General features: G+C 40.3%; 1 protein-coding gene across 1 annotated transcript; it reads right to left on the minus strand.

Moving 5' to 3' along the window:
- Positions 1-5,729: 5,729 nt before the first annotated feature.
- SFSWAP (splicing factor SWAP) lies at positions 5,730-60,309 on the minus strand. The gene is made up of 18 exons (XM_053471589.1): positions 60,052-60,309; positions 56,098-56,267; positions 55,478-55,618; positions 47,599-47,675; positions 46,806-47,028; positions 43,537-43,661; positions 42,863-42,992; positions 36,339-36,543; positions 33,410-33,541; positions 33,139-33,232; positions 27,576-27,720; positions 25,694-25,930; positions 22,903-23,090; positions 15,298-15,545; positions 13,271-13,393; positions 9,512-9,676; positions 8,406-8,478; positions 5,730-6,077 (listed from the first exon to the last, which is right to left on the minus strand). The coding sequence occupies exons 1-18, from the start codon at positions 60,228-60,230 to the stop codon at positions 6,012-6,014; spliced, it is 2,721 nt and encodes a 906-aa protein (XP_053327564.1). The 5' UTR covers positions 60,231-60,309; the 3' UTR covers positions 5,730-6,011.
- Positions 60,310-144,179: the final 83,870 nt, after the last annotated feature.

Genomic DNA, 144,179 nt, shown 5'->3' on the forward strand with positions numbered 1-144,179 from the left:
AGAGGAGCAATATGGTTAAAGTGTTAGATGTTATATTGGTGCCAGTTTGCATTGCTCTGTGTACAATGGATTTTGGGCATCACATCTGAACTGACAATTTAACACTGATGATGAACTAATTGTCTATTTCCTAGACTCAGGATGCTCTCCATTTATCAAATAAATGGGTATAAGCAAGCAGCGTCCATTACCCTGTGATTAAATTAAAGCTCTTTAATCAAATTAGAGCCCAGTGGTGTAAAGGTTTTTATACTGCCAAAACTCGCAGGTACCAAGAGCCAATTCCACTGACACAGCTTAATTGTTTTACTTTGAAAGCAGGTGCTTTAAAAAAGGGGAAACAAAGTTCCCCCCATTTGTCCTAAATAAATTCTACAGGTCAGAGAAGCACACACACAAGAAGAAGGAAAAAAATAGATAAAAATAATGATGCACACTGCAGAGTGCTTAACGGAGTGCAAGTACTTCTGAACTGGCCCGCGACCAACCACTTTGCATTATGTTGTGAATCATCTGAGGGCAGCTGGCATGGAAATAACAGCACTCTGGCGTATTTATAAGAGAAATTAAAAAGTTTACAGTGCTGCTTCTTCCTCAAGGACTTGATGTCAGTATGCGCCAAACTAACACATGGATCATTCTTTAGCCTCTGGACCAAAACCTGGAGCTAGTTTAGTGAAGAGTATTCATCCCAGGAGCACTCAGCAGAGTCTGTTTACTATCGCATTATCTTTTAACCATCAGGGATAATGTTAAGATGTGCATAAAAGCATGCATTTGACCTAACAAAAATCAAACACACACTTTTAAAGGAACACGCACATGTTAGGTGATCTACCAATGTATGTAATAAGCTTTTGTAATTAGCTATATGTAAAAAATCTCTTTGTAAACAACATTTGGGGTTTCATTCAGGGTTGCTGGAGTATGAAGATGTGGTCTTTGACTGCTTTTCAGCTGTAGCATACAATTGCTCATGACTAAATACGGGTTGAACAAATATATTCCATCCTTACTCAAAGTAAGGCCTGATTTGTGCATCCGTAGCAAGGGTAATCTCTGGCAAAACTGACGAAAACTAACTGCAAAAGTGCTGAAAATTCATCATGATTCGTCCATTCACCACCATGTGTAGCCACCATTACAAACCATGATGAGGTAAAGTGGGAGGACTGTGTGAAGAAGGGTATATATTTTTTATTTTTCCTGACGTATATAAAACATTTGGAAATGTCTGCGAGGAGTTATTCCAGTGTTCGTGGGTTGAACAGAGCTGGCGGCAGACATGTAAGAAAAAGTAGTAGTCAGGAGACCACCGGTATACCAGTCCTAAGTAGGCAAAATCTACTACTAGTGCTAAAATCTTGTCCATCCCACCACCAAAGTAAGGCACAATTTTAGTCACAATTACACCAAAACAGTACAAGTTGTGTTGTAAAGCAGAGAGGAGTAAGGTGAAAGGACATCACCGATTCTGGGATAAATCAACACACGTACACACCACAATTCAGCTTTGCTTTAGGGGGAAACTGAAGGTATTGGGGTCAACAGCAAACCCACAACAGCTACAGCCAGCAGGAGCTGCCAAAACAAAGGGTGTGACTTAGCCTTCTCAAGGAGTGTAACCGCTTCCCAGCGACAAATAGGACACAGACATCCACTGCATCAGCCTACCCTAGACACTTTCCATTCAAGGGGCATGTCATAGTATCAGTCAAATAAGGTGACACTAATGCTTGGCCAGCTTATCTCTGTTGGAGACGCTTCCTTCTCCATGATGGGGGGGGGGGCTTCAGGGAGCTGCTAGAGACTCTTGTTCTCCACTACCCCTTCTCTTGTTGCACCCCCTTCAGCAGGACTGTAGTGCTCTCCCTTTACCAGTCTTGTGTGCCATTGTTAAAGGCCAAGCTGTCCACGGCAACTGGATAAACCATCCACTTCACCTCTGACATATGGAGTACAAAGACAAGACCACTGTAGCCGAGTGGAATGGAGGGAAGGAACTGGAGCAGAAGACTAGCAGGTTTATAGAACTTCCTACATGCTGAAGTTATGGTTGAGCAGCACACATTGGCTCACATTTTGGCAGCTCTTACAAGGATGCTGGTGCAGTGGATAGGCAGGCACAGCAGTAGCAATGGGAATGGTGGTTATGTATGGGGAAGCAAACATGGTGAAAGTGGTTAGAGATGGGAACTTTGTGGGTTTGCATTGCACCACACATATATCACACCTGGTGGGAGGAGTAGAAGGCAGGCCTACCTCACCTCCATCTACTGTACTTCAGGATGTAGTCACCCGCTGGAACTCCACACTGGACATGATTCTAGAGCAGTAGCAGGCTCTTCATTCCATGTCCTCTGAGCAGAGCATTGGGTTGTCCAGCCCATTGGACAGAGGGGGAATGGCTATTAATGGGGCAGGTGGTGGCAGTCCTGATGCCATTTAGAGATGTGATCCAGGACTTAAGCCAGAGAACTGCCACTTTGGGCCAGATTGCGAAGTTGATCAGTAGAAGGTAAGGGCCCCAAATAGGTAAACTATGTTAGGGAGCAGGTTCATTTTCACAGAGTATATCCTCCCCAGCTAGGAGAAATAGTAAGGCTGTCAACGTTTGTAGGTCCAGTTTGAGTTGTCTGATGAGTGGCGAGTAGTTTACTACATAATGCAAGATAATCGTGCTTGAATGTTTACTCCTAAGTAGAGAAGCCCATTTGAATTTATATTTCTCTGTTATGAGTTCCCACTGGGCGGTGTTAGGAAAAAATCAAGTGATGTAAGTGGAAAGGTAAAAAAACAAACAAACTTGAGAGTAGCTCCAGACCTGAAGTGTAGTGATCTCTCTCCCAATGAGCCACCACCACATTGAACCATAGACATGAGGTACTTTTCCATATGGCTACCTCTCTGTATACATCAAACCCACCTAACCTGATCCTATTTGAAGTTCCAGATGGCAAACTGAAGATGGTAGAGTTTGTTTTTGGAAGAGAGCAGAGGCTTTTTTCTTGAAACCCTTACAAACAGCTTGTGGTGATGTAGGATAGTAGTTTTGTAGACTTTCTAACCCCAAGACGCAATCAATTTCAACAATTCTCTAGCTGTGATCCTTGGAGATTTTATGGCCACTCCAACCATCCTCTTCACAGCATGTTGAGACAATAGACTCGCACCCTCTTCCATGTTGATTCATAACCTTTCCAGATGCCTGGACATTCTTAATTATTGTTTCAATGGTGGAAATGGGCATTTTCAATGCTTTTGCTATTTTCTTATAGCCACTTCCCATTTTGAGAAGCTCAAGAACCTTTTGCCGCACAGCACAGCTGTACTCCTTGGTCTTCCCATTGTGATGAATCACTAAGGGAATTGGGCCTATGTGCTACCTAATATCCATACCACTGTTACATATGTACATTGTTACATATATACTGTGGGAATATACTTCAAATATATTTTTCACATATAAATTCATAGGGGTGCCAATAACCGTGGCACACATTTCTTTTGGATAAACCAGTGTTTTGCAATTGTTTGATATCCAGTGCAGATTAGTTTTATTTATTTAAAATAGACAATTTTGCTTATATTTACCAAGGGTGCCAATTTTAGCAGAGGGCAGTGTATATCTTTTTTGGGGACAAGGGCCTCTGTGATGGGTTTCATATGACTGTTCTTGCAACATGACTGGTGAGAGATTTGTGAAAATGAATGGAGATGGTTTTTCATAGTTAAGGACACTGTTTCCAGCTAATCTCAAGATGTTTTATCACTGGGCTGTTCACATGATCCGAGCATGAGGTGGATGGCTCTGTGAACCCTGTCAAGTATCAGTTAGTCCGGAAGCAACTCTGCCACCATAGTGCAGAAAAAGCTTGTTGCAAAACATTGGAGGCCAGTTATCTCTTGTACATTGTAGACTCTAAGGTTACATCCGCACAACAGATTATCTAAGCCCTCTTCTGCTGTATGGAGATGGTTTACCTCCTCTCTCAAGTGTGTCACTGTCTCTTCCAAATTGGCGGACACGTGGAAGGTCTCCGTATCTTTGTTCAAGGGTATATGTGTGGTCTCCAATCTTGTGGACTACTTTGGCAAGTTTAGAAAGGACTCTACGACTTCTTGATGTTTGTTTTTTTTCCATTGGTGCAGCAGCCGCTTGAGCTCTGCCACGTCCTGATTTATGCAGGGAACTGCATAAATGACTTTTCCTCAGACCAAGTCAAGGAGAGTAGGCTACAGTGGGGCCTGACTGTGTGAAGTATGTTGACAGGCCTCACCCCTTGTTTTCTGGACATAGCAGTAGGTGGCAGCCAGGTGAGTTCTTATGTCCATTCGTGGGATCGTTGCCCTTAAAGAAGAATTTGTAGACTTTTTGGTAGAGGAGTAAAGCGGAGCTCACTCAAATGGCTGGCCATCTTGGAAAGGCACCAACAACTCCTGCGTTTTTATTTTATTTTAGGGATTTTATTGCTTATTGCGCAGCTAACAATTGGGTGAACTATCATATGTTCCATGGATACTGGGTACTTGGCTGTATCAGCCAAGTACCCAGATCAGGACTTACCAATAAAGGAGACTATAATACAAAAAAGTAAGGCCCTATTGGTGACAACCTTAGTTTCACACAGCTAGAGATTTACCAATTAGCTATCCTTGATTGAAAAGTCTAAGGATCTTATGAATTGTAGTTCAACAGAGAACAAAGTTGTTTACCTCTGAAGTACATCTTGCATGTAGGCTATGCTATAACTATTCATTTGGACACAGGGGTAAAGGGTAAAGCCTTAGCCACCTTAAAAATAAAACTAGAATGGATAAAGTTTTGTTTGCTCACAAATTCTATGTAGCATAATATATTAGCGTTAAATAATTTGGTTGCGCTCTTTTCTACATGCGTGTACGGCTTGATATTACTTCATGGCTTTTGTTGTGCACAGTTTTTATTCAGAGATGAAGGAACTGAAAAAGTCTTGAAGTCTCTTTACAGAGAAAGTTGATTAATAGCAAATCTGGGATTTATTATGGGGATTTCTTAGAGAGGCGATAGAATCACACCAATGTGTACAAAAACAGTTCAACAGGTTTCTAAAAGTTGACATCACATGGAATTAAAAACAATTTTAAGAACGTCTTAACCCATAATAAAAGGAACCATCTGCTACCCTGCTTTTAGTATTGCTGAAATTAAATTATTAAATTGCTGGTAGTTTTGTTTTTCAGTTAATTTGCTTGGAGATATTAAAAAAACATTTGTTATGCCTATGGAAAATAGATTTGCGCAAAAACTATTCTAAGATTATTTTTCTGTCATTAATTACCCTCTCATGAAGGTAAGGCAGAACAAAAGCAGATGGAAAATAACCTGAGGTGCAGTAAACATTACCGGGGACAGGAAGTTAAAAGGAGGCGAGTTTGTAATACATAACTAACACAATGGGACAGCAACAGATCCGTTATAAAGGCGAATGAAAATAACCCATTAAAACAATGTAAGCCAATCATGTAAGCCCATTACAGATTTACTCCAAACATGCCAACTTCTCTCACCCACCCCAAGACATGTTTGCAACATGTAATAATTCAAAGCAGATTGCAGAGTAAGAAGGGAAAACATGTTTTGCACATTAGCAGAATCACTTACTTTGAATTACCACATTCATTCACAATTTTGCAAAAATAAAAAAAAAAACTCATCAAGAATGTATTGAAACAAGTAAACCAACCAATTTCAGATTTTCTCCACCAAATTTTATTTTGTAGGACTGTGGTACAGAAATATATACACATATATACAGGGGCAGCTGCCGGTCACTGTATACAGGAACTGGAAAAAATGTCAATCAAAAATTGACCAATGGCAGATTTGACTTCCCCAGGGAAATCAAATGGAATTACTGCAACAACTTTATAAAAAAATATTTATATAAAATAAAAAAAGGACAGTTGTTCGGACTTCATTCCCAGTTTAACCATTGATACTGGCAGTTGATGAGTGTTGTATACAAGCATCAAGATGCACTGCTACGCGTATCTTTTGAGGCCGCAAGCATTGCTCTAACTTTAGTCATGAGATCCTGAAAGAGGAAGAGAGAAAGCCATAATATAAAAAACAAAACGATAATGTACATAGCACATTTTGAACACTGTAAAAGCCATAACAGGTCGCAATCATTGACATCCTATTGAAACCAAAGTCAGATTAGCTATATGCACAATTATACACAAAGTATGCTAAAGTAGCACACCTGAAATGTAATTTGAGCCTGTAACAGTTTTATCTTGTCTTACAATGTCCCGAAGCCTGTTTTACGGTATAGTTCTTTATGTTCAAACAATTGTGTTAGTGCCACAAAGGAGCAGTGAAGCAGAGACCGACTTTGCATCAAAGCAAACCTTTATCGCAAAGCTTGCTGGCATAAGTGCAAAATGAAAAGATTAACATGCAGAAAAAGTTATGACATCAGTTAGCCGACTTTATCCTGTAATACTGTCTTCTTTAAGTACAGGAATTACTAGCAGACATGAACGGCTTCAATAAATTTCATTGTATGCTACTTTACTCAAGGACATATCCTCATACCACACAATTTCCCCGTCATTCTTTCCCATTTTCTGCTACAGTATAAATAAAATATGGACTTTACCACTAGGTGCTAATATACACAACTACAAAAACATTTTGCTAAATATGACATTTAAACTCCAGCATGTCCTGTGTGATGCATTTAGCGAGAAGCTTTCTATTACAAGTCGAGATAGCAGGAACTGCAAAAAAGAATTCCATTCCATTCTACTGGCCAAATTTGAAATGTTCAACTGTTTGCTTCAAAATACAGCCAAACATTCCTTAAATAGTTTTAAAATATCAAATTAAAGGGTGTGAAAGAGACACAATGGCTGTTTGTTTTTACATTTTATCACTGGGATTATCAAGGCTACAGGATATTGCAGAAAAACAACATCTTGCCACATGCCATTCCACAAAAGTTAATTAAAGCGCGTACACCATACTACAGGTAACTCCAAGAATGAAGCCAAGATTGCTAAAAATAGAGTTCTACGGTAACAAGGTTTTCAGCCAACACACGAAGAATGGACCTTCTGGAATACAGATGAGACCATATGCACAGCTAAACTACTACTACTATAAGAAAGCTGTTGGATGAAGGTTTGGGGAACCATAGTCTAACAGGTGGAGAGCCCCGATAGCCAAGGACAAAATCTTTTGGCCACCGCACAGAACCACAACTAAATAAAAATGACGGCTAAATATAAAAAAAACATGATTTGTGAGCCCATGGTATTGGGCCCGTCCACAAAATCTTATTGTTCTCTAATAGGATTATATTGTGCTAGCTTTTACAACAGGGAAATGGTGGTAGTGTTAATTTGCAACTGCCAGACATCTAAACTACACAATTTAAACAGCATATAATTACCTCTAGTTTAGATGTCGTACATTTTCCTTATGCCACATTTTCTCTGCTATGAGAGAGACCCCTGCAGCTTTATTCATCTAACCTGTGGCCTCTGCTGACTCCACTAGTTAGGGTGTGGACAGGGCTACTAATTTAATGAACTACATAACTAAAGCTATGTCATGCAGTAATTAAATCACTCATTGTGTACAGGAGTCAAAAGTAAAATGGAATGATTTTCCCTGTATTTGCCAGTATCCACTGTAATGATGGCTAAAGCTGCACTGCATCCAAGGTATGGAGATGGTTTAAAGAGAGATTCGAGTCATCATATGCATTTTAACGATAGTCCCATTGTCCCTTTATATTTATGTAGTGTCCTGGCTGCAAATTAACGGAGGGAACCCGCAGAAACCCCTTCACATATAGATCTGACCGTTTCCCAGTTACTGCCAGTCAGCTCCAGATGCACAGTAAAAACTCCATTGGACTTCCACTGTTTCATTTCTCTGTTTTCGGTGCGGTCAGGGACAGTAAAATGGCCCTTTAAGTATGCAATAAGTACGAATATATAATGAAAAAACATGAATTCTTATTGTTCTACTTATATTTAATTATGCAGTAAATGTCTCAAGACATTCTCAAGTCAACATAAGCAAGGGATGTTAGACGATGAACCACTGATGGGTATCTAATGCATCCAACATTGGTTTTTTGTCAATCTATATTTGCTTTCTGTATGGCATTCCTTCTTATGGAAACCATAAAATTGAACTAGTCTGTGTGCAATACATGCTTAAATGGTCAAGGATATGATTTTGTGACACAGTTTCCCAATTCAAGTTTCATAATGATGTGCAGTGTGTTCATTTCAAATCAAGCAGACATAACAATTTTCTTCTAAAAGGCCATCTGTAGAGAACCACACTTGCAAGGATGATTAGCAGAGATCACACAGCATTTTCTTACAGAATGCAATTTTACCTGAGTTATCTTAGTCTGTACCGAAGAGACAATTTCTGATGCAATATGGCCATCTTTGCCCTGAGAGCTTCCCCTGCAAAAAAAGATTATGTTAATAACTACAAACCCAATTGTAGGCACAGAACAAATGTGTATGTTTGCTACAACTTAAAAGAGCCTCAGTCATAAAAAGCAATTTTTTATGTAAATACCAAATCTAAAAGGTTTCTTTGGCTCTAGATGAACTGCATCTTCTGTGATGATAGATCTGAAGCTAGAAAATAATGTTGCCTTCTCTGTTTTTAGGACTTAATTCACAAACACTCGAGGCTACCGCAATGCAGGAAATCAGCTTAGCGACATAAGTGCAAAGTATGTTAAATATATTGCAGAATAATTTTTTTTTGCCATATCATCTGAAATTGGGATGGAAATAACACCTGTCATAGAAAACTACTCGATAAACATTCAGTTACTTCGTGTTCCGGGACCGCCTTTCTAAATAATGAGGATAAAAATATGCATCTGCTGAATCACTAGAAGAAAAAAAATAAAAGGCGGCTGCACTGTTTTCAAGATAATAGAATAAACCATCATTTATCAACTGTACCTATAGTTTCCACGCACCCCTGGTAGGATTTGCAGCCCATAGAGCTGTGCTGATCTTTTCTGTCTCAGGAGCTCTCATTTGTTATATTAACTCAAGGCAAAACACCACACAGAATACTAGAGGTATTCTACAAAGTGCATACACTAGCTAAAGCTCTAGTGATATCATTTGCTACATCCTATGTTAAGGGAGGAAAGCTCTTAAAAGTTATAAAAGGATCACTGAGATAATTTTCTGGAGGGAGCATGGCTTTCATTGATTAAAAGCTTCTTGAAACATGCAAGTTTTGTGGACAGACGAGTATTGTGAAATTGCTGTAAGAAAAAGACCCCATTCAAAACACACATGAACTGAAAAAGGGTACACAGAACAATGTTTTGATTAGCTTTTGCCTTTATGTACAGACTTCACACTTAGCACTGAAGTATTTTGTTTTCTCATGAAATCAGGGTTAAAAAAATGAAGCTAGCAAGCGGAAAGAGTATTTGCCCAGTACTCGCTGTACCATTCAGGTTACCTGTAGCGTTCTTGGCTGGAGCCTCTGCTCTCCACTGGAGAGGTACTTGACGAATGCACAGAGCTCCCGTTTGCACCCTGTTTGGCTGGTGAGCTGGAACGAGACCTGGGTTTTGATTTTGTCTGCGACCTGGAGTGTCTCTTTTTCCTATTTTCATGAGGGCTGCTGCAGAAGACATAACAATGCAGCATTTAAAAAAATGCCCAATTGTAACAGCATCCACGTCTATACAGGACTACACCAAATGCAGAGGAAACACCACAACACGACAAGTAATAATCATTAAAAAAAGTGTCCGACATGAAATATTACACTGACATCCACAATAGTATACATTTTCAGATTGATATAAAGTAGCTGCAGTGTGAATTTATAAAACATACGCCATTAGAAAAAGTAGCAAATATGCAAGAACACAATCATACTTATTTCAAAATGGATGGCCCACTGGGCTAGCAATTGCTCTGTTTAGGTATAAATTATATCACGCTTCATGAATACTCCGAGAATGTTAAAAGGTGCACTGGTCCTTAGAACACACGCTACTTTTTTATGGCTGATATAAAACCGAAAGATCCATTAGGTTATAAACTGGATGCAGAGAGCACTAAGCTGCTAACTTGCTCCTAAAAGCTTCTCAAACTGTGTGTTTAATAGTGCACTGCTGGCTAGTCTAGTCAGTAGCTGTTTAACTCTGGAAGATGTGGCTCACACGGGAGATTTCATTTAGTGTGTTTGAGAAAAATATATTAAAAGTCATTTTACATGCAGAATTTTCTGTACGCATAAAAACAAAACCTTTTTTGATCATATTAAATACTCAGATTACACACTATAAAAAGTAAAGGAAATTACCACCTATTGGGCACATCTGTCAGTAAATAACAAAAAGAGGGTGCCATACTAGACTGTCAGCTTGTTTGAGCAGGGCCCTCCTAACCTGTTTCTGTAAGTCAAATTGTTACGTTACATACTACTTGTTGTGTCCTGTCCATCCATTGTACAGCACTACAGAATTTGATGGCGCTATATAAAACAAATAATACTCCCACTCTGGTATGAAATGAAGGCGGCATATGCACTTTTACTGAGTAGGAGGTGCACAAAAAAACAAGAAAAGAAACCATTTCACCAAGACCATAAGGTCTACACTGGAATTACGCACTTCACGCTTTACGATGCAGAGTGAGATGTTCTCGCTGGAGATGTGGGCATTTCTTACGGATTTGAAGATGGAGCTCAGGAGAGAAAGGGGGAAGTCAGTTTGTCAAAAGGGCCACTTGCACACTGTGAATCAATGCGGCAAAGAATGCAGAGGGCCAGCAAGAATACACAGAATTAAACGCATGAAAAGAAGGTGTGTTATCCCAAGCAATTACATCTTGCTAATTGTGTAAGTTATAGAACATATTCGTGTACAAGTAAATAAAAATAACATATCCATGTACCATTCTAAAAAAAGGCAGTCACATCTTAAAATCAATTTTGCCTTTTTTGAACTCTCCCATCAAATTAGTAACCAAGACAAAGAAAAGATGCACCACTACCTTTCCTGATATTACAAGAATCAAGATCCGGTATGTTACTGGCATAAATGTAATCAAGTTCACAGTAGCCGTGATACATGCTTCCTACATACATTAAAGAAACTATTGACCCTAACTTTCACAGTCCGATTACTGCAATCCGGGGGTAACCGTTTGACAGCATGGAAAGCAGTGATCCTCACACACTGGTTACAACACACCTTCGCCTTTAGGGATTCTCGGGTAATTCACAGCTTGGAACACACCTAAGCCGACAAGGCAATTTCATTTGCCTTCTTCATACAGGAAGGTTAGGACATTTGGTGATGCAGTAGTTAACATGGCGTGGAGGTGCTGTGTGTTGATTGTCTCATAAGAAGCAGAACTGGTAGCCAGGGCAACAGGGTTTACGCATAATTTCATATTTGAAGGAATATAAAAATCTCCTTTCTACAAATAAGCAAAACTGTATAACAAGGACATGGCATGACTACTCAACCCTGTCCGTCCAATAAAACGAAGCACAAAGGGTTATTACAAATATATATTGGTTTGATCTGTGACACCAATACAGCTTCGAAACTCCAATGAATCCCAGTATTACACACTGATCCTTTTGACACTGGCAAAATAAAGATTTTGAAAATATATAGCCGCTGCTTATATACATTAAGACAAATCACTTACAAAAATGTGAAAAAAAGTCCACAACTAAACTGTCTTTGGGGAGATAAAAACAGTGTGTGAAGGTGGACTACAAATCCAAGATCAAATTTACAAAAATTATGTAATTTTACCCAATGTTTTAATTGGAGATACGATATACTACATGCAGTAGTATAGTATTTCCCAACCAAATAGATCTACAAAACAAGATTTCCCCTACATCAAGAAGATACCGAGAATGTACGTGCTAATCAGTGGAGAAGAGAGGCGGACAGCAACACTCACCAGCTTAATTCTGATAAATTATCTTGCTGGTGCCCGGGGACAAGAAAAGCAGGTCGAAAACATTCTTTTTCACCAATTTTGACTAATGGATATGTACCACCTGGCTCCAAGAGTCAGAATTAGAAAAAAACAAACCACTAGCCATTTAAGCATAATTATGCCCAAACATGAGAAAAGCCACAGTCTAGGTAGGAAGAGGTCTATGGATAATAATATTTGGAACATTCTTCATTAACAACTTTAACAAATACACACACTCTCTCCTATGGTTTAGCATACAGAGTACTTTTTGACTGCACAACTTCTATTGATTAAAAAAGACTTGACATGTTACGTTCCCATCTCTGATCGTGCGGTGTCTACCTGTGCACTGTTCACTCAAGCTATTCTTCCCACTAGCAGAACAGAAGTAAGGCAAGGAGACGCAATATGCTTCTGGACAACACTCAAGGGCCGAGGGGAAAAGAAACAAAGACTGTAACCCCCCCCCCACAAATCCTCTCTTTCAGAAAACCGTACGAGTCTGATCTTCTCTGGCTCAGCAGCTGTGGAAAAGTGCTACAAAGCACAGCAAGATCACCAGGTCTGGAGACAATATTCATTAACACATCTGCGGCTGATGCTTGGTGATAACGCCAAAAAGGCAGCAGTATAAATCTCAAAATATGCCGCAATAATGATTTTGCATGCCTGGATAGTTAGCCAGGGAACAAAATAATATTTTAATTGAAAATATACATGGTTCATAAGCAGAAACAGATTACGTTTTTTGTCAAGGAAATATACCAATAATGTAGAAAAGCTCTGTGATACGTCCTCCCACAGTGTTTCATAATAACAGAAACATTATTTTTGGAGGAAACAGCCAAGCCAATCTGCTAAACATTTTTATATATTTTTATTAGCGTTAGGAAAACAGCTACAACACACATAGTAGAGACATACGGCTTCACAGTGAAACTGAAATTACAAAGTGATGTTATCAGATTGCAACGAATGAGCAATAATGATGCGCCTTTATCTCTCCATGTACAGTCCATAGACTGCAACTTGCCACCATTCTGTGATCCATCAGCAGGAAGTGAAGATGAATTAGTATGAATGTATGCAATATTCTGCTGGTCCAATAAACTACAGCGCTGCAGCCATTAGAGTAGGATTGTTTCTCCCTAGTACCAATGCGCAACTTCTTGAACCTACTTTGCTCAGGACAGATTTAACTTTACTGCATATGGGACTCGAGCAATAAGAGTAAAACAGTTTTGTGTACAGGCATACATACCGTGACCGTGCCCGCTTCCGGCCGTTTCCAGGACTGTACCCAACATGGTAGCCGCCTGAATATTCTCGCTCTTCTTCTCGCCTCCTCTCAGAAGCATGAGATGGCTTTTTGGGTGACCTTGATCTGAAAAACATGGAAAGGAGACACAATATAAAGAATATATTTTTTCTTTAAAAAAAAGTTTGTAACACTACAGTAGGAACAAGACAACGGCACATTTTCTTAAATTCATAGTGCAGTAATGGTGGTTTGCTGGATGGGAGTTGCATCAGCTTCTGCTGTACATTATAACCAGTTACCAAGGATTGCTGCTTGGAACATGGGCAACATGAAGAATCAAGCAAGTTTCAATTCATTATAAATAGCTGCGGATTCTGCAGTCCCTATAAGAAAGTGTTTTATAGAGTGTTTGCGCCAAACAGCAGAAACTCTCATTACTTGATTCTACAGACAGCCACTACATTTCATCATTTGAGAAATTACAACATGAATAAGCTCATTTGAGCACTGTCGAACTAAAAAGGTCGTTACATGGATTCTGGGATTAAAAATTTCAAAATATCACACCTAGGTCCCATAATAGTATAAACAATATTAAAAAAGTATGTTTTTAAAAAACAAGAAATAGTTGAGTTTTGGAATGTACCCCATGCTGTAGACATTTAAACTTTACCTGCCATGAGTGATACAAATGTAACTTGCTCAGCAAATGAAAAACAAGGCATTCATATCACCACCAGACTGAACCCACCACATTAGGACAATTACAGTTTATGGAAAGAAAGTTTTTCAGGGGAAAGTCTGAAAGGTGGGCTGCTTTCTATGGTAATAAAAACCACTTTTTTTAAACTTTCCCCCATAATGCAACACATGCCACCAAAAACAAAAATATGTAAAACAAATTTAAATAAAATATTTGTAGAAGAACTGCACAAACAAATTCAGCAGTTTCAGACAACTTTATAAAGATTTAATAAACAAGATACCACAATAGCCACGTCAAGTGATTCCAATCATGCAACAGAAACCAAAACACCTACACAAATGGTGTCTGGAACAGACCATTCACACAAAAGCACCACAACAAGAGCTAGAGTGAGCCATCTGCTAAGCAAAGACATGTAATGCAACAATGACAAAATTCCTGTACGACAGCAGATATACACACAGGCTGCATGGTGGGTTGGAAAAGCAAAAGAAACTGCACTGGCAGAACTTTATGTAGCGACACAGAAGGATATTTTCCATAAACGTATGTTTAAATTATGTCTCATTACAAAAAAATAAGATAGAGAATCTGTCTACATAGAGAAGGGTTGTACAACTATAGTTCTCAACACCTACAGATAGACCAAGAATTCACCACATCCTTGCCTGAAAATGTGTAATTCAATGAACACAACACTACCACGCTTTAAAATAGATTCATTTAAAAATTAATAATGACGACCACAATTGTAAAACCAAGGAGAGATGCAGGAAACCTAGAGCTACAGACAAGGATAGCCATTAATCAAAGCGCAATATAAAAAGTAGAACAAACTTGAAACGACCAAGCTCAAAGAGCAATAATCAAAAACCTTAATGCAAGTTCAATGTTATGTCCTACAAAGAAATGGCATTACATAATTTGCTACGCTTAATCACAGTTATTAAAGTTATAGTTTAAAAAAAAAAAATTATATATATATATATATATATATATATATATATATATATATATATAGTGGTATCAAACGAAAGCACTTTCTATCTATTAACAATTTGTGCTGGCCCACTATAAATGAAAAATGGGAATCAAGGTTGAGCAAACATAAGGCAAAATATATATAAAAAAAACAAAACTTCAGGTTTTAGGGCACAAAATAGCAGTAGTAAAGGAGGGTTAATTACAATAGCTTGGCTAAAACAGGCCGAGGCCTAATATCTAAGAAATCTAAAGGATTTTGTTTTTAAACGAACACAAATGGCTACAATAAACCACAGATTCATTATTTATGTAAAATGAACTTTTGCTTTTGGCTTACCTGGAACGCCTGACTGTTCTATAAGCAGTAGGAAGAGAATGTTTCACCTTCGTATGGGATCGCGACTTTGACTTGGAATCATATTTAGGCGAACGTGACCTTGACCTGGATCGCTTTTTACGTTTCTTCTTCTTTTTCTCTCTTTCTTCTCTTGGATAGTGTCTGATTGGGGACCTTTGAACGACAGGATACTCTGTCATTGGGATGATGGTGTCTTCTGGTAGGTCACATTCCATACTGCTCACAACCTTAAAGTATACAAGAGTTTATTTTATTCAAGGGAAGACAGTCACATCATGAAAATAGTCTTAATATGTGTGCATACATCGGTAGCTTATTCTAGCCTGCAGGCATCTCATAGAAGCTCAAATAATCAATGAAGACTGCCAATAACTTCACAAGTAAAGCCTCGTCTGCATAACAAACATACCAGGTGATATTTAAAATATTCATTTTCATAGAGGGTAGCTAGAACTTTATATATAAAATAAATGCACTAAACTGCTTCAGTGTGTTTTGCAACGCAGCGCTCACAACCCGCGCAATACATCTGTCCAGAGTAATATAATTAACTTCGTTCAGTACTCAAGGATAATGTAGTAATATCAGGATAAACTATGCAATATTAACACGCTGCCATTCCGTGGCAAAACAAGGGAGTAAATCAGTGAAATGGTTGAAAAGTTACAAGATGTAACACTCTTAAACAGTTGTAAGTGATTATTTTTAATAATTTTTTACAGACGTTTTACAGCATAATCCGTTTTAAGACAGCACTTATGTTTGCCAGCACTAGGCTACTATTTACAAGCAATGTCTATCTAAGAGTGGATTAAAATTAATTTGTCTCACAAAAATGCTGGCCAACTTTTCATCCACTATTTACTTAAACTGAAGGGCCAATGCTAAATGCGGCTATATTTTAAGACTACATTGTAGAGGCATGTGAACATTTCAGAAAATCCTTGTGTTACAATTTATCAGAATGTTGTGTAATTAATGTGTGACTTCGAGACCATGGAACAGTGCATTGGGCCTACCTAGATTTTTAAATATTGGAACTAACGTATAATACACACACATTCATATGTCAGAGAAAAGACTTGACGTTGCCTTTACTCCCGATACATAACTTTTTAAGCTCTGTAAAGGGAGAACAATGAAAAAAGCACTGCCTGTTTTAGAGGAGCGATGAAGGAGTCCCTAATTGCCTTGCACAATACCTAAGAGGCATATAAGGATTCAGACACTGTGATGGTTCATCTCCCCTAATATAATTCTAATATTTAAATATCAAAGGAAGCCCAGGCCAACATTTCGTATAAATTCAAGGATTTTAAATCAACATGCCCAATGTATTCTTTCTAAAGAGTTATGAAGCTCCATGTGAAGTATATTGTGAAATAATCAGTAAAAAATTAAAATTCAATACGTGAAAGCCTGGTGTTTAATAATAAACACCTACTGTAAAATCTAATTTTATCTTATTAAACATACACATTTCAGTATAAAACAAATATAACTTTACTTTAGCTTCTATTGTTATTTAAAGCATTAATATTTAATAGGCAATTTGTTGGTGGAACAATCATGACATGTTAAGTGTAATTCATATTTGTATTGTAATTACATCCCCTAGGATTTATGGTTTTGGAAGACGGCGTCTAGAAATAATCTGCTTCATTACAGAAGATAAACACTTTCATATAAAAAAGCAGAGAAAACCCATTTAAAGTCAGGGTCAACAAAATTAGCAAGTTCGCAATATATGACAGAGTGATCAAGAGAATATAAAAGAAATTAAATGAAGGGTCCCTAGTAAAATAATAGAGAATAATAAAGAAACCCAAAATACAATAAATCATGTTAACTGCTAAGTATAAAGAAAGGGCACTGCGTCTTTGTTTAAAAAGCTTTTTCCTTGCCAATCTAATTGATAATCCAGTTGTACACAAAACACAAACAGCACAAAGCATCCATGCTGCCGAGGACTTTTACAGCGTCACATTCAACCACCAGGCTTTCTTCCAAGGAGCCATAGTAATTAGGGAGTAGGAGAAAAGAAAGCTTGACAGCATCTCTTAGGTTTACCCAAAGATGACCGTCAAATACCATGGGAAATAAACAAAAGTAAGCCTACCATATCTAAAGAATGAATGACCACTTCCATTTAATGCAACTTTGTGAATGTTCGCACTTTGCAGTGTACCGGTCCAGCTACGTAACAATATTTTTACAATAACAATACAATTTTTATATGCTGTTAGCATGTGTGTTACTGTATGGTGATAGATTGCATATAGTGTTAGCATGAGTGGGTGTGTGTTTGGTGTTAGCGTGTGGATATCAGCTTATGGTGTTATTGTGACTGCGTCTCAGGGGTGAGCCTAGGGTTAGTGGCACCAGGGAGAGGGAGAGAAAGTGCAGACTGTTTGATGGATGCACACTGCATGGGGTCAAGCAACCTCACGCAATGTATGCAAACACCAAAGATACACAGAACAGAAGTGGCAGAAACAGTGAGCTCCATTTCAGGTAGATTCATCCATGCTTAATGTACTAATGCATTTATCAACTTTATTTAACGAACACTGAATTGATGTTTCTCCATTTATTGTATTTATCAATTTAGCAATGTATATGTATTAACTGATTTACCAATAATTTAATTTAGTTTTTCATTTGGATAATGTACCAATTATTATATGGATTATCTTTAAACATATATTTGCCAAATATTGCATGTATTGATCCATACTTTGTGAAAAACCTTTTCAGTTCTGGGTTGTAGAGAAAGTACATGCAGCTTGCTATAAATCTAAGGAGCTGCGTTCCTGAGGAAAGCACCCATTGCTCAGTGGTTGGACAGTAATGAATAAACCTTAAACATTGCTTAAATGATACCTGCAATACTGCCCCATAAACCCTAACAGAAGTAGGGGGTACTGTCAAAGGCTTTTGTTGTCAATTCAGAAAAGGCATCACAAAAGTTTGCGATGTAGAACCATTTCTGCTTTACTGATCAGCTTCACTTAACAATGCTTGCTTTCCCCAGTATCTGCTTCCTGGCTTCATTATGAGGTGCCAGTATTACCACCTTTATTGTGTGTGTGTGTGTGCGTGTGTGCGTGTGTGTGTGCGTGTGTGTGTGTGCGTGCGTGTGCGTGTTTTTAAGAAAAATACTCTTAGCTGTAACTTGTTGATTAAAATTAGACAGATTGTCATGTTTATCAGCAACAATCCTTATAACAAAATGCTTATACACTTCCAGTTGGCCACATTAGGTTGTGATTTGTAAGACTTTCCATTTCTTAATATACTTTCTTGACAGCGACTCTAGCAACAAACTATTCCTTCTTGCTACTCAGGATACAGATTGATTCCACAAACATTTGGCACAGTGAGATGCAATAAGACACGCCTGACAATCTAATTGCTAAATAAAACGCTGCACGGACAGCGCCAGTCATGTTCTATTACTGCAGCTACCCTTTCCCCGAACGGAAAACAATTAGGATGTGAGATGTATGTATGCACCATCTCAACTCCGACTAACATGACATGTACCGCTCAAAGCAGCACAGCTACAGAAATGTAGGTCCTTACAACAAATCTGTTACAAGAGTTTATAGCAAATGTTCTGTCCAAATAAAACCTGACGTGGATCAACTGTATTTTTATCTCTAATAGGAAGGGCTCTGCTCTTCTTTAGACTGCATAAAACGGGCTGCTGTCAGCAGCTATTCACGCGTCGCTTCAGCCCACCGTACCCTGACTTTAAAAAACCAAAACAATTTTAAACAATTTACATTGGGGAAAGTAGCTATCAACAATGGGTCAAGTGTGTGTGTGGGTTCACATGCGATAAATTGTTCTATGCTAATGCCACACATTAAAAGCATTACAATCATAATTCCTAGTTTTACTGAACGTTCAAACCCATTCAGGAAATAATTCTTCAGCCTGTAAACCGTTGCCTCGCTTTTCGTGTCATGAGACACAAAAGCACACATTGAAAAAACACAAAAGATGCTTTAATATCATTAAATCCTCAGAGGAAAGTGTCAGTAAATGCTTATTTGCGCAACTTACTACAGAGCACAATTAATATGTTATTTTTTATTTGGTACAGCACCAAATAACAGCAAGTTCTTTTGGACATAATGTCCCTTTCAGTCTCAATAGGACATGTTTTTTAGAATCTACTCATATGTAACCATTCCATGGGTTCTTTCACAGCATTGCCACAGTTTAACATTGTGATGCAAAATTGCAGGAGGATGGTGTCATCCTACCACTTGGAACTTTGTTCTTCATACGGCGTCCGGTGATAGGTTAAATAGGATGATGGTAAAACGAAAGGATGTTTTTGGTTAAACCACATGCGTAACTAAAGAAAGTCCGGAGTAGGGCTGCAACCAACAATTAGTTTGCCGATTACTTTTTCGATTAATCAAATAAAAACCAATATTTAAAATGTACTCAATTTAAAATAATTTAATGAACAAACTGGGTGTTAAAAATAAGCCACAGGAAAAAAGCTTTACATTTACATTAATGTGTGTAATTTCTCTAATAGCCTTCTTATTGCTATGACATAAAAGCTATATTTTAAAAAGGTACCAGAACCCAGACACGATACTTCTCAAACTAGGTTTTAATACCTAAAAAATATTTACTTGTAAATATTAATTCACGTGTTAACTACCTTTTAATATTTAATACTATGCTTTAATTTCCTTTTATTTGGCAACCTGCCCCCATGTTATGCAAATCTGACCCCAGGCTTGCCACTCTGCCCCTCAGATATGCCCCCCCAATGCACCCCCAGACTTGTCCCTCATGCTCCAGACTCTTTGGTGTGTAGTTGGGGGCAGCCTGTTGACATCTGCTCGATGTGCATGCACAACCTCTGCTGCTGCCTGGCACATAGAAGCCAGAGAGGAGGATCCAGGTCCTCTGTAGCGCTGCTGGGATCTGGATCTTAGTCGTATTGTCACACCAATTCAACTAATCGATAATGAAAATTGTGGCAACACAAACAGTTAGCGTCACTGCCCCTGTTTCTGTGCAATTTGAAAAGCGTTACAGAAGCAATCTCACAATTAGAATTCACAACGCTCCTGGCGAATATTTCGGGACAGCTTTTGACTCAAACTCAATCACATCGCCCCGGTTCTTCCATACTGCTGGACAGGGTAAAGTGCCAAATCTGCAGAAGGGAGTAGGACCACTGTAGCCCTAGACAAAATTAAATACTGTGATGTAAAAATGCATCTGATTTTCTGTGCATAATAAAAACTTGTAGCTTAACAAGCAAAGCACATGTGGTGTGCCCTTGATTTCTCTTCCAAAATAAACTCTGCAAATTTATGATACCAAAATTACATGACTCTTCTTACATTGGCACCTTGGCATCACTGCACATCAAGTCTCAATTCACTTTGTTGCAAAAAGAGGAATTTAATGGTTATTATTTTGAATCACATTCAATTAAAATGTGTCATAATCTTCCTTCAAAGTATCGCTTCTAGAGGCACTGAGCTGCACCTTTGATCGGAGCTAATAACATTTCTGATTTTATTAGCAGAGATTAATTAAATGGAATGAGCATAAATGCAAATTATCGTATGCGTGTGTATTTTTAATCTATTTACAGCATATGCTTGACATTTTCAAATAATCAACGCAGGCCGTATTAAACAGAAAGGCCTTTGTTATGTGTTGCTTCTACATCTTCAGCAAGGGAGGCCATTCAATAGCTACTCTAGTTGACAGTTCTATCGCCCATAAATTAATAGTAAAACATCTGGGTATTCGGCAAGAAACATTTTAAAGGCAAATGTTTTCCGCAGTTTAAATGAAAGCAGCAAGAAAAGGTCAGAAGCAAATGAAAGATGACTACTTTCATACGGCAGTATAACACCAGCATCTAAGCTGAAACACACAGATGCTGCCTCAAAGCTGCCACCAAAAGAGCAATCACATCTACATGATGGTTTCATTAAACAAACTAATTTTTTGTTCTGTGGGTATTGCTGCATAGATTTCTCTTATGGTCTTGTATTTCTTTATTACATTTATTATTAGAACCAGGGCTCAGCAATTCCCAAGCATCAGGTAGCCACAGCTCCAAAAATTCGACTCCAGGAGCCTACATTTAATACTGTCCAACAGTGATCTCTATGGGTGGGCCCCATAAAAACGTATAGTGACCTCCTATTGGACACAAGTTGTCTTTAATGGGGGGCTGTAAAAGCACACTTTTCCCACCAGTATACAACAAGCCCATTGAGAATACATGAACGTCAGCTGCAAAAACCGGACCTGCTCCTGCTAACTCCACAGAGGTATTTCTAAGCCCCGGTGAGATTGACCTTTGTTAATTACCTGCACTAGAATATCTAGTTAATGTGAATAACGAGTCTCCTACGTGCTGTAGATTAACGGCCTGGAAAACTATATCATAAGAACTCTACATACTAATGGTAACGCTAAATTATTACATTAGTCCACAAGCTTATTTCTGAGACCAAACAAGCAGTAAAAACCATCAGTAATTATTTTAAATTTGTGTCACAGTCTGACCTCTAATGTAACATATGAAAGCAGCGTCTAATTTTACACTCAGAGCAAAAGCACACACAAAAAGAAAAAGCAATAAAGGAAACGCTGTTGGATCATTTTCCGGAGGAGGGTATGACGATTATTCTATATCCACCTTCAAAGAGGTTTCTCTTTTCCGCATCATCCATTTCACATAAATAGTTTAACCTCGCGTAACTGATCCAAACTATTTTTCATAGCTCACAATACCAATAAAGATCCGACAGAGTTATCAGAGCCCGCTGTGCACTGAACTGTGATTTTTCTGAATTGCGATACTCATCAATGGATCTAAAGATGACCTTTCTACTATCCTCACATAATAAAGCACATTTTCAGCACAATTAAGACCAATATCTGAAGCTAACAGAGGCAGGGGTGCAACATCTCAGGTGATTTAAGAATTGTATGGAAGGATCTACAACAGTATTTCCAACTGTGTTTCCAAAAAAATCTAAAGAAAATTATGCGTTCAAGTCAAATGTATTAATTGATCTGAAATTCAGCTGTTTTAGATAAGTGTAACATATGCAGTCAAATACAACTGATATATCAGCTAAAGATCTGTAATTGGAAGATTTGTAAACTGCATTATGGAGTACTGTCACACATTGAGAACTGCATTTCACACCCCAGTCCACCGGTGGTAAAAGTGTTAAGGCTTCACATACTCTTATTATGATTTCTCACGAAAGCTACAATAGGTTAATCAAGCTAGACACACTGAACTATATCTTGAAAGGTCCCATACTAGAGCAATATTTTAATGTAAATTTCCTTTTGAAGAAACAGGCAAGTACATGTATTTTACCACAACTGTGAGTCTAATGAGGGGAATACTGTTATATTAGCAGAGTGTACTTCATGCAACATTACTGGAAAGAGAAATGAAGATTTCCATTCCTTCTACAAACCTTTCTTGGACACTATATATGAATTTATGATATATTTTTTTTTTTTCTTTGGCATTGCTGCATGCTACCAACGCACATGACTAACCTCTGGGCTGAGGGCATTCTCCTCTGTTCTTCCTAGTTCTATGTCCAACGGGTTCTTCAATGTCTGCAGGAAGAGCGCCGCTTTCCTTTTGCGTTCTGCCTGCAGTTGCTTTTCTTTTGATTCTTTGGCGGCTTGTGCCAGCTTCTCCCTGGCTGCCGCAGCTAGCCTATCTTCTAGCTTTTGCTTTGCTGTAAGAAAACGAACAAATAAACGCATGCCCTTTCTTCAACCTGCCTCGATCAGACTTATTTTTGGACCAGCTTCTTGTGCTTAGCTTGAAAATGAGGATCAATGAAAAATGCATCACCTAACAGATATTTTATGGCATTATACGCATAACAGATTACAAAAACTTATGTTGTGAAAGCAGAAAAAAAAAAAAAAAATAGTCCATCCAGCCTGCTCTTATAGAATGGATATTTACGTTCTTATGCCTTAGGACAAAGTTTTATGCTCATCCCAAGCTTTTGTGAATTCCTTTACAAGAAATATGGCTGCAATGTAAAATGCGCATATTTACAGCGTCTTTTAGTTTTACTTTATCCCATGATTAGGGAACAACCAATCTGGTTGGTGAAAGCACAAGACAAGACTCGAAACAAAGATGACATTCTGAAGAAAATGCCAAGTGGCATATTCCGTCAAACAGGCTATTCTACTTGTTCACGTAATTATTGCTTAGCATTGGCCATGAGCAAACGTAGAAGAAATAATGGAAACAAAAGTCAGTGTCATCTTTACTCTATTCAGAGCAGTGGAGTCTGTTAGCTACTCTGTAAATTAAAAGATCTCATTTGACAGAGAAAACAACTACAGGTTATTATGGAAGCAACATTGTATTATTTTCTACTGTTTTTCCAGCTGATTTATAATACATTTTTAATCAAAACTATGGTTGATAAATGGCAATTAACACTAAGACTTTTGGTTTGTAAATAAATTACATTTCAGGCAGGGCAGGCATTAAAATTGAGGGTTGCAGCATCACAAGGTACGTAAAATATCCATCTAAATATTTGTGTATTAGTGCAATTCAGAGACACAGCTTTTTCCTATTGTACTACTGACCACAGTACTGCCGCAGCCTAGCATGTCACAATATGCGGATAACTGTGCTGAGGCAAAGGTAATACTAGCACACTCATCTTTTAGTTTAGCTAACACTACTTCTGTAAATATTTTGATACACATTTGCCAATTTAGCCCAGAGCACAGCAGATTTTTTTTTTTAATTTGCACTGTGGCTCTATTCAAAACATGTATACGTACGAGTCAATTTAATATGATTAGTCCTACTGGTCAGGCAATTTTCAAAGCTACGTGAAGAAAATTAAAAATATGTATTTTGTGTTTTGGGGAGAAAAAGCAGTATTTGCATATAAATCAACCTTCCAAGACACTTGGGAAGACAAGTCTTGACGTGCAACACGTTAATTCAAATACTGCCATTTCTGCAATTGAGCAGTCTCGTGATTCGGCCAGCAAAGGCAAGTGAAAAGCTTAGTGCCACATTATATTGATCTAGCCAATCACAAAATACTAAAATAAAACTGTATATTTAACAGGTTTGCCAGGTTTTTACCTGTTCCGAATAAAAATAAATAAATAAAATATATATATATATATATATTATACACACATATATACATTCTAATTAAAAACAGGGGTATGCTGTGGGTTCAGTTTATAAAGAGGACGTACACTGGAAACTTTGCTCTGGATGCCTTTGTGCATATTAACAGGGTTCGTGTGGCTTATATTGACAGAAGGGGCTACAGCAGTTTCGCAGATATACAGAAAATGAAAACAATTATTAAGATTAAAAACATAGCCAAAACAGAATAAAATTACTAATCTAATCGCTGCATATGATCTAGAAAATACTCACATATTTTCTGATGTACAAAATACATACTCAGTTTTCCTTACACATACACTTTCTACAGTAACATACCAGTGTACCAGCTTCCCAAAGATCACATTTTTATGCTACAATGGGCTGTTTTGCAGCTTAACACTTGTGAAGAAAAGAAAACCCCATTAAAGGTAATCAAAGTAACTCTAGCTTACAGTAAAATTGTTCTCCAAGACTTGTGCATTAGTACATATTCAGGACAAAAGGTTTCGCATCTCTGTTGTAAGTCACAGTCAGAGGGAAAATTAATAACAAAAACCCCCATAAAGTATACATTAAGTCATTCTTTCTCTGCTTTCCGACTGTTGTAAGGGCTTTTTTTATATAAATAAATAGAAAAAGCTCCAAAAGCCTACATAGCGCAAAAAAACCCCAAACAATTTAAAATAGAGAGTGGGAAAAAACAAAACAAAAAAACCCATTATTTTTTTTAACATAGAAAAGAATCTCAGAATAAAACCACGGAGGACTACTGTGGGTACGAAAATATGATTAGGTTTTGTTAATAAAAGTCACACAATTTAGTGGTGATCAAACAAACATGCCCTCAGTGACCATAAACAATACACAGACTCCCTCGTTTATGTGAAAGTATTACCAAAGCATCAGCTTAACCTCTAATCTTAGTGATTTCGGCCAGAGGACATAAAATCTGTCTACGGGCAACATTAAACAGATAACTGCAGAAACAAGACTGAATGCAATTTGGTTATGAGAAGGCCTTCCAAAACTTCATCTGACCCATAAAGCAGGAACTCACGTGTATCAAAAATTCTGCAGCGAGGCCTGTAAAGTTTAATTTGCAACATTCAGATCTAACGCACGATGTACAATGCAGTCCAAGTATCTACTAAAAGCATGGGTCACGGTGTGTACCTTGTTTGGCTTCAAGCTCCTCTGGAGTTAATTGAGGTTTTCTATCTTCAGCTACGGTAGCAGCTGTGTGGAGGGACTGGCTGTTAGAAGAGCCGCTGGACTTGTTTTGCGGTCCTTCCTTGCAAGCCCCCTCCACTTCCTCCTCACTATCGTCATCTAATTTAACTCTGTTTTTCTCCAAGGGTAGAAGGTCTGTTTCTTTCACCTTGATTGCAAAACTTATTGGCGCAAAGGAGGCTGAAAACAGAAAAACACGACAGCATTTAAAACAGTTTATTTGTGTGGTGAAATCAAAACATTGTATATTTTAGGAGATTTGCCAATGGGGACAAGGAATTGTACATTGTGCCCAGTGGTCATTCTGTGCCTGTAGCTCTCCAATTCTCTTCTTCAGGAGAAACTCGTCACTGTTCACCCCATTAACAGTCCATATTGTATGGCTATTTTTTACCCACACCACAAATTTAAGCACATGCAGATATACAGCGAACCCGCTTCTCTGCCTTCAAATTCCATTCATAGGTATGCTTACGGAAAAAATACTTTCTCAAAGTCAGTAGGGAATGTTGAACTCTTTACCGGAGACAACTGTTAATCTTTAAATAGAAAAATTAAAAATGAAGCTAAAATTTGACTCAATTTACAGTTGTTGTATACCAAGGTAGATGGCTAACCTCACATAGTGTTTAAGAAACCCAGAAGCCATGAAGTTACTTATTTGCAGACATGCAAAAAAAATAAAAAATTATCTTATCACACAGGTGAAACTCATTTAAAACTATCCTTTGACAAACCATCTCTGTATATAAGTTGCCTAAGATCAAATACTAAAACTTGCAATATTCTTTAGTATTTCAGTTGCTATTCAAACCAATACGTTACTTGGAAAACAAACAAACAAAAAAAAAACCCACAGAATTTTTGGAATAAATATTTGGACACAGCAGGTGATGTTATAATCAATAGTTCTGGGAACTCAGGCCTCAGGAGCCAATTGTATAGATATTTTCATTATAAAATGGATTTGCTTTATTTCCTGAGACCAAATGGCAGAGGAAAGGTTTTTTAGAAAAGTAAGAAAGCACCCTGCAGAAATAGAAGTCATGGCCCACTGGCAGTGGATGCAAAAAGTATCTTTCCTATTCTGCTGAGGAGATATATATATTTACAAATCATCTCAGCAGATGTGTCCCTCTAAAAATAGTAATGCATCTTTCTTATGTCTTTTAGATGTCAACCTGTTTGTTTTTTCTTCATTTTCCTTTGATAGAGTAAACCTGGGATTTTTAATTTCTACACCAAAATGTCTTAGGCTTAGATGTGCTGTAAAGGAGTTGCTAGATGCATCTAGTTTGATTTCCACCTATTTCTGTCCAATCTTGTATAATTGGATACACAGTATGTGCGTGCATTCGCAAGAAAGGTAAAATTGGAGACAGCCTGGGGCAGTTGCATGCCTTGAAGTTCTAACTATATCTCCTTGTAACAGACACGAGATTAAAATGGGGAAGAACAAAATATTTTAGATCCCACTCCCTATGGAACACATTTAAGGTGGGTTTTCACAGGTATTTATTATCTTTTATCTATATAGCACTAACAATCTACGCAGCGCTTAACACAACATATATTCAAGGGGTGTGACGAGACAAGAATTGACAGACTAAGACAAACCGATACATTAGGTGGAGAGAGCCCTGCTCGCAAGCTTACAATAATGAGAGAAGATTCTGACAGCCAAAGATACAGCGATCATCACAGAAAACAAGCTTGCTTTCACGTCACAAAAATATTCCAATGGGTTGTAGGTTTACTTTATTAAGCTAAAGTTCATCACATCGCATTCTTATATCCTAATGCCACTTGAACAATGAACACATACCTTTCATTTTACCATCATTGAGTGCTTTGTTCCCAGACGTATCACCTTTTGCATCTGAATTTCCTTTTTGTGTATCAGTATCAGCAAGCAATAGAGATTCACTTGGGGCATCTGCAGAATTACCAGCTTGTGATGTCGCAGCAGGCTGTGTAAAATAAATACTTTTCTTACGGAAATGTCAAAAGATTTGCTACAACCTCCCCCCCCCCCCCAAAAAAGATACACGTGCTAAAAGAAGTGTGCATAATGAAACAAATGAAATGCTTCAGCAGAGTAATAAAATAAAAGGCATAAAGCAATGCAGACACGCACTTAATATTAGAAGTGCACTTCTGCACTGAAATTTGCCTTCAAAAAAAAAGAACAAATATGGAACAGTTCATTCATAAACTCTTAATATATCAACTTGTCACAATTAAACCTCTGTTTATTCTGCAATACATTACTTACCAATGGTCACAACATTTTGCAACAACAGGGTTAGTTTACTACTATGATTTCTACAGAGACAGCCATACGGAAAAACGAATGTGCACAAAAACCGCAAAATCTCTGAAGTTCTGGGACAGTCCCAGTAGGTCAGTGCACACATTACATTATATATTACATTGTATTATAGAATCAAATATTCTATATATGCCTTGTCAGAAATTATTTAACATGCAGGTTATTAAGCACCATCGCACAGTGGAAGAAAATGTTTTCATGTTTTGATTCTTTCCAATACATACACATACTGTATCTGCTTGATTATAAGACGACCCCCCAAAATCTGAATATTAATTTAGGAAAAAAAGAAAAAGCCTGAATATAAGACGACCCTATAGGAAAAAAGTTTTACCAGTAAATGTTAATTCATGTAAACTATTTTTTTTAATAAAAGCTATGATTGAGAAAACTTTTGTTTTTAAATTCCTTTTATTTTCCAACCTGCCCCCCAGGCTTGCCACTCTGCCCCAGAAATGCCTTATACCCCCTATATGCCACTATGCCCCATGATATGCCTTTTAACCTTCTATATGCCAATGTGCCCCATGATATGCCTTTTGACCCCCTATGTGTCACTCTGCCTACAGAAATGCATTATACCCCTATATGCTCTATATTCATAGAGCACTCTGCCTACAGAAATGCCTTATGCCCCCCCATTTAACCCCCCCCCCAACAAAAAACCCTGCAGCCGGAAGGAGGTGCACAGACCTTCCTCAGCTGTCAGAGAGAATTCCCCGGTGAGGGGAACTATGATCTCTGACAGCCGGGGAAGGTCTGCGCGATGGACGCAGACAACCCCCGCTGCTAACCGCACCTCCTTCCAGGCTACACACCGGGGACTCAGAAGCTCTGAAAAAAAAAAACATTGTCTTATAATCGAGCAAATACGGTACTTTAGGCCTGAAAGGAACCTGAGTGCTAGGAACATATGTTTTCAATCAAGGGACATAACTGTTCTTTGGAATGCCAATATATCATATGAACGGTCCAATAAGATTCCTAAAATTCACATATTGCCCATATAAAGTAAGAACTCATGTAAAGGGGTATAAAAACTCATGTTTAGAGGGCAAGGTCTCCATCTTTTCAAGAATACAGAGCCAACAGTACCTACAACCACCATCTGTCTTCAATGGGTGCTGCATGTATACTACTTTGTTCTAACAAATCAACCTATTTAAGAAGACTTAGAAGCAGTAGTCTTGATTACTCTTCACGGTCACTGAAAAGTTTAGATATTTAAGAGAAACGGGTACAGATGATGCAAATGATGCATTGTTTTACTAAATTGGTGCTAGTGTTAATACAGCAGAGCTGTCCAGGTAAGTGACAAACGCATTGTGCTCATTTACGTTAGTAAAGCTGCTGCTGGCACGTCTTCCCCCGGACACCATAAATTCATAAAGTCTTTCAGTGCACAGAACAGAAAGGTTTTTTTCCCCCAGCATACGAGCACCATAAGGCACAACAAATCTTTACCAGCTTTATTTACTGCACAGGCAGCACATCCCATAGATCATGTCAATTCATTCACTTGTTCTAAGAGCCATGGAATTAGGGATGCAACTAACGAATATTTTCATAATCTATTAGTTGGGCCGATTATTTTTTCGATTGGATAAAAAACCAATATGTAAATGTTTAGCTTATTTAAAATAATTGAATGAACTGAGTGTTAAAAACAAACAGAAAAATAAAAGCTTAAATTGGACATTAACATTTCTCTAATCACCTTATTTCACTATGACATAATAAAAGCTACATTTTAAAAGGTAAAGAAAAAAAATATATATATGTAAGACTACACTAAAAAGTTTTACTAGTAAATAAATTTCATATTTAATAAAAACCGATTGAGAAAATGCATTTTCCATTTATTTACCAACCTGCCCCTCAAACAAGCTACTCTGCCCCCTAGACTTAACCTCCCGTGCTCCAGACTCCCTGTGGTCTAGTGGAGGCAGCCGGTGGATGTCTGTGCGATGCGCGTAGACAACCTCTGCTGCTGCCGCCTGGCACTTCCGCCGGGCTTGTATGACTGAGCACCGGAAAATCAGTTCCATCATAGAAGCGCCGGTGGAAGTGCCCAAGAGGCAGCCAGAGAGGAGGATCCAGGTCCCCTGCAGCGCATATGGTAAACCGATCATCGATGATTATTATCAATTTTATTGATTAGTTGTTGCAGCCCTACACGCATACTTTCTGCAACCTAAGGTCTGAACACAAGGCGATAGTGGCAATCCAATGTAAGAATATACAGTGCTCACACTGGTAAGTGCCCGTGTGGTTGTCAGCTAAAGGAATAGTGGAATTAAGCATAACATGTTCAGACCACAAGCAATAAAAACTGAAGTACAAAGCCTACATAAATGTCCATTACAGCCCTTTCCGTAGACACCTATTAATATGCCTACTAGAACTTTCTGAAAGGCAGAAAAATAAACTTCTCAACCAGCTTCAGAAGGACTCAGCAATCTAACATATCTGAGAGGTGGACGTATGCATGCATCCAAAACCTACTGTACTGGAAAACTCAATGTCTCCTGTGAGAAATTTAATATGCTGCTGGACTAGGTTGGATGAAAACACAGCAAAAGTTAAGTGATGTGTGAACATTTTCCAGTTCCATAATACAAACAACTATGCAAAACACAAAGCAAATAAATCCCTAGAAAACCTATACTTTTGGAAATATTTTAGACCATGCAGAACAAGGAAACGGGTTAATCCCGTTTGAAATCAGACAGGTATACAAACAGGTACCCAAGATATAATATATATGAAATCTTTTATTGGGACAACACAGGAAGTCTCACAGTCGCACTTTTTGGCTTAAAATAACCAAAAACAGCAAATCATTGCATCACCTGGCATACTTGCCACATACAATTACCAGGTTTGCAAAGGCAACTGTAAATGCTTGTCACATTTTAAAAATAAGTGTTCTGGCACCACTGTGCTTATCACATCACTTTGCATAAGAACAGGATATACGTGGAACAGCAAGACAGCAAGAGCATTCTGAATCTCTTTATACAACCTATAGAACTTTTTACTAGACTTGCACATTCAGACTCTTACAAATTTCCATATTACGTCCATTTGTACGAATCTTCAAAAATGAGGCAAAACCCTCCACAAACCGGAAAGGAAGAAATTTTCAGTTGAATTCTCTGGACAAGTTTACTCCCACTCTCTCATACATGTTCTCTTGCATTCACTCTCAACGCCTCCCTACTTTCTCAGTCGACTGCTTCTGTGTCTTGTAGCTCCACTTCTTCTGTAGCATCTTCTCGCTTCCATCTCCTTCGTCCGCATCTCCACAGAGATGACCTCCCAGTGAAAAGTAGCGGAGCTTCCGGTAACATCCACCACAACTGGAGGATGGGGGGGGGTTAAGAGGCGCGCTAAGAAGCTCCACCAGTTTTCCCTAAGATAAGAACCTCCTGTGAACGTCTGCAAGAATGATCAGAGTATATCGCTGAAGTGCCATCATTTTTGCAGAAGTTCACTGAGAGGTTACGCCCACGGAGATACAAAGAAAAAAAAAACGGAAGACAGAAGAACAAGGCGTTCAAAAACATGCTAGAGAAGAAGCGGAGCTGCGAGACATGGACGTGGTTGGAGCAGCTAGGGAGACATTCAGAGAGCGTGAGAGTGAATGTGAGCGTTGGAAAATAATTCCATTACTGAATTTAAAGTAGCCCCGATTTTTGTCCAGAATGAATGGGCCAAAAAAAATGAACCAAATTGGCACAAGTCTATTTTGTACTGAGATTTTGGAATGTAAAAAGAGGGCTGCTTAGGACATCTTTAATCTACAAAAATTATGCAGAACCCTGTCTGTCTTGTAAACAATGCAAATTACATCATCTGTGAGTCAGACATGTGTTATTCACTCTCCTAGCTATATACAGAGACCTAATGCAACACATACCATTTAACTAGTAGACTTCGCATCCAATTAAATTTCCCTCATTAAGCAGAATTCCCCCCCCACAACAAAATCATGTCAAAAGACAATATAATAGAGAGTTTACAAGACAGCTGACTATATGATTAAAAGACTGAACAAAGTACATTTGACACTTTAAGGAGCCGCATACATTTTCTGAAAACCAAATTTAAAAGCCAGCATGTGGATGTTAATTAAATTATTTCAAAGGTGAAAAGGGACAACAGAAACTTGTGTATGTCATAGCATTTTTTAAAAAAAGGCTCTCCTGTTTTGGAAAATATAATTTGTAATACAAGTTTACCCTGTCTGCCATGAAAGCCATAATGCAATGGGTGTTATGCATGTTTAAATACATTCAAATCAAAAGATAGCCTTTTAGACCATATGAGGAAAGTATTGGAGGAGGTAAAGAATGTCTTCTTGGATAGAACGTTTAAATTTAAATTCTAGAAATGAAACTAAATGAGCTGTTGCACATCATTACATAAAGCATAGCAAACAGAAGAAAACAATACAGATTTCACATAACTTCAATGACAGAAATTGCATCTATTAATTGGCATTGTGATTATTAAAGTGTGTGAAGTAGTACTTAAGTCACACAAAAGAACAGGGTAAAATCAAAATACCGAATGGAATCTTCTCTTAAATTGTATAACTATTTAAGTTATGTAATTGTCTCATGTTTAAAGTGCTACACAACTGTATAATGTACTTGAACTGCATGTCGTTGGGCTGTTAATAGTGATTAGTAGCCACTGTATGGTCATACATAAGAGAAACGTGGATCAGACCTTTGGTCAGCTGCACAAACGCACGTATTTCAATTTAAAAAGCAGATTCAACTCAGATATTTAAACGATCTATCATCAAAATCATATTTGAATTTAAGTGTGAGCACTGTAGGATCAAGAGTAGGAAGGTTAGGTAGAAGAGCTGAACTTGGTCTTTTTTCAACCTTATGTACTATAACTGCTTCCATCATGGAGAAATGGAATCAGTGTTGATTTCACAACTATTCTTATTGGGAACCGATGCTACTATTTAGTTATTCACAATTTTGTTATTCCTTAAATATGCTTGTTACATAAACAAATGTAAGCATGTACAAACCTGTAAATTGAGGATTCCTTCTTTTTGCATGTAAAAGTGTTTCTTAAATTCATAATATGGATTATACTGATGCCATGGCTGCAGAAACTCGAACCTATAGGAATATAAAGCAGCATAAACTACTGTACAATTCGGATGCTGAATAAACACTGTGCTTAAAACATAAGTTCTCCTTTGACAATGTTGTAAAATTGTAGTATGGCTCACAAATACAATCAACTAACAGAATTTTGGATGTGACAAATCTTGGAAGAGCCTGAACAGGTCTAACCTTGTATCATTCTTTGAGCGGACGCTGGTCTCAAACTTAACTCCATTGCGAGCAACATACTCGGCTAACTTGTCAATAACGGGCTGGATATCCGGAGGTGGAGGGATGATGGCAACCATTGGTGCGACTGTGCTAAAAACATAAAGATGATTTTTCAGATGAGTATTCAGATAAACCACAAGCTGGAGACATAATGATTAATAATCAATTAACATAAGTGATATTTAATTACTTTTTTTGTAGCTGCAGATAAACTATTCTGCTAAAATTATATAATATCTGCGTACTAATTACCATTATTAATACAACTTTTAAACTTGTTTCAGCTATTTATGAACACTAGTAGATCCAAGTGTCATGAAAATTAAAAATTGTGCATACAAACACAAACTATATTCAAGGATATGCACAATAAAGCACATCCTATTTCTTGACACATCTATAAAATTGAATAGAATGTACATGCCTGACATCTTCATAAAAAAACACTAGCATACTGTCACAAACGGCAAAGTGTTGCAGTGACCTTCTAAAATCACTAAATACTGAAAAATAAGTGTGTTTTTGGGTCAACATATACATATATATATATATATATATATATATGCATTTGGAACAGTTGAAGGCGAAAGATTTTTTCTTTCAAACATACATAACTATGTATGTAAATTGGTTTTGATCTCCCCTGGGCTACACAATTTAACCTACTTTACAGATCCTTTCTATCCTTTACAGCCCCAAGTACCAGTATTCTCATTCTATATACCGTATTTGCTCGATTATAAGACGAGGTTTTTTTCAGAGCAAATGCTCTGAAAAATAACCCTCGTCTTGTAATCGGGGTCGTCTTCTAATCAGACCTCAAATAGAGGTCTGATTAGGAGACTAAGATCCAGATCCCCCGCACCGCTGCAGGGGACCTGGATCCTCCTGTATGGTAACCTCAGCTGCTGCCGGCGTCTATCACCGAGCGCCGGCGAAAGTGCCGGCAGCAGCCGAGGTTGCATAAGCGCATACCTTCCCCGGATAGCCCGCCCACTGTGGGGAAGCAGAGCCGGTTGGGGAGATTCCTCCAGAAGACCGGAACCCGGCGGTACTGCGCTGTCCCTGCACAGACCTCTTCAATTTTCTGGAGGAGGCGGGGCCTAGCGGGGTCACACAGCGTCATGCTGTAATACCGCGGGAGCTGCAGCAAGCGCCTGCTGAGGCATCACGGTGAGTGAAGTGCCTGAGTGGGTAGGTAAGTGTCTGGGTGGGTAGGTAAGTGTCTGGGTGGGTAGGTAATTGTAAGTGTAAGTGTCTGGGTGGGTAGGTAAGTGTCTGGGTGGGTAGGTAATTGTAAGTGTAAGTGTCTGGGTGGGTAGGTAAGTGTCTGGGTGGGTAGGGAAGTGTAAGTGTCTCAGTTGGTAGGTAAGTGTCTGGGTGGGTAGGTAAGTGTCTGGGTGGGTAGTGTCTGAGTATGTAAGTGTCCCCCTATATGCCACTCTGTCCCATGATATGCCTTTTAACCCCCTATATGCCAGAGTGGCATATAGGGGGTTAAAAGGCATATCATGGGACAGAGTGGCATATAGGAGGGTATAAGGCATGCCTGGGGGCAGATGTGCATAACTGGAGGGCAGGTTGGTAAATAAAAGGAAATTAAAAACAAACAAATAGTTTACATGAATTACGGTATTATTTATTTACTAGTAAACCTTTTTTCCTATGGGGTCGTCTTATAATCAGGCTTTTTCTTTTTTTCCTAAATTAATATTCAGATTTTGGGGGGTCGTCTTATAATCGGGGTCGTCTTATAATCGAGCAAATACGGTAAATCGCATGGCATTTTAATGGTTTTCAGTTAGCTTTTGGTATACATGGAAATTCTCTGGGTTAGTGCTGCTCATCCCTGGCCAGGCCAACTCTTAACCAATTTAAATGAGATATGGGGCTAAACCACACTCACAAAGTGATTTCCTCAGAAGAGTTAAGCGTTTTGGCAAGCCTTTCCAGGGACCTTCCCAGGAATGGTTATTGGTTTGTCACTCTCATTATAAGACCTTCATTCTACAAATAATTTTGACTTACATGTATAGATTGCGTGCAGTATATATACTTAATTATGGAACCTTAACTGTATAACTAATTACCAATACATTGTTGGACATCAATGTATTTCTTTTTAAACCAAATGCAATGAATTTTGGCTAGACCAAGCTGCAACACAAAAGCACTCTAAAGCATTTACAAGCTGGGACTGGTAAACTCCATAATTACTGTTACGCTAACAAAGCAGAATACTTTCCCGAATATGATGCAGCCACTCTAGCACAAGAGTTTAATATTTAATATTCCTCGCAGTTCATAATATGTTTCTCTGCCAGCGTGTCAGGTTTATTCAAGAAGTATATTGCTGTGAAGAAGTGATACCCTTCTCATTACTGTACAATATTTCACCTTCTTGTTAAGCAGCATATGAATTAGTGATGCTATGTGAAAAAAAAAAATAAAGCTGTTCTCTCTGTTCACCCACTCTTATACACGGGCTGCCTGAAAAACAATCTGCAACCTAACAGAGAACTTAATAGGGAAGAATTGTGCAGATCACAGAGAAATAGGGCCTATCGGCGGATATCTCGACCCCATCCAGAAGGAACTGTGTCTCCCTAAAAGGGGGTTTTGCTACACACCAGCAGTATTATGGAGTATGAAGCTGTAACAACTATTTAAGGAAGGATTTTTGGTAACTGTACCCCCAGAAAAAAAAATGAAAAGTGATTTTTGTGGCAATGTTTAAGTGGTCTAGGCATCACAACAACTAAATAACTGTTCCTGGCGATTGGACAATTCCACCGGTTGCTATGATGCAAACTTTCCACCAGACTCACACTTTTTGAATACCTATTCAGGGAAGACAGGCAAAACAAATTACAAATAAGCCACTTACCTTAATGAAGTGCCTGGTAGTGCTTTACTGTTAGCATCACTATTAATTAAAGATGAAGGTGGAGATGTGCCGGACTCTGAAGCTACAGCTGTTGCTTGTGAAGTCCCATAGCTATTGCTAACTTCCACTCCTGGAGGTGGCGGTGCAAGACAATATGTCCCATCTGGCAGCATGTAGTAATTGTAAAAGGCATTTGTCGCAGTTGCTGGAAAATAAAACAAAGCTCACATTAGAAAAGCAGTACATGCCTCGGTAAGACACCTTGTAACGCCAAAAGTTAGCACTATACTTTAATAAATAGTATTGATCTGCAGTTATGAGGTTTATTTTAAAACAGTTACGTACAGAAACCTTCTTGTGGAAGCAAGTCACACCTTAAGGTTAGACAGAGGATGCTAAATAATATATGTTAAATATCGACGTCTGCCAAGCGATTGTGATTAAAAACAAAATATAAAACATTTCTAAATTATAGTAAACATAAATGCATAATAGGCATCACAATGTACGTCAGTCCGTTCAGAATGATTTTAGTAGCAGCTTCTATGATATGTTTACAAGCCACAGAAGTTAGTAAAAATGTACCTATTGCATATAACAGTACATAAAATGTTACACACTTTGCAAGGGAATTAAAATACACCCATCAGCCATAACATTATGAGTACTGACAGGTGAAGTGAATAACACTGATAATCTTGTTATCATGGCACCTGTAGGTGGGTGGGATATTTAAGGCAACACGTGAACAAGCGGCTGTGTTAGAAGAAAAAATGGACAAGTGTAAGGATCTGAACGACTTTGACAAGGGCCAAATTGCGATGACAATTCAACTCTGTAAGAAAGCATTCGATAGCCTGCCACTGTTCCTATTCAGTAGGCTAAAACATAATATGGGTGGAAAAACCAAAGAAAAGCTTTAGCGTGGGTTTCACCCATGCACCCAGCACGAAGATAATGAAATGCAACACCTCTTGATCCAGGGAATTAATGTTACGACCTGCCGCATAATGATCATGAAATCCTTGCTAAAAGTGCAGAAACTAGGTAGATCTATGTAAAATTTGCAGATGTAATGGATACATAGTTACATAGTACATAAGGTTGAAAAAAAAGACCTAAGTCCATCAAGTTCAACCCTTCTACCTAACTTTCCTATTCTTGATCCCCTTAAAAAAGGCAAAAAAAACCCTAATTAAGCTACTTCGAATTCTGCCATCAGGGGAAAAAAAATTCCTTCTTGACTCCAAGAGGCAATCAGATTTCTCCTTGGATTAAGAATCTCTAAAATATTAATGTTATTCTATTTATATCCCAGTATATGTCATGCCTTTCTAAGAAAATATCGAGACCCCTTTTGAAGGTATTTAATGTATTTGATAACACCACGTCCCTTGGAAGTAAATTTCATACCTTTATCGTCCTCACTGTAAAGAATCCCTTCCTTTGAAGTTCTTTGTATATTTCTGCTAATGAACAGGTCACTGAAGAGCTCTTTATATTGGCCTTGCATATATTTATATAATGTTATCATATCCCCTCTGAGACGCTGTTTTTCTAGCGTAGATAATGTTAACTTTTTTAGTCTCTCTTCATAACTAGTATCTCCCAATCCCCTTATTAATTTCGTAGCCCTCTAATTCGATATACATACATAGTATATATATATATATATCTATATATATACACATATACACACACACACACACACCACTTTATTAGGTACACTTGTTCAATTATTTGTCAACACAAATAGCTAATCAGCCAATCACATGGCAGGAACTAATGCATTTAGGCATGTAGTAGTGTTCAAGACAACTTGCTGAAGTTCAAACCAAGCATCAGAATGTGGGGAAAAAGGGGATTTAAGTGACTTTGAATGTGGTATGGTTGCTGGTACCAAACAGGCTGGTCTGAGTATTTCAGAAACTGCTGATCTACTGGGATTTTCACGCACAACCATCTCTAGGGTTTACAGAGAATCGTCCAAAAAAGAGAAAATATCCAGTGAGCAGCAGTTGTGTGGACGTAAATGCCTTGTTGATGTCAGGGGAGAATGGGCAGACTGGTTCAAGATAACAGAAAGGCAACAGAAACTCAAATAACCACTCGTTACAACCAAGGTATGCAGAATACAATCTCTGAACGTACAACACGTTGAGCCTTGAAGCAGATGGACTACAGCAGCAGAAGACCACACCAGGTTCCACTCCTGTGAGCCAAGAACAGGAAACTGAGGCTACAATTCGCACAGGCTCACCAAAACTAGACAATGGAAGTCTTGATTCCAGCTGCGACATTCAGATGGCCGGGTCAGACTTTGGCATAAACATGACAGCATGGATCCATCCTGCCTTGTATCAATGGTTGGCTGCTGGTGGTGATGTAAAGGTGTGTGGGACATTTTCTTGGCACACTGTGGGTCCCTTCGTATCAATTGAGCGACAGCCTACCCAAGTATTGTTGCTGACCGTGTCCGTCCGTTTATGACCACAGTGTACCCATCTTCTGATGGCTACTTCCCGCAGGATAATGCACCATGTCACAAAGCTCCCATCATCTCAAACTGGTTTCTTGAACATGACAATGAGTTCACTGTACTCCAATGTCCTCCACAGTCACCAGTTCTCAATCCAATAGAGCTACTTTGGGATGTGGTGGAACGGGCGATTTGCATCATGGATAAGCAGCCGACAAATCTACAGCAACTGCATGATTCCATCATGTCCATATGGACCAAAGTCTCTGAGGAAGGATTCCAGCACCATGTAGAAAGTATGCCACAAAGAATGAAGGTAGTTCTGAAGGCAACAGGGGGTCCCAACCTGGTACTAGAAAAGTGTACCTAAAAAAGTGGCCAGTGAGAGTGTGTGTGTGTGTGTGTGATTTATATACATACACACACACACACACGGTATTATACACACAAACATGTATACGCTCGAGTTTTGATCTTCCGAATCTCCTTGATACAAGTAACACAATAATGTCTAGGCATTTACTGGGCATAATTCTTAAGTTGTCCAACAAACAGTTAAACTGGAAAACGAGATCTTCAGCTCTGTATTCTTTGAAAAGAGAATGCGTGTAATTTACATTTCAAAGCATATGACAACAGCAAGTACACTGGAAATGATAAGACATTTGCTGTATATTTACAATGAGTGGTGCCATATATTTACCATCTCTTTGAAAGAACTTCCTTCACAAATTTTTAAGTTTATAAAGTAAATTGATTACATAATGAGTGAAAGGAACAACATGTTCACTTTCCTAGTCAAAAGCAAGGGGCACAAGAGCGTCAGTCTATTGTAGTAGTACTGTAGGGAAACATGGCACTAGACAACATCTCTAATATTACCTCACAGGGGGATTAGAAGTGGCATTGATTGTGCCATTATTTTCTCCAGGTCCCATGGCAAAAAGATTATGCTTCCAATACCTGTATACATGTTGGAGACATACGGACTATATAAAAAGTGGAGTAAGGGGTAATAGCCACTTTTTTGGGATCCTTGGAATTCTCTCATATTTTACAGAGAACATTAAAGTTTAAATTTATGTTTTGACTCTCTGAAAATGCGGTGTAGCTATTGATTTGCACCACATTTTATATCAGATGATCACCTGGAGGAGTGGAATGATGATGCCGCCGCCACCAAATGCAGGAAGCTGAACATTCTCTGTGTTCTCGCAGTAAAATCTGCATGCTTTTACACAAAATCATTGTTGAATAAGGTGCGAACAGAGTCACTCCCTACTTTAAAAGACCCCAAACTTAAAAAATGTGTTTACGCTCAAACCCTTACAGAGGTAAGGCTAAGTAGACAATACATGATCTTCTCTCACTATGTCTAATCATCTCCCTAAAACAGAAGATCATCAATCCACTAATCACATAATTTAATTCCTTTTGTAGTCAGGCTTTGTTGTTATTGTGTCAACACAAGAGAAGAGGAAAGCTGTTTTACTGTTGAGGCTTGCCGTTAACTTTATAATGATCTTTTCATAAATATTGCCATTATCTTAACACCGACTTGTAATGTTTTCATGTTGCTCTCCAAATATATCTGTTAGTGTGCTCAAAAATTCTTAGATTACATATGAAATTCAAGTGGTGCAACAGCAAATGCTAGAGGCAACATATACTCTGTTCATAGGATGAATGGAAATGTTTTAGAAAATAAGCCATTTTAATGATTTAGAAATACCGGTATATCTTAAATAAGAGAGTAGCTTGGCAATACAGAGATCACCACTCTCCATTACAGACAGTTGGATGCCACCATTCTGTATACCAGGATAATAATAAATTAGATTAAAAGTGGTTTCTATGAAACAAATAGAATGCCTGGGAAATGACCACTTCTAGAATTATTAAGAAGGGCTGGCAGCAGGTGTCAATACTATGCAAACAAAAGGAACTATGCACTTATAAGACTTTGTAACACCGAAGAAGCAGCTCAGCAGCAATTTATTATTAAAAGACTTCAGATCTATTTTTCAACCGGTGCTGTCTACACTGCTAAATGCTTCACACGTTATATTCGTGCCATTGTTTGCACTCATTAGGCCGGAGGAAGGATTTGAAGGCTCTGGCACAGTGTGGGGAAGGAAAGTCACACAGCCCTCTGTATTTGAGCAAAAAAAAATCATTAATCATGTGCAGACATCTTAGAAAGCTCAAGGTCGCATTTACTACATAGGATGCACTTGCTCCTTGTGGTCTTAGGATTCCTGGAATGAGAGATTCATCTTTACTGGCTTCCAGCAGCCAAACAGAGGTGGCGATACACTGTAGCTCTGGAGCTGCAGCTTCTTCTGAAGTTATTTTTAGTTTGCATTCTTTGTTGGTGAGGCTGACAGGGACACTAATTGTTACTATGATATGCGCTCAGTGACATTTTTGAGGAGGAAAAAGTTGTACCACCACCTAGTTTGCAAGAGCTAGAAGGATTTTCAGTGTGCAGTGTTACAATGTCTATAATTAGGGGGTTCAGGATAGTTTATGCATCATATCCTGTTTCGGATTAAGTTGTTTATATGTATTATTTAGTTGTCAAATTTAACATTGGAGTACTTCGGATCTGAGCGTAAAACAAAACACAAAGTATGCCCAAAACTAAATCTTTCAAATAAAGCCTAGCTCTTGTTGAAGCCTCTCTGGCTACACTTTGCTTGTCCAGATAGACCATTCTAATTAATCGCTTCACTTCCCTGCTAGACCCAGCTAAGCCAGGCTTTGGAAACTTCTCCCAGACAGTACACACGGGTGCAGGCAGGTTTGCTACACTTGGCCCATTGGTAGTCTTTCAGGCATCTCCTTACCCTGGGAGCAGAGAGGAAGTTCCTCTCCCCGAGGGGAAATCTGCCTGTAGCTGCACAGGCAACCCTTTGAGTCCGTTTCAAAAATGTAATATAAAGCATCTGTATTTGCCTCCAAATATGAGAAACGTCTGATACAAGTTGAACAATAAAACCAACACGTGCAGCAAAGTGTCAAAATCCTAATCATTATGGTTTTTTCACTGAAAAGAGGGAGCTTAATTGTAAAGTCATAATCCAAGGCAAGAGAAAACAGCCACAATAAGAGACTCAGTAGGACATTGTATATCACTTAATATGTACTAGAAAATCTTTACTGGATACACTGCACTTCAGTTACTTAGGACTTCCTCCAAAATATGAATATTTGAATACTTTATACAATAAAAAGACTGCTTACATTGGACAGACGCAGTCGTTTGCCAGTGTTCTCGAATAAGCACATTTACTAAAATCAGTCAAGAGAAAAAGAAGGCAAAAAGAGCTTAGTGTAATGAGGCCTTTCGGCCACTGGATGCTAAGCGTCTGCGATGTTGTTGGCCAGCTACAAACCCAATAACCATTTGCAAAATGACCCATGAAACATTTCTGTTCTCAGGATAAACCAAACAACTAAACATACTTTTGCAGTAAAAATAACAGACTGAGAACTATTTTTGTAGCAGGTCTATTTTTTTCAATTAAAAACATGTATGTGAAACCCAGCCAGAACAAAAAGAGTTCAAATTTAGGAATGGGCCAAAACAGAATTTTACAATATACAATACATATAAATCATGCCAAGAAACCGTAACAGCCCAGCATTTAGTTGTACTAACCCAAGTTAAAACATCTACAGATTTTAGTGGCGTCTCTTATTTTTACTCCTCATTCAGTGAAACAAGTTGTGTTCCTCTCAGATATCCTTAATTTACGGTCCTGGTGGTTGTTATAGGAAGCACCTACAATTGTGGTGCCCACGATTTCTACGATTTCAGAATAACCCTAATAGCACCTGCAAACGCCACTGGAACTGCAACCTACTTTGCTCATATTAAAGACATGCGGCGCAGAGGAGGGGTGACAAAGAAAAAAAACGAACCATATGAAAGACAGCATAATGAAAACACAACTTGCTTCCAATTCCCACTGTGACTGCTCATTGATGAGAAAAATCCTAATTGCCTGCCATATAGTCAGGCCTTCAAAGTCCAACTTACAGTCTGTAGTGCTCTCCGTTTCAGCAGCTTGAGCGGGGACGCTGCTTGAAGCATCAGCGGCCATGTTCTCACTCCGGGCTTTCAGAACAAGAGCTGCCAGAGGGTGATCTGGATCCATTACTTTTAAGGGCTGTGGATCACAAAGTAAAACCATTTATTTACATAAGGAACCGCAATGCAATGGTGCTACATAAAGTATAAATGAAAATAGGAGCAGCCAATGGCATTCAAATTAGAAGATGTCAAAACTTTGTATTTTCATCCCATGTCTCATTGTTGGAACAAAAAATATATAGGAAATAGTGAGTTACTAATGTGCGTTTCACTGCTAAAGTTTTTAATACTGTGGTCAAAAACTTAGTATAAAGAACATATTTCCATGATAAAAAAAGATGGAACAGTTTTTTGTTATCTAATCCTTACGGCAATGTAACAAAATGTAAAAGTCTTTTTTTGCCATGTTGAAAATGCTGCAGATAGTTTAGGATTTAAACTTAAAAAAAGAGAAGACAGAAGTTACTTTATCAGGGGACAAACTATCTCAGTAAGGTCTTATGTCCATATTATGTTGTTAACTAGCCTTTAATAACATTGTGAATTAGACTTATGGTGTCTGTGCAAAATCACAATAGCTTTACTGTACTGGTACTTAAATTTCAGTCTTCACTTCTTACCTTTGTGAGCTCCTCAAGCCTGCTACACCTTTTGGAAGCAAAAAGACTTGGGTGTAGGTAATCACTTCCTTCATCATCCTCATCATCGTCGTCTTCTTCATAATCCGCAGCATTAACAAAGGACTCTAAATTGAGAAAAATCACTTTTAAAGCCAGCCTCTGCTGTTACCATGTAGTTACTGGCAAAGGCATATTACCTTTATTGGCTAACTAAGGTATATTGGATTGCAAGCTTTCAAGACTATCTAGGTATTAACCCCTTCGCGACCTTTGCCGGTTCAGGACCGTCATGACAAGAAGGTCACTAAATGACCTTTGACGGTCCTGAACCGTCAAAAAGTTAAATAAGCTTAGAAAGTGATCAATGATCACTTTCTTCGCTTAAACGGCCTTGCTGCAATGCCTCGATGTCGAGGCATTCAGCAAGGCCGAGATCGGCATCGGGGGCCATGTCTGGCCCCTCCCCGGGGCGTCAACAGCCGCCATACATTGTATGGCGGCGGACGCCCGTTTTAAAAGCGTTTAGGAGGCGATCAACGATCGCCTCCTAAACTTAAATGGTGTCGCTGGAATGCCTCGATCAGGAGGCATCCAGAGACACCAAACACTTACCTTTAGGTGGGCTGTGACCGCTCCGGAGAGCGGTCACAGCCGCAGCTGCCGGTGATCTTCGCCATCAAGTAAGATGGCGGCGGCCCGGGAAATAAAACAATAGAGACGAAAAAGTTCGCTAGAGGGTCTCCAGACCCTCTAGAGAACTGGCTCCACTTGCTGGTTGAATACAGGTACTGCATTCAACCATGCAAGTCAATGGAGCCCAGCTTTCTAATCACTATGTGATTAGTAAAATATTCAAAAAAAAATAAAAATAAAAAAATGGAAAAAAAAAAATGTGCTAACATTTAAAAATAATTATGTAGTGATGTCACTAGATGAACCATCCAGTACCAGCAAAATGTGTAAAAAAAATATAAAAAAAGTATTAAAAAAATAAAAAAAAATAAAAAAATAAAGTTTATTATTTTGAGCAAGTGCTAAAATTTCTCAAAAATCTCAAAGAGTTAAAATAAAAGCACTTCAAATACCCAAGGGGTGTCGAATATATAAAAAAAATGGCTGATGGGGTAAATTGGAGTGGCCTAGCTCACAGATAGGGCATTGGTACAGACTGACCAAAATGGAGAAAAAAAGCGCACTTCCCAAATGTGGCATTTTAAATCTGAAACAACCCGACAAACCCATGCATGTCAGGTATCACTGCACTCAGGAGATGTTCCTGAACACATATTGGGTGCATGGAAAGGGTTAAAATAACAGCATTCGGAATACCCTGGGGTGTCTAGTTTTCCAAAATATATGGTTTGAATGGGTTAAATTGAGTTAACCGGCTTCAAAGATGTTCCAAAGAGGAGATGGAGGCAGAATGACCAGATTTGTTAAAAAAGATTTGGAAATCATAAAACGCTGCTTGTACTTATTGCCCTATAACGTACAAAAAACAGCAAAAAAACATAAAAACATCGGGTATCTCTAAACTCAGGACAAGTAGTAGAATCTATTTAGCTAGTTTTTTTACTTGCTTTTTTAGGAGAGTAAAAGATTTTTTAAATAAAAGTCATAAAATGTCTTTTTTTCAATTTTTCACCATGTTTTTTTTATTTTTTTTTATAGTAAATAAGATGATACGATCAAATACGATAATGGTATCTGAAGAAAGCCCATCTTGTCCTGAAAAAAACAATATATAACTTATGTGGGTACACTAAATGGGTGAGGAGAAAATTACACCTGAACACAAGCACCACAAAAGTGTCAAAACAGCCTCGGTCCCACAGGGTAGAAAACGAAAAATGAGCCCGGTCCTTAAGGGGTTAAGTATTAAACAACTGAAGGTCAACATTAACGGCACACAGGGAGAAAAGGAAAACATGGGAATATAAACCCATGCTAAAACCTGACACTCTTAATTCAGACCTAAATCAGGGTTAAGAATTTATGTCACACTCTCAATGCAACCGATCTTTTACACGGACACTAGCCCACCAACATAATACATTTGCATTTTCTTTTAACATCACTACACAAATGTAATCTCTAATCACAGTCTTTGTATCTTGATCTCGCTGCTACTGTAAAAGCTATTTGTAATTCAATTGTATAATATGCCTAAAGAAGAGGCCTAGATAGCCTTGAAATCCTGCAATTATACTCGAGTTAGCTCGTAAAACCTATCATCTTTATCAAATTTGCTCCTTAATGGGCAATGTCACCTTTACATTGTTTAATACATCCTAACACAACCTATGGCCTGATTTTTCAAATATAATTGTTTTGTACATATCTTGTTTAAAAGCAATTATTCTAATTTAACAAAACCTAGCTCTGCGGCATAAGGGATTTGTCAGGGAAATGCAGTCCACGGAGGGCTTCTCCCAAGGAATACACAGGATGCAAGTATCATATAGATCTATATATTGCTTATTCTATTCTAAACTAATGTTGGCTTATTTAGAAGAATGGTGAAATTTAAAAGTAAAACAGTGGCTAAAATAACCTAATAAAAACGTAGTACCTTACATTATAGCTCTTGGTACATCAAAAAACCTTCAGTTAACATACAAATCCATTGAGGAAGCTACATCCGAGAGGCGAAATGCATTAGCAAATACCGGATATGCGACTAACCACTGTTTTCACACAAAACTAATAACTTTTGGGACTTGTATTTTAACTTCAATGTACTAAGAACATGTAAGGTACTAGATTTTTATTAAAGTTTATTTTACACATCTTTGAATTATCCGCATCCCCTTATCTTCTGAGGTGAAAGCTGCTGATCGTTCCACGACTTTGGAGGTCATTTTGAGGAGCCTTTAAATCTACTCTAGTTGCGAGTGCAATTTTATACATATAAAAGCGAAATTATTTTCTCACTGTATAAACTATATGTTATTTATATTTTTTTTACATGTTATAAACTGCTAACGTTTTATGAGGATCAAACAACCTTTCACATTACATCGTCAGTTATTCGCCTTGACGGACATTCAGGGTTCGTCTTTGTTTCTGCTTTACCTTTAACAACTGCATAAGTACCGACTTGAATCATTATCAGTAGTTAAACATTTTAAGTAAGCTTTCAATGATATTTCCTGCTAAATAAACAAAATTCTGTGCCCGACTCATAACAAAACAGGTCATCAATCCCGGACAGTCAAATTACACAAAATAAACTAAAGTAATTATGGCAGAAAAAAAAAAAAACATACTTTTCTTCTCATTTTGTTTCTCTGACAGCAAGGTGTAGCGTCCCTCCTTCATTGCCTTCAATATGTGCTTGTAGTAAGGGTTGAGGTAATGATCAAATCGCAGAAAGTCAAACTGGGAGTTCCGCGCCTGTTTAGCTTTTAGCATGATCTCAAACTGAGCACCCTGCTTGCTGACAAAATTTGCTGTACGCTCTATAATAGCATGCATTTTTGCTGTTGGTGGCTGTGAAAAAACAAACACACAAAAACAGAGAAAGCTATAAAGCTTCTGATTATTTCAGCATGTATGGCAGCTCGAATCCTACAAATATCTTTAACTCCTTCAGTCTCAGGGGGGTTCCGTACTTTACGTTGCGGAGCTATATTGCCATGCAGGTTTTATTAAGATTCCCCTTTTCCCAGGGAGTCAAATGACAGCCTGATGTCCCTTCCCTCTCAAGACATTCAGGGGACGTACCTGTACGTCCTAAAGGACTTTATTAGATGCTTTTCTATGAAGCACCATAGGGAACCTGAAGGGATTTAGCAGATACTTCATTGTCAAACCAAAATAGAGGTTTAATGTTAAAGGGCACTTTTTGGGGAATAACTAAATAGTTTTCTCTCATCAATGCCGTTTCATCCCAGTAAGACAGTTAGCAACTTTTTAAGTGTCTAACAGTCGGAAAAATTATTTTAAGAACACTACAAAATTTATGACCAGAAAATGACAGCTTTATCCCAGTGAAAAAACAGTATAGATGATTACAGCCAAAGCATGTCCCGTGTATAGATTCATATGTATGTCACATACCAGTTCTGCATCAGGAGGAACATTAAGTCCATCCGGTGCAATAAATGGTTCCTCGTTATCTTCTGTATCACTTGATTCTAGAAGAATATGAGAATATCATTTTTGCTATTCTATAATAATATTTTTACAGAAAAACTTCTCTACAAATGTCATTTAAAGGCAATACTCATTAACAACCCATAATACACTTAGAATACTGCAATGTGAAGTATTATTGTGAAGAGTGTTACTACATAGTTATGGTAGAAAGAAAGAATTCTTACCTGGGAATTCCTTTTCCTTGTCCATTTCCAAGGTGGCACATGAGAAGAAGGCTCCGCCTACCAGGTAGGGCAGGAAACACTACAAAAAAAGGAGACCTCCCCCTTCCTCCCCAGTGTGGTTAAAAAGAAAGACTCAGACAAATAAAAGCCAAACAAAGAAAATTTAATGGGTGGGAGAAAAAGTGTGCCACCTTGGAAATGGACAAGGAAAAGGAATTCCCAGGTAAGAATTCTTTCTTTCCCTTGCCATTCCAGGTGGCACATGAGAAGAATTAGCAAGATAGGGGGGGAAGGATTCCAGTCTGTAGGACACGCCGACCAAATTGAGACTCGTCTGAGAGGTGAAGATTCAGCCTGTAGTGCCTTACGAACGTATGAATCGACCTCCAGGTCGCTGCCTTACAAATAAGAGACGGAGACACCCCGGAGAGTTCAGCCCAGGAAGTCGAGACGGATCTGGTCGAGTGAGCCTTCAGGCCGGAGGGAGGTACTCTTCCCGCGGAGACGTAACATAAAGTGATTGCGTCTTTGAGCCAGCGGCTCACGGAAGCCCTGGATACTGACCTGCCCTTGCGGGTCCCCGCAAAGGACAGAAAGAGAGAATCGGATTTCTTCCAGGCAGACGTACGTGAGAGATAGGACAGGAGACATCTCCGCAGGTCTAGCGAGTGGAGTTCCAGTTCTTTGGGATTCTTGGGATCCGGACAGAGAGTAGGCAGGACGATCTCCTGATCCGAATGGAAAGGAGAGACTACTTTAGGGAGAAACTCCGGTGGCAAACGAAGGATAATGCAGTCCGGCAGAATCCTGAGAAAAGGTTCTACTCTGGAGAGAGCCTGGAGCTCGCTCACCCTCCTAGCAGAAGTGAGGGCTACTAGGAGGACAACCTTGTAGGTGAGTAGCTTTAGAGAGGTATCCTCTAGAGGCTCGAAGGGAGACGTGGTGAGCTGATGCAACACCAGGTTAAGGTCCCAGGGCGGGACCGACGGACGGAGCCTAGGGCGAAGTCTACACATTCCCTTAGAAAATCTGGAGATCCAAGGATGGGAAGCCAGATTGAAGTCCAAGAAGTTGCTGAGAGCTGAGATCTGGACCTTGATAGTAGCAGGTTGGAATCCTTTATCAAAGCCATCTTGAAAAAAACGCAGCACCTCACAGATAGATGGAGAGGATACTTCGTGCATATTGCACCAGGCGATGAATGTTTCCCAAACCTTCTGGTACTTGGCGGTCGTAGAATTTTTTGCGGCTGGAGAGAATGGTGCTCACCACTGGTGCAGCTAATCCTTTAGAGGTCAGGATCTCCCTTTCAGAAGCCATGCGGAGAGGTTGAATCGGGAGGGATCTGGGTGGAGAACAGGACCTTGAACGAGAAGATCCTTGACCTGAGGAAGAAGCATGGGTTCGTCTATGGACAAGGTGGTAAGGTCCGAGAACCAAATTCTTCGAGGCCAGAAAGGAACCACCAGGATGACTTTTTGAGGGTTTTCCCGAATTTTCCGGAGCACTCTGGAGATAAGGGGAAGCGGAGGAAAAACGTATGCGAGATCGAAATCCCAGGTCTGCGAGAGTGCTTCCAGGCCTCGGGGACGGCCGACTGGTGAAAGAGAGAAAAACTCCTTTACCTGAGTGTTCAGATGCGTGGCCATCAGGTCTATCTGGGGAGTGCCCCATTTCCTTGTGATGAAGGTGAAGACCCTTTTGTTTAAGGACCATTCTCCCGGAGGTACTGAGTTCCTGCTGAGGTAATCCGCCTCCTGATTCAGTGAACCCTTGATATGGACCGCGGAGAGAGTACAGAGACTGAACTCCGCCCATCGGCAGATCTGAGCCGTCAGGGTCTGCAGGCGTCTGCTTCTGGTGCCACCCTGCTTGGAAAGGTAGGCCACCACGGTGACGTTGTCCGAAAGGATCCTGATGGACTTGTGCCGCAGGATTGGAGACCAGAACCTTAGAGCCCTCCAGACCGCCAGCAGTTCTAGAAGATTGATGTGCAGGCTTGATTCTTGAGGAGACCAGGTTCCCTGGGTAATATGGCTTCCCATGACAGCACCCCAGCCTGTCAAACTGGCGTCGGTGGAGATTACCACCCAATCTCTCGTCCGCCAAGGGAGTCCCTGTGAAAGCTTCTTGGCTGACAGCCACCAACGGAGTGACTCCCGAACGAAGGGAGAAAGCCGGACCTTCTTGCATAGGGATGTCCCGGAGCGATCCCAGTGATCCAGTAAAAACCGTTGAAGAGGTCTTGCGTGAGCCAGTGCCCAGGGAACCGCCGAGATGGAGGAGGTCATTAGACCGAGCAAAGACATGACGGATCTGAGGGACACTGATTTGCTCTGTAGGACCGCGTGTGCGAATTCCCGTAATCTTAGGATTTTGTCCTGCGGGAGAAACGTCTTCTGTACTTCTGAATCGAGGATCATTCCCAGAAAGGTCCGACGTCTGTTTGGAAGTAACTTTGACTTTAGAGAGTTCACCAACCATCCCAGGTTGTGGAGAGTCTTGAGGGAAAACTCTAGATGTGATTGGAGCAATGATGCCGAGGCTGCAATTAGGAGCCAATCGTCCAGGTATGGGACCACTTTGATGCCTCTTTGCCTCAGGAAGGCCACGACCACTGACATGAGTTTCGTGAAGATCCGTGGTGCTGAAGCAATCCCAAACGGAAGGGCCCGAAACTGAAGATGACGAACACCTTGTGGCAGTGTAACGGCCAGGCGGAGGAATCTTTGGTGGTCTTCCCTGATGAGGACATGTAGATAGGCATCCCGCAGGTCTATAGTGACCATGAAGTCCCCCGATGAAATAATCTCCGTGGCGGACTTCAGGGATTCCATCCGAAACCTGTTGTATTTTATACAGGCATTTACCAACTGTAGGTTGATTATTAACCTGAATTTCCCGGATGGTTTTGGTACGACGAAGACGTGGGAATAGGTTCCCTCTCCTATTTCTAGATGAGGCACCGGGACTAGCGCCCTCTCGTGAATTAAGTTGGTGAGTGTGGAGAAAAATCCCGCTCTTTTCCAAGGATCTGCGGGGGGCATGGACAGCAGGAATTTCTGGGCAGGTAGGTGAGTAAACTCCAGTGCATAGCCTTGATTGATGATGCGAAGGACCCAGGGGTCTGAGGTGATCTCTTCCCAGGCATGAAAGAAACCGGTTAACCTGCCCCCTACTTGAAGCCTGCTGGCGTCAGAACCTTCCTGATTTACCGTCCCTGCCTCTGCCTCTTCCTCTCTGGAATCTACCTCTTGCGTAGGGTTTACCCCGAAAGGACTGGTAGTCTTGATTGGAGGTAGAGGGCCTGTAGAACTCCCTGTCTCTTGGAGCTCTATAGTAATTAGACCTGAAACGAGGTGGTCCTTTCCTCTGAGGTAACCAGTGCTTGTCGCCCGTGGTGGATTCTAAAATCGTGTCGAGGTCGCTGCCGAAGAGGTGATTCCCCTGGAACGGAATGCCGCACAGCTTGTGTTTTGAGGCATTATCTGCCGACCACGACTTAAGCCAGAGCGCTCGTCTAGAAACCGTTGAAAGTGCCGTAGCTTTAGCAGATGCACGGACAGATTCAATGGAGGCATCGGAGATGAAATCAATTGCTAAGCAGGTGTCGGTCAGGTTTCTTGCGACCTGCTCAGTCCCTGGAATAGCTGCCAGGTCTTCCACCGCTTGTTGAAGCCAGATCTTAATGGCTCTAGAAGTTGACGCTATTGCAATGGTTGGACGAAAGTTCGCCGCTGCTGCTTCAAAAGCCCTCTTGGCGGCATTCTCGGCCCGCCGGTCCATGGGGTCTTTGAAATGAGACGCGTCCTCCATCGGAATGGCTGTTTTCTTCGTAGCCTTGGCTACTGCGGTGTCCACTTTCGGAACTTCCCAGGCATCAGAGTTCTTACCATCAAAAGGGAACAGCTTTTTGATTCTGGAAGACGTGAAGAATCTCCGGTCAGGATATCTCCACTGCTCCGTGATTATTGCTGAAAGTGAATCGTGAACTGGAAAGGTCTGCGGTTTCCTAGAGTGACCCTGAAAAGGATCCGGTTTTGAGACTGGTATGTCATCCTGTAGATTCAAAGTAGACCTGACTGCAGATATGAGCTTCCCTGTTTCTTCGACTGGGAAGAAAAAGGTTTCCTCTTTAATATCCCCCTCCTCATCCGAAGACTGGGGGTCATCCGACTGGTAGTCATATTCCGAAAAAGGAGCCGAATAATCTTCCAGGGTATCTGGAAGAACATTTGGTGGACCCTGCTGGTAAAGTTGATGGTGAGGCACCGGCGCCTGAGAGGAGCTTGCCATAGCCCGAAAACAGTCAAAGGTAGACTGAAGTTCCCCTTTCAACCAGGAGGTAAATTCCGTTGCGGAAACTTCTTTAGGCCGAGAGCAGGAGCTGCACATTTTGGCCGTAGGGTCGTGAAGGGTCTTTTTACAGGAAGAGCAGGCTTTGTGTTTCGTTTTACCCACAGACTTCCTATGTGGGGAGGCCTCAGGAGGGATGTCTGGATTTTTATCTGACATGACTGAGGAGAAAAAACACAAAAATGAGACCACAGAAAGCAATGGAAATAGGCCATGGAAATCTCCTTAAAACCCAGGAGGGAAACACCTACTTGAAAAAGGCAATATACAATCCTTAGGCACAGGCAGGCACAAAAAAGGAGTAGAAAATGCAATAATACAGCCCAGGAACGAGAGCAAGGAAAGATCTTACCCATTCTGGCGTTTTTATAGAGGCATTTAGGCGCCCAGGCCCAGAAAACGTCACATCCGGAAATTCCTCGTCAATTGACCTCTCGTGACCCCGGACGCAGCCGGGGGTAATGCAGAGAGGAAAATAATGAACAACGGGTGCCGTGAAACCGGCACAGCCGGCTATAAAGTCCCGCTCGCAGCGCCTCCGGAGCGCTCTCCTGCCGTGCCTCACGCTGAGGATTCCTCCTCCCCGGGACGGAGGGAACCGGAGCCCGGGGATGCACCTCCCAGTGAGCCCCCTGGGCTGTGGGCAGCATATACCGAGGACTGAGCCTCGAGTAACCGCGAGGACCGCGGAGTTACAGCCTCCGAGGCTGCCGCATCACCCTGGATCCACCGGGATCACTATCGGGGATCGGAGAGAAGGACGCCCCCCCGGGGCTCCAAGAAAACAAAAAAGAAGAGGGAAGGTAAGCTAAAGCCTAACCGCTACCTGAGTAGGGCAGGAAACAACACTGGGGAGGAAGGGGGAGGTCTCCTTTTTTTGTAGTGTTTCCTGCCCTACCTGGTAGGCGGAGCCTTCTTCTCATGTGCCACCTGGAATGGCAAGGGAAAATGATAATACTAACTACTACTTGCAATAATATGTTATCCCCGATTACCTAAGGACTAAGCTGCATGAACACACTCGCAAAAATAATTTTAAAGTACTGGCGTTTCCAATCACTCAGTTGTGAAACATTCATTAAAATATTCAGATTGCCAGACAGCTCAATGCTACCTGAAGCAAAAATTTTTACTTATAAACAATGACTAATTGGATGGCACAAGCAAAGTAGCGTGGAAACATGACATTTACAATTAAGCGAGGCACCCTGAAACAGCAGGACTACATATACAGCCTGCCAACATTCCTGATATTGGAAGACTTAAAAGGAATATTAAAAGCTGCTGGGAAATACCCTCTTAGACAAGTATATGGCTTATAATTCTACTTAAATGTCAGAATTAAATTGGAAAACTATTTATCGACACAACGTGTCAGAAAAGCAATGAGAACCATTCCTATTCAACCATAGAAAAAATTGGCAAAAACTTAATGTATTCCTCCCTCTTCTCCCTTATTTTTCTTTAGAAACAGATTCAGCAAATATGCTTACATTTGGCAAACGAGGAATATTAAATCTATAAAAAAATATTAGTACCGCTCCACAGGAAGGATAAAAATTGTATTTACTTGGGGTCAATAGAAAAATTGCTTCCAATGAATACTAATGAGACAAGAAGAAAATCTTTCAGCCTATTGACAGATAATGCACAGCCAAGGGACATTAATTGATGGAATTAGATGCAAAGTGCTCAATTTCTTAAAATTGATAGTAATCCTCATTCTAAGACTGCTTTTATTATGTATCATACACTAAATGGTGGCCATGTCAGGCTGTCAGGGATTAGCCTTTGTTACGTTTGATGGTCAAATCATGAACACCATGAACTGAAGGCTTGGTGATCCGGCATTCCCTACTGGGAGACGTCACTGCTGATGTCATCAGATCCCCTGCGGGGATATCCAACTGCTAACCCTACTGGCAGATTACATACATTGTAATGGAAGTCTATGGGGATGTCTGGTGATCACAGGGTGATCAGTGCAGGGGGGATTGCAAGGACAAAGTTTCACACTCTTCCCACAAATGGGGGGAAAATACCAAGTAGTTATAAAATAGTATTCACAGTATTTCAGCAAGCGACTGATTCATGTAAAGTTTTGCGAAGGAATGGAATCTGAATTGCAGTACACGCTACTCAGTTACTATTCATAAGACTCAAAGGCATTGCTGTAAATCAGGGCTTGACAAATTTGTTGTGAATCTAGGCGCCAGGTAAAAAAGTTAGGAGCCAGGATTTTTTTAAACTAACAGTTGGTCAGGAGGGATCTGATCATCATCAGCCCACTTACTAAACTCACAGCATTTGACCTGGAAGCACCCTGGACTTTCAGGTCAGTGCTGTTTTTTCTTTTTTTTATTTATTTTTTTTTTAACTCTTTTGATGCTGATGTTCCATTGGAGCACAGCATTGACTGATATTTAGTCCCCAAATGTTAACCCCTGCAATGCCACGAATGTGTCATACACAATTGTGGCACTGAAGGGGTTAACGCTGCACTGTCGCTCTCATGGAGCGATCAGGCAGCAGGGGGGTGTTGGGGCTGGTCTCCACACTCATGGGGAGACCAAAGAACCCTCTCCCCTGTCCCTGAAGCTGCCTCTGGCAGCTGGGACACAATTGCTGGTCTATAGACCAGCCACTGCAGGAAGAGTCTCTGATGACTGCTGTAGGCTTCCATGCCTACAGGAATCATCAAAGGGCTTTTGGGGGCTCGTTTTTGCTGTTGCTGGTTTGCCTGGGCTTCCAGGCAGACCACCAGCAGCAGAGCCCCCTGAAAAACGGGAATTAACCCCTAAATGCCGCGATCGCGGCATTGAAGGGGTTAAAGCTGCCCTGTCGCTCTCATGGAGCGATCAGGCAGCAGGGGGATGTTGTGTCAGGTCCCCACACTTGTGTGGGGACCCAATCAACACTGAACCCCCTTTCCTGAAGCTGCCTGTGGCAGCTGAAAACACGATCGCTAGTTTTCCAACAACCGCGTTTTCAGCCTACAGGATCACTCCGTGGGAGTGATCTCAGGCTCGGGGGCGGGCTCGGAGTGGCTGTGCAGTCTGCCCATACACATGGGCAGACAGAAGAAGCAGCGCCCCCGTGTGGTGACTCAGCCTCTTACATCCACAATTTTTTCTGGATGTAAGAGGCTGACAAAACCTAGGCGCCAGGACAAAATTCTCTGTCGCCATGGCGACCTGGCGCCTGGGATTTGTCGAGCCCTGCTGTAAATGCATTAAAACCTTTATGAAATACGCATATACCTCTGTCATCTTTGTCCCTTTGTGGCTCCTCCTCTTCTGTGGGCTGCGAAGGATCATAATAATCACTTTTATATTGAAAGCCCACTGAGTTATAAGTTCCATCTTCAGCCAACGCTTCACTCAACCTCTTATATTCTTCCTCTTGAAGAAAAACCAACATCACATTAATACAATGCAACTTCAAAGGAAATAAAAAAATGAAAAAAAAAAAATAAAGCTTTAGTGCATTTAGCAAAAAAGCAACTATAAATCATCCTTAGATTTTTCTAGGAGCCACCTACAGGAAAAAAGCAAATAACTTTTCCTGATAATTCAGTTATGTGTGCCAAGGTTCCAATTTCTAGACATCTCCTATACTCGACAGATGAACAGACATTTAAGTTATATTTTTGCTCTTTTGGGGGTGGTGGGATGGGGAATATTCCACTGCCCAGTGAAATTCAGAGAAGCCCCAACAAATAAACTATCCTGTAGTCCACATTCAGACAGCTGTTTTCCAATCCACTGGGTACTGTCAAACAGATAATATCAGAAAGAGTGAGTAAAATAAACACAAATCATGTTTGTTCAATATATTCTGTTAAGATTATTTTTTTAGTATTTTAGTATTGTAGATGTACCTTGCCTTGCTTCCTCTTCAAGCAAGTCCGTATGCAACGCTAAATACCTCTCTTCGTCACATAGAGCCTCTATTCGAGCCTCCTCTTCTGACAAATTGTAATTTCGGTTCCATGAATTGTGCTCAGCGTCATATTCAGACAGGTCATGCAGATGACCACGTCCATCATACCTGCAACATGAATGAGAAAAATTAGTGCAATGTACAAACTACAGTACTTTTGTGAAAGTGTCTTACCTGCCTATACTTAACTTGTAATAAACTGAATCGTTAGTAACGGGCATATTTTTCCAGAATATAAGTTCAGTTAGGTCTAAGAATGGATTTATTGTGTACCCTGTTCAGAATATTATAATATGCTAATATAACAGTTCTGGATCATAAAGTTTCACTTTTTTGGAAGCCAATTTAGATGGCAGTTAACTGCCAAGAGGCATCTTTTGGCAGTATAAGTACAAGAGCTTACCGTATGTTTCAACCAACCAAAAATGTTTTGTACCTTTCTTTTGGGTTTGGAAACGCATATTGTTTACATTCACACGAACCCGAACACATAAATACCTATCCGTAAGGAAATTTTCTCGCTTCTTTCTGCTGGTCCGCATCTCTCAGCAGAGATCTTCGCCACAGAAACCTGGGTCCCCTGGTGGTAAAATCATGGCTAGACTCCACCGTTAGCCAAATGGCTGAAGAAATAAGTTCTGGTTACGTAGCAGAGAGACACACATACATAGCAACTGGAACATACAAGTGAAGTTTAAGGAGGCAGTAGGAACGAAAAAAAAAACCCCATGAATTCGGAAGTAAAAAAAACAACCATCTCAAGGCAGATTTGTTATTTTAGATCTTTTAATAGCCACCATAATTTAAACAGCATGGATACAGAAAATGAGCTTTTACTTCTAATAAAAACCTTTACAAAGTACATAGAAGTATTTAAGCATCTTTCCCTTAAGAATAATATGTGCCTGACACATGCACGGCTAATGATGCAAAACTATATTTCCCTGGGTTACATTTCTCCTTGGAAATTACATCCATTTGGAAAACCACAGGAGAAATGAGTAGGTCCAAAACCAAAGTTTGACTGCTACGTACTGAACAATGAACTGCAGCGTGTAACAAAAAACACTTGCAGACACTATGAAGATCTGGTACCATTTCACCGATGCAATCGATGGATCATGGGATCATCGGGATCATGGAATCCCGATGTCAAGACATCAGAAGGACACCTTAATTTACAAAACGTAGAACAGAGTTTAAAGGAATCTTTGCTCTGAATGAATAGGCTGCAACAAAACTGCACATTGACAACTGTTTTCTCATTGCTGAAAGATTAATAGAAAAAGGAGAGAATTAAAAATACAAAATGTGCTAGTCCAGAATGGAATATTAACCCTTGATTTTGGTTCTAGAAGTACTTAAAAATGAGTTACTTTGAATTGCTAAATAAGAGACAACCAAAACGCAGAACAAATATTCAAATAAAATCTTTTCCAAACGTAAAACCTCATTTCTTTGAAGAGCAGACAATCTTAATAAGACTCCAGCTGAGGTCTACCCAGGGTTTGAAAAACACCAGTAGTCAGGATTTATATGTTACTGTTGATTTCTAACTTTTTAAAATGTTATACAGAGCTCAGCGGATTCATTTCTAAAATTGCTGTCTTGAGGAACATATTTCTACATTTGAATTTGGCTCTGGCTCATATGCGGTTTTATTACATAACAAATGCAAGCCAGCTATATCGCATTTTAATTTATAAAAAAAAAGCCAGTAGACATGTTGATGACCAGATCTCGCTCAAGGCAAGTAATAAATAACACATCATCGGTACTGAGGATATCCTAGGGGCCCTTGTTGGCAGAGGCCTAGAATCCCTCATGCATTTTAAGGGATTTCATTGGCCGAAGAAATAGTTAGTGAGATCTTATGTACTTCTAGGCAATTATGGTCAAACGCATCAACTGCTGGTCTTTTATACAAGTGAACGTCACTGATGAGTGAATATATTAGGCAATTAAATGCTAACGGGAATACAAACTTCAGGTTTCTCTACAGTCACATACAGAGGTTTGGATTTGAAAAAGATTCCTTTACACATCCTTATTCCCATTGGTATACACATAAAAACAATTAACCGGCTTCCCGAAGATATTAAGAAGAGTGTCAGTCCATCGATGAAACCTTCCTAAGAGTGAATAGAATCAAACGAAAGCACTTAAGGATAGGTCAGTATGCCTAAAGCATAGGGAACTCTGGCACTCAAGGGGGTTCAGAAGGCACGCAAGAGCGTGGATCCCATTTCCTGAAAATGTATATGTGCTATGCCATGTGCCTGGTCGCAAGCGGCCTTTCTAAATTAAATTGGTTGACTAATACGGATATATTCCTTTCATACAACATTAACAGCTAAATGGGCACAATTCAAGTGGAAATTATAATTTCATGCAAGAACAAAAAAAAAAAACAGTAAACAATACAGGTGTTCTTTAACACATAACAGCATCATTAAAGACACACCTCAATGTATTCTTTGCCACAGCTATGTAGAGAGCTGTGAGAAATTTTGCTTGCAGTATACACACACATACATATATATATAATGTGTGTGTGTGTATATATATATATAAATATAAAACATAATAAGTTTCCACAATATGCATATTGCCACTACTTTCTACAACCCCCATTAAACCAACAAAAAGGTCCAACTTTACAGGCTTTTTTCTTTACACAAATATAAGCTGGGCTGGATTTTCAGTACCGAGTTATATATATCGCCAACATAGTTCTACGCCCTAAACAATGCAAGACACGTATGTAAAACTAAGAACACCTCGGACTTTTTAATAAGGTAAAAAGCATGGCATCCGGCCAAAAACATGTAATTGATGTTTATATCAAATGTTTCTATATACTTTAATCAGAAAGGTTAGAGCCTAAAAAAACGGATGATCTATGAACACAATATTAATTGTGTTACACTAATATGACACAAAATAAACTGGAGTACACGTTGCTAACATATGAAAAAAAATCACATTTCAAATTTAAGATTAAAGTGAACAACCATTAGAATATTACATTTGCACACCTGCATAAAAATAACAAACACATTAAATACTTCATGTTATACTGTAGCACTTGATATACCGCTCATGAATGATGCACTGTAAGTACTGTATAGAGACAGAGTAAGAAGATGGGAAGTATAGGTTACAGAATAAACGTAAAGAATAATGTACAAACGCTAATCGGGTAAAAACCTATCCGAACCCAGGAAGTTATGGTACATAGCATACATAAAACTTAGTAACTATTGTTGAACCCCACTATTTACATACAAAAATAAATGTAACTTTATGTAATGTAACTGTCTATGTGATACATGTGTCATATTACACTAAAATAAGTTACTGTTCATCTACTTAATAGTACATATACAGTTTCAGGAAAACTCCACTTTACCCTCGATATTCACCCTTTCACCGCAAGAGTACCCAATAATGCAGGCTTAAATTATATCCACAGTCAGGGTATATTCACTAAAGGGAGAGTTGGTGGATGAGTGGCTAACTCATTACAATATACATCACGAAGGGGCTTCAGTGGCAGTTTCCTTCAGTATGACAGGTTGATCGGGCCATGTATAATGTATTATTCAATGTGTAAGGCTACTAAAGACACTGCATATTATCCAGGGCCAGCTAAGTTCTCCCTAAGCTTATATTAGCGCCCTATTTACATGCACACGCTTTACACATACATACAGTTGGTACGCACGGATTTCTACTGTGACATGGAAATATATAGGAGACCTGCAGCGCACATACATTGCCCCTTAATATGTTTCAGGCCCCTCTAGCAAGTGCAGGAGTCAAACCAGCCACTGAAACACAATTAAACAGATATTAATAAATATGCTATTCTCACGAATGTCCAACCGACCTATCGATCATGATTTGGGAATCTCCCATCCACGGGATGAGGTGTCTCCCCTGCTCGTGGTACGCGGCCTTCTCATCGTCGCGGAAGATTTTGCAGGCATAGCCGAAAACCAGCAACTCCGCCACGGCTTTCTTCTCGGTGTTCGACCGACTCTTCTTCCGTGCTGTGCCGCCATACATCCCGGACCAGCTGTTTGACACACCACACAGAGAAACAGGAAGAGACAAAAACAGGCCTCCGTCACTTCACGGAGCCTTACACAAAATGGCATATCAATCACTTCCGCCCCTGAGTGGCCCGCAGATTCGACACAGAACAACCCCCCCTACAAATATTTTTTTTCGTTAATGCCTGCAAGTAAAAACGAATATAATCTATTTTATTATAGGTCGAGTACAAACAGTTTTTATTAATTTTATATGCGCAGTTTTTCTTATATTAAAATGTTGAAAGCGCTCCAGTGTAAAGCAGTGATATTTAATTGAGAAAAAAAACAATATGGCTGCGCCCATGGGAACTGATAACTTGTATAATTCTAAAGACTAACGCTATAAGCAAACACAGTTCGATAGCATGGTGTATGGATTTAGCGTGGTTTAAAGGGACGTTTAACAGAGCACATCTGTAGCGTTATTATGTAGGGCGGCAATCTATAATTGTTTAATAAATACCGTATATCACAACATAACATTAGCTATACAGTACATGTCCTAAGGAGAAGCTTAACCTATTGAATTTGAATGTTAACATTAATTAACTGGATTAGAAAAAGTGTAATTGAATTTACTGAATAACCTCTTGAATTGTGCTCAAAATATGAACCCTGATTACCTAGCATTACGGTGACCACTTCAGCTAATGTTCCAGAACTGGGCCAGGACGTGTAATGTTACCATACTTCATGTGGGGTCTCAATTACTCAGTTATACATCCCAGATACTGCATGAAAGCACTTAATGTGAAAATGTAAAAGGTAAGCGTACCCTAGAAATAATGACCAATCTCACTATCTCCCTCCTCTAAATCTTCCTTGTTTCTCCCCATCTCTTCTCTTATTCATTGATCTTATTTGGCATCCCCTCATCTTTTCTTCATCTCTTCCTGTAACTAACATGTGCACTGCCACACGTTTTTACACAGAATTACTCAATAAAATGGACTTACACATACACTTCCATGCTCACACACACACACACACACACACACACAGCTCAGCTAACAAATAAACATACCCATCCATGCTCATACACACTTACGTACTTACACAAACATACATATACATGCTCACACACACATACATATGCATGTATGCTTACAAACACTTATACACTTCCCCTCCTCCCCCCTTACCATCTCCCCTCCTCCCCCCTTACCATCTCCCCTCCTCCCCTCCTCCCCCCTTACCCCCTTACCATCTCCCCTCCTTACCCCCTTACCATCTCCCCTCCTTACCCCCTTACCATCTCCCCTCCTCCCCCCTTACCATCTCCCCTCCTCCCCCCTTACCATCTCCCCTCCTCCCCCCTTACCATCTCCCCTCCTCCCCCCTTACCATCTCCCCTCTTCCCTCACTCACCCCTTTAGCTCAGCAGTTAAAAACTGCTGCAGAACCAATCAAAAGTGGGCTGATGATGATCAAATCACTCCTGGCCAGTAGGCGTGATCTGATAATTATGGCAGCCCCTGGATGACCCTGCCCTAGAAAGAGAGAAGGGTCATCTAAAGTACCGTATTTGCTCGATTATAAGACAAGGTTTTTTCCAGAGCAAATGCTCTGAAAAATACCCCTCGTCTTATAATCAGGGTCGTCTTATAATCAGACCTCAAATAGGTCTGATTATGAGACTAAGATCCAGATCCCCCGCAGCGATGCAGAGGACCTGGATCCTCCTGTGTTAACCCCCCCCCCCCAATTTACCTGTGCTTCTGAGTCCCCGGTGCTTAGTCCGGGCTGCGTGTAGAGCTCTACGCGATACAATCGCGTAGAGCTCTACACGCTTCCCGGACTAAGCACTGGGGACCCAGATGCAGGGGACCTGGATCCTCCTGTGTTAACCCCCGACCCAACTTACCGGTGCATCTGAGTCCCCGGTGCTTAGTCCGGGCTGCGTGTAGAGCTCTACGCGATATAATCGCGTAGAGCTCTACACGATACAATCGCGTAGAGCTCTACACGCTGCCCGGACTAAGCACTGGGGACTCAGAAGCACCGGTAAGTTGGAGGGGGGGGGCATAACACAGGAGGATGCAGGGGACCTGCATCCTCCTGTGTTATGCCCCCTCCAACTTACCGGTGCTTCTGAGTCCCCTGTGCTTAGTCCGGGCAGCGTGTAGAGCTCTACGCGATTCGCGTGGAGCTCTACATGCTGCCCGGACTAAGCACCTGGGGCTCAGATGCAGGGGACCTGGACCCTCCTGTGTTATGTGCCCCCCCAACTCAGAAGCACCGGTAAGTTTGGAGGAGGGAGGGAGAGTGTTAAATGGGGGGTGTAAGGCATTTCTGGAGGCAGAGTGCTCTGTGAAATGCCTTTTAACCCCTTTAATGCCACTCTGCCTCCTGAAATGCCTTAAACCTCCCTATATGCCACTCTTCCCCATAATATGCCTTTTAACCCTCTAAGTGCCAGAGTGGCATATAGGGTTAAAAGGCATATCATGGGGCACAGTGGCATATAGGGGGTATAAGGCACTTCTGGGGCAGATGTGCATAACTGGGGGGCAGGTTGGAAAATAGAAGGAAATAAAACCAAAATATTTTTCTCAAGCATAGCTTTTATTAAAAAAAGTGTTTAAATGAATTAACATTTACTGGTAAAACTTTTTTCCTATAGGGTCGTCTTATATTCAGGCTTTTTCTTTTTTTTTCTAAATTAACATTAAGATTTGGGGGGGTCGTCTGATAATCAGGGTCGTCTTATAATCAAGCAAATACGGTAATAGTGAAAACAAAACACAAATTATTAATAAAAAAAATTACATAATTATTACCTAATCACTTGTCAGTGACATCTTAAGTCACCGATTATTGATCGGCCTCCCTGATCAATGTCAGTGGTCTAAACGTGTCACTTACAAGTAATCCGATAAAAAAAATATTTTAATAAGTTTAAAAATTGAAATGCGCATGTTCCAGTTTTGACTCCACAATATCAGAGAAACATGACTTATCTATGCGTGTGGGGTATTGCTGTACTTGGGGGTAGTTACTGAACACAAATCAAGACCTATTTTGTTCTTTCACGTATCCACTTCGGAAGGCGCTGGTGTGGAATCAGCTGCATGGGGAAAAAATTACTAAAATACTGTGCTTGGATAGAATGGGTTTGTTAAAAATGAAAAAAAAAAAATCTGCAATGTTTAGGACAGACTAGCACTAAAATGGTTAAATTAAAATTGCTAAAATTCCCCTAGTAAAATACTTTGGGATGTCAACTTACAAAAAATATATACTTTTGTTTAGCAGTTTATCTTTTTCTGGCCGCTATTGGGGCGAAACTCCCAACATACCACATTTAAAAAAAATCTTGTCTAGAAACAGCGATGCGCATCATTCATATTTAACCCTGTAAGTTCCAAAATAAATGAAAATACCAGCCATATGAGCTGTTTCTAAAAACAGGACGAGTACCTAAATACACTTTTGGAGTTGTTTTTTCCATTTGCACTGGTTTTATATATATATATATATATATATATATATATATATACAGTATCTCACAAAAGTGAGTACACCCCTCACATTTACGTAAATATTTTATTATATCTTTTCAATATTGACAACATTGAAGAAATGACACTCAAGCATGGTGGTGGGAATGTCATGGTCTGGGCCTGCATAATTGCTGCTGGCACTGGGGAGCTACCATGAGGGAACCATGAATGCCAACATGTAGTGTGACATACTGAAGCAGAGCATGATCCCCTCCCTTCGGAGACATGGCCGCAGGGCAGTATTCCAACGTGATAACGACCCCAAACACACCTCCAGGACGACCACTGCCTTGCTAAAGAAGCTGAGGGTAAAGGTGATGGACTGGCCAAGCATGTCTCCAGACCTAAACCCTATTGAGCATCTGTGGGGCATCCTCAAACAGAAGGTGGAGGAGCGCAAGGTTGCTAACATCCAGCAGATGTATCATGTGGTATCATGTGGATTTCATGTACACAGTACTCTCCATTGCATTCCCAAGGCAACCATATTTGCAGTTGTATCCCTGAATCTGTGCATGCTTAGAGATAAATGATGTAACTGTTAAAATAAATTAAAATGTTTGCATAGTGTATTTGTGAAATTTTATACTCTATCATATAAGACCTTGGCATTTGTAGGACAACTTTTAACCACCTATTTATTAAGATGTTTCATATGTTCCACATTTCCAGTTAGCTCATATGGTTCTGTTATTCCGTAATGTCATCACAGAGGAGTGGAAGAGGACTCCAGTGGCAACCTATGAAGCTCTTGTGAACTCCATGCCCAAGAGGGTTAGGGCAGTGCTGGAAAGTAATGGTGGCCACACAAAATATTGACACTTTGGGCCCAATTTGGACATTTCCACTTAGGGGTGTACTCACGTTTGTTGTCATTAATGGCTGTGTTGAGTTATTTTGATAGGGAAACCAAATTTACACTGTTATACAGGCTATACACGCACTACTTTACATTGTAGCAGAGTGTCATTTCTTCAGTGTTGTCACATGAAAAGATATAATTAAATATTGATAAAAATGTGAGGGGTGTACTCACTTTTGTGAGATACTATATATATACAGTTTTTATAGGTGAAACTATGAAAACATTTCATTTTTTTCAAATTTTTCCCACATTTTTATAGCTTGTTCATACTAAATGATGGAAACGTGTCTCCTACCACAGGTGATGTGCATTCATTTCAGCTATCTGGTTCTTTATCTGTAGTTTATTTATCTTACAGTGACTTGTTCTAAGCCTTTTATGTTTAATTTGCTATGTATCTTACTAGTGTCAGCCCAGTATTTTTGTGGATATGTCATCTACTAATTAATTCACTATTGGAAAGTATGAAACATGTATATGCACCATGCTGGCAAAATCACTACCACATGTATATAGATTGATTATACACTGATGTGGTATCATGTGGATTTCATGTACACAGTACTCTCCATTGCAACCATATTTGCATTTGTATCCCTGAATCTGTACATTCTTAGAGATAAATGATGTAACTGTTAAAATATATTAAAATGTTTGCATAGTGTATATGTGAAATTTTACACTCTATCATATAAGACCTTGGCATTTGTAGGACAACTTGTAACCACCTATTTATTAAGATATTTCATATGTTCCACATTTCCATTTAGCTCATATGGTTCTGTTATTACAAATACATACTCTTCACTGAAACAAAATACCCATGCCGATACATTACATTATTTCTCCCATCTTTTTTAACGAGAATGGATTACAGTAAGTCAATAAGGGAAGTTTACAGTAAATAATACCATTTAATGTATAATACATATTGCACCTGCAATCATGAGGCTATTTCCAGTAGTAAAATGCTACTAAACTCTATGACTCCTTAGCTATTGGAAATGAACATGATTGACTGAATGAAAGAGAATAACAATATGTACTTGTTCGGAATCTGGAAATGAATATGCTACATTACACAATAATAAAGTACCTTTTACAACTTCCAGCTGTTGGTAATGAACATTGTGTACTTTCCAATGAGTATTTCGATACAAATCCAGCTGTTTGTAATGAATATGCTACTTTGGACAATGATACAGAGTAGCTATTTATATTTCTGTATATTCCTAGAGCTGTCATTGAACAAGGGCACTGAACAGTGACACAGAGTAACTCAAAACACTTCCAGTTGGTTGTAAGGTTGTAAAGAATGTCTGAGGACTACTTATAATGAACATGGAGCACTGTAGAAAGATGTCAATGAAAGATGAGTTTATCATTATTGGGGACTTTATTTTCCAGGTGTCGACTGGAGAAACCAAGCAACTGGGTCATCCAGGGGTATAGACATCATCCTTAATTTTTTGTACTTATTTTCCTTAGGCAACTGGTAGAAGAGCCACCAAGGAAGGAGGCTGTGCTAGGTTTAGGATTTAAAAAAGGAGACTTGATATTGGCTGTCACTGAATGTATGTGTTTGTGCTCCTCAGTGTGGTTGAACACTTTACGGACCCGGCTATTTTTTTATTTTGTACCCTTTGTGACGGAGGCTGCTTTATTGCTTCTGCAATAATTGTGTTTAGCTTTAGTGTTCTTCTTTCTCATTGGGTGTACCTGCACAACTTATATATTGTTTTTAGGACAAAAATGGATTTCTTTAGATACCATTATTTTGATCATATAATTTAATTTACTATAAAAATAATAAAATCTGTGTAGAAAAGCCCCTTTGAATCCCGGGATATATAACCTTCACCCGTCTGGCTTTCCTTTAACTACTACAGATTCCTCGTCGTATGAAACTCCACTTACACCAGTGGCTTAAAACAATGGGTTTATTAACATAACAAATACATATATATGAGTATATAGAGAAGCGTCTGAAATACAAGGCTCTATGACTCTAACTACACTATGCTAATGACTCTATGTGTGCATGTAAGGATGGGATGTCCCTGTCACCTTGATGTTATCCTTCCTTCTTTCTTTCTGGTTCTCTCTCTTTTTCTTTCTGGTTCTCTCTCTCTGTCTTTGTTGCTCACACCTTTATAGCCACCATGCCCAAACACTCCCAGCCAATCATCTTCTGAGTTTGTGTCCACTCATCCTTAGGAAGGCACAATCTTGTACCTGCACCAGCTGCCTGTAGAGACCGCTCTTGTCCATGAAGTTAGATTGCCCCCACAGTGAAGTTGATGGTCCTCAGGGCCAATTCAGGGTGGGTCTCTGGAATGTTGATATTGTCTCCTTTTGTTGTAGGACAAACACATGCTTGTCTCCAGCCCAGATACTATCTCCTGCAGTCCTTTTGTTGTAGGAGATTGTAGATTGTATCTCCTGTTTATTGTTCCCACCTGGTAGAGAGATAGCTCTTTGATGTATTGTGAGTTCCTGGACATTTGGGTTTCGCCACTAGTGTAATTCCTTGAAACTGGTTTACTCAAGAGGAATCCCATTGTGTTGGGAGCCAGCTGTTGTCCATGGAGATTAATAGTTGACTTATATTTATTACAATCTGGTTAACATTTAAAGAAAACAATTTTAATGACATTTATCTAAAAACATTTTTTACTCATTTACAAAAAGTAATGGAAACATTTGCTAAATAGAGTCTAATATCTGTGCTGAGTTTAGAAACTAAATATTTGCAAGGTTTTTTTTGCAAAGCATACAAGTACAAGTAGCATATTGACATTTATTTTTCTAATCTGGTTATCCTGCGCCTGAGTCCTAATTTGGGACATCTTTGAAGCCGGCCAAGTCAATATCAGCAACTTACTTGCACTAATTCTACCACGGATATAACCTGGTGGGAACTTTCGCCAAATTTTCTGCACTTACGGTTACATCTTCTCCCCGATCCTCCAACTGGAGGAGAGCACATCACTGAAAGTGCCCCCAGTTTTGCGGGAGTTCCGACCACATTATGTCTCTGTGGAGATCTGGATAAAAATAGAAGATAGCAGATTCATTGGACAAGGGAGACACTCTGGGTTCTGTGGGAATGCACACCTGGGAGCAAAAGACCAAGTCCATGAAATTACCAGCTGTTCCAAAATCCAAAAATGCCTCTGTTTCTATGAAACCAGTGGACTAGGTCAGCTGGATCAGTCATCAAAGTTGCTGGTCCAGCTGACCTATTATTATTATTATACTTTATTTATAAATCGCTGACAGATTCTGCAGCGCTTTACAAGATGAACATTTTACAGATAACAACAAGTACAATACAGCAATTGACATACAGATACAAGAGGAATGAAGGGCCCTGTTCCCGCAGGAACTTACATTCTAGGTAGATAAGGGGTGAGAAACAGGAGGTGAGGACTGCGTGGTAGTGAATGAAGTTAATGTAGGGCGAGATAAGGGTTGTAAGTGGGTGAGTCCACTGGTTGAATAGAAAATGTTAGGCCGCAATAGTGACCTAGGCCCTATTCTCTCTTTTCTGCTCTTTCCTGTTCAGGAAATCGGGCGGCACCAAGCTGCATCGGATCCTCAGGGGCAAATGTGAAGTAGAAGATTTGAACCAAGCGTATAGGTGGGCGGCTTCCCCTTTCTCATTGTCCTTCCCTCTCTCTCTGTGCGTGGCAGTCTCTGAGCCTAAGGTTGATATGTGCCAGAGGGACTGTGCAGGAAGACCACCACAAGAGCCTCGTTGGTCCTGTTGACCTGAGCCATGAGAGTCCGTCACTCAAGGGCATCGTCCAGGAGTGACCGGGACCACTTTTGTGCTGGATCCATGCATTGCAGCAAGGTTTGGAGCACCTGAGCGAATTGGTCCATACAATGGTCCAGTTTATGGATACGTGATTCACATGTCAGGCCCTGCTTTCCTACTGATGCAGGTCTCATGTTGACCTTCTAATTCTGTCACGATCAGCGTACCAAGGGAGATGCTGTTGCAGGGTAGGACACAGTGTCCCCACAAGAGAAAGCCAGTCGGTGTTAAAATAATTTTTTGCCCCCTCAACTCTCGGGTTGAGCTATTTGAGTTTGAGTGCCATTTTTGCAATTTAGTTTTAAAAAATGTATGATTTGATGGCATAAATCGAATTGACTAGGTTCAAAGATGTCCAACAAATAGGACATGGGTACAGACCAACTAGATGTCCAAATTCCCCCAAAAATGCACACCTCGCAAAGGTGGCCTTTTACCTAACAAATAACCCAACAAACCCATGCATTACATTATAGTTATTTATAAAGTGCCGGCCGATTCCGCAGCGCTGTTACATTCATTAGAACAATTTATAAACACATACAATAAAAAACTGGTGCAAAGGAGAAGAGGGCCCTGCTCTTGCGAGCTTACAATCTAGTCGGTGGTTGAGAGGAGTGAGACAATTGGAGAGGACTGCTTGGATGGGGATGAGTTGATCTGGTTGCGATGATGTGTTGAAGCTGTTTGTTCAGATGGCTTTTATTAGGATGATGGTTGGGAGCACTGTAAAAGAATGATGTACGCTTCCCTGAACAGGTGGGTTTTCAAAGAGGTTTTGAAAGTTGCGTACGAGGCAGAAAGTCTGAAGGAACGGGGAAGGGAATTCCACAGGAGGGGAGCGGCACGGGTGAAATCCTGAATACGGGAGTGAGAAAAATTAACAACAGTAGAAGAAAGCCGCAGGTCGTGAGAGGAGCAAGTAGGGCGGGTAGGGGTGTATTTCAGAGGCGTATCTAGGGTATGGCACCTATGGCTCGTGCCATAGGCACAATTTGAAAGGGGGGCGCCAGTGAGCAGCTTTCAAACGCCGTCTTTTTTTTTTTTGATGAGGAGGAGAGAGAGGGGCGCCTAGCAACCACTCGGCACCCCTCATTCTCCTCCACGATGCCTCTACCTCCGTCCCGGAGCGTTTAAAAAGCGTCCCAACAGCGTTTAAAAGCCGCTCGCTGGTGCCTGCTGCTTCATTGCTGAGCGCCGAAATATGACGTCATATTACGGCGCTCAGCAGTGAAGCAGCAGGCAGCCCAGCAGTGCAGGAAGACAGAAGCCTCGTGCTCCCGTCGCTGGACCTCAAGGTGAGAGAACTACAAAGGGGGAGAGGGGTTAGAAAGTGATAAGTGATAAGGGAAGGAGAGGGATTAGAAAGTGATAATGGAAGGAGAGGGGTTAGAAAGTGATAAGGGAAGGAGAGGGGGTAGATATAAGTAAAGAGTGTGAATTAATGTCTGGATGCATTGAGTGAATGAGGGAGAGCATGAGTTAATATGTGAATGTATTGTCTGAATGAGGGAGAGCATGCGTTGTCTGAATGAGGGAGAGCATGAGTTAATATGTGGATGAGTTGTCTGTATGAGGGAGAGCATGAGTTAATGTGTGGATGAGTTGTCTGAATGAGAGAGAGCGTGAGTTAATGTGTGGATGAGTTGTCTTAATTAAAGTGTGAATTAGTGAGTGACTGTATAGATGTATAATTGTGGAAGGGCAAAGATGGCACTAGCAGGAGGTTTGAGCCTTGGGGACCAAGATGGCACAGGCAGGGTGTATATGGGACAAAGATGGCACAGGCCGGACTGTTTGGGGACAAAGTTGACTTGTGCTGGGCTATTTGGGGACAAAGATGGCAAATCTTATGTGTGTTATCTGTGTGCTGGTCAGGTTCTATGTGGGCAGTTGGATGCAAGGGCTGGCTTTGGGGTGTGCAACCTGTGATCTATGCCTGTAATTTAGGGGGTTCTAAATATACCCTTTAATGCTGTGTTTTTTTTTTGTTTTTTTTTTTAAATCAGCTTTTATTGGCCCCCGTGGAGCAGATCATAGTATACAAAGATATAGAGGCATGGTACAAATGGATAGTACAACTGTGCAGTAGAATGGCAATGCATAGCAAAAACACAACAGTAAACATAGCAATACGCCACAACAGCGTGGGTGTGCGAGTATCCACGTAACTAAATCGTCAGTGTGAAGAAAGCAATCCATGCACATAATAAGGAGTGAAGAGCCCCACAAGGGATTTTCATGTTATATAGTAAAAGAAAGGGAAAAGATAAGGGAAAGAAATAATAATAAGAAGACAGAGAAAGGAGAGAGAGAGAGAAGAGGGAAGAAAAAGGAGATGGCAACCTCAGTGGTCGGTGTGGTCATTCAAAGATGGAGCAGAGGCGACTTGGCTGTGATATCTGAGTGTGCCAGGGATCCCACACTGCAGTAAATTTGGGCATCTCGTCTTTCAAGGTGGCGGTTATTCGCTCCATTACAATGAGGTCCCAGACAGCGGACTGCACCTCGGACGCAGAGGGTGGGTGCCCCTTCCATCTCCTCGCAATCGTAAGTTTAAGCGTCGCACATATGCAATGTATGAGGCTGTGATTGTGGGGTGACAATTCCGGTGCCGTAGCGTCCATTACTAGCAAAGCGATCTCAGGGGTACCGGTAATTGTATGCCCCAGGGCCCGGGATAGCTGATGAAAAGAGTCCCTCCAAAGCGCCTGTATCGGCGCACAGGACCACCATGCATGCAGGTAAGTACCCGGCACGCCGCAGCCCCTGAAGCACATCCCATCAGGAGACTGAAAGATGCGGGACAGACGAAGCGGAGAAAGATACCAGTGCGCTACGACCTTGTATAAACGTTCCTTCACTAGCGTACATGCAGTAAGTTTGTGGATAGTGGACGCCGCCCTGTCCCATGTCTCAGGCGGGTAGACTACGGCCAAGTCGGAGTGCCAACGTTGACGATATGAAGGTGGCTCAGCATACATTGTTGCGAGGAAGTGGTCATAATATGTAGAAACAGCATGCTTCAAGCGTTTGCTAGCGAGGAAGCGCTTCTCAAATAAAGTAGGTTCGACGAGCCGATGTGTCGACAAACAAGAGAGCAGAAAATGTCTAACTTGGAGATAGCGAAACAGTTCCGTGGGCGGAATCTGCAGCTCCGTGCGTAACATGTCAAACGAGCGAATCGCCTGTCTGTGGACCATCTGGCCCAATCTCACGATGCCCTCCCTCAGCCACCACTGGAAATTCCTCGGATCCAATCCCACCGGGAACGCTGGATTATAAAACAAGGGAGTTAAGGGTGAAGGATCCCGTGCGAGCCGCAGGGTGGAACAGCATGAACGCCAGATGGCCTGGGACGTTCTCATCGATGACAGAGAGATGATCGGGAGGAGGGCCGTGACATCCGTCCATAGTATGTATTGGAGTTGACGATGTGGAATAAAGCGCCGTTCGATGTCGACCCACGGGAGAGAACCCTCAGGCATAGACCAGGACTCCAGCTGTGATATCCTAGCCGCCAGGTAATAAAGATAGAAGTTAGGCACACTGAGGCCCCCTTTATGCTTGGGCATATACAACGTGCGTCTATTTATCCTGGCCTTTTTAAAGTTCCAAACGAAGCGGAGTACGAAGGACTGAAAGGAATCCAGATCGGACCTGCGGACGGGAATGGGTAGAGCACGGAAGAGGTATAATAGTTTGGGTAAAACATTCATTTTGAGCGCGTAGATCTTCCCCAACCAGGAGATAGAGTATTTCGACCATTGGGCAATTTCCGAGCGCAATAAGGCCAGCAAAGGTGTGTAGTTTGCTTGATATAGAGTCGAGGACGAGGCAGTGAGTTTGATACCTAAGTAAGTGAGTGACGAGGGTCGCCATGTAAACTTGAAGGTAGCAGCAAGGGATTGGACAACAGAATCACCTAAAGAGATATTCAAGGCCTCACACTTAGAGTCATTCACCCTGTAGCCTGAAACCTCAGAAAACGAACATAAAGTGGCGTATAAATTCGGGAGGGAAATGAGAGGATTAGTGACGGTAAGTAGAATATCATCTGCGAACAGACTGAGTTTGTAATGATGACGCTGGATCTGCACACCCGATATATCCCGGTTAGATCTTATCGCAATAGCCAGTGGCTCAAGGCAGATAGCGAACAGGAGAGGCGAAAGCGGGCAGCCCTGCCTAGTGCCATTGAGCACTCGGAACGGGAGGGATTCGTAACCCATAAGCGCAATCGTCGCCATTGGGGAGTCGTATGTGGAATCTTAGGATGTGGAGAGTGTGGGTAGGAAGAGGTTAACTGTTTTCTGCAATTTGGTGATAAGAGTCTGATACACTGGGAGGTAGTATTGTTCTGTTGAGGAACAGGATATGTATGGTAGAGGGCATAGGTCAAATTACACAGCTGGTGAGAAACTGTACCATAAGTGTAGGCTCAGGGTCAACTTCAGGGCACAGTATGTCTGCTTTAATTAACTGAAACCCCACCCACATCATACATATTAATGATATGTAGGTTAGGCTTTTGCCTTTTATGGTAAACCCAGAGATATTACAAGTATGCCAGCCCTTTTGTAGGAGTTTACTTATTTCTTTTGTTTTCAATGTATATATAGTGTGTGAAAATGTAAAGCTGTTAGATTTGCCTGCTTTTGTGCAGATCTCCCTGCAGCTGCTTGTATCCAGAATAAACTTTTATACATTCAAAGAAGTCTGGTGGTCAGCCACAACACGTATGAAGCCTGGATGCCTCTGAAGAACCGACCATCAAAACCAAACGTTTGCAACACCTCCCACATATAGCTCCAGTCGATGCGATCAAACGCCTTTTCGGCGTCTAACGCCAGAAGCATCATCGGTTGATCAGACGAACTCGCCACTTTAATCAGGTTCAATGTTCTCCTGATGTTGTCAGGAGCTTCCCTGTGAGGTATAAAACCAACCTGGTCTGGGTGGATTAAAGGTGATATAACGGAGCTCAGTCTCGTCGCCAAAATCTTCGCATATAGTTTGGTGTCCGCATTTATGAGATATATGGGGCGATAGCTTCCACAGTGCGCCGGGTCCTTCCCCTCCTTATGGATCACAATAATTCTAGCATTGAGCATCTCCTGAGGCATCGGCCGCCCATCAAGGAAGCCGTTAAAAAGGGTGAGCAACCTGGAGCTTAATATCGACGAGAACTTCTTGTAATATGTGCCCGGAAGACCATCAGGACCCGGGGCCTTAGAGGTTTTGGTGGAGGATAAGGCACGGTGAAGTTCCTCTTCCGTGATTGCGCTGTTTAAGAATGCAGCATGATCCGTGGATAAGCGTGGAAGCGAAATAGAGTCCAGAAAAGCAGAGATATGGGCGGTGCCAGACTTATTAACGGGGGCTTTGTTGCCGTCGTAAAGTGCCTTGTAATACGTAGCAAATTGTTCCGCAATATCAACCGGAGTAATCCAAGTCCTTTGGGAGCCGTCGATGATCTTGGAAAGGTTTTGGGATTTCCTCTTGGCTCTAAGACATCTCGCCAACATCGCACTGGGCTTATTCACCTTCTCGAAAAAGGTTTGCTTCGTAAGGTTGAGGGAGTAGAGTACTTCCTTACTTTGGAAGGAACCTCGCACAAAGGCTTTATGAGCCGACCAGATCAGAGTGGGGTCCACATCAGGAGTCTCGTTGAACTGAAAATATTCTGGAAGATCTCTCTGAACCTCCTCCAACACCGTCGGATCAGATAACAAATATTCATCCAGTCTCCAAGAACGATGAGGAGATGCTGCCTCAGAAAGAACAAACGAACACTCCACAGCTCCATGGTCGGACCAGGTAATGGGGTGGATTGTAGAAGTCATTCCAGAGGTAATCATGTTCTGGCTGAAAAAAAGAAAGTCAAGACGGGAATACGAGTTGTGAGGATTAGAATAAAAGGAGAAATCAAGCGTCTTAGGGTGAAGTAGCCTCCAAACGTCCACAAGAGCTGATGTCTGAACGAAGTCCCTAAGGTGTTTCGTGTTGGGCGACGCGGACTGTGTGGTTTGGGGACCTCGTCTGTCCAGATATGGGTCCCATATTGAATTGAAGTCTCCACCCACAATTATGCGGTGGGATCGATAAGGCAACAAGATGTCAGAGAGACGATTATAAAATGAGGCCTCACGAACAGACGGAGCGTAAACATTCAAAATCACAGTAGGGTGGTTGCATAAAGACCCTTTCAGTAAAAGAAAGCGGACCCACTTATCCGATATAGTATCAGTGAGTTGAAATCCCAGAGAAGTCCTCAAGAAAATACTAACGCCATTCTTTTTTTGTCTCGGGTGAGTTGCGTGATAATGCGTCCCAAAGGACCGATGCCAATATGAAGGGATATAGTTTTTACTGAGATGCGTTTCCTGTAGCATAATTATATCGCAGTGATGATGCTGATAGTATCTGAAAGCCAGGCGTCTCTTATGTGGCGTGTTGAGTCCCCGAAAGTTGTGTGATATGATCCTAAACTGTCTCGGCATCATGAAAGGTGAGTAATTGCTGACTGTGAGTAGGTCGTACAGGTGAGTAACACGGCCATATGAAGGGTTGCCAGCAGCACCAGAAAGAAGAAAAATGAAAAGGAGAGGATAGACAAAGAAAGAGGAAGAAGACACAGGACAGAAGAGAAAAATACAATGCATAAAAGAAGCATCTGGGTAACGAGGCTACCACCTGGTGACGGGTGTCGCCCGGCCCCAACAGAACGTCGGGGAGAGCAACCGCCAGGCAATAGAGCGACCACATAGGTCTATAGGGGGATCAACCGTCCGCGGGGAATCGACGGCCCCCCAACAGCCCAAACATTAAAGAAGGAAGAGCTACATCCTTCACTATATAGCAACGAATAATAGAACGTATGAGAACGCACCTCACAACAATAAATGACAGAAACGTTGTAGAAGGTATACCCCTAATACGAGATGAGGCGTGTTGTTAACAATAATAAAACATGTCAACATAAAATAAACAAATGTGTACTGCCGAAATATGCACTTAGCTGCCACGGGCTTCCAAAAAGGTCTCGCAAGCGGTGGCATGTCTGGACTGCGGCTACGGGTAAATAGCACCGGACCGAAGACAGAAAACAAAAAAAAAACAGTCTCGAAGTAGGCCAGGCAGCAGCAAGAATGTCGGGTGTAGGAGAACGACCCACATCAGGCGGTGCCAATTCCAGGCTCAGCGGCATCAGTAGCAGCGGAGGCAGCTCGCATGGTGGAAGGTGCAGGGATCTCCATCCAAGTCTCCACGGAGGCAGGGGGCGTCTGGTGACGGATCTTCTGGCGGTGGAGAGCCAGAGGTGGCAGGTCCAGCTCGCGTAGTAGCGTGTCAGCAGCAGATAGTGACCTGATCGTAATACTCCTGCCGTCCCGGGTGGCCTGGAGGGCAAATGGAAACCTCCATCTATACGGGACGCCCTGCGACCGAAGATGGTCAGTCAGCTGCTTGAAGTCCCTGCGACGTATCAGAGTTTTGGGGGACAGGTCCGAGTAGAACTGTACCTCCACATTGTCGAGGCTAGGTGCCCCCTTCATGAGCGCCTCCTTCATAGAATAGTCCCGAAGCTTGACGATAATGTCTCTAGGCTTGTCCCGGTTAGGAGATTTAGTGCACAGGGCTCTATGGGCCCTCTCGACTGCAATCTGTTCCAGTGGCGTAGCGGGGAGAAGCTGCTGGAAGAGGGTGGCTAGGACTGCATCAACACTCAGGTAAGTCTCCGGCACGCCGCGTATGCGAATATTGTTGCGCCGGGACCTGTTTTCAAGATCCTCCTGGGCATCGTGGAGGAGTTGTAACTCTTCTTGAAGGGAGGTGATGTCGGATTTCAGTGTGCGATGCTCCTTCAGGATAGAAGAGTGCGTACGTTCAAGGGCGTTAGTGCGGTGACCTATATCGGATATGTCCTGCCGCAGATCCTTCAATTCGGTGCGTATTTGATCTATAATGTCTTGCTTGACCGTGAGAACCAGACTTTTAATGTCGGCGATGTCTTGTTTGGAGCAGGCCGTCTCAGCAGCCATGTCGTCAAGAAGGACTGGGTGCGTAGGTAGCGAAAGTGTGGGAAGCGGAGTCCGTGTCGACGTTCTGTGGAAAATATCCGGTACCGAAGACTTTTTAGTTGACTTGCGAGTGCCTCCGGGCATATTGCAACACTCGCTCGGTATGAGAAGGAGAGGTGGGCTGACGAAGTTGCCAAAACAGTCGCTTATACAGGGGCTGTTGGAGGAGCAGAGAGACTACATGACCATCTTGTCCCTCGGCTAGCTCCGCCCTAATGCCGTGTTTTTATGTGAATTCCAATTGATCTATACCTGCAAAGCTGGGTTTTTGTGCTATTCTGTAGATCCATATCTGCTATGCTATGTTTCCATACATTATTTATGTATACCTGCAAATACAGGGTTAATATGTCTTATTCAGTTGATTAATACCTGTAATGCTGTTTCCATGTATTTATTTGATCTATACCTGCGATGCTACGTTTCATATATTATCATTGTATACCTGTAAATACAGGATTTGTATGTCTGATTCTGTTTATATGATATATATCTTCAGTGCTGAGATCACAAGTGAATTTCAATTTTTTTGTGTGTTGATCTATACCTGCTATCGGCAGCAGGATCTAATTAAATATATATATATCTTAGATATTTGGACGGGGGCGCAATTTCAGTGCTTGCCATAGGCGCTAGTTTCAGTAGATACGCCTCTGGTGTATTTGGATAGGAGGATAGAGATGTAAGGTGGTGCCGAGTTGTTGAGGGCTCTATAGGTCAGGGTCAGAAGTTTAAATTTGATTCTGAATGGTATGGGGAACCAATGAAGTGATTGACATAGTGGAGCAGCGGATGAGGAACGGCGGCAGAGAAAAATTAATCTAGCTGCAGTGTTGAGGATGGATTGAAGCGGTGAAAGGCGGGAAAGGCAGGAGAGGGAGAGGGGGAGACTGGTTAGTAGGGAGTTGCAATAATCCAGGTGGGATATCACAAGGGAGTGGATTAGTAATTTGGTAGTGTCTTGCGTGAGGAAAGGGCGGATTCGGGAGATGTTTTTCAGGTGGAGGTGGCAGGATTTGGTGAGGGACTGGATGTACTCAGGAGGTGTTGCTCAAAACATATAGGGGTGTTGTTTGACAGCGACAATTTTAAAAAAAATGACACTTCTCAAATGTGGCCTTTTAGCCCCTAAACAACCCAACAAACCCATACGGGGGGGTATAGCTGTACACAGGAGATGTTGCTGAACATATATTGTGGTGCGGTTTGACTGTGGCATATACCAGGAGCTGTGAATTCATACCTAATGTAAAGTGTGTGTGAGAAAAAAAATGCCACTGCAAATTTTGATAAAAGTTGGTGGTAAAATGTGTGCATGGAAATAGTTCGAATACCAGCACTCGAAACACCCTGGGATGTCTAGTTTTCAAAAATATATGATTTCATTACCAGCTTTAAAGATATATGATTTTCATTGACCAGCTTCAAAGATATCCCAAATAGGACATGGGGTAGAATTTTCAACATGTCAAAATTTCAATATGAAAAACACACACTTCCCGAATGTGGCCTTTATTACCCAAACAAACCGACAAGCCCATACATATTGGGTGTTGTTTGGCATATACCAGCAGTAGTAAATTCATACCAAAAGTACAACGTGTGTGGAAAAAAACCACAAACAATTACCACCACAAACTTTGACTATGGCTGGTAGTAGAATTAGTACCTGGAAAGGGTTAAAATTTAAAATACCCTGGGGTGTTTTTCAAACATATATGGTGTGATGGGGTAAATTGAACTGGCCGGCTTCAAAAATGTCCCAAATAGGACATGGGGCAATATGACCAGATTTGAAAAAAATAGGAATATGCTACCTGTACTTATTGCCCTAAAACTTGTAAAAAAACATAAAAACCTTCAATTTTTCTAACATCAGGATAAATAGTAGAATCTATTTAGTAGGTTTTTTCATCAGCTTTTGCAAATGAGTAAAATATTTTTCACCATATTTTATATATATTTTTTATAATAAATTATGTGATATGATTAAAATAATGTGATATGATCATAAAATAAAGAAACCCTTTCTTGTGTGGGTTCAGTACATAAGAAAGAAGAAAATTTGTCACGGACCGGGTCCATAGAGATGACTGCATTGACCCAGCGTGCCCAAAGATTGTGTGCAGGAGTTACGGTGAAGTAGCGTAGTTGGACAGGGCCTGGTTGCAGGGCGACCACACTCACCCAGGTGATGAGCACCTAGGGTTGTGCAGCCACATACCAGCGCCCTGACATAGCAGCAGATGTAATCGAAAAGGAAACAAAGTGATATCCTGCAGGCACCCTGGAGCAGGCATGAAACATATCACTAGAATCACGTGCAGGATGCTGCAGGCTGGGAGTATGGAAGCTAAGCAAAGGATATAGCAGAAACATAACAAGCAAGGGGGACAGTGAGCACAAGGGGGACATAGCAAGGAACAGAGAGACCAATAAAGAAATAGAACCAGACAAGACATAAATACAGGGCACAACAAAGAACAGGGAACAAGGCAAGGAACACCCCGCTGCCGGGGATACAAGAAGGACACCCCGCTACCGGGGATGCAAGACAGGACACCCCGCTACCGGGGATGCAAGACAGGACACCCTGCTACCGGGGATGCAAGATAGGACACCCTGCTGCCGGGGATGCAAGACAGGACACCCTGCTGCCGGGGATACAAGACAGGACACCCCGCTGCCGGGGATACAAGACAGGACACCCCGCTGCCGGGGATACAAGACAGGACACCCCGCTGCCATGGATACAAGACAGGACACCCCGCTGCCGGGGATACAAGACAGGACACCCCACTGCCAGGTATACAGGACAGGCTAACACACATAAATACAGAAACTAGCCTAGGACTACTTGATAACTATTGGAGATTCCGTCACATCTTATGGCCATAGAATGCTTAGCCCACCACTACGCCAAAGTACTCCAATGACGGTGGGTCCTAACGCTAATCCTTGCTGACAAAGGTACGAAACAAACCAAACATGAAATCCAAACACATAGCACTGAGACATACCTTAGACTGCAGACTGAGACAAACAGAACACACAGGTGGGGCACAACTTATAAAGGAAACAGAGCTGAAGCAAAGAGCAGAACTAGAAGTCAGGAATGAAAGATCAGAACTGAGCATACGGAAATCCAGGAAAGCACAACAGAAAAACTGAAGCAAGATATGCAGCTCCGCAGCCTGGGTAGAACGTGACAAATTACACCAAAACTGCAGAAATGTTAAAACAGCCATTGTTATGAAGGGTACAAAAAACAATAAGTCCTTAAGGGGGTCAATACAGTTTTCATTTACAAGTGTGATGAGGTCCACATATAGGATGCACCCTTGGTGCCAAACATTCACCCAGGTCATGAGCTAATACTGCCAATCCCTATTTGCAATATCTTTTCAAACATATATGGTTTGATGGGGTAAATTGAACTGACCGGCTTCAAAGATGTCCCAAATAGGACATGGGGCAGTATGACCAGATTTGAAAAAAATAGGAATATGCTACCTGTACTTATTGCCCTAAAACTTGTAAAAAAACTAAAAACATAAAAACCTTCAATATTTCTAACATCACGATAAATAGTAGAACCTATTTAGTAGTTTTTTTCATCAGCTTTTGCAGATAAGTAAAATATTTTTCACCATATTTTATATATTTTTTACAATAAATTATGTGATATGATTAAAATAATGTGTTATGATTATAAAATAAAGTATCCAAAGAAACCCTTTCTTGTGTGGGTACAGTACATTTACAGCAAAACCGAAGAAATGTTAAAACAGCCTTAAGGGGTTCTTAAGGGGTCCTTAAGGGGTTCAATACATTTTTCATTTTCAAGTGTGACGGGGTGCCACATATAGAATGCACCCCTGGTGCCAAACAATCACCCTGATCATGGGCTAATACTGCCAATTCCTATTTGCAATATATTTTCTTAAACATCTTATAAACCCATTGAACCCTAGTGCAAAATTCACATGTTGGAGTCATTTGCATCCCCTAGTTAAATATCTAACAAGGTCAGAATATTTAATTCTCCCATAGGCCAGATGTTTTCGTAAACACAATCAAAAAGCGCTTGCTATTACAAACAGGTTGTGAAAATTTAACAAGCCTCACAATGTGGGAAAAAGGATTTCATCACTGGAACCCTCCATACTTAATCAGGTTGAACATATGGAATGTCACAATGTACTAATGGATGTTGAAAATACTTCTGGTTATTGTTTCAGTGAGATAACAAATTACAAGTTACCTTTTTGACAATAAAAAAGATAAGCAATTATTGAGGAAAAGCACACATGATCAAATCTACCGTATATAGGAATTTCAGTGATAGAGCAGGTCCAATAGATAGCAGAACTGCAGAATTAGAAATGCAAAGTTAACTTAAAATATTAGAACACTTGAGTAGTTCAGCTGGGAGTTTATATAGACAAACCACTGAGCTGTGTTTCTTGTTAGTGCGTAGGGTCATGCAACTTTCACATGGAGTGACTCAAAGGTATATTGTGCTCCTGTGACCTTTTGCCACAGAGCATGCAATACAGACATGACCATAATTACTGTTCATGCACGTGCTACCACTGGGATATCATCTAAGGTAGTATATCTTGCATAGTAGCTGACCTTTACTATGCTGCAGGCCCCTTTGGCCTATCACGTTTTTTTGTATTTTTTGCTGGCATAACTGACATTTTCAGAATAAACTGTTCGTTCTATCTAAAATCATATTTCGTGATAAGCCTATTATCCTATTACTCTTGCTTTCATTTAGATTGGTTTATTGTTATAACAAATTACAAATGCATTCAACTCACAGCGGATCCGGCAAGCACTGTTAGAGGCACGAGCAGTGTCACGGCTCACACACAGCTGTCATCCTGCCTCAGGGAACATTCATGTGATAGATGATGCCACTCTGCATTAAGCTCTTATACCAAACTAAGTAGAGCCTGAGAGACTGTACAGATTTATAAGGAAAAAAATAATTTAACGTTATGATAACCCAAAGACAATTCTGAAGCATTACAAGGTATTAGCATTCTTGTATGTTAGCTAATAGTCATGATGCTAACATTATGGTTGGGATCTATCAAAATGATAGTCCACTAAGCAAATAATATATTAGAAGGGACATGACTATTTTATTTTAATAAGATTAGGGATGCAGGTTATTCACTTATACATGTTTTATGTTATTTTTCTACTTGCCCACCACAAAAAGTGATAGCTATCACTTTTTGTTTATTGTATTTTGGTGTCCCAATAGTTTCCTGGTTTGAAAAAAAGGTTTATTTATTTTTTTGTAATTTTTTTAGTTGCATTTTTAAACAATAATACAAAATCAAGACAGAATTATTAACATTAAGTCAAGTCCAGTTCAAAAAGTTACATGGTTCAATGCTAGGGGAAAAAAAGGAAAACCAAAATAAAAAAACACCAAGAAGGCTATAAAGTAATAGCTGTATTCTTCATTTCAATTTGATACATTGTTATGTATTATGTTTATATGTGCCACAAACATCAACTTATCATTTCTAGTTGTTTGTCTTTCAGGTCAGCGACACCAAAACAAGAATACAAATACAAAAAAAAACAAAAAAAAAACTAACAGCGCCCCAGTTGGCTTTCGCTTAGAGGGGTCTATAAGCCCAGATGATGACTTATGTGATTGTTAGAGGTGACCAACCACCAATGGTTCTGGTGGAATATGAGATAGTATGTTGAAAGATTGCTTAATAAATGGTTGTGAGTTTAATAAAAAAAAGCATGTATGTGTCTCTTTCTGTAAACTACCGTGTTTCCCCGAAAGTAAGACAGTGTCTTACTTTCTTTTTATCCCTAAAAGCCCCACTATGTCTTACTTTCGGGGTATGTCTTATATTGGGAAAAAATTGAGAGTGATGGGAGTTATGATGTACTTTTAGAGCATAATTAGATCATGAAAAAGACATTGGAAATGGTACAGCATAACACCCATCACTCTCACACACTTACCAATCAACACACCTACCAATCCACACGTATACCAATCCACACACATATACACCAATCCACACGTATACACAAATCCACACACATATACACTAATCCACACACATATACCAATCCACACACATATACACCAATCCACACACATATACACCAATCCACACACACATACACCAATCCACACACACATATACACCAATCCACACACACATATACACCAATCCACACACACATACACCAATCCACACACACATACACCAATCCACACACACATATACACCAATCCACTCTCACTTAATGCTTTCCTACCTTTCCTTTCTTCTTTCAGCTTCTTTTCCTCCTCTTCGCTCCTCTTCTTCAGTTCTGTCTTCTTCCTGGTTCAGAGGGCACGGACAGCGGTGGGCGCGGCTTCAGTGTTGTGCGCCGGGATCTGACAAGAAACCCCGGCGCACAACAGCTGTTGCCGCGCAGATCACAAGGGAGCGGTATCGGAGGTCATTAACAGACCTCCGGCTCCCTTGAGTGATTTTAAGCCGGGTTGAACCCGGCTTAAAATCACTCAAGGGAGCCGGAGGTCTGTTAAAGACCTCCGATACCGCTCCCTTGCGAGCCTGCTCCTCCAGCGGCGGACATTACTGTCCGTCTCTGGAGGGGTGCCGGGTGCCGCAGGTTGGCACCCCCTGGAGTGTGGCGCCCTGTGCGGTCGCACACCCCAAAGGTCGGCCCTGCTCTAAGGGGCCGGCCTTAGGGGTCTGCGGCCGCACAGGGTTTAAATAAAAACATCGGGGGTTTTTTTCAACTTTATTTAACATCCTCCATGTTAAATAAAGTTAAAAAAACTTTATTTAACATGGAGGATGTTAAATAAAGTTAAAAAAAAACCCCCGATGTTTTAATTTAAATCCTGTGCGGCCGCAGACACGTAAGGCCGGCCTTGGTGGGGACTTCCCGGCCCCTTAGAGTGGCGGACCCGGCAAATCCCCCGTGTTTCCCCGAAAGTAAGACATATGTCTTACTTTCGGGGTACGGCTTATATTAGCCGACCCCTCTGAAACCCCCGATACGTCTTACAATCGGGGGTGTCTTACTATCGGGGAAACACGGTAGCATCTACACAAGCTATTTGGAACTCAAAGAAAAGTTTACTATGTAGTAGCCCCATGGAGTGGGGGATATAGGGTAAATGCATAGGGATAATTCTGCAGAATCCCCATGGATTTGAAAAGGGGTCACCATGAAATTGAAAAGGGCCTTTGAGCTGTCATATGCATTAACATGCATGTAATGGCTGCATATAATGGCTGGAGAGTCCCTTTAAATAAAAGTAAGTGGGTTTCTACCTTATACCCATGTGCCCGCTGGTCAGCACATGAAAACTGTAAAATGTACCCCATTTAGATACCTGCTCGGCCCTTCAGTCTGGGCCTTTTCATTTGCAGTGTAAGCAGCCTGCTACTGTGGCTCTGTATCCTGGTCCTGTACATCTCTTAGCAGCTTCCTAACTAATCTACAGGTTCTGACCAGGCTTGTTTGTGACCATGATTGCTTATGCCCATAGTCCCAGGTCCAACAACCATCCAATACCAAGATTACCCCCCAAGACACAGGACACCATTTGTAGGGTAGGGCTTTTGGCCACAGCTTTATTAAAATTAATATAAACATTCCCCATGCCAGCAGTACAACACATAACCGCATCCTGAAATAACCTGCCAGCTGTTAAGCCCAACAGGCAGATAATTACCACAACAAGCCAAGAGTCTGCAACGTCTGCAAGCTTGCTGATGACAAAGGGAAAGAGGTAAACTTCACCTCAGGGGGCCTTTCTCCTGGATACCTAATTTGGTTTGTTGACTGTGTCCTTGTTTTGACCTCGTTCCTCTATACCAGATTTGGCTTGATGATTGTGTATGTTACTGTCCCAGCTTGTTTGAGGGTTTCCTGCCACGTGCCCTGCCTGTGAACTTCCTGCCACGTGCCCTGCCTGACGGTTTCCAGTCCCCCGCCAGCTTGACTACAGTCCTGTCTGAGGTGTCATCCAACCACAACGTTCCTCAGAAGACTTCAGCTGTGTTCCCAGCCACAGCACCCTGTCAAGAGACTTTCCAAACCATTTGTTACCTACATCTTGTGTCCTGTTTGTGCCTTGTTCTGTTGTATAAACCAGTCCTGTTTGTATTACCCGATCAGCCAGTACACTCTAATATAGACTGTTTGATAAATATCCAGCCTTGTGTGTGTTTTCTTCTAGACTGTCTGTACCTGTCCATCCAGTCCCGTGCATTGTGGGGTACAGACAGATCCCCAGGTATCACCAGGAACAGGGCTCCCAAATCCTGGGATGTCCCAGGAAAAATGGGACAGTTGGCAACTATCCCACCAGCCATAAAGTGCCAGGGTGGCCTCATTCCCAGTCTGGCCCAACTAGTTCAGAGCAGCTGTATACTGTCACTTTGCATTGCACTGGCAACATTTACAGATCTAGCCATTTACAGAGTTGGGGCCTCTGGAGCTTTCATCTTATCTGTGGTTTCTTTTAATTGCTTGTTCATATCACTTGTTTCATGACTATTCAGTTAAACATTTTCATGCTTCATCATAAGCCTTTGCAAACATGGTTGCTACAACTTCACATGACATTTAAAATACTAAAAGGATTAAAAAGACAGTTTACATTTGCCTCATCTCTTTATGATTTTCTGTAACAGAATACATGTTCACCATGCCCTTCTATAATAAACAGGATTTGTTTTCACTTTATCCACAGCCAAATTTCAATACCCTCCACAAGGTAAGTGGTTCATCCTGCCCTCCAAAATACTTGTCGGTATCTAGATCTTAAATAGACGCTTCAGTGCCTGTATGCAGTCCTGCAAATGAATTTATAATGCCATGTAGTTTTTTAATGTATTCACTCCATTACGCAAGGCCAGCTTTTGTTCCTCAGTTAAAAGAAGTAATAGTGCCCTTGGGAATCTTTTTTTTCTCAATACCTTTAAGCATACGTCTCATAACCACTACAAAAGAATTGCTATGCAATATAGAAATCAATTAAAATGTACAGCACAAATAGAAAACATTTAAATGCAGAACACTATATTCGAATACATCTAATGCAATTTCTTAACTATTTGTCAAGTCTCACTCAACAGAGAACCTATTAATTAAAATAGTGCACGGAAATGTGGTTATAACACTGAATGGCTATTGGTCTTATATTTTCAATTATTTGGAGACGATTATTTCTCAACCAAAATGTCACTATGGAAAAATTTGAACTTATTATAGTGCCTTCTGCATTAGTGAGAGTCTGCTTATAGGTAGATTAGTCACAAAACAACCCAATCTGTTAGCTGATTAGGTGGGGACCCAGGCAATGTACCATGAAAAACATTATAGGGTCGTGCATGGTGATTGTGGACCTATGATGATAATAATTAGACTTGGGCGCTGGCGGAAAGTACATGTTCATTTTCGTGTTCAGGGGAAAAAATATTTTACGTTTTTACGAAATTCGTCCCTCTCCGTGTTCGATTCTGACCAAATTCGTCCAGTAATTTAATTTTAGGAAATCCCATTCGTCTGCCCTATTGCCATGGAAACAAGAAATAAACAAGTTAAATAGGAAATTTGAGACCAATGGATGGAAGAAAGAGGGTCCATTAGCCCAGAGTTTTAGAGTTGAGGTTAAGGATAGTAGATGATAGTAGGTGTTATTAATGAAATAAAATCAATTCTTTAAATATCAAAACTTTAGAAAGTCTTATCCACTGTGAGAATTTGCAGGCTGAGGCTCCCCAAGTCTCACACAGAAGAATCTCACGCTGTAAATTCTCAGATGCAGCACAGCAGTGTCACATAAAGCAGTCATAGTAAAATGAACAGATCCCCAGCCTGTTCTGCTTTTATATAGGCTCTCTTTATTACTAGTCTGCTTTTACTGTTTTTGCTTGAATTTAAGACATAGTTTTATAATACCCATCGTCTTATATTCGAAGTCGTCTTATAATCAGACCTCAAATAGACGTCTGACTATTAAAATCCAGATCACTTGCAGCTGCTGGTGATCCACGCACACAAGCTCCGCTGCTGCCAGCACTTCCTCTGGGGCGTCTGTGATCGATCGCTGGCATGACCTTCTGGTGCTCTATCATAGAAGCCCCAGAGGAAGTGCCTGGCCAAAGCGGAGGTTGTGTCCACGCATAGCGCAGACATTCACTGGCTGCCAGAGAGGAGGATCCCCTGCAGTGCTGCAAGGGACTTGTATCCTCCTCTCTAGCAGCCAGTGATTCTGTGCGCGATGCACGTAGACAACCTAAGCTTCCACCCGGCACTTCCGCTGGGGTTTCTATGAAGCAGCACATGACCTTCCAGCGCTCAGTAATAGAAGTCCCGTTAGAAGCGTCAGGTAGCAGCGGAGGTTGTCTATGAGCATCGCATGACGTTCACCGGTAGATACCATGGAGTCTGAAGCACGGTGGACAAGTCTCGGAATGCACGGGTTGGTCTGTGGAGCAGAGTGGCATATAGGGGGGTATAAGGCATTTCTGGGTGGCAGAGTAGAATATAAGGGGATATAGGGCACATCTGGGGGCAGAGTGGCAAGCCTGGGGGCACTTTTGTGCATATCTATGGGCAGATGTGCATAACTGGGGGTCAGGTTGGCAAATAAAAGGAAATAAAAACAAATGCATTTTTCTCAATCATAGTTTTTTTAAAAAATGAAAAAAAAATAGTTTACATGTGAATTAATATTTAAGGGTAGTCTTCATTCAGGCTTTTTCTTTTCTTCCTATATTAATATTCAAATATTGGGGGCAATCACATATTCAGGGTTGTCTTGTAATCGAGCAAATACGGTATTTATTTTTTTGAAAGATGCAGCACAGCCATTGGACAAGCCCTCAGCATGAAGTGACAGGCGTGAGCTGATGATCAATGTCCCTCCTCAATGGCAAATTAACACAGATTTTAAAATGCATTTGTACGAAAGAGCATGCACAAGTCTAATAATAATAATATGTAAAGTTTTCAAGCATTGGTAGTAATTATTTGGTAGCTTGCTGATGGCTTGGTGGCAACTTAACCCTGCCTAGATCATATACACTACACATTATAAAATCACCTAAAAACAGGGTAAACAAATAGTATGAAGAATCTTATAGCTAAAACTAACAAAAACTTGGCCTGACCTGTTAATTTATCTTATTTGGTAAGGCTGTCAGGGACAGTAAACTGTCCCAGTAAGACTCATCATATACACTATATGGACCAGTGGTGTAACCACAGGTGTTGACCCCTGTGACCCCTCATGCTTATCTATACCTGTACTACACGAGGGAGGGAAAAAGAGGTGTGGAAAGGTAAAGGAGGGGAAAATGGGACTGTGGGGGTGATGAGGGGGGAGGGGGCAAAACTGGGGTGGCCTGCACAGCATAGTATCGTCTGAAACGTTCTATCTATGATCAATTCAATTGTATCACTGTACAAAGGGTAGATAGGACATAACAATTAGTATATAATATAGCAAGATGACATACAGAAAAAACAGGTGAGGAGGGCCCTGCTCAAATACGATTACATGATGTTCATTTCTTAACGGTTAAATTGGTTGTTTACAAGAAAAATGCTAAATAAAATTGTAAACAATGTTTATAAACAAACAAATGTGTTTGAGCTTTGTTCCTAAGACATTGATCTGCTGTGCAGCATTGGTTTGTGTTATTTTTTTATGTTTTGGTTGTGCAGTGTAAAACTGTGCTATGACGAAGAGGAGATAAAGCAGAAAAGAAGTCTAGTGATTACATTAGGGTTAATTCAGGCAGAAAATCATCATTCTGTTTACAAGCCCCTAGTACCATTTTCATTACAGTTCATTGTACAAAAGCTTGCACTGTTTGGAAAATCATTCAGGCTCACTATTTAAAGTTCATATTTCATAACCGAACATTTGTTGTCTCTCGCCGATTTCCTGCAAAACTCACTTTTCAGAACATTTTGGTCAAGTAGAAAACATAAAAAGATAACATTTACCAATCTACCATTTTTATTTTACAAGATAAAAAATACAAGATCAAATAACACATACAGGAATATTAACCCCTTTGTTACCGGGCTATTTTTTTGCATATCTTTATTCAACCATCATTCCTCGTTTCCATGTTTAATGTACCCTCACAATATATATATATATATATATCTATATATATATCTATATTTATATATATATATATATATATATATATATATATATATATATATATATATATATATATATATATATTCTTTTTTCAAGGACAGATAGAGCTTTCTCCTTTTACCATTTTGTACAAAAACATTAAAAATTGCAATTATAATTAAGATTTCTTCTACAAATTAGGTCATACTGATTAAAAACCCAGATTCAGTAGAATACCCCGCATGCATGTTTTTTTACATTTTAAAATGCTCCCTTACATACTACACTATTTGTACTTGGTTTAGAGCTTTGGATTGAGGGCAAGAATGTTTTTTTATGTATATTTCTAGTGTAAGGGACACAAGGTATATTTTCGCATTTCTTTAATGCAAAAAATTTAATTTTCTTTCCATTTTTTAATTATTATTTTCATTTTTTTTTTTACGTTTTACACTAATTTGACTGGAGATCCCGTTGAGGGCTTCATAGTCCGCGGGGACCTGTCTTGGAACTGAATTGAGTATCCCTTATGATGTCATGGTGATGGCTTTGAGCGCCGTTACACCAGATCAGTTAGCAGGAATATAGCAATGCTAGCTCTCGTCATCAGGGGAGACCCTAGCTAACTAACAACATCCTGATCTGCTGGTGCTGACAAAAGGAAGATGATTATTATTGTTTTTTTGTATGGAATTGTGAATCAATTGTAACTTATAAACAAAAGGGGGACCTACACAATATTAGGCAGGTGGTCATAATGTTATGGCTGATCGGTGTAGATGAGAACCTTCAGACATGTTTGATTTGCCCTTTTACCTCATCTGCTGGTGCTGGCAAAAGAAGGATGACTATTATTGTTTTTTTGTATGGAATTGTGAATCAATTGTAACTTATAAACATCATTTCACCCACAATCCATGTCATAATCACATTTTGTTTGATACTCTATATTTAGCCTAGGGTATCTAGTTAAAGAGAATTTTAAGCAGTGTTTATACCATGACCGTATCCGTTCTACACTTTAAGAGTTGTCTTTAATGGACCCTCTAATGAATGTGTCTTGGACAGAATTGGGTAGTGTGCATTGGGTGGTCTGGCTGTTTTGGGCTACTATACCAGCAGTGGCGTAATCTGGCAGCAATGCCTAGCCCTAGTGAAGCAGGTTAGGTTCAGCCATTCTGATGATTGGTAGCCTATCCCCTGCATTCCTGTGGATAGATTGCCCAGGTTTGCCATACACGCAATGGACCAGTTGGGGTCCCATGTAAGTGACCCATTTCCACTACAGAGATTTGTGACTGGCTTCGACTGCTTCTGTGGTTTCTCACTTTTTGGAGGCTTTCATATATATATATGTTCCACAAATAATGCACTCAATAATGCATTATCCTGATATGTTTCTGTTCACTTTTTAAGTTTAGTCTATGCATATTAGAGTATTGAATACCAAAGTGACTTTGTTAAAGATAATTGAATTCTCACTGTCATGAGCATTGGTAGTTGCAGCATACATTTGATTATGACAATGACGGAAGTTAATTTAAGCAGTGAGACATACAGATGTTTTCACGTTGTACTGTCTAACATTATCTTCTGTTGGTTTGATTCCACTGACATATTAAAAGTGCTGCTTGCACACCTCCCACTGCTTGCGATGCTTGAATTGCTATACCCTTTACGTGATGGAGCAAACAGCTTTCTCTTTAAATCTTGGGTGGCTCCATTTACTAATTCATATCTGTACACATAACTTAAGCTCTCTGTGCCTCTCATCTTGGAAGGAAAATAAAGGATAAAGCAACGAAGATGCTAATGCAATTAATGATTTCTCTTTTATCTTCAGATCCCTGAAGAAATGACCCCTTTGTTATATTTTAGTCTCAAAGCATATTTCTACCATAAGCAGCCAAGATAAAAGAATAAAAGGCAGGTGACTTTCTCCTGCATATTCTTCAAATGCTAATAACTCAAATTTCACAGTTATGCTAAACAGTATTTTTCTTGTACTTTGTTGAATTTCTCTGGGTGCAGTTTTCATAATGTCCTCTTTGCAGAACAAAGTATTACAAAGAAAGTTTTTCATGTTCATGGTATTAAATATGAATGCTGCATAATAAGCTCTATTATCTCACTACAGTACAAGAATAATTTTGTGTCCATGATTACATGAGCTGTCGGAAAGCACAGAGTGAGATATCATTGAATGACAAAGCAGCAGGCATAAGTTCACATCCAAAGAGTGAACCAAGGTAGCAATAAGGCCCAAATCTGATCTTATAAGTCATTAAGCACAGGCTCTTTGGGGATCCTGCATTTGAAATACATACTTAAGTAGAAGTGCTGTGCAAACTTAGCAAATGTCAGTAATTAATGACATTTTTTAAACAGAACTCCAGGTTTCAGCTTTGTGAATCTATTAAAATCAATTCAACACTTTTTAAATAGCAACTAATAACTGTGATGTAGGCAGGGGCAAATCGTTGTGGTATATTATTACATGGATTCTTTTTTATTACAAAATGGTCCCCTTTTTATTGTAGATTACATGTTTTGGGTTGACCTGAGGGTAAAATTGGGATAAATGGGAGTGAGTGGCAAAAGCAAGAGACTGAGGGCAATAGGCATTGGGGTGAATAGGGGTACATTAATAACCTAAACAAATAGAACGGGCCCCTGAATCAATGAGGAAGGGGGGTATGACTGCTGGCCTATGCAGGAATGCTTTTTGTGTCCCTCTCATTCATTGGTCATGTTTACAAATCTGTATCAAGCATGTAAATAAACAGGTGGCACTTTCTTACTTCCTTTTCAACCAGGATCAAGCAGGGAAACGATCTGGAACTTTCCCACCATCCTGCCCAGAATGGATTGCTAAGAAGACTAATATTGGTATGATCGCAAAATACAGCAGAAATTGGGAGAGAGCAAACCAATGTGTGCTGATGTATAATACTTTTTGAAGCTCTTGGTGTATTCGTTGGGTTACCTGCCTTACATGCTAACTTGGTAGTCAGCTGGCAGTGGTTTATTTCTCAATTTCCCTTGTGATTAATATGGATTAATATTGTGTTAAGTCACAGCTGCGGTTTGTGGTCACCATGCCAGTGCTTTGATGACTATATAGTACCGCAACTGCGGAAATTGGGTGAGACCAAACTGTTGTGGGCTGAGGGGCAAAACTGGTTTGAAGCTCTTGGCGAATTCGTTGGGTGTAACTGCCTGATGGCTGGTGGTTAATGTCCTCAAGTTGGCCTGGTAGTGAATATGAGTAAAGCTGTTGGCAAGCCCTTGCCCACTTATCTGTATCTGGTGTCTTATTGGGGAAGAGTTTTTCTACTGATATCTGTATGGATGCTACAGGCCTAAGCAGCCATGCTACTCAGCCCGCAAAAGTTATGTAATACAAATACTTATTATTACTAACTATACAGGACATTTAAAACTATACAGCATAAACAGTATGAAGTTTATCTAGCCATACTCATCTTGGTGCTAAGAATTGTTCCTTCCTATAATCATGTGTCTTTTTACCTTTCAAAAAACTGTCAATTTTTTAAATGTATTCTTCTTAAACCTTGATATTTCAGAAAGTCATACAACCTTAGTGGCACTTAAGTAATTAACCTTTCCAGTTTCCAGCGAGTTACAGCTCACCTGCGTGCCACTCAAATTCTTGCCATTAAAGTTCCAAGGTGTGTGAGATAACCCACTGTCAAAACAACAATTAAATATCAAGAGGTTGTCCGCTGTTTGCATTTTTAATATGTTAGAAAACTAACTTTTCTCAGTGACTAAAATAAAAGCATATATTTTATTTTGTCATCCCTGCAATTATATAGAAGGGTGACACGTTTAAATTTAATGAGAAAACAATAAACTTGTTTTTAAGCATTTAATACAACGGGAAATTGAGATCTCCATTAATTAGTTCATGCATTAGCAAGATGCTTTCATGTTTTGAAACCTTCCCAGCTGTGTTGACAAGCAATTAATATTTCTGTTTGCAGTCACTTTCAAAACACAAATAGTGCTTAAGCAGACCATGCTGGGGTGTTTAACCACTCCATGTCTGAAGAATCGGAAACTTATTTCTAGTGCTTAAATATATTTTAGAACAAGAACCACTGCAGATTGATTTTTAAATGGGAGGAGTTGAAAGTGACCCCATTTTTTCTGCTATGTGGGTGAGAAATACATGTAGCTTTCTGCCACCCAGACCTGAATTATCTTTCTAATAGACAGGGTATCGATATAGGTCTGCTTATGATTACACCATTAGACCGCTAAGCCCCAGTAGCTCTTTTCTCCCTGATGCCTTCCTTGGCGCTATAAGATGCTAATCAGTTTCTATGACAACAACTGATAAGTGTCTGCTTTGTGCCACTTGATTAATTAAGGGTTCCTGGGAAAAAATCTAAATGAGGCACACTTTTACATGATTTTATTTTATTTTTTCTAGGAAATGATATTCATAATACTGAACATGTTTTTGCTGCTGCCTTTAGTGGGCATAGCACCTTTAACTGTATATACATGCCTGGGAATTTGTCACACGTGATCCTTAATCTTCAGGACATTTATTTATTTCTCCTGACAAAGGAGGAGTATTTTCCCTCCTAACCAAGATTGGTCCCCAGAAGAGGCAGAGCTCTGGGTATCTTGCCCTGGTAAGTTCTCCGGTATGTGTATACGCTAAGGGCAATTTAGGCCCAATGACTACCAGAAGACAAAAGTCTTCACCATGGGCTATTTACTTATTAGCAAGTCTGAATGTCCGTCTTGGTTTGTCCTCAGGAGGGTTAACCCTTCAAAATTTGGCCTCTCAGACACAGAACACAGAAAGTTCACAGAAAACAGGATGTTTATGACAGTTTTGGTATGAATTACACACAAATTGTACTAAAGTCTGTGCATGACTGGAATTCGGGTTTTTGGGAAGTCTTTAACCCTACATTTATCACACTTTAAATTAAGGGTGTGTTTAGTAAACTCTATTCAGGGGTGGGCTGGCCCAGGGGGCAGAAGGGCTAGTGTCAAACTAGCAGATGCGAGAGTGCAGGGGGTCACCTATTATATGACCCCCACTGTAACAGTTGTAAAGATAGGCTTCAGCAAGGTATGAATGTGTGTTAGTTATGGGGGGGCAGATGCAGAGAGGAGGACATCTGGTTTTACTTGCCCCCATGCCATCCGGTGCCAGCCCCCCCCCTGACTCTCTCTCTATATGTATTTATGATTATACCAAAATAAAAACCAGACAGAATAAATATAGGTGTCCAACTGCCATCTGCTGCCTGTTTCAATGCCACACTCATATTTTATAATTAATTTTGGAAATAATAAACTTATAGTAGAAATTGGCTTTCATTTGTCTTTACACATCACATGGATATATTTGTTGTCATCATAAGCAATGTTCTTGGAGTTCTGATAGATGAAAGTCTAAGTTGACCTTGGGATTAAAATTTTGGTTTTGCTTGGGGGTATTTAGCTTGAGTTTGCATGCTGATGCCAGTACGTTTTATGTGTCCGTTCTATCACTCATCAAAATGATTAAAGCTCAGCTGTGTCAAATCCAGGCAGCTAAAATGTCTTTCACACTGCCTTTTCAATTATAAAGCACAATCTGTACCCAAATTAACAAAGGCCTTTTTAGTGACCCAAACCAAATGGAATTCTGCTACATGTCTTTTCAGTAGGCGAGGAAAAAGACATTTTTGATGTTTTGTCACCAGAATCAAAGGCACTTATAGGTTCAATTCCAGATTGTGAAACTTACTACACCTCTCCTGCATTTTTTCAAACATGAAATATACTACTTGAAAAAATATCAAATATTCCTCTCCGTTAAAATCCTTAAATATGTTGGCATTTTTAATTAAAGTTAAAACGGCAAGTACAGTAGTCATTATAAAGGTTAACACAAGCCAGAGAATTCACTATCTGAAGTTTACTTTGAATCAGAAGAAAAAATCTTGCTCTTGGCATTTAACATGTAGGGTCCATGGCCTCGTCTTTTGCATATACCATGGATGTTTAAATTATCTTCACTGTATGAATATCTACCACTTTTTTTGGCAAGCTAGTCCACTTATTTATCATTCTTCTATGGGACTAATGCTTTCCTACATTACATGTGTAAAGGCTGTTTTCAGCTTGTATTTGTGGGGGGTATTTATACGCCTTTAGGACCATCTCCTTCAGGGTTTCGTTAGCACTTGCAGTGCGTTTCGTTAGAGCTTGCATGGCATTTCTTTCAAACTCCCAGGGTGTTTCTTTACACTTCCAGGGGCTCTTGTTGCTCACGTTTGTGCATTTTGCTGCACTTTGGTAATTTTCTACTCGTTTCATGTAAATAGAATAACATTAACCCCTTAATATATATATATGTTTTTTTTTATGAGCAAGTCCTTCAATTAGCGCTATATCTTCACACAAATTCACGCATGGAAAAATAGTTAAAATATTGGCATTATAAATGCCCATAGGGTGCCCAGCAGCAGTAAATTTATACCTGGAGTACATCGTGTGTGAAAAAAATACAAAACATTGTTACTACCATAAAGTATGACAAAGGCTAGTGGTAAAATTAGTGCATGGAAAGGGTTATAAACCCCTATCCTACCTACTAAGGCGGAGGTTTTCAGGGTCTAGGCAGATTTCAGACCCACTGGATATTTGCTATTTTACATTAATCCTGGAGGATTAAACAAAAATTCATAGGAAATTGTTGTCTGGCAGCTCATATAATGTGAGCTCTGCAAATCGGTACACAGGTCATTTTAGGCAAGGCAGCATTGTCATGGAAGTAGGGACTGAGCTTGCAATGAATACAATTATCCATTACGGTATGTAAATCCTAATGGATCTTTTATTACTTTCTTATATATAATCCAATGCAGAAGGGGCTTGTAGGTAGGACATCACAGCATGAAAATGAACAAAAGGCTAAATATTTCACTTATAATAATGTAATGCTGTAATACTTAATAATTGGTTGATGAAAATGGACTGAATATTATAAGGCTATGCAAAAATAATCATCACTTTTAATATAGTGAAGTTAAGCATGTGAAGTACATGTGAAACGTCCTTGTTCATTTTCTTTCACTGGCTTAGATGGAATAAGGCCTACAGAATATAGTCTTACTGAACACACGGGTAGATGCAATCAGGGACAAAAATAAGTATATACTATCAGATTCCTTAATGGCCCCTCAACACAACATTTTATTCAGAATTGTATACAAGAAATAAAAGGACCCTGCCAATGTTGCAGAATGAATGAGAAGCAAAACCATGTAGTCAACGTTCCCAATTGAAACCATTTTCATACACAGTCCCCTTATTTTGTGGGCTCAAAGGTAATTGGACAAATCAACACAATCATAAAAAAACTGAGCATTTGTTAATGCTTTGTTGAGAATCTTTTGCAGGCAATGATTGCTTGAAGTCTGGAATGCATGGAACCAAATGCTGGGTTGCTTTGCCAGGCCTTTACTGCAGCTGTCTTCAGTTGTTGTTTGTTTATGAGTCTTCCTGCCTTAAGTCTTGTCTTCAGCAAGTGTAATGCATGCTCAATTGGGTTGAGATCAAGTGATTCACACGGCCATACTGCCTTTGTAGTATGTTTTGGGTCATTGTCCATCTGTAAAGTGAGTGCCGTCCAATCAAATTTACTGTATTAGACTGAATCTGAACAATATATCCCTATACACTTCAGAATTCATCCGGCTGCTTCTGTCGCATAAACACTAGTGACCCAATGCCATTTTCTTTAATTGTGTATTTGTGTCCGTCATTTTGGATGGTAGAACGCTTTTGGAACGCATGCGTCCGCCATTTTGTGCGGTGGAACACATGGTGGAACTCAAGTGTTGGCCATCTTGGAAGGCGGATGGCATGTGGCTGCTGCCTCTGGATTCAGTGTGGAGACGATCCGGCCAGGAGACATTGAAGTGAAGGCTCCTGCGTGGGATCTGGACATGCCAGGTAAGTTCTGACCTCGGGTGTAGTGGGCTCGAGGTACGCGACAGGTCATGTGCTCCATCATAGAAGCCCCAGCAGGTGTACTGGGCGGAAGTGGAGGTTGACTGCCCGCATTGCGCAGATGTTCACTGGCTGCCAAAGACAAGGATCCAGGTCCCCTGCAGCGCTGTGGAGGATCCTCCTCCCTGGCAGCCGCTGAACGTCTGCGCGATGCGTGCAGTCAACCTCTGCTTCCGCCCGGCACTTCCGCTGGGGCTTCTAAGATGGAGCACTGGAAGGTCATGTCATGCCGGCGCTCAGTTATAGAAGCCCCAGAGGAAGTGCCGGCAGCAGCAGAGGTTGCCAGAGAGGAGGATCCAGGTCCCCTGTAGCACTTAGCCTTATAGTCAGACCTTGATTTGAGGTCTGATTATAAGATGACCTTGAATATACGACGGGTAGTATTTGCTCTAACCTTGTCTTATTTTTGAGCAAATACGGTATTTTTGAAAACTAGACACCCCAGGGTATTTCAAATACTACTATTTTAACTCTTTCTATGCACCAATTCTACCACCAGTCTTTGTCAAACTTTGTGGTAGTATTTTTTTGCAGTTTTTTTTTTTCACGCGCATTTTCTGTAAGGTGTGAATTTACAGCTCCTAGTATATGTCACTGTCAAACAACACCCCAATATGTGTTCAGCAACATCCACTGAGTACAGTTATACCACCAATGCATAGGTTTGTCAGGTTGTTTGGGGGTAATAGGCCGCATTTGGGAAATGCGCAATTTTGACATGTTGAAAATTCTGCCATTGCCCTATTTGGGAAATCTTTAAAGCCGATCAGTTCAATTTACCTAATGAAACATATATTCTTGACAACTAGACACCCCAGCGGGTTTCAAATGCCAGTATTTTAACTTTTTTCATGCACACATTTTACCACCAACCTTTATCAAATTTGCAGTCACGTTTTGTGTGTTGTGTCAAATAAGACCACAATATGTGTTCAGCAACATCTCCTGAGTATAGTGATGCTCCCCATGCATGGGTTTGTTGGGTTGTTTGGGGGCTAAAACTCCACATTTGGAAAGTGTGCATTGTTTTAATTGTAATTTTGACATGTGGTCAACTTGCTTCCTTATGTTATTTGGGACATCATTTCCCCCCAGCAAATCATATATTTTTGAAAACTAGACATCCCAGGATATTTCAAATGCCTGTATTTTAACCCTTTTCACGTGTCACGGGTGGTAAAAGGCCACCTTTGCAAGATGAGCTTTTTTTGGAATTTGGACAGTCTGTACCTATGTCCTTTCTTTGGGACATCTTTAAACCCGGCCAATTCCTTTTGCTCCATCAAATCATATCTTTTTTAAAATGACACCCCATGGGCATGCAGTATTTTAACTCTTCCCATGCAAAAAAAAATGTGAAGATATAATGCTAATTTTAGGACTTGCTCATAAAGATAAACTTTTTTAATAAATATCTATTTTTTGTTGGAACTGGAATATTCCCCTGAATATCATTGGGTAATTTTTTATTTTTTATTTATTTTACTATTCATAATTACTTGCATGGTCGGATGCAATATTCAGTCTGCAGGGAGAGCCCAGAGTGTGCAGGAGGGTCTGGAGAGACCCTCTTGGAAAATTGTTTATTTTTTTAAAGGACACCATCTTGCAAAATCTCTTTCGGTGGAGCGGACACAGGGCGTTCTCTGGAGCGGACACAGGGCGTTCTGGGGGGGTGTTTTCTTGAAGCTGAATGTCTGACTGTCGTTGAGAGAGAGAGCGAGAGAGACATTTTGTTTCCTGACATGAATGAGCAAACATCAAAGCCTGTGAGTGGGGAATACCTTAATGGTTTGTATTTTGGCAAATAGCAAGCCACCTAAGCATAGTCTTGTTTACTAAGTGCTCAGCAGAGCAAGGATTCTGTTTCTGTTTTGTTTAATATGATGATGATTATTTTGCTGTATGAAAATCAATAAAACAGGCAAAGTCCTTTTGATGGTGTTTTGAAAGTGATCCTGGGACGACAAGTACAATACAAGAGGCACAGTTGCAACAATACATGCAGTCATATATACATACATACATACATACATTCTCCCTACCTTAACCCCTCTGTCTCTCGCTCACTCAGTCACTCACCTCCTAACCTCACTTGTAGCTTTTTCTCTACTACTTGCACACTTTGACCCTGCTGCATTCCTGCCTACCTGACCTGGTTGCACGGCCCGCCCCAAGGTACTTAAAAGTACTGGAGTGAAGCTTATTTCAAACAAATATAAATGTTAGAACAAAAGATCATTATTCTTAAACTAGATGGTCAGAGGCTTGGATGTAAAGTAAGGAGGTTTTACTTTACCGAGGTAAGATAAGTGGAAAAGCCGCTTAGTGGTTGAGGCATGGGATAGGCATAAAGCTAAAAATGCAAGGGTAGCACAACATAAAAAGCATATAGATTCAAGTTCTCAGAAACTGTTGAGTTAGATAGACTTACCTCCTTAGTCCACGCAACATCCCAAATATTCTATAAAATATAGAGACCCTGGTTGCATTGATCTGACTGCATGTACACTACCCTGTCTTAGGCGTGTTTCTCACATACTCTGGGTGGTTCTCGGCTTTCCTAGCAAGGACCATGCTGGGGCAAAATATTTATTGGACTTCTTCATGGATTGTTACTTTGAAAACCCATCTAATATCTTGTGCACATGTGCACTTTTGCACATGTTATATGCTTACAGACCATAATGCATGAACATATTTTCTCAGTAATATCATCTTATACTCATATCCTACAAATATGGACAAATAATTAAAATGGCTATGTGGTTAACGCTGATGACAACAAGCATTACATATGCTGCAGACAGTTTTAGATGTCTACAACCACAGACCACATGGGGGTGTGTGGGCAGCTTCCAGACTCGCCACAGCAGTCCAGTCCTGATCCTCAATGAGACTTTCATGCTCCATTTGCCCTGCTGCTTTTTTGTCTCCTCAGTAACAGATATCTCACTTGTAACTGGCCCACGTACAGCCTTTGTAGCACTATTTCCCCACAATATACATCCTTCAGAGGTGGAGCACTGGGACATGATGTCATCAATGAGCAGAAGAGAGCTAGAAAAACTGCCTCAGTCCAGGCCAAAAGCACAGACCCTAAGTCCGCTACTGGTAAGCTCTCTCATAACAACAGCAGCAGTGCACATTGTCGGATTTTATAATGTAGAACATTGTCTTAAAGGAATGTATACACCGTTGCCCCCTAGAGGTAGGAAGCTATATCGCATCCTCCTGTGACATGCTTATGGGACCCATAAGCATCAAAACAGCTCCATGACACTGGGGTCTGCTGTTGTTTCAGGAGTATTTATTCATGGTCCTGAACAACACACAGAATATAAAAATATTTTCACAAGTATACCAGCCTTTTGCTTTTGTCGTGCAATCTTTTGTGTGCCACAACTTCCATCACTCTTATCATCAGCCTGGCTGAGGGTGATAGAAGTTGTAATGCATTAGCCTATTTCTAAAATGTTTATAAAATGTGAGCGTAGGGTATTTTTTCTTTTTTTAAATTTGTGATTTTATTTGCAGGTGAAGGTGGGGCATCAGAAAAGTTTCTTTTAGTGTACCAGCCAGTTGATCTAACTATAGAACATCCTGCTACCTGTTTTTTGTTAACATTTATTTTATTTTTTTATTAGGTTTTTTACGGCATGGTAAGCAGGCAGCTCCATGCTCAAAGCAGTGATTGGTGCCTTTAGGCAGCAATTTTCTTTTTCAGGAATCGGCCAGTAGTGGTGTGTACGGGAACATCCATTGCTACTTAATTCATGACATTCTATGCTTACAGTATAGGCATTTTTTTTACAACAACATTGAACATCATGAAGGTTTTAATGGGTTAATGTCAACATCACAGGATGATACGCCTTACCACTCTGAAGTGTTCGGTTACAGAGGGCAAAACGGGAAGCCCCAAGCTCTTTCAGCCACTCGCTGTATCTGGATCCTGCTTCACAGCTCTCTCACTGGATCAGGATGCTGCTTGCAGCATAAATGCTGGATTAGTTACTGGATTAATTATGCTCCACAGTTTACACTTGGACAGCAGATCAAATGCACTTGGTAGCCAGGAACAATGCAAGGCCAAGGAGGCTTTGCTGGTTAAATAGCCTCAACAGAGTAGGAAAGGTGCTGATAGCAACCAGGTTAGTAACCATGGTAACGGAGAATGAAAGAGGCTGGTCATTATCAAAAGCTTGGTTGGTCTAGTGGAAGTAATTAACTGTTCTGTGAAGTTGAGCTAAAAGCACAGATATCCTCAGCAAGTAGTCTCCTTAACATCTTTTGCTGCTCAAGGGCCATTTAGTACTTTCTATGGCTAACTATTGTGTGCTACACATAAAAGTGTTTTGCAACAGCTGATGGCCTACAGAAAATACAAAGAGCATATTATTATACTTGTGCTTGATTTTTTTGACCTCTTCTTTATATATTTATATAGAACATGAATTCTAGTAAAAATGACAAAGGCTTGTATGGATTTGATATCACCTATATATACATACCCACAGCAAAAAAGAGCCAATTGTGCCATCTAGCCTCCATTTTCGAATCACTTATGGCACAGTAACCCCCTGAAGCTGAGGACACATGAGGGAGAAGGTTTGAGTTTGGGAGGGGAGCACTGATGGATTTCTGGGGAGACTCCTTGCCTGGCTGCCTGCCAAGTTGCTTCTTATGTCTACGTCACCCTGTGCTCATTGGGGAGCACAAGGTGACCCGAAAACCTTGTCTGGTCTGCCCTAACCAGACTCCCATGAACTAGCCGTCTATGACGGCTCCACATGGCTGGGAACGCTCCATGTGCCCGACTGGGACCTAGTAGCAAATCCTTGGAACTCTATGGCGGCTAGGAACCGTGGAACTGTGTCACTATAGACATCCTTTGTCCCACCTTATTGTTCTTTTGGGGTTACACTATAATCATGGTACAACAGTCGCAGGTGGTTACAGAGAGGGTTTTTATTACACATCTTTCGGACCAGGGTTTACCCAGCTGTGGCTCTGGAACTCTGGCCTGGCTACCGTGTGGATGCTTTTACACAGGGTCCCGACGTCGGATCAAGTCGCTTTTTAGAACATAACATCCTGGGATCCTGGGCTCTCGATTGGTACCCCGGGGTTTTTGTCAGGTGGGCATTGGTGGCCATCAGACTGTATGGAAGTGCGGGCTGTCTGGTAGTTGATGGGATTATACTCCTGATCGGATTATGCTGTGTATAAATATATGTGCTGTTCCCAATAAAGTCAGTTCTTGTTATAGCTCAGTATGAGTTCTGTCTTGTTATTGGGGTGCTGTCCTTGTCAGGACAGTAAAGCACTGTATTGCTATGCTACAGTGCCACTGAGGTTCATGAGGAGCGTTAACTGCTGTCTTTGTTGCTAGCTCGACCTAATGACTGAAGTCTTGCTTGGTGGCTATGGGGATAAGGAAGCAGCGTCTGGCGGGGGTACCCAGTTGGGGTATGGGTCGGTCCCATTGCAACTTACTTTTTACGTTTTCTGTACCTTTATATATACATATATATATAATATGTGTGTGTATATATATATATATATATATATATATATATATAATGTGTGTGTGTGTGTGTAATATATATATATATATATATATATATATATATATATATTACACACACACACACATATATATGTTAACTGCCTGCCCTAACTTCTTTCCAGATTGTAAAAAAATTGTAGGGACCTCCTTACCTCTTGGTTAAGTCAAATTATTATGCTATGTACTTCTTGCTATGTCCTGTACCCATTGTACAGTGCCCCAGAATATGATAGCACTATATATATAATTTTTAGCAATAATAATATCCTCAAAATGGCATCTTTACTCTGGATTCAACCACTTTCCACTTCTAAATCTCACCAGAGGTGACATAGCTGTGAGCTATACAATATGACTTTAACATTCATATGTAGTGTGCTCCTTTTGTGCTCCTCATTGACTTCTCCTTATATCTAAGATTCCACTCACAAACATCCAAAGTTGCAGCACTTAACTGCTTGGTAGACTCAGGCTGAAACAATTGACAACAATAATCATTGGGGATATATGCCACTGACAATTGTTAATTGCAGAACACACATATCTAGAGACAGGAAACCATTCATTTACATAATTCATGGAACTAGAGTTCATTGAGAGACAAATCCTTCATCTGTCTACTACATCTTTGAACCTATTATTTTTAGCATTGTTAGTTTCATTACTGTTTAATTAAAATTGGCATTTGTAATTAAAGAACACAATACATAGGGAGGTTTAACTGTTGTAATCTACAATCATGGCTGATGTTTTGTAATTTACGGGAACACTTCGTCATGTACACAGATGATAATCGTATTATTTCATTTATTTCCACACCGTTAAATTCCCAAGGGATGAATGCAATTCTCAGAAGTTCAAGATAAGATGAGTTATCGGCCAGAAGAAATCAAAGACAAAGGGCAGAATTATCTGTAAAGAAAAAAATCACAGAAAGCTGAACCTTCTAGCTAGCTTTGGATAATTTGAACCCCAGGAGGTTCATATTGAAACAGGCCTGCATTAGAAGAGACATCTGAGGATTTATCAAACAACACATCTTCTTGTCACGTACAAACATAAAGTATTTCTTTCAATGGTGTTAAAAATAAAAGCTCAGTTTGAATCATTCCAAGAGGATCTTTTGAAAAGTCAATGAAAGAAACTCATATATAAGTAAGTGGGATCCCACAGTGGTGTATTAACTAGGGCAACGATAATATTGTTAAACCGTACCTTTGGACCACCTACTGAAGGTCCAAGGTGGGTCAACTCATAATGCTACACTCATAATTTACAATTAGGCCTGGAATATTCATCACAAGGAGTTTCAGTTACATTAATTTACTTTCAAAGAAAGCGTAAAATAGGATTAATTCAGAATAATGTGTATTCTAAACATGCCCAAGCATTACTGCAAGTTGAAGGTGTGCTTGTTTCATTTTTTCAAAGATTAATTGATTTATTATATTGTTGAGATGCACTAATGAGTGGTTTAGTTTGTGGAAACTGACAAACTCACATTATTGTCTACTTCTATTGGGGGGAGTAGAAGTAGAGAGTAGAAGATTGCCTCTCTAAATATGATAAGCCTGGACTATGTACCTTAATTATGAGATTACTGTCAAGGTTTCTTTCACTGGTACCAGCCAACTTCTAAGAACTTGGTACACTCTCTGAGCCTTTAGATGTTTTTCTGAATGCACCATAGTACAATTATGATGGTGCTTGATGAGCTAAGCTGATTTATTCAGTGGTGGAAGAGTACATGTATATATTGAGACCTTATTTAGTACAGTCGTAATCCTTTGGGTTTATGTACAAAAATACATGTGGTGCAAACTTGGTCAATTAGCAGAGCAAATAAGAAAATCTCACTAACTGATATTGTGATATAGCCAGGTTTAAAACATCAAGGTAACAATTTATACACAACCACTATTTACTATATTGTAAGTAGCGGGCCTACATCTGACACATCACTGCACCGACTAGTCATTAAATGAACCAGGAACTATGACAGATGTAGTTAAAAATCACCATTCAACTGTTGTTAGTCTGTAATCCTTTTCAAGAAGTCAAGAAGTGTTTTTTTTGCCTTTACAGTAAGAGATTATTAATTAAATGTGACTTATAAATACTGGTTTATGTCACTTCCTTGCTAATTAAAAGTGAGGTGCAATCACACACCATAGTGCAAATTAATTGGAGCTATACATGGAAATCTGAAGAAATCTTAAATCAGAACAGAAACAGAACTGTGAAGGGTCTAACTGTGTGTTCATCCTAGTTATTAAATAAAAAAAATGTTATAGTAATGTGTGCAGTATGGAAGATAACAAACTGCAAACTAAAATGACTGAAATACCCTCGATAGCCGGTCCAGGCTCCACCCAATTTACCACTATCCTATAATAACACACACCAGGAAATGGGTTGAAAAAGCCACAGCCGATCTATTTATTAACCAAGTAATTGCCACACAACCTAAGGGCCAACAACTCATTGCGTTAACAAAACTGAACATGATTAATATCAACAAATAATTAACATCAATAATTAACATGGATAAACCTAAAAACTCATTAAGCCTATTAGGCAATACAGGTACCTACACACAGGAGGGACATACCGAGATGCCAAAACTCAAACCTGAGAAGGATGACCTTCCAACCTCTGGCCCATGCTGATCTGCATTGGCATCAGTAGCGATACCTTTAAAAATGCTTCCACAGCATGGGCATCCATATGATTTTTTTGGGGGGGTATCCTCCCCACCATTCTTCGCTCCTACTCCAACAGCTCCTTGCCTCCTCCCCATTGCCAACCTTTCCTGGCTTAGGAGAGGGGTGTTCTGGTGGAGGAACCCATTAATAGGAAAAAATAAATGGTAGTGGTAGCTAACAGACCACGATGTACCTATGCCACATGAGAACTTTAGTTTTCAATAGCTAAGTTGGTAAAGATTAGTCATAACTACCCCAGTCTACAATTCCTATGGTGTTCAGCCAGTACTGGCTGACTGTATATCATGGAAGCTGCAGTTAACAACAAAAAAGTTAGTGTGTAGTGTAGGCCACCACAACCCCAGTCTATAACTACAATTGCCATGAAGTTCAGCTAGCAATATGGCTGAATATTATTCTTGATGCAGTCAACAGAAGTTAGTGTTTGTACTGTAGACCCCCCCAAGCCCAATCTACATTTACTATCTACTATTCCCATAATAATCAACTAACAATGTTGCTGCTCAACATCATGAGATTTGCAGTCAAGGAAAGTTAATGTTATGTAGTTTGGCTCTGTGATGCAAAGCAACCATTCTGAGGTATTACAAAAAAGGGGAGTTAGAGGGTAGTAAGAAAGGCATATGAGCTTGGAACCAAACCAGGACACTTGGTAATTTTGCAGCTGTTATGGGTAACATCTGGCACTCAAAGTGGTCTTATTACATTTCTCATGATATTCAGCCAACCAAATGGATGGTTAAGAATCACAAGCTATGCATTCTAAGGGGTCTGGGGTGACCCATGTGACCACTTGTTTCTGTCTCCTCCTACCAATTCTAGTTTAGAAAGGGCCCTTTCCAACCTGGACCAGTCCTGTTGCTGCATACCAATCGATAACACTATAAATAAAAGCAATGTCATGTGTAGGAGGTTGAACCAAAAAACCTATGTATGTTGCGGGTAAATAGTAAACTTGTATTGGGTTTCTTTTAGCTGTGGATCCATCATGTGAAATAAATACTATGCTAAATTACAAAAATTTGTGCATTTTGCCTGCTTTTCATATTTTATTCCCAATAAATTTATTAATAATAAATAATAAATTGTGCTATATTTCTAACCATGGTTTCAAAGAAAAGTCCTACGCAACCTCCCCCCAAAAAAACCCTAAATTTAATCTCCGTGGGTGTACTAAATCAGAAACATACATTTGTGGCAAATACTGTAGTAATGATACATAAGTTATTTAATCTTTCAATATGATCTTCTTGGGCCTCTTTGAGTGTTTTTTTGTATTTTCTATTTATTTCTTTCTAGTTGTTTTGCCTAGTTGTATAGTTTGTAATAACATTATATTTTGCAATTTGTATGAGGTGCATTTTCAAGTGATTTTACCCTCCTTGTGTTGCTAAACTAAGCAGCTGGATAAATAAAAATTGGACAGTACTTCTGAAACAGCAGAGGTCATTAGCACATTAAATGTGCATGAAAATGAAGTTCTGGGTAAATCTTGCTGTTTTGTGTGATTTCTAATTTCAGCAGGATTGGCTGCTCTGTGATGTAAGTCTTAGAATAATACACTCTAGGGTCTGGGATCAACAGTATTCTTTCTATACTTGGCATATGTTGAAAAAGACTTGAGAACATAAATAATTAGGCCAAAACATGCAGCTGTACTATCAAGTCACTCATCTCATTTATAGAGCCACCTGCGCTCCTTCAGACGCAACCTGTTGGTGAGATTAATGAGATTGTGATAAGGCAGTGTTACTAATTAATCAAAAAGCAAAATTAGCCAGCACATTGGTAAGTAGAAGTTTGGAGAAGACTGGGCTAGGATCAAAAAGTGTCCCACAGGGCAATTGATGACATACTTCTTGCAGTTAATAGCCAAAGACTGTTTGTTTGCTTTATGGACACCTGAGGCATGGATGTAGACTGATATGTAGAAACGCATTTTAGTTATATAAAGGTGGAAGACAAGGTTTGGGTTTAATACGAGCGGGGGCCTGAGCCAACCATTAATTACTTGAACTGTTTTTTTATGTTGTTGTTTGTTGTACACAGATCAGCTGGCCAGTCAAGGGAGAGCCTCTGTTCTCATTAACTGGCCTAAAACCCTATTGCCTGCAATTCTGGGATCATGGGGCAGCTCGACAGAATAGTACTCAAATTGGAACTATTCTACTTAGCTTATGTGAACATATATGCCACTTATAATTAAAATGTCACAACTTCTAAATGCATTTGAACTTCTCTCATTGGGGTTCTTTCCTAGTACAATTTAGGCAGTACTGCCCTTAAAGAGGAAATTTTCCATGTTCCTATCTGTAACCCTTCTTTGCCCATCTTTGGGAGCAGTCATATCATATGGTTTTTCTACTAATGGTTTAGTAAAATATATTATCATTGATAACCTGTAATGTTCTTTTATGTTAATATAATGTATATGTTTCTATTACTTCATTTTTATAATGGTTCATTTGAGAAAACAGTGGACTTTTTGGATGTTGATGATGGCTCATGGCTCCATCCAGGATGACATGCACGATAGCCCCAAGAACATTTAACAATATTACTCTCAGACAGTAGAAGAGTATAAACAGTTTCCACGAAAACCAAATATACTCCAGTGTTTGACCCCACTCATGTCCCAAGTATGTAAGTGCTAAAAAAATAATGATTTATGTCCCTTTAAAGCTTTATTTCAACCCATCATTGTGTGTTTGTGGGGGTCTATTCCTGTGGAATAGAATCCACTCTATGTCTGTCTGGCAGTGCACATGCTAGAGCCTGAAACTGGTTTGTGTGTGTTGTATTTGTATAGACTGATGCTGAGTAATTCCTTATTAGTTTGCCAACAATATGTAATCTGTTCTGCTGTGTGTTCTGCTATTCGGCAGCCTGTCTCTTCTTTGTTTGTAATGAATAGCCCTCTCCGATTTTGTTTCTTGTTAAATCAGTAAACAAAGCAACATATTTGGCAAAAGGAATAAGCAGCTACTTCTAAGCCGACTGCACCAAGGAGATAATGGCAGCAGAAGCCTCACTCTTTATGCAGTTACCTCTTCAATACTGGTCTTCTGTGTCTCCCTGCCCAGCATATGGGAGAAGAAATTTGATTCATGCCTGAAAACAGAAGGAGATCATATTATCCTTAATTTACCTTTACAGATTGCCTTTCTTATTACTTGCACTCTTATGTGTTACATTTATTATAAAATATGCAAATTCAGGCTTATTTTACAACATAAGGGAGCTCAGTATGAAATTACCCTGTGATAAAGCTGGTAAGAGAAGTTGCTGAACTTGGGACTGGGGGGCATTGTTGTCTTTTCCCAATACCGCATCATTTACCATACAATGATGCCTATAATTCGAAGTTACAAGAAAACTTTGCATACAGGTCATTTTATATTGTCTTCTTGTAGTTTCTAAGGTTTATCCACTAAAGCATGAGTTGGCAGGATAATTTGCAGTTGTGGTTTCTGCTCACTGAATACATTATGCATGATGAATGGCACTCACTGGAACATTGATTCTGCATACACAATAGAACTGCATAATGTACATTCACGTGGTAAGTTTATGAAATATCTTACTATACATTATGCAGGAACAACCTAGCTCTTCTTTCGATTGAAACTGACTATGGGTGGCCATTCAGAAAGTTTGGTGAATGCAGTGGGTAGAAACTGCAGCTCCTCTGCCAATTTCCTCTTTAGTAAATACAAATTTATGTTATATTAGGACTATAGCAGGAAGTTCGATGTTGAATAGAGAAACATTTACATCTTACAGCAAAATGGGAGACATGAAACCAGGTCAGCTGTGTTACAGCAGATGTTAGCTGTCAAAATGGAACTCTATACTTAACAAACATGTTGGAGGCGCAGATTTTGCCACTTGGAAGTGGCCGCATTAGAGATTTTGTATTGTTGCCAGTAGGTTTTTGAAAACATTCAATAATAGTTCTAATTACTGAACAGAAGGCAAGTTGAGCAAGTTTTGAGATGCATAACAAGACTGCTTTATGACTATAGTACATTTTAATCCTTCTAAGGTTGATTTAACTGAGTTGCTTGACAGAACTTTGAAGGGTATAGAGCTGCTACGTGTACAATACAAGCTCAATAAGTGGACCTTTCAAGCCCACAAGGGATACATTGTTGGCCTTTGTCTGTCCAAACATATAAACTGCTCTAGACATTGGTTTGTGATAGAGCTTACCCTGCACAGCAACTGAAAGCAATTAATTTGCCTGATTTAAAATGTAATTATGTATCCCATAGGAGGCCCAAATAGGCCTCTTCATTCATCATTTGGAAAAATGAGCCATGAGTCTTCCTGATATCAGGGGGATCTTATATGCTCATCATTGTCAGACTTTCACTAAGAAAGAACTCATCAATCACAAAGGTTCATTTATTTTCTATAATAATGGCACTCAAATATATTTGTTATTTTCAGTGAAGTTAACTAGGAACTCAATATTTCAGGAGTCCACCGTTTAGGCTCCATGGTAAGCAACACAGTCATGTGAGGATTATATAGGGCTTGCCACTTAGTGGCAGGCTAAGCAATATATATAGCTGTATAGAGTGATTGAATCCCCAACATGAGATGGGTGTTTTTATTTGTATTTGAGTGCGAAAGTATGTCTTTAGGAATGGTTCATTATACTTATAGCATTATTTATTTTATACTGAAAATGTTCTCCGCTGCTGGTTCAAGTAATCTGCTATACCGAATAAACATATTTTCTTATTATCCTCCAGTTCCATTATCTACTTATCAATTTTATCTATTCAATGCATGGATATTTAAGCCCCCTAGGTCTAAGCTTTATCTTCTTCCAACATTTAGTGGAATAGCAGGATGTATTTTAAAATGTATTCAGATTGGTCAGTATGATAATAAGATCTGATGTCTGTGTAGCAACAGCCCACAATAATATAACGGACAATAGTTGTAAAGAGCACATTGGAGCAATGACTATGGAAACCAATAGCCTCTTCCGGAGAAATGTTCCAAGTTTAACCCTTTGCAGAACTGATCTTACAAAAATGTGGACTACTGCATTTATTTTAGCAATATGTAGTATGATTTTGTAAAGTAGCCTAGGCCATTTAAATATTATAGGGTTTCGATGTGCACAGATTGTTCTATTACTTGTAGGGAACCATTGTAAATGTGTTGAAGCATTTTTTTCTGTTAATATATTTCTATATGGTTCACGAAAATGTTTGAGATATACTGGGGTTATATCCAACCTTCTGTTTCCTCTGGCATATAATGAAAAGGAGAATTGGAAAAAAACTAGCAGGGATATGATTTTCAAAAAACGAGGCTTCCAAATGGGTGAAGCAATTACCTAACAGCACATAAATAGAAATTTGGGGTGCTTTCTATAAAAACACGCACAAAGAACAAAACAAGGAATCAGCTTAAATTAAAGTAGTATGTCTTTGCAGTACAGTTTTAATTTAGTTCCTAAGTTTGAGGAATGGGGAACATAGTTCCTCCCCCTGTGTGAGAGAACACCATTCTGGGTACAGTGGAATACATTAGAGTGTTACAAACTCACCTAAATTAGGGGAAAATGTAAAATTAAGACACTATTTCTTCCTCCCGTTTATTTAACCTTCTTCATCTTATCATAGCTGGAAACATTGCCTTGATCAGATTAAATTTATCTGTTTAAGGCTTGATATCATAACACATCAAAGTGAATGATGGAATGCTACAGTGTAGCCTACGGAGTGTATAGTTCTGCTCATACAAAATTCCTATCTTTTTGATCCCACAAAAAAATAGAGAGATGCCCAGAACCCTGGCATTAAGAATCGATGTAATGGCTACATGCTGGTGCATGGAAATATCTTTAAATATATATATAGCTGGTATATTAGTTATAGAGCAAGAGACTCTACAGAATAACTTACTAGGCAGGTTTCAATAAAAGTCTGCATCAGTGAGAATTCCCAGTGGGCGGTCCAGTCCAGGGGCTGGTGGAGCAGCACTGAGGCTGTGCTGACGTCTATGCGGCCTGGTGGCTACCCAATGTTATTAATTCAGGCCTCAGCAGCGTAACAACCATGGTCACAGGGGTAAAAAATGCTTGTGATCTCTTGTCTGCACTGGGGCTCACAACTTTTCGCTGTGGAGCTCACATGCTGTGCGAGCAACCTCACTTTTACTGCCCATCGGAAACTTGAAAGCAGCGGGGTCACGATGCATGACAAAAACAAACTGTTTGGGGCAAAGACTGCACAGACAAGCTGTTTGGGAGCAAAGGTGGCACTGAACTGTTTGGGGAACAGAATCCACAGACATGCTGTTTGGGGTCAAAGATGGCGCAATCAAGCTGTTTGGGGGCAAAGGTGACACTGTTGGACATGTTGCTTGTGAAGTCAATGGGCTGGGGGTCTGTTCCCCAGGTACTTAAAATAAACATAATGCGCCAGAGCTTGCTGTGTATTATACATGTGCATTTGAATTTGTACAAAGATTATTTTTCACCTACTTTGTGTATTCGTATGAATCTCCAAAAACGAAAATGAATTAGAAACATTAGAATATTCATTAGCCCTTTGCTCATTTGTTTGGCCATTTGGCACCATTACAACCCATTTTGGTGGAAAGGGACTATATCTAGAACGGTAAGATGGAAGTAGCCAATGCAATTCTGGCATGAAGTGGAGAGACATGTCATACTGCCCTTTGCCCTACTGATGGATGTTGCCAGTCTATCACATTCTTTACTCTGTGGGATAAATTTATAAAAATAGTCCAATTTTTTGGGTACACTTAGTCCCATAGCAGGTGGCTGGATATGTCTTTATGCCAGTGCCTGCCAATTGCCTACTGCTCCACTTTCACCTTACTCTTAGGGATCAATTTTAATAATTGGTGTAATTTATGTTGAAATGCCGCTGGATGTGCCTGTCTATTGGTGTACTGCTATTGCTGGTTCTGCTGCAATAGTGTAACCACGTATCCGGGTATAGTGTTAACTATATATATATAAGTGCTAACGCTGCTTAAAGAATCATGTAGACAATTAAATGAATGAATTAATTATACTGCTAAAATCTTGTACGTATTAAATTTAATGAAAAAAATATTATTAAGTAAATTATTTTTTTTTTACTTCGCTACCATGTATTAAATCATTATACATTGTTCCAGTCTCCAAAAACATGTCTCCAAATAATAAATGTATACTATGGTTGTGGTGGCCCTACAATGTAAAATCTCTGTTTGTTCCTATACCCAATATGAAATACTTCCAGTGTCAACTCTCTCCATCTATATATCCAACTCTCTGTGCTGTGGCAAAGGTGTTCTCTAACATTGTTTAGTTTTTTCCTTTGGTTATGTTGTTTTGCTATTCTCATGGAGCACATTGTGGTGTGATTACATGATAAGGCTGCATTTTGGCAGAGCACGGTTGTTTCTTTGGTTTTAGTCTGGGGCATTGAATTGGTAGATTCATACTGTTTATAGAACTACCTTTCTGTTGTAAAGGTGGAGTTGGAGCATGGGATCCAACCTGAACTTTAATATATTTATACATGAATATATTTATATAGCTGTAATTATTATAACCACTTTTAAAAATACAAACAACATATGTTTTAGTCTGGCATGTGCAGGCATAATTGCTACATGTTACTCTTTGAGACTCAAATCCTTCTTTCCTTTTGTTCTATTATTATTATTTATTCTTTCATGAGAGAAGTACTGTAGGTGGGCATGGGAGGAGGTGATGAAGATGCAAGGATAAGATCATTGTTGGATCTTAGAGGGAGGGCTGGAGTATATTTGCTGTTGAGGGAGGATAGGTAGAGGGGAGTGGCGTTAGTGACCTTTTGTAGGATAGAGTTAGTATTTTGAATTTAATTCTGCTATGGATGGGTAGCCAGTGGAGGGACTCGCAGAGAGGTGTGGCAGATGCAGAGCATCGGGTGAGATAGATTAGTCTGGCAGAGGCATTGAGGACAGACTGGGGGGTGGATAGTCAGGAGAGAGGGAGGCCGGTAAGTAGGTTGTTGCAGTAGTCAAGACGGGAGATTACAAGGGAGTGGATTAGTTGTTTTGCAGTGCTGGCAGTCAGGAATGGACGAATTTTGGAAATGTTGCGTAGTTGGTTGTGGCAGAATTTAGAGAGTGATTTAATGTGAGGGATAAAAGATAGGTTTGAGTCTAGGGCCACTCCAAGGCAGCGGATTTGTGGTAAAGGAGAGATAGTGGTACTGTCGACAATGATAGAAAGGTCAGAGAGGGGAATAGAGTTAGAGGGAGGGATTAGAAGGAGCTCAGTCTTAGACATATTTATCTTGAGGTAGTGAGAGGCCATCCAGGAAGAGATGCCAGATAGGCAGCTGCTCATCTGAGAGAGGACAGATGCAGAGAGATTGGGGGTGGAGAGATAGATTTGTGTGTCATCTGCATAGAGATGGTATTTGAAGCCAAAGATATCGATAAGCTTTCCAAGTGAGGAAGTGTAGATGGAGAATAGTAGAGGACCCAGGACAGAACCCTGAGGTACTCCAACAGACAGAGGCATTGAAGAGGAGGAGTCACCAGCAAAAGATACAGAGACGGATCTGTTGGAAAGATACAAGTTAATCCAGGAGAAAGCAGTGTCACGGAGAGCTGAGAGTCTGTAGGAGGAGGGGGTGGTTGACTGTGTCAAAAGCAGTAGAGAGTTCAAGAAGGTTGTTTGTGACCTTGGTGAGAGCAGTTTCAGTCGAGTGCAGTGGGCGGAAACCAGATTGCAGGGGGTCGAGCAGGGAGTTTGAGGACATAAAGTGGGTTAGACGGTCATAGATTAGTTTTTCTAAGAGTTTAGATGTTATTGGAAGAAGTGCTATGGGGCGGTAGTTAGAAGGGGAATTTGGATCAAGGCAGGGCTTCTTGAGGATGGGAGTGACCTGTGCATGTTTGAATGGGGATAGGAATATACCAGTAGAGAATGATGAGTTGAAGATGAGGACAGGAGTAAGACTAGAGGAGAGTGATGGAATTAGGTATGACGGAATGGAGTTGAGAGGTCATGTAGTGAGGTGTGAGGAAAAGAGTAGAAAGTGAACTTCGTCGACCATGGTTGGGGGAAGAAGCGGAGAGAGGCAAAGCGGTTGATTGCGGAAGGAGGAGGAACGTGGAGACCATGCACTGGAATGTTGTTTTGGATGGATTGTTTTTTTTTTGTTAATAGTCTGCAAGATCTTGGGCACTAAAGGCAGATGAGGGAGGTGGTATGGGTGGAGTGAGGAGAGAGTGGAAGATAGAGAAAAGTCATTTGGGGTTGGAGGAAAGAGATGAAATGAGGGAAGACAAGTATGTTTGTTTAGCTAGCTGAAGGGCAGATGTGTAAGCATGGAGGATGAACTTGTAGTATTTGTAGTCAGCATTTTTGTAAATAGCGCGTCTGCCTTGAGTGCCAGCACTGAAGCTGATGACGTGGATCTTTGCAAAGTTGAGGGGGAGCAAGTGTGTCAAGTGCAGTTGATAGAGTGTTGTTATAGTGTGCTGTGGCAAGGTCAGGGCAGATTATAGTAGAAGTCTGGGAAATGCCAAATTGAATCAGATTAGAAAATTGGAGAGGATCAACATTGCGCAGATTTCTACAGGTACGGAGGCGAGGAGGAGGGGAAGTAGATTTATGTGTTAGTGTAAGATTGTAGGTGAGGAGATGGTGATCGGAAATGGGGAAGGGGCGACAGGTGAACTCTGATATGGAGCAGAGATTAGAAAATACCAGGTCAATACAGTGTCCATCACTGTGAGTAGGGGATAGAGAAGATTGTAGGAGACCAAAGGAGGATGTAAGAGAAAGAAGTTTAGAGGCAGCAGGGGAGGGTGGGTTATTGATGGGGATATTGAAATCACTGAGGATTATGGTTGGGATGTTTGGAGAGAGAAAGAGGGCTGTGCTCACTTTTGTTGTCAAGGTTTAGACATTAATGGCTGTGTAATTTTGAGGGGACAGCAAATTTACACTGTTATACAGGCTGTACACTCACTACTTTACATTGTAGCAAGGTGTCATTCCTTCAGTGTTGTCACATGAAAGGATATAATAAAATATTTACAAAAATGTTAGGGGTGTACATTATTTTTTCTGTACCTTCAATGCTGAGTTTACATTTGATTTTCTGTTAATCTACAACTGCAAGGCTTTGTTTGTGTGTTATTTAGTTGCTCTATTCCTGCAAATGCTTGTTTCCATGTGTTATTTAATACCTGCAAATACAAGGTTTGTATGTCTTATTCGGTTGATATATATCTGCAATTCTGTGTATTTCATGTGTTATTTATTTAATCTATACCTGCAAATATGAGGTTTGCATGTCTTATTCAGTTGGTCTATACCTACAAATGCCATGTTTCCATGTGTTATTTATTAATACCTGCAAATGCATCGTTTGTAGTTTTTATTTGGTTGATCTATACCTGCAATTCTTTTATTTGATCTATACCTAAACTACATGAGGGAAGAAAAGAGGAGTGGTTTAGTGAAGGAAGGGACATAGGGTCTCTGAGGGTGATGATGGGGCAAGAAGCACCACACAGGTGGCCCCACAGAGGATGCCTGAACACCTAAGGCCGGCCCTGATCACGACTTGCACGTCTGTTTAGGGCCATTTGCCGGACCCGGATCCTTCATTTGGTATGCGAGTGTCCTCCTCCCCTGCCCTGGCGTGAGTCATGAGGACATGCAGAGTCATGCTAGGGTCAGAAGGAGGGAAGCCCGCATGCCAGTCTTCTCCTAATCTGGAGAGTCAGTATGTCAAGTACTTTTGTTTTTTTTTGTGGTTTTTTTGGTGGTGTTGTGGAAGGCATGATTGCATGCCGGGGGGGGGAGGGGGCGGGGGGGTACATTTAGGCAATCAAATGCTTACCCAGGGCCCAATCAATATCAAAATAAGGTATCCTTATGTGTCTCTGGATAAATACCCTTGGTTGTCTAGCTTTTAAAAATACAAAGATTTCTTGGGTTAAATTGTAGTATGGGACCACCATACTGCCTCAAATGAGACATGGAAAAATGAAAATATGCATGTTCCAATTTAGACCCTATAGTGTCCCATAGCTATGCCAAACTTTTTCATACAAGAAATTGCTGAACTTGGGGGATGTTGCCAAAAGCAAATTGTGAGGTTTTTAACCAATAAGAAAATATATTTTTTACGTAATGGTGCCGGTGGTTATGGTAAATGTTTTCAGAAAGACTGAAGCAAAATTTACATAGTTTAACTAATCCTCAGTGTACCCCAAGCTGTTAAAGACTGATAGGGACAAGTTTGGAATCTAAGGGAAAAGCCTAGAGCCACGTGTTTATTGAGAACAAAAGTAAGAAATTGTCTAATTACTAAGCGTCATTATCAAGCTGTTCCTTTTGTTAGGGAATTCATGTACATGCCTTTACATTGAACTCTGAACATTACCCAGATAACATTCTGTTACCTGGGAGGTACAGGCTGTAGCAAAGGCACTATTATGTGACAAGAGAAAATGAAGAGGGAAAAAAGCTAATTAAAACATAGGCATTTGCTTTTTGTTCTTTATAATACACAATACATTAATGTGCGTGCTTTATAATTTTGATTCACGTACCCCGTTTCTTATAAATCCTGTTTTAATATTCTAATTTTTAAGCATATGCCTGCATTTGTGGAGGTTCCTCAGCAGATAAATGGTTTATTCCTATATTGACTGACTTATGGCTTTCATTAAAATGCTTTGATTTCCAAACATAGTTTAGTAGCTGATGTTCCATCTTCTTAATCTTCGCAGCCTCAAGGGACAGAGCAAAGATGAGATTAATAAAGGTTAGCAGGGGGAATGGTTGGTGCTTCATGTCAGTTTATATCAATGAACAATTTACATTGAGATTTTCTGTTGTGTGTAACGTTTTAAGTTTCATTGGGCCTAAACAATTGGGATGGTTGCAAGTCCTTATTAAGATAAAATAATAATCAAAACATCTTATTATCATACCTGGGAATTCTCTGGGTTTGACCCGGAGATTGCCAGGTGAGCGCTTTGCCTCCGGTTCTCCCAGTCAAGACCCGAATCCTCTGGGTCGAGGGCGCAGAGTCTGGACGCGCCCAGCTCCCCGCTAATTTTTTCCTTTAAATGGGGGTGTTTCCCCCACGGTAGCAAAAATTCAGGAGCATTTTGCTTCAGTAAATTTGTATGAATCAGAATGCCTATGTCTAGCTGCAATACATGTTTGAAATAAACTACCTTGTGTCTGCAGCATTCAAACTGTGTATCTGCCCTGCACTGCGATAGAGCAGTTGCCAGAGTGAAAGAGAGGAGACCAGTTAGAAGGAGAGCACCCCCCTTGACTACCAGGTGTTTCTGCTCTCTAGTCAACCTACTGTCAGCGTAGAAGGTTTTAAGGAAGTGGATACCCAAAGCAGGAACAATCCGTGGGTTCAGAATGAAGGCACGGATTTGTGCAAGCGGCAATAATCTCGTAAACGATAGGCAGGCACGGGTCAAGACAGGCGGCGACAATCTCATAAACCGTAAGCAGGCACGGGTCAAGGCAGGAGGACAGCAGGACACAACCATAGGGGAGCTGGTATAACCAAGCAATGAGTGTAGCGCTTGGTTCCTTTTTATGTACATAATGGACATGTGCCACAAGAGTTTTAATAAACAGAAATGTCAGTTTCACTAAAAAATATCACACATTGTATGGCTTAATAGGTAATGATAAAGGAAGAGTTTATTTAAAAGAAGAAATACTACCACAACAAGAGGACGTAGCCTTAGGCTAGAGGGGCAAAGGCCATAGAAGCCCCATCGGAAGTTCCGGGTAGCAGCGGAGGTTGTCTGTTCACAGACGTTCACCGGTTGCCCACACTAGACACCAGGGAGTCTGAAGCACAAGGGAAAAGTCTAGGGATGCATTGGTAAGTCTGGGGGGCAAACTGACATATAGCAGGTACTAGGCAAAACCGGGGGGGGGGGGCGAGTGGCATATCAGGGGGGTATAAGGCATATCAGGGAAGCAGAGTGGCAAATAGGACAGTATAAGGCATATCTGGGGGGCAGAGTGGCATATATGGGGGTATAAGGCAAATCTGGGGGCAGAGTGGCAAATTTGGGGGCAGATGTGCATAACTAGGGGACAGGTTACAAATAAAAGGAAAAAAAAATTGTTTTGATGTGAATTAATACTTACCAGTAAAACTTTTTTCCTATAGAGTAGTCTTATATTCAGGCGTTTTCTTTTTTTCCTAAATTAATATTCAAATTTTGGGGGGTCGTCTTATAATCGAGCAAATATGGTAGATTTTCTGTTGCGTGATATCTAGACATTAGACATAATTAGGGCTAATGAGTGATGATCAGTGTTGTAGTTAAGAAGCCCCAAGGGACAAACTCTAAATTGCGTTTACCAGGACATGACAATCTGCACAAATCACTTGGTTAAAGTAGCTGTTGAAATAAAAGAAGAAACCTAAAGGGAATTGTCCTCTTTACGGTGCTGGCATTAGCCTTATTTAAAACCTTGGGATAATTTCATTCTATTTTGCCCTAAAAAAACAATGTATGTTATAGCTGACATACCTATTTAAAAAATGGGAAACAATATATTTCTGAAATTGGACGTACTTATGAAATGGACAAAGCATGATGTATTTAATAATTTCGAGCAAACAGTGGTTACCATTGTGCCTCACCTGTTTGTCCATCTGTGGCTCCATGAAAAAATAGCAGCCCACACATATTACAAATCTGCCTTATGGACTTTCCGGTTTCCAGTGCTTTCAAACCTTGTTTCCTGTAAACCTCTTTATCAAAGCACAGGTCACATTTAATAATAATCATATGATAATAAGTGTTGGAAAATTTGACAAATTCAGTTATCCATTTTGACTTTTTTTGTCAAGATTATGAAAACCAATGGGAATTTTCCAGACCTGATGGTAATTTTCATGTTGTTGTGTTTAAATTGCTCAATCTCTCAACCTTTGGCCTTGTCCAGCCATGGCAAGTGGAAGATGATCATGACATAAAAGTTAACATTATTGTATACAACTTATGTATGTTCTGAGTTTTTGTGTTGTTTTGACAATCTGTGTGATCCATACTGCCTGTAACCTGTTGATGTCACCATAAATTTGTACTCCTTTTCATTCCTTGGCCTCTCCATCTTCTATTGGCTATTTTCCATCTGTAATATTGCTTTCAAAGATTTATCCTTGGGCTAATACAGTAATTCAGGAAGAACGTTTGTGAGTTAAATTAAATAACATTTGGTGATGTTAGGGGACTTTTTCAAACAATTTAGCTCATGATACAATTGCTTTCCAGTGCACAGGCTTCCATGGTGTATATGCAATGATAGCTATGGTAAAATCACGGCTGTGCGGCCGCTCACTTAAGTGACAAATTCGGCCGTGCCAGGGCCGTCTGTAATGCGCGGCAAAAGCCTGCAGCACCCGCAGTGGCCCGGCCAGTCCGTGGGCCGGCACACCGAGATGCCATTGCAACCGATGCGGCTTAACCCACTACCATTCAAATAAAACAGTTAGACAAATAGTCATAAAGTATTTGACTCAAGATTAGATATGTGGAGGCAGAGTGGCATTAAGGGGGTTAAAAGGCATTTCACAGAGCACTCTGCCTAACTAAGCACCGGGCAGCGAATCGAATCGAGTAGAGCTCTACACGCTGCCCGGACTAAGGACTGGGGACTCAGAAGTACCGGTAAGTTGGGGGGGGGGACAGGAGGATCCAGGTCCCCTGCATCGCTGCGGGGGATCTGGATCTTAGTCTCATAGTCAGACCTAGTTGAGGTCTGATTATAAGACGACCCCGATTATAAGACGAGAGGTATTTTTCAGAGCATTTGCTCTGGAAAAAAACCTCGTCCTATAATCGAGCAAATACGGTAATAATATAATACAACAAATACCAAAATCAATATAATTACCAAAATCAATATAATACAAAAGTAGAAGGAGACAAGACAATACAAATATTGCATGTCGTTTGCAGCCGGGGAAGTCGTTGAACGAAACGCGACCTGCTTTTGGCGCCAGCCTGACCAGACATAACTGACTCGAGTTTTTACTTCCATATACTGGGTGCTTTATACACATTTTGCTTTGTAGATTTTTTTATCGTATTTTTTGTACTATTGTCTTGTGTCCTTCGATGTATATATTTCTTTGGATATATATATATACTTAAGCGTTTTAAAGCGGCCGTAAGACATGCCGGCCGCTTTAAAATCATTAAGCGGCCGGCATGCCTGCACCATGCCGCTCAGTGCCTCAGTGAGGCTCTTCGTCCTGCCCCACTGAAGATGCTCAATGGGGCGGGCTCACACGGAACAGCTGCTAGTGACAGCGAGAAGAGCACATTGGAGGAGAGCGTTCTGCAGGGAAGGAAGGCAGCAAAAAAGTAAGTATTAAAAAAAAAATTGTTGGGGTGATAGGTGGAAGGGGATCCATATTCAAAGGGGGCTGTCTTGGGACAACAATTAAATACAAAAAGGGGGTGGCTGGGGGGTATAAGTACACAACAAGGTGGTTGGGGCATCACATAAATCAATACACGGGGAGGGGGGCTGGCTTGGGACATCATATAAAGCAATACACAATTTATGTGCACAAAGGGGGCTGGCTGGGGGCACTAATTCACATGGGGCAATACACAAGGGTGTGGGGAAAAACATTAAAACCAAAGGGGGGGGCTGGCTGGGGCATCAATACATAAGGGGGAAACACACAAAAAACAAATCAGCATGGAAAGCATTTTTTTGCCATACTGATGCGGGTGTCCGTGTGGCAGAGGCTGTCCTGGTATGTGTGTTTGGGTGTCAGTATGGCAAAGCCTTTCCTGGCGTGTGTTTGGGTGTCAGTATGGCAGAGCCTGTCCTGGTGTGTGTGTGTTTGGGCATCGGTGTTGCAGAGCCTGTACTGGTGCGTGTGTTTGGGCGTCGGTGTGGCAGAGCCTGTCTTGGTGTATGTGTTTGTGTGGCAGAGCCTGTCCTGGTGTGTGTTTGGTGTGTCGGTGTTGCAGAGCCTGTCCTGGTGTATGTGTTTTGGTGTAGGTGTGGCAGAGCCTGTCCTGGTGTGTGTGTTTGGGTGTCGGCATGGCAGAGCCTGTCCTGGTGTGTGTGTTTGGGTGTTGGTGTTGCAGAGACCGTCCTGGTGTGTGTGTTTTGGTGTCGGTGTGGCAGAGCCTGTCATGGTGTGTGTATTTGGGTGTCGGTGCGGCAGAGCCTGTCCTGGTGTGTGTGTTTGGGTGTCGGTTTGGCAGAGCTTGTCTTGGTGTGTGTTTGGGTGTCAGTGTGGCAGAGCCTGTCCTGGTGTGTGTATTTGGTCATCTGTTTCCTGGCACTTTAATTTCTGTAGGAATAAATTAAACAAGGTTAATTTGTAGTTACCCAGAGAGAAAACGCCCTCCTGAATTTGTAGTCACAGAGGACAAAACTTTCAAGGCCCAGAAATCAGTGAGAGGAAAAGTAAAGGTTTTGTGTTATTTACTCTATTTCAACCTGCATATTTTATTGAAAAGGATTAGTTGCATTAAATTATGGCTTTAGGCATCCCATGTATGATGACTTTTTTTTTAGTCTACTGATTACTCCGTCACATTACATCAATATGTAATGGAGAAGATGGGCATGCATGGTGGGATGATTCAGTGGCGCAACGGGCCACTTGACTAGACTTGCCCCTCAGGCCCTAGGCTGCCAGCCCTCCCCTGATCAGGGCCCTTCTGGAAATAACTTGTGGAAGGGAACATTACCAAAACGATAACAAAAAGGCAATTCAAACAACATGCCAGGAGAAAATGAATCACTGTGATAGCTCAGATAAATGTCAGCAAGTCATTAAGACAATACTGAGTGTCCGATCTGCCTTGGGGTCATTTCACTCTCAGATTAATGACTTGTTGATTGCTACCTATTTGGCAGTGTTCTCAAATTCACAGATGTACTGAATTACAGATCCACCAGGATCTGTAATATATTATGTGATACAACATTAAGTCAGATCACAGTTGTTTATATAAATTTTAAGATGTATATTCTAGTCATGGTAACTGGAAAATGAGCTAATGTTTTGGAACTGTGTATATGGAGACTATTGTAGAACTGTAAAGTCTTATTTACTGATACACAGTATGAGTTATTGATGGAATGTATCATGTAAGGGCCAGTGTTTTTGTTCACTAGAACTTAAATTCAACTGATATCCCTCAAGCATATGCTAGAGCTATTCCCTTATCACAACTACACTCACTTGTAATTTTGTTCACTTAGTTGCTATGCAGCAGGTATTATCTGGATCTCTGATGGCCTCAATGATTTCATGAAAAGTTCAAATAAACACTTACTAGGAAGCTGCTATCTGTGCATAGGTGAATACATAATTTTGTCCTAAACAGGACAAATCTCAGTGGATTTTATGAGCCATAACCTGCTTGATTTCTTATAACAAGGAATGGATGCCTTAAAGGTTAATATAAGATAGCACAGTATATTAGACAGCCGCAGTAAAAGTTTAGTATCCATGGCTACCTGGCCTCTGGGTCTTTTTTTCCAGTCCTGTATATTATACCTATCTAGGATATAAGCTTAAAATATGAGCAAGTAATGTATTTAAAAATACACACAAGGAAAATAAACAATGTAGTTTGTTCACATTTTTCATTCTAGATTACTTTATGACTGTTGTTAACTTTTAATTTTGTATTAGGTAACATACCACTTTTACATACAAGGAAAAGATTAGATATATGTGTATAACATGCCACTTATTCAACAAAAATTATAGCCTATATGACAAAAAGTATGTGTTTCAAGTACACACATTACTAACAGGCATCAAAAATCAAGCATGTAGGCATGCAATCTTCAGAAGATGCCACAAATCAGTTTGCCCGATCTGCCCCTATTCACTCTAAGTGCCATTAAGGAAAAGTGGCCAGCAAGTGGTAGACAGCATCACATCGCAGGGCTGCTGAGTCTTGAAGCATGTAGTGTATAAAAATTGTCTGTCCTCTATAATATCACTCACTACAGAGTTCCAAACTGTCTCTGGAAGCATGTTATATGCCTCTCATATATGGCACCAAAAAAAATGTGCTGAGGCTTTGTTGGTGAAGTGTCTCCATATAGAGGCGTTTATCAAGAAAAAACAGAAGTCAAGTTTGATCGTTCCTGGGAGCATGCTGCCTCTAACAAGATTACAGCGCCCATTCAGTAAAATAATGTAAAAAATAATTGTACAAACAGTTAAATAATTTTTTTTATAAAATTTAAAAAATAAAAAGACCCCAGCGATGTCACCATGACATCATAAGGGGAACCATCCAGTTCACAGAAAATAATAATAAAACAAAAATTAAAAAATAAATAAATTATGAGCAAGTCCTTAAATTGGTGCTGTATCTTCCCACAAATCATGGCATGGAAAGAGTAGCTGCATTTGAAATAATCTGGGGTGTCTAGTTTTCAAAAATATATGGTTTGATAGGGTAAATTGAATTGGCTGGGTTTAAAGATGTCCCAACTAGGGCATGGGCACATGATGACCAAATATTAAAATTCAACATTGCAAATTTTTTAACCTCCAAAATGTGGCCCTTTGCCGGCTTCAAAAATTTCCAACATAAGACATGAGGCGAATTACCAGATTTGAAAAAAAGGGTTTTACTTAGTATAGTATAGTACTTATTGCCCTATAACTTACATAAAAACATTGAGCATTTCAAAACTCAGGACAAATATTAGAAACTAGTTAGTAGGCTTTTTATTAGCTTTTGTAGATGAGTAAATGATTTTTCAAAAAAAGTTAGAAAAAGTCCTTTTCTTCAAATGTTCATCATAATATATATATATATATATATATATTATTATAATTTTTTTTTTAAATAATTAAAGTAAATTAGACTTTATCAAAATAATGCTACCTAAAGAAAGCCATTCTTGACCTGAAAAAAAACAATATACAACTTGTGAGGGTACACTAAAGAAGAAAATTAGAGCCAAACACCAACAATGCAGAAGGGTTACAACCATTGTCATAAAGGGCATGGGACGGATCGTCCTGTGCCCCAGACTGGACACATCCGCCCGTCCCTCTCCCAGTAAGCGGACACGCTGTGGCTGTCCGAAGAAAGCAGTCACAGACCAGCACTTCCCTCAATCATGAGACAGAACTTCATGCTTTGAGGTTAAAAACAGAACTCTCTTTATTACAAACAAACAAAACTTATATACAATCTCCATTCACTGTGCACCGAACCCAACCCCCAATCCCATCAGCCACATCCCCTCACAAATCCCATCAGCCACATCCCCTCACAAATCCCATCAGTATACAGCATCCCGCATCAGGTGAGGGGATTAAGGGATACAATGGGTTCCCCCACCTGTGTTATCCCCCCTGTAGTGCGGGTGCCGTCTGGGCAGACAGGACTGTGCTGGCTGATTAAGAGCCCCAGCCAGATTATAGGATCGTCTCTTTGAAGGCTGGAGCTGCAGCCACATTCAAACAGGGTACACATAAATATAATAATAATAATAACAGTTAAGATCAGACAGGGTTCTTCACAGGGTACAACAAACAAAAAAAGATCTGTTCTTCAGAGGTTAATGGTTTATTGGACTACCTTAACACATGCCTGTAGCTATGTGTGCCATCCAACCGCAAACCACATCCCTTGAGGGCTTGGTCTGCCCTTTTAACATAATTATCACCACCTTCTCATGGAGTCAATCCCTCAGAAGAGTGGGAACTCCAGTTAGCCCACTCCCTGAATTCTGCAGGTATGATTGTAAGAAGTTTAACTGGGTAATGAAAACAATAGACCCGGGAGGAGCAGTTGTTCTAGCCTTTCTAATTGTTTCTCAGTGAACCAACTTTTCTGGAGCACTTCAACAAAAGGATGGAATAATGCAGACAGATTCGTGGAGAAATAGAGGTGCAGAAACACTTTAACACTCTTAATTTGCGAGTCTGTGTTCATTATTTTGACCTCTCTGAGAACTTCTGCAAAAGGGCAGAGCCACTCAGAAAGCTTCTCGTCAGTTCCTCCAATTAAGGGAGAAGGTGTAACTGGATGCTCAGCCCTTTTGTGCAACTGCTCTGGAAGGCCTGGTTTGCAGAGGAGCAGAAGTAAGAAGACACAGGGAAAAGTGGATGAAGAAAGAAAAATGAAGACAGAATCTATCTTTGCTGATACACTGCATATAAAATCTAAAACTACATTTTAGTGAGTTGTCTCTTTCCCCAGCTCATTTCTCCTTGACACCCGCCTCAACAGCTGCTGGTGACATACTAAGACTGGGGTAGAACCCAAAGACTGCAAATAATTAATTGCTAGTAGAGGTCTGTACTGGCTGCCCTCACATACCTTTCCCTCCATCACAATACAGCAGGTATGAGTGGGCTGGGTGGCTAGGGAGGGGGCTTATTAGAGAAGGCTTGATCATTAAAGGGGATGTTCCAACCATCAATGCACTTAAACGCATACAGTGGACACTGCACTGCAGCTCTAGTGCTACAGCTTCTCTGAAAGGTGAGTGTTTTAATTTTATCTTTAACATGTTTAAAGAATACAAATGAAAATGTACAGTCCTGGCCAGAAGTTTTGAGAATGACACACATATTAATTTTCACAAGGTCTGCTGCCTCAGTTTAGATGATGGCAATTTGCATATACTCCAGAATGTTACAAAGAGTGATCAGATGAATTGCAATCAATTGCAAAGTCCCTCTTTGCCATGAAAATTAACTTAATCCCAATAAAACATTTCTACTGCATTTCAGCACTGTCCCAAAAGGACCAGCTATCATCATGTCAGTAATTCTCTCATGAACAGGCTGAGAGTGTTGACGTGGACAAGGCTGGAGATCACTCTGTTATGCTGATTGAGTTAGAATAACAGACTGGAAGCTTTAATAGGAGAGTGGTGCTTGACATCATTGTTTGTCCTCTGTTAAATATGGTTACCTGCAAGGAAACATGCTGTCATCATTGCTTTGCACAAAAAGAGCTTCACAGGCAAGGATATTGCTGTTAGTAAGATTGCACCTCAATCAACCATTTATCGGATCATCAAGAACTTCAAGGAGAGAGGTTCAATTGTTGTGAAGAATGCGTCAGGGCGCCCCAAGAAAGTCCAGCAAGCACCAGTACCATCTCCTAAAGTTGATTCAGCTGCGTGATCGGGGCACCACCAATGCAGCGCTTGCTCAGGAATGGCAGCTCCTATCCTGCTCCACCCCAACTCTGCACTGCCTTTTGTCCTGGAGGTCGATGCATCTGAGACGGGAGTAGGCGCCCTGTCTCAACGTCCTAACCCAGTGAGTTCCTTGCACCCTTGAGGGTTCTTTTCTAAGAAATTGTCGCAGGCAGAGTGCAATTATGAAATTGGCAATAGGGAGTTGTTGGCCAAGAGGTTATCCCCACAGCAAGCACGCTGGGCTTTTGTATTGTCTTGGTTCCACTACATGGTGTCCTATTTACCGGGGGCTAAAAATATCAAGGCCCCCGCTCTGTCGCAGCAGTTCTCATTGTCCAGAGAGGAGATGGCTCTAGCCAATATCATCCCACCTGATCATATCTTGACCTCTCCATTGAGTGAGAGGATTCTGGTTACCCAACCGACCGCTTCCCCTGGGAAGCCTTGTGATAAATGTTTTGTGCCCTCTGAACTTCGGACCAAATTGCTGCACGCTTACCATGATACCAAGGCGGCCGGGCATTTGGGTAAAAATCAGATGATTTGGTCCATTTCCCGATTGTTTTGGTGGCCTGATTTAAGAAAGGATGTTGCCTCCTTTGTAGCAGCGTGTCATATGTGCGCTCAATGTAAAACTCCTAAACACATTCCAGTGGGACTACTCCAGCCCATAGCACCTGGTAAGCGCCCCTGGACACATCTGTCCATTGACTTTATCGTGGACTTGCCCACCTCCCAGGGGCACATGGTTATCCTTATGGTTGTCGACTGGTTCTCGAAAATGTGCCACTGTATTCCCTCGGCCTCTGAATTGGCTTCGATTTTTGCCAGGGAGGTCTTCCGCTTGCATGGGTTACCCATTGACATAGTCTCGGATCACAGGAGCCAGTTTATATCCAGGTTTTGGCGTGCCTTTTGCACTCAACTAGGCATCAAACTATCCTTCTCCTTGGCCTACTACCCACAGTCCAACGGGGCTGCGGATCAGTCTAACCAAGCTTTGGAGCAATTCTTGCGCTGCTATGTGTCTGACCACCAGGACAATTGGGCTGATCTGTTATCCTGGGGGGAGTTCTCCCATAATAGTGCCGTAAGTTCCTCCTCCCAGATGTCTACGTTTTTGGCTAACTACCGGTTTCAGCCCTCACCGATTTGTTTAACCCACAGAACATCCCGGCTCTGGAGGTTCATCTCGGTTAACTCTGTTCCGCATGGGTCCAGATTATGGAACAGCAAAAGTTCCAGGCTGATCACAGACGACTGCCCGCACCCTCCTACTAGGTCAGTGAGAGGGTTTGGCTCTCAAAACCTAAACCTCCCTGCTAGAGTCTGGCTATTTAAACAGCACACTTCAGTCTCTCATTGCCCCTGTGTTGGTCTCAGACTCTCCAAGTGCATTCTCCATTGTTCCTGCAGTTTCCTGTGTATGACTCCTGGCTTGGTTGACTTCCTCTCCGGTTCCTGAATCCTGCTTACATCCGTGACTCCGTTTGACCTCTGGTATCCTGACCTCGCTTGACTTCCTGATTTGGCTCTCGAGCCCTGGCTTGGATTTTTGACTACGTTTTATGGACATTATTTTCTCTGTATACTCAATAAAGGTAATTGCACTGCATTTCTATCTCCATCTGGTTTGTGGTTCCTGACAATTATTTGCTGGTGAGGCTACATGGACACTAGACGTATCCTTTCAATATATACCTGGACATGCCCACTTATTTTTTTAGCTTCCCTCTTGCCTCTTTGATATTAGTCTGACCTACCACAAATGCATGCACTTAAAGTTTGATTTTTAGTTATGACAGTGGGTTGGCAGGGGTACCTCTAAAACAGTACCACACTAGATACAGTTAAGCACTAAGTATTAGAGAGATAAATAGGGAATTTGAGAAACGGAATTAACAGTAGTTCTGACCGTTATGGTAACAGAAAATTGTTACCTTTAGAATTTCAAAGCCTATGTATAACTAATAACTGAGGCTATCTTGTGTTACCTTTTAAGATTGGAACAATTTTTATTGACAACCACCAGAGGTAAAGTTTACAGTATAATGCATAGAAATAGAACACACAGCTTAGTGAATGCACTATTTGGTTCATTGATGTGTTAAATGGAATCAGTGCTCCTAAAGTGAAGGGGTAAATATGTGTTTTTATCTTTTCAGAATGTTACTTTAGCTTGGGTAATAAATCTTTTACATTTTTTTCCAATCGATGAAAGCTGCCAACTAGTATTAGTGTTTCATTGCTCTGACTTCACCTACGCTTTGTGTACTGAGGGGCCAACAGAAGTTCAGAATAAGCTGAGGGAAAAAAATAAAATCATACATTCCAACAACTTTAAATACATGGTTTTTGGATGTGTAGTAGCTAATTATAATTTAAAATAAGAAAGTTCATTCTGCTAGCCTGCTGTAAAACAAATGTGTAGTTGATAATGTGTAATGTGTTATCATCGCTTGCAGATGGTTGCACTCAAAAGGTTTGGCTGTGGGGGAATAAATAGTAATAATTCACAAAAACAAACCAAAGTTAAACACAGTAAGTTAACTGTGCTATTGATGTTCATGTTTTGGTGGCCCCATAGTCTTACCTGGAATTTTTACTATGGGTCTCCTGAAATCACTCTTACAGCAGAAGGGACATAGATGGGGGTAGTGGACAGATTTATGGTTGGGACTGGGATAAGAGGTTAGGGCTAAACATCAGTTCCCTTCCATTAATTGCTATAGGAGCTCACTTATATGATATAACCAAACTGCTCCTTCCTAAAACGGTGCCCTAACCAGTTCCAGGTTTATCTTCAGTTTGATGATCTCACAAAGTTGACCTTAGACACCTACACCTTTTATAGCCATCATTAATCTTATTATAAGTTGTGTTTACCTGTAGCGATTGAGCAGAACTCAGTTGCATTACAGCACCTACAATTACATTTCTAGTTGTTTGTTCAATTACATTTTTAATGAAATATGCTTTGTGAGTCTATTTACTAAATAATATCCTCATCTCACAACATTTTTTCAACAAATGCAAGCTACAGTCTTGAAGGGCAGAGAGAATGTCTGCATTTAAGTTATACTTTCATCTTATTAACAATTAAGTTAATTAAATACGGCATAGATAAGAACTTCACTATGGGATGTCCCTGGAATGGAGATGAAGGTTACTGTCAATGCAATAAGTACCTACGCATTTTTCATTTTGATAGGAGTACTAAAACATGTGGGCTGTTTCAAGTGTGTTAAAAAAACCCAAAAATAATTACTTCAATATAGGGCTGCAACTAACTATTATTTTCATAATCGATTAGTTGGCCGATTATTTTTTCGATTAATTGATTAATCGGATAAAAAAAATAAAATTTTTAATTTATTTTAAATTATTTAATAAAGTAACATAGGATGTTAAAAACAAACGGCAGAATAAAATTTTTTTCTTGTTTTTATTTCCCCAACCTGCCCCCCAGTTATGCATATTTGAGCCCAGGCATGCCACACTGCCCTCCCAGACATGCCACACTGCCCTCCCAGACATGCCACACTGCCCTCCCCACATATGCCTTATATACCCTATATGCCTTATACCCCCAGATATGTCACTCCGTCCTCCTCAGGTATGCCGTATACCCCCCTGATATCCCATAGTGCCCTCATAGGATTTGCAGACTCATTCACAGACACAATACTTTTATAAATAAATACAGGATTAATCTTCACTGCCCCCAGGATTTAGATTCCCCTCAGTTTGCCCCCCTTTACCTCTAACTGCACCTTAAGTTAACCTTATTAAATTAATTAAATTAACCCTCAGTCCTCAGCATTACATTAATCCTGAAGAGAAGACCCCATTAACCACAACTGCCCCTAAATTAACCCTGAAGACCCCATCAACCACAACTGCCCCTAAATTAACCCATTAACTATAACTGCCCCTAAATTAACCCTAAACACCCCATCAACCACAACTGCCCCTAAATTAACCCTAAACACCCCATCAACCACAACTGCCCCTAAATTAACCCTAAACACCCCATCAATCACCACTGCCCCTAAATTAACCCTAAACACCCCATTAACTATAACTGCCCCTAAATTAACCCTAAACACCCCATTAACTATAACTGCCCCTAAGTTAACCCTAAACACCCCATTAACAATAACTGCCCCTAAGTTAACCCTAAACACCCCATTAACAATAACTGTCCCTAAGTTAACCCTAAACACCCCATTAACAATAACTGCCCCTAAGTTAACCCTAAACACCCCATTAACAATAACTGCCCCTAAGTTAACCCTAAACACCCCATTAACAATAACTGCCCCTAAGTTAACCCTAAACACCCCATTAACTATAACTGCCCCTAAGTTAACCCTAAACACCTCATTAACTATACCTGCCCCTAAGTTAACCCTAAACACCCCATTAACTATACCTGCCCCTAAGTTAACCCTAAACACCCCATTAACTATAACTGTCCCTAAGTTAACCCTAAACACTCCATTAACAATAACTGCCCCTAAATTAACCCCCACCTCCCCTTTCAGCAGCCCAAATATTAATTTTATACTCACAGTTAGATGAGTGTCACAGCCATGGCGATGCTAAGGAAATGGGCGGAGCCAATCGGCCATTTGGCTCCGCCCCTTTCTTCCTCCCTGTCCCTCCCTGCAGTCACTGACGATTGGCCCCACCCCTTTTTTTCTCTAGCAGCGATTGCAGGGAGGGACTGGAAAAAGGAAGTGGGCGGGCCAATCGGCAGTGACTGCAGGGAGGAACTGTAAGTAGCAACTGCTGCTGTGACTCCTGTGAGTCACACTAAACGGATTATAACACAAGGGGTATTTTTCAGAGCATTTGCTCTGAAAAAACCCTCATTTTATAATCGATAAAAATCGATTCAACTAATCGATAATGAAATTCGTTGCCAACGAATTTCATTATCGATTATCATCGATTTTATCGATTAGTTGTTGCAGCCCTACTTCAATACAAAACCACAATACATATTGTGTAGTTACAAAAATGTATAATTTTGTTAATTTGATGAATTCACTCTCATTCACTGTCTCTTTTCTGCTTCTCGGTTTTTCCTACCTTTAGCAGGCTCTTTCTCTCCTCTTTACTCTTTCTGCCTACCTCTTTAGCAGTTTCATTTTGTTCAATGCCATTTTTGCTCTGTACTTGCTGACATATTTTCTTCTCCTTTTTATAGATTTTTTCACTTCATTTAGTCTCTCTTCTGCCTCCATCTTGTTCTCTCTTGTTTCCTTTTTTCCTTTTGCTCATGCAGCATGTTGTATTGTTTTGTTGCTGGCTACTTTTTATCTATTGTTTCTTCTTATTTTTCTTTTTTCTAAGTTCTTCTTTACATCACATTACATGTATTTATACGCCAGCAGATTCTGTAGTGCTGTTACCAGGGCCGGCCCTATAATGGGGCAGACTGGGGCAATTGCCCCAGGCTGCACTTTAGAAGGGGCGGCACTTTGCCGCCCCAAGCGCTTTTTTTTTGTTTTTTTTTTGAAGCGGAGGAGAGAGAGGGGGGCACCGAGTGGTTTTCGCTTACCCCCTCGGCGCCCCTCTTTCTCTCTCCTCTGCGGCGAGTCTCCCTGTTCGGTCCCGGTGCCGGCTTGTAATGCAGAGTGCCGGAAGTGACGTCAATTTCCGGCGCTCAGCATTACAAGCCGGCACCGTGGCAGAGCAGGGAGACTCGCCGCAGGACTGTTTAAAGGTAAGTACCGGGGGGGGGGGTCGTAGATTATGGCGTCAGCGAAGTTTAAAATGCCCCCCCCCGGCGTCGGCTGGGGGGGCGGCGTTTTAAACTTCGCCCCAGGCGGCGTTAAGTCTTCGGCCGGCCCTGGCTGTTACAACAGTAGGATATTTAAATTAAAACTGTTACAAAAAGAGAAGAGGGCCTTGCTCTTGCGAGCTTACAATCTAGTGTACTTTTGCTCCAAATTAATACTTCCAAACCACATGAACATTCCACTCATTAAAGGAAATAAGGTAATGTAATATATAAATTGAGATTTATTTTGTGATAATATTATGCTGTGCTTCTTTCCAATAAAGGATGAAGTCCAAATGCAGGAGATTGTTTGCACACATGCAAAGGGAAACACAGACCCGAATAGTTGGAACTGTAGATCTGTGCACAAGGACAATGTAGATAATCTATTAGCGCGGTACAAAATGGGCAAGGCAGGAAACTTAGTCTGGATAATGCAGAGGTCGGGACAGGCAGCTGAGGTTCAGTTTATACTGTGAGGGATCAGGGGAATGTGACAGAGACATGGCAGTATGACAGATAATCACAGGTTGCAAATCTTGATATTCCAATCATATTTTCTTGTTGGCACATTGCATGCATTAACAAAAAAATAACCATGGAGAAAAATATGTCATGTGTATTGTTATTATGTCTGTAACAAATGTATGTATGGAAAAGCTTCTTTATAAAAAGTATGTGAAACTTGTGTTCGGGGCCTGTTCCAAAGACAACTTGTCTGTGTACAGTTGGAAATGGTCAATGAAAACATACCTTGTTAAAAATATTATCCAATAAACACCAAATATTGTTTTGACATGAGACTGATGAATGATGTTCATCTTCACCTTAACAAATTGGTGCCCCACATAAGTATCTGTGCTTTACGGAGCACTGAATCTCCAGCTAGCTTGTCAATTACTGGTGACTTACAGGTTCTATTTGTACTTGACTTGTTGAGTTGTCGGGATGATGCTGTATTTCTGATGGGCCAGGTACTCATACTTAGTGATTCAGTCTATAATTTTAATGGTAGGTTTATTTGAACAACAATGGCCAATTTAATGGGCCTCCCATATTTCCCCTGTCCCTTTCCTCTGCCACTCAAGGTTCCATAAACCTCAATATTTTGATCGCTAGAATGCACGTTCTGTGTGTAACAAACTAACAGCCATACACAAACCTCTAGTTCCCTGCACCTTCTCGCTCCACTTAAAACCTGGCTAACCTTGTCAAACTGCCACTCTTGCTGCTCTTACCTATGGCGGCTACTGTCCACTGCTGAAAGCGCCTACAATGGATACGTGAGCATAAGAACTGGACCACGGAGCAATGGAAGAATGTGGACTGACAAATCATGTTTTCTTTTACTTCACGTGGATGGCCGGGTGCGTGTGTCGCTTACCTGGAGAACACATGGCACCAGGATGCATCCATGGAAGCCCCACATTGCAACATGACTGAAAGGATCTGCTGCTAATGTCTTGGTGCCAGATACCACAGCACACCTTCAGTGGTCTAGTGGAGTCCATGTCTCAATGGGTCAGGGCTCTCTTGATGGCAAAAGGTGGATCTACACTATTAAGCAGGTGGTCATAATGTTATGGCTTGCACAGTTCCCCTCCTGCACTTGCCCTCCCAATGAACATGCCTTCCTCTTCTACATTGAACCAATTCTCTCCTCTTGTCCAACCACATGTCCCCTTTATACGATCCATTCTCATCTTACCCATTTGCTCTCATTTACTCTTGTTCCTGCACTAGCTCATATCTTCAACCTCTCCCTCTCTTCTGGTTCTGTCCCATCCTCCATCAAGAATGCTACCATAATTCCTATGTAGAAAAAGGCCTCCATGGAGCCAACTGATCTGTCCAACTACCATCCTATCTCTCTACTTACTCTCCCCTGTAAGCTTTTTGAAGGAATTGTTTACACCCAACTAAGTTTTTTTTTACTCCAACTCGTTACCTGACCCTCATCAATATGGATTCCATTCTAAACATTATACTGAGCCTTTAGTTACTAAAGTTACTAATAGCTTCATCACTGCTAATTTCAAGGGCTACTAGTCTATAGTAATCCTACTGAACCTTTCTGCTGGTTTTGGCACTTTGGTAGTAAGGCAATCAGGTAGTGGGTAGGCTGCTGAGAGATGTCCTGTATGTAAGATTGGTTTGGTCACCTGGTCATATCAGGGAGTACCGAATAAAAACCTAGAGACTCTGGGATTGAGTTGATCACTTTACCATTTAATGGGAGTGCTAATTCAAAACGAAGAGCAGCCAAAGATGCTATAAAATGCCTAGGTCCCTGTACTCAGGAGACACATGATGTAATTAAACAGATTGTAGAATTGTTGAGATTGTAGAAATTGTATTCCAAATGTACTAATGTTTAATATGTCTAAAATATGGTTCTGAATGTTTGATGTATTGTTCTACGTGGTATATGGACACCAGACGAAGGGAATTCAACCTTGATGCTTGGTGGGCACAGGAAGGCTCATTTTCTGTGTCTTGCTTAAATGGTTTACAAACACTTGTTTTTTGTCACAGGAATAATTGAAAAGGGATGGATCTCATGCAGAAATAGTTAAATATGTCAAGGAAATACACATTATACTGCATTCATAGCCAGACCCACTGCCTGATAATATACTGTACATGAACTCAGCTACGTACATATGAAAGAAACAAATACAGCAAACATGCATATGTAATATAAACTTAGATTGTAACCACCATTCCCTTTTGGGAAATGTACTCACTTATAGATTATTAAGTATTTGCTGAAGTATGTAGGGTGTTTTTGTTGAATTCAATTTTTTTGCACAACACATTATTTATTCACATTTTTAGCTATAGGATATGACACAAGCCTATATCTTAAATTGAGGTCCCTAGTCCCATGCCACAACCTGACCCCCAAATTATAAACAAACATTACACTTTCACATAGGAAGTGTCAACACCACCTGTATAACATCAGTCCACAGGCAATGAATATGCATGATGAAGCACAGCAAGGCAGGTTGGAGATGGATTCTGAACTAGGATGCTTTGTTTCTAATGTTTGCTTTGACTTGTCTATTTTAAAAACTTTGCAGAAAGCTGAACAAGTGGAGAGGTGGCAGGGCCGGACTGGGAATGAAAAGCAGCCCTGGAAACATTTGGAGACCAGCCCCATATAGTTTATCTCAGGGTCGAGCTCTTATATCCACACGCACCCCTTATACATACCCGAGTATTTGCCATAAAACATACTATTTGCCATAAAAATAACTATAAAACATTCTTTTTATCACATTATTTGTATTAAAATGCCAGAAAGCACAAGTGTTAAAAGGCCCTAATAAATTAAATACATTACACATAATGGGATCAAAACATTTACTACTGCAAACATTTTTAGATTAAAAAGTTCCATTTTATCAGTGATTATTCTTCACGATATTCTTTTAAGAAACTTATTTCTTTATTAATCCTCATCAGCATGGGGGGTATTTTCCCCACCAAAGAAGTAGCTCCAGCGACATAGAAATCAGAATAAAAAACAGAATAAAAGTCAGGATAAAAATGAAAATAGAGGTCCAAAAATAAGAATAATCCAAAACTTTATGAAATAATAAAAGCAAAAGTGGATAAAACACAACGCATTTTGTCCAAAAAATTTCCAATCAGCATTTTTAAAGTGAAGAGATAAGCACTAGATGTATAAGTGTGCTGATGCCATTTTAACTTGTCAGTAGCAGCAGTTACAGACTGATGGGAGTTGGAGTGTGTGACCGAACCCTCCATCACTGGGGCCACTGGAGAGGCCTGAGAGCCAGCCTCCTCCCTATTGACTATGGGCCCTGGCTTTGTAAAGACTTCTGTGTCTACCCCCAGAAGTATATCATCTCATCACATGCTAAGGGGAGTTGTTCGGTGACTTTGCAGCATCCACAGAAGCCTCACAATTGAGGCTGGCCGTGGATCATGGGAGGAAAGCCCCCACCCAAAACAATGCCTTCCTAGGTAACACAACCCCCTACCCCGATCGCCTTGTGATTACTCCAAAGAGCAACCACAAGCACCATCGGTGAATGGCCACTGACAAGATGGCGACGCCAACTGTCAGATCAATGAGTTCACAGAGGGTCTATCCAAACCCTCCTTAGAACTCTCGAGGTCCCCCTGTGGATTTAATGTAGGTACTGCATTCACAATGTGATTAGTAAAATATTTTTTTTTAAAATTACAAAAAAATGTAAAAATTTTGTAAAAATAATTCCCCACTGTCACCCCAAAAAAATGTCCAATATATATATAAATGTTTTTTTTATGAGCAAGTCCTACAATTAGTGCTATATCTTCACAAAAATGGTCACATGGAAAGACTTAAAATATTGGCATTTTAAATGCCCATAGGGTGCCTAGTTTAAAATAAAAATAAGATTTGTTGGGGTACATGGCACAGACTGACCAGATGTCCAAATGCCAAATAATGCACACCTCACAAAGGTGGCCTCTTACCTCCCAAATAACCCAACAAACCCATGCATGGGGGCATCACTGTACTTAGGAGATGTTACTTAACACATATTGAGGTGTTTTTTGACAGGGACATACCTGAAGTAAAATGCATGTGGGAAAAAAAACACACAAGAACATAGTACGGCAAACTGTAATTAAGCCTGGTGGTAAAATGGGTGCATGAAAAAAGTTAAAATACCAGCCTTTGAAATTCCCAGGGGTGTTTAGTTTTCAAAAATATTTGATTTGATGGGGTAAATTGAATTGTCTGGGTTCAAAGATATCCCAAATAGGATATGTGGGGAGAATTTTCAGCATGTCAAAATTCCAATTTGAAAAATGCACACCTCCCAAATGTGGCCTTTTAGTCCCCGAACAAACCAACAAACACACGCATGTGGGGTATCACTGGAGAGATCAGGAGATGTTGCTGAACATATATTGGGGTGTTGTTTGACACTGACAATACCAGGAGCATTAAATTCATCCCTGAAGTACAACGTGTGAAAAATATCCAAAAACTGGAATAAATGGTTTTTAAATAGGAAAATGCTTGTAATTATTGCCCAATAACTTGCAGAAAAATTATAGTAAATTAGATCATATGATAAAAATAATGGTATCTAAAGAAAGCCCTGTTCGTCCTGGAAATCAAATATATAATGTGTGGGTGCACAAAATGAGAAAGAAGGAAATTACAGCTAAACGGCCACACTGAAAAATGTTAAAAGAGCCTTTGTCACAAAGTGTACTACGAGTAAGAAATAGTCTTGTCATTAAGGGCTTATATCAGTTTTCATGGGAGAACCCAGAATATAGGGATGCTTAAGGGGTTAATGACAAGGAGGATATTAGTTTACATGTGATTGAATATTACACAGCAGTGACACATTTCTATGGTTCAGAGGTTGTCAGAGAAATAATTGATTTCAGTTTAACGGTAATGACTGGAACATGGTGATTTCTCATCATTTAGAAACTGAGAAATATTATTGTTGTGATTACAGAAAGACAAAAAAAAGCCAGGATTTCTTTGTTTTCCTTGACCTGCTGAGCTGTCAATATCTAAGCATATCTAACTTTTGCTTTGGTTCACCATTAAACCAAATGTCTCACAAATGTGATTATATTAGACATATGCATGAGGATCAAAACAACCTGGACACATTTATTAGTTGCGTTTTTGGCTCATTTGCTTTCAGACAACAAATTTTGTTTCCTGACCTTTGTTTTTTTTCACTTTTTTTTGGTCACTTTTCACTGACATCTTTACTTGCATTTCTTGGGAATCATGCTTGCCACCTCCCCCAACTGACATCCTTTGTCGAAAGCCCATGCTACATTTGCCCCCTCTCCCCACAGCTTCTCCATGAATACCACCATTCCTAGCTATGTTCTCCCACCAAACACTAACCTAACGCCAACACAACCTCATGTACATTGTTCACACCAGCTGACGCAGCACAGTCAATAGCAAACATGACACAGAACCACTTTCACTGCTATTCTAGCACTACACTGTGCACAAATACACAACTTATAAACAAATGTACAAGAAAAATTCTGAGCTTTCTATTTCTTTTTGTTTGTTTCATTCAGATAGTCGTATGAATGTACAACTTTACCAAAAGTTAAAATGTTAAAATGTATCATTCTTATGATCAATTGTAAATCATTTAATGTCTACAGAGCAGAATAGAATTGTATAATGTTTGTAGGAGCCAGAACAGATATTGCAATCTATTTGGAAATATTTGCTTTTATGTTTGAACTTTGCAGATGAATGCAAATGGTGTTACAGAAAATAGTATTTAAGTTTTAATTCATAGAAATATAGATTGTGTTGCTAGATTCAGCCCATCCAGTCTGCCCAATTTCTATCCCTTTCCCCTTTAAATGGGGGTGTTTCCTGCAATGTCAGTAGGAACACCCACTGATGTCAGTGGGAACACCCCTCGATGTCAACAGGAACGTCCCAGATGTCAATGGGACCGCTCACCAACATCAGTGGGCAGTCCTGGCCGCGTCCTGCAAGGGTAGGCTCCGGGTAGCTGGTGCTCAGAAGTTCCCAGGTATGCACACTACTAACCTCTACCATTTCTGCTGGAAGGCTCTACCATTTATCCACTACCCACTCAGTGAAGTCATATTTCCTGCTTTTACTTTTTAACTTTTGCCCCTCTAATTTAAGACTATGTCTTATGTTTTAGACATTCTATAATGGCTTGAACAACTAATTAAAGCTAGGAGATGAAAGCACTATAACACTTCAGTATTGATCTGAGCACAGCTTAATATATACAGAGGATTGTTAAATTGATGACCCACAAAAAAATCCAACAACCTAATATATGATGATTAAAAAACAGTTTTACTGTAATTAAAAGTGTCTTTTCATCTTTCCTATAACTCTCGGTATTGCTGTTGAGGCTGATATTTTCCATAGGTTTTTTTTCTTTGAATAATTTAAAATTAATTAGATTAGGACATCCATTTACAAAGACATGAATGGAGCAATAATTAAACAAAGAGTTGTTTAAACCTGAATAGGTCATTAAATTAAAGATGTGTTTGGAAAGTCAACTCTCCAAGGGAAAAATACTGATAGTGTAATTAAAGAGTCCTTAATGGAAAATAGTATCACTGGCTACCCTCTCACTTTCTGATATACAGAGAAATTCAGGAAAATGTTGCCATTTTTATTTTTAGCTAAATTATAGTCTCATGAAATATATATGTAATATTTGGTTAATTTTATTCATGGTCCTTCCTTATATTTATTGATATCACAATAAGACACAGGACTTAAGGACAAAATAAGATATGATATAAAAATATATCCAACACAATTCACAGCAGGAAGTAAAATAATATTTCATTAAATCTTGCTTGTCTGTCGCTTGTCTGCTGGCGGGGGAGGCCTCCTACTAGTGCCTCAAGTCCCATTTCTCTGGTCTCCTGGGATGTCCACACTCCACTGTCCCACTCAGTGAGGAGGGAACTCCTGCGGCAGCATCCTCCTATGAACCCTGCTCAGCTGTCCCTGCACACTACAGTGGCCACTGAGGCACAAGATGCCCACTGTTGCACGTCCTGAATGGAGTGAGTTGTTCCTGTATTTGACCTGGTTTGATACTGACCATCCTGAACTCCAGATATCTTTCCTCAAAAATGCACCCTCAATGACTTCTGGACTGCCATAGATCTGATCTAGTGGATTTCATATCATAGTAGCTGGATTAGCAAGTAGACCTGTGCAAGGGAAGCAAAATCTATTCCGATGAAATTACCTTTTCATTTTTGCCATATGCGTTCTCGGGCAATGAATATCCTTTCCTGGCCGTTCTGCTCTGACAAAATTTGGGGGCATTTTTGGGTTTAGGAATGACATTTGGGGGGCTTTCCCAAAGGGGAAACATTCTAGATTAATCATTTATCTACAGCAACACCATCTCAAGGTTAAAGAAGAGATCCACACTTGGTTTTTCACTGCAGGACCACCAGCAACAACACTGCACCAATGGATACACACATCCAGCAGCATGATATTTTTTTAAAACCTTTTCAATAATTCATATTAAAGAAGTCATATTCAGGTTGATTTCAATTTTTCAGCTCTTTCCTGACACTGATTGGCTGATTGAATCATTGGACCATGGAAGAGGCAAGTAGCTGGAGCTGCAGATCTGCAGCTTGTACCTCAGGTAAGTCTTTTATTATCATTATTTTTTAGTTCACAAAGAATGCATATTAAAGTACTTACAAATCACTTAAGTATTCATTCTCAGTAAAGTATCCCTAAGTGTGGTACTATGGCTAATGTGGTTGATTTGTAACCATCAACAAAACTGTATTGCTGTGGGATCATGTTGGCATATATGTGACTAAGGATATTTGCCTCCAGTCTTTCTCATGGGTCTTAGAACATTCTGACCAGTGTGCCATTAGCTGGAAGTATAGTCTTCTTAAACTACAACGTTATTCCAACTCTTATTGGAACATGTAAATACAAGGTAAGAAAAAATGCATGTTTATAAATAGGTAGTAAAGGAAGAAGCAATCCCTGTATACCAAATTGTATTTACTTTCTTCCAATAAAACAGATTATCAATTAGTCACAGATTACCTTTACATTATATCGTTTTTGAGGTTCCCAATGGAATAATGTATGAGGGAGGGTTCGACTGAATCTCTTCTACTTTTTAATAGCCACAGTCAAACACTTTAGCTCCCCAATTGTTACGCCAACACAGAATTAGGTCTTTAGCTCATCAAAAAAAACCAAAAAACAATACCATTCTTACTTCTCACATTTGCAAACAAACTTCACATATATGTTTCTCTACATAAAATACTTGTACCCCCTGACTTTTCTTGGTAAACCTTGAGGTTCTACTCCTTCGTTGCATCAATTGATTTAAAAAAATGGTACCTATTATGTGAGTTGAAACAGTGATCCCATTAACCAAGGATAAATTATTTCTGGGATAATAAAATTTAGCCAATCAGAGCACAGGGATTAGCATATGGAATGAACCTCAATTACTAACTCTGGTTTTATAGTGGCATAAATGTGTTTTTATGCTGATCAGTGACTTGTGATAGGCTAAGACTCAACAGTTCCTATAATCCATATTTAATGCTTTTTTGCTTCCAGACTGTATTATTACTCATCTTTTTATGTATTCAAAGAAGATAATAAAACTCTCAAATGCTGCTTTGAACATAAATAAAAAATGAGCCACCAGTGCTAGACTCTATCCAATGAACTGTGTTCAAATTGTGATATTAATCTCATAATTTTTAAGTATAAGGTTTGATAGAGTCTGGCTAATAAAAATCACTCATGCACATTACTACAAATACATGTGAACCTGCAAGTGAATTGAATGCTGCAGTTTTACTGCTTGAGGATTAAAAGCAAGAAGGGGCAGAAGAAGCAGAATCTCAAACATCCAGGATGCTAACAGGTGCTACTTGAAATGTATCCTGTCACTTATTAATGCAAGTGGTAAAAGTTATATGTAGGGCTAAAATCATAAACATTTGACTGCCCTGATGCTGCACAGCCTAATTTACTGGATCAGTGATATTTTTATGTGCTAAATTCTGTACTGTACCTTAGGTGTAGTTCATGTAGCCTCACCAAAAGAGAATGGACATTTAAGTACTTTGTATGTACAGTACTTTAAAATGCATTCTTCAACCTGTAAAAAACAAGATACATCTCTTTTATTTAGTAGAAGCAGAACAGGCAGGCTGTTTTGGGGCACTGACAAGCTCTTTGGTGGCGAAGTTGGAACCACTACATTCACCGTCTGGGCCTGTCTCCTGGGCTTTCTAGAGCAGCTCCTGGCGGATGAGTACCCATGCTGGCCCATATAGCCATTGAGGAGGTAGAGCAACCATTCCTGTTCCATTACAAGTATGTCCAGCATAAAAGCCTAAACTGTACCTGCATTGGAAAGTGAAAGATAGTGCAAACGAGGAAGGAGTGTTGAAATGCTCTGAAAAATACCTCTCGTCTTATAATCGGGGTCGTCTTATAATCAGACCTCAAAAAGAGGTCTCCTTATGAGACTAAGATCCAGTTCCCCAGCAGCACTGCAGATGACCTGTACCCTCCTGGCTTATGTCCCCCAACTTACCGGTGCTTCCGAGTCCCTGGTGTGTAGTCGGGGTAGCGGGTAGACGTCTACGCGATTCACGTAGGTAACTTTCGCTGCAGCCGGAAGGAGGTGCAGTTAGCAGCGGGGGGGTTGTCTGCGTCTATCGCGCAGACCTTCCCCGACTGTCAGAGAGGTGCGGGGAATTCTCTCTGACAGTTGGGGAAGGTCTGCATAGACGTAGAAGTCTACCCGCTGCCCCAACTACACAGCAGGGAGTCAGAAGCACCGGTAAGTCTGGGGGTGGGGGAGTGCTAAATGGGGGGTATAAGGCATTTCTGTAGGCAGAGTGCTCTATGAAATGCCTTTTAACCCCCTTAATGCCACTCTGCCTCCAGAAATGCCTTTTAACCCTCTATACGCCACTCTGCCTCCTAAAATGCCTTATACCTCCCTATATGCCACTCTGCTCCATAGTATGCCTTTTAACCCCCTAAATGCCAGAGTGGCATATAGGGGTAAAAGGCATTTCTGGAGGCAGAGAGGCACATAGGGGGTCAAAAGGCATATCATGGGGCACAGTGGCGTATAGAGGGTTAAAAGGCATATCATGGGGCACAGTGGCATTTAGAGGGTTAAAAGGCATATCATGGGCCACAGTGCCATATGAGATAAAAGGAAACAAAAACAAAACAAAAATAGTTTACATAGTTTACATGAATTAACATTTACTAGTAAAACTTTTTTCCTATAGGGTCTTCTTATAATCAGGCTTTTTCTTTTTTTCCTAAATTAATATTCAGATTTTGGGGGTCGTCTTATAATCAGGGTCGTCTTATAATCGAGCAAATACGGTACTATTATTTTTCAAATAGTGAATTATTTCACTTTAAATGTTTTCATAAAATATATGTAGAATAAATATCCTTTTTTTAGTCGTTTAAGGGGAGGACTAATCTCTTCAATACTAATCAAAAATCATCATCAGAAAGATAACCTGTTAGATAAAATTAAGTTTGTACAACAAGCTAATAAGTCACAAGTTGGAGAAAAGTATAAGGTGTCATGCTGAATCCAAGACTATATTTTAGAAATTATATATAATTTTGTGTTCGCAGATTCTATGGAAAAATACTGCAATTAACACATGTAAATAAGGATAAATGCCTTGTACGAGAGGCAAGAAATGCATTTGAAAATAATGTGAAATTATCTCTAGTAGTGGGCTTGTGTTGTCAGCAAGATGTAGCTATTTTGCTATGATTTGCTTTTTCCCTGAACAATAATAGACATTATTTCAGAATGGGAATCTCACATGGGTGACTGCTGTTAGCCACATTTCATTATTTCTGTATAATGAATGTATCATTCCTCTCTGAAACAAATTATTTTTACCTTATCTTCTCAATGCTCCCCCTGCTTTTAGAGCATAAAAGTCAATTTTTATTAACTCTTTTGTTACACTACAGATGACTGAGAATTTTCATGTTTCTCCTTTTAATAGAAAGAGGATACTTTGTAGAACAAGAAGTTTTATCTATGCATTGTATTAGTCAATTGTATAATGAATGTATAGATGAAAAAAGACTTGAATAAAATGTTTTTTTTGTTTTTGTTTTATGTGTCATTGTGATGTAGCAAAAACCCTCCAAAGTAAAGTCAGCTGTGCACACATCTGCATGTCTCCATAATGCTCTATGCATGATTGTGGCCCAGATTCCCAAGAATCCTTAAATGTACAGACACAAGTTGTAAAAATTGGCCACAGTTTTAGCATGTATTGGTAACAAGTAAATAATAAGTCATTGTCAGAATTACCACCAAACACAATACAGTACATACTTCTCCCTTTTATTTCCAATTACCCATTGACAATGACATATGAATACATATAACACCACAATAACCCCAACCATTCAGGAAAGGGCAAACCAAGATGCACCTTTCCCACACCAGGTTCTGAGCCACAGACCAACTCGAAAGTTGCTGGAAGCTAGCGTGCACCATTG

The sequence above is a fragment of the Spea bombifrons genome, chromosome 1 (assembly GCF_027358695.1).
Source record: "Spea bombifrons isolate aSpeBom1 chromosome 1, aSpeBom1.2.pri, whole genome shotgun sequence".
Taxonomy (NCBI): Eukaryota; Metazoa; Chordata; class Amphibia; order Anura; family Pelobatidae; genus Spea; species Spea bombifrons.

Bases quoted from the DNA above. Each gene is read 5' to 3' on its own strand.
- SFSWAP (XM_053471589.1), bottom strand. From the start codon at position 60,230: ATGTATGGCGGCACAGCACGGAAGAAGAGTCGGTCGAACACCGAGAAG. The intron at 43,662-46,805 runs GTATGTTTTTTT...TTCTCAATTTAG, and splicing joins GAAACAAAATGAGAAGAAAA to AGTCCTTTGTTAATGCTGCG. The intron at 27,721-33,138 runs GTTTGTACATGC...TATTTTACACAG, and splicing joins AAGGAATCCTCAATTTACAG to CCTGCTGCGACATCACAAGC.